Source organism: Ceratotherium simum, chromosome 17 (assembly GCF_057802395.1).
Source record: "Ceratotherium simum simum isolate JZ-2026a chromosome 17, ASM5780239v1, whole genome shotgun sequence".
Classification (NCBI taxonomy): domain Eukaryota; kingdom Metazoa; phylum Chordata; class Mammalia; order Perissodactyla; family Rhinocerotidae; genus Ceratotherium; species Ceratotherium simum.
This window is the reverse complement of record NC_141916.1, coordinates 39,094,657-39,238,835: the sequence shown is the minus strand read 5'-3', so window position 1 is coordinate 39,238,835 and position 144,179 is coordinate 39,094,657. Positions and strand designations below refer to the sequence as shown.

At 36.9% G+C, this 144,179-nt stretch overlaps 1 protein-coding gene and 1 pseudogene across 8 annotated transcripts; both read right to left on the bottom strand.

Moving 5' to 3' along the window:
* Nucleotides 1-32,389: 32,389 nt before the first annotated feature.
* Nucleotides 32,390-124,105, bottom strand: C2CD5 (C2 calcium dependent domain containing 5). Of its 8 annotated transcripts, XM_087442683.1 has the most exons (28): nucleotides 123,912-124,105; nucleotides 123,641-123,759; nucleotides 114,570-114,656; nucleotides 107,987-108,158; nucleotides 105,523-105,618; nucleotides 102,579-102,734; nucleotides 101,271-101,469; nucleotides 95,134-95,285; nucleotides 91,991-92,182; nucleotides 90,276-90,361; nucleotides 83,886-83,994; nucleotides 71,688-71,802; nucleotides 68,730-68,825; nucleotides 65,577-65,768; nucleotides 61,305-61,491; nucleotides 58,036-58,200; nucleotides 54,101-54,241; nucleotides 51,842-51,905; nucleotides 51,393-51,454; nucleotides 51,072-51,170; nucleotides 50,163-50,252; nucleotides 49,579-49,666; nucleotides 48,325-48,411; nucleotides 39,093-39,143; nucleotides 38,119-38,220; nucleotides 36,617-36,807; nucleotides 35,665-35,811; nucleotides 32,390-33,691 (listed from the first exon to the last, which is right to left on the bottom strand). In XM_087442683.1, exons 2-28 carry the CDS (start codon nucleotides 123,728-123,730, stop codon nucleotides 33,560-33,562), a joined length of 3,348 nt encoding a protein of 1,115 aa, XP_087298809.1. In that variant the 5' UTR covers nucleotides 123,731-123,759; nucleotides 123,912-124,105; the 3' UTR covers nucleotides 32,390-33,559. The 8 variants fall into 8 exon arrangements, with proteins under 8 accessions (XP_087298809.1, XP_004435506.1, XP_087298806.1 ...); XM_004435449.3 differs by lacking the exon at nucleotides 91,991-92,182; XM_087442680.1 differs by lacking the exon at nucleotides 91,991-92,182 and having other exon boundaries at nucleotides 38,119-38,217.
* Nucleotides 104,068-105,510, bottom strand: LOC147914779 (leucine-rich repeat-containing protein 34 pseudogene; annotated as a pseudogene).
* Nucleotides 124,106-144,179: the final 20,074 nt, after the last annotated feature.

The following is a 144,179-nucleotide window of genomic DNA, read 5'->3' as shown; positions in this document are numbered from 1 at the left end:
ACTGACAGACGAGTGGTGTGGTTCCACACCCAGGAACTGAACCTGGGCCGCCCAAGCAGAGTGTGCCAAACTTTAACCACTAGGCCATCAGGGCTGTCTCTCAATGTTCTGATGCTTTGTGTTGTACTTTTAAAAATAGAATAAGCTGGGGCCAGCTTGGTGACGTAGTGGTTGAGCTCGCAAGCTCTGCTTCGGTGGCCCAGGGTTTGCAGGTACGGATCCTGGGCGTGGACCTACGCACCACTCATCAAGCCATGCTGTGGCAGCGTCCCATATACAAAATAGAGGAAGATGGGCACAGATGTTAGCTTAGGGCCAATATTCCTCACCAAAAAAAAAAAAAAAAAAAGAATAAGTTGCCTTGTGAGTAGTTTCTTGTCACAGGAAGTATCCAAACAGAGGCTGTTGAGGCTTATTATTGAAATATGAAAATAGATTCCTTGTTAATTTACATTTTACAAGATGTACAGTCCTGTGGAATCTGAATCCAAAAGAGCAAAAAGGCAAAATAAGTCCTTTGGATTTGGGGAAGAAAAATCATGTCATTCAAAAAAAAAGCTTTGCTCTTAAGAATGGAAATCTATTCAATAACTAGGAAGTGCTTTTGTTCATTCACTTATTTTTTTCCACTTCTTTATTTTTATAACCTTAACAACACAAACATCAAAGCACCTCAGCCTCCGCAAGGAGTATCAGCAAGACGTGACTTTCTATGTAGCCAGTAAAAGGCCCTCAGAAGATTTTTTTTTCCACATCTGCTGAGCATTCACAGTAATTTCTATTTTAGCAGCTTCCAATGATCTAACGTGGAATAGAAGCCAATATGCATCTTTCTTTTGAAAGAATTATAAATATCCGAAATGCCACTGACTCAGGAGAAATGCAGATGCCCTCGAAACCCTCCATCCCTCCCCCAGCTCCTAGGCCAGCCCCCTCTCTCCTCCCTCACTTCTTTGATGGTCCTGGAGCAGCACCAGTAATTCCTTGTCCTTGTTGTCTTTGGGGTATATAGTAGATATCCTGGGGGAGAAGCACTTCTTTGTTCTATTGTATCACTTGCCCTTGTGGCAAAAGAAGTAGCAATATAAAAAGATATTAAAATAAAAACAGACGCAGCTGTGGTCACTCATGTTGGGGAAAGAGAGCCATAGAGCTTTGTCCAGTCTTGATTGCAATGATGAACTCAGGGAGTTGAAATTGAAATGATAGTTTTGCCACTACTAGCTGTGTGACTGTGGGAAAAATCAATTCATTTCTTTGTGTTTCATGGAGCACCTGAAATAAAAAAGGAGGAGAGTAAAATTCCTCCCTCGTAGGATTGTTGTGGGGATTAAGAAGTTAATAGATGGAAAGCATTCGGAGTATCTGTATATAATAAGCATGATAGAAATGTCAGCTATTTTTGCTGTGGTTTGTTGGGGTAGAAATGAAGGACAGCAGAGACAGAGCTGGTGTCTTCCCTCCTCTCATTATTTCAGTCTATTTCTTCTTGTTTGGTCTTCAGGAAAACTACTGACTCAGTCTAGTCACCTCAAGGCATTCATGACCCCTTTTTGTTGATTGCACTTTCTTTATAGCTATCCAACAGCCAGTTGAGGCAATTATTACATGGCCCCTTAGCTTTCTCTGCTCTACACTTGATAGTGTGACATCCCTAAAACCCATCTCATATATTTTCATAGCAGACGGTGGGTTATAAAATTTATACCCTAAGGTTACGGCCCACAAATTTAATACTAATAACACTGTATAAGCCAGGAACTGTCCAAATCAGCATCAATAAATAATAATCTAAGCAGTTAATGCTAGTAAAATTAGTTTGATTCCCCCCCAAAATACAAAATAATGTGTTTTATATGTCTAAACTACATGAAGAAGTGACTATATTCCAAGAAATATTTATATTTTCATGTCATTGAAAAGTAATTTCTCTGTGAAATGTGATGATGCTCAGTTAGGCAGGAATTTTTTTTTTTTTTTTTTTTTTTGCTGAGGAAGATTCATCCTGAGCTAACATCTGTTGCCAATCTTCCTCTATTTTGTACATGGGCCACCGCCACAGCATGGCTACTGACGAGTGGTGTAGGTACACGCCTGGGAACCGAACCTGGACTGCCGAAGCGGAATGTGCTAAACTTAACCACTGGCCCACAGGGGCTGACCCCTAGGCAGGATTTTTTAAAACTGGCTGTTTAGAGTTCTTAACTTCTTTTCTTTCTAGGTGAACCCACTCTTTCAACTTGGTCAGCGTTTTCTTTGTTCAAGGCAGAGACTTGAAGGCTCTATGTCTCACAGGTTTTCCACAGTAATGCTGAGTGGCAAAGACAGAAATAATAGCAGCTGAAAAACAAGTCTCCCAGTGGATTGATCAAAGTCTTCAATTCCTTCTTCACCTGGCACTTGGACACAGGACTGGCTCCTTTGGACCAAGCAGTCTTCAGGTTCTTACACATTTGATTGGAGGAGATGAGAGAAATGCATGAAATCCTGCTAATTGGAGCTAATGGGTGACTGAGCAATTACTATAAATATTAAAGGAGATACGTGTTACGAGAAAGCAGCGCTGTGGAAGCCGAGAGAAGAGAGGAGTTTGAGCAGAGCAGAGTAGTAAACATGTCCAGAGCTACTGAGATTTGAACAAGATCAGGAAAGATGCTTTTTAGTCATCTCTTGGATCTATGGTTTAGATCGTCAACATTGTGAGTGCAGCTTCAGTGGAAAGGTTGAGGTGGAAATTAGATTCCAGCAGATGGAAGAGTGAATGGCAAGTGAGATGTAAAGACAGCAAAATATACTACTTTCTCAGGAAGTTTGTTTGACAAAGGAAGGCCCAGTATCTAAAGACTGACATAGAGAAGAGTGGGAACAAGTTTACATGTTGAGATGAAGAACAAGTAGAGAGGAAAGCTTGAAAATAAAACAGATGGACTAGAGTTTGGAGGAGTTTTAGGAGGAAAACTCAGGTACAAGGACTAGTCTGAGAAAAGAGGAAGGATTACCCTTCCTCTGACAGAGGAGAGAGGAATAGATAAGGTTTGAAATAGCTACTAGGAGGAAGGCGAGAGGTAGCAAACCACAGACAGGATGAGGTCTACTATGCATTGCTCACTGTCCAACCAAGATTGTTCCAGCACCAATTTGCAAGAAAAGGGTAGGTGGTTGGAGTGGCCCAGGCTGGGATCGTATCAGCTGGTGTGGCAAGAAAATGGATTTCAGACTTGCCCAGCTAGACCACACAATTTGTAAGTCCTTAACATAAATCTCTTTATATGTGCATGTGTATGTATGTATTTATGTACATGTGGGTGTATATACCTAACATAGATATACCTCCTAGTGGTTCTGTTTCTCTGGTAGGACCCTGACGGATACAGACATTAAGTAGCTTATTCAAGGTCACACTGCTGGTGAATGGTAGAGCCAGTATCCTGGCCTGGATGGTCTGGGCCTTGAACCAATGCTCTTAATCCACCACCTCACACTGCTCCTCCGATAAATTCTAGTCATTAGCAGTCTAATTGAATATTCAGAACTTGGCTCTGTGAGAAAGAGCAAAGAGAAAGAAAAACCAAACATACATGAATGAAAATAAATACAGTATAAAGGAGTTCATTGTGTGTAGGGATCTGCAGAGTAAAGAGAATAGCATTAGTCCCTACAGGAGAGATTTTGAGTTATGTTAGGGAGTTAAAATGAAGAATGTGCATTTGCGTAGAAGAGGAGGAGAAGAGTGTTCCAAGTGGAGTGGACGACATGTGCAGAAGCCCAAGGCAAATCATGCAGAATTAGGCTAGGGCAAGCCTCCCAAATGAAAGGTAATGAGCAAAACTGAGGGCTGCGATCAACTGAAAACTCCCTCTCGCACATGCCTGGCCATGTCAGTTGCGGAAAATACAATCTGCTGCACAGTGACCCAGGGCAGATTAGGCCCAGGGTGAGCTGGGCCGGTGTCTCTTTTAAATGCTCAATGATGAAAACTTGGTGGGGGAGGCACAAGGATGTATCACTCTTCTGCTTGCTTATCCTCCCTCCATTCAACATACTTCAAACAGTGGTCTGGCTTTTAAACCAAACCATTTAATTTCACAGCTCCACCTCAGAGGTGTGTAAAATAGACATAAGTCTTTTCTGTTGATGTTTTGTCATATCAGGGGTGGGGGAGGGGAAAGCTCAGAGTCGGGCAAGTGAGCACAGCCAGTGCGGTCAAGACCCTCACTGGGGTCACACGTAGGCTGGAACTGGAGCTAGGACAAGGCAGGTAAGGTTGTTTTCATTCACCTAGAAAATAACTTCCATTCACGGCAGAAGCATGAACAGAATCTCAGCACATGCGTTAATCACTCTTCCTGTGCAGGGCCCAGGAGCCCGGGTTTTCTACTCTCATTGAGTGGTGCCATGATGGAAAGTGCTGTTGCCACCTTCAGACAAGCAAGCCTGAAAGACATCACGGACTTTCCAAACTAAAGACAGGTGACCTTAGGCTCTGGTTCGAGGCTGTTGTCTACAGTTCACAAGGTTACCCCTAAACACAGCTTCTTTACTTTACACTAGTTGAATCTTGGCTGGCTGAGTCACTCCATTCCGTACCTTATGTTACCTCACTTCCAGGAGGACTGTGCTAAAATTCTCACTTTCAGTCTGACTTCTCTAACCGGAGCCACTGACTTTTTCATGTATTTTCTGACAGCAATAAACACACTTTTCCCATCTATTTTTGTACTCATTTATTTTTTCAATGCCACCAACAAGCCATAACGATTGACTGGTTTATTTTATCAATTACTTCTACCAACTACCAATGTCCACATAACCTGACATCAAGAATATGGGAGTTTTTAGAAAACTGATAGAAGTTTCTGGAAACAAGATAGAAATCAAATGAAAAAAACTAAAGGTACTTTGAAAACTATACAGCACCACTATCTAAATGATTACATACACGTATGTGCATACAAACATATATTTTATATATATGCATATAGATAAAACTTTTTCATTTTTTGCAGCCGTGTGTAAATACTTATCAAACATTTACTATGTGAGGGACACAGCGATGAAGAGACATTGTAGCTACATTCTGGTAGTTGAAGCAGAAGAGGCCGGGAACGCTGGAGAAGAGTGGTAGGAGCTGACGTCAGAGAGGTGGCAGGGGACAATTCACACAGAATCTTGCAGGATTTTAATTGTACTCTAAATGTAGTGAGACATCAATGCAGAATGATGCAGTTAATGCAGACAGCTTGACTGGGGGAGCTCTTTCTTCTAAATATTGCTAATACAATTATATCTCTTTTGCCGTTATTGTTTAACTTTTCTCTATATTTGTTCTGTATATGATAATATTTAAGGACTTCCAAGGGTTTTTGAACGCTTATGTTTCAGACTAGTTTTGAACACCCTTCCCTAAAAACTGTAGCAAAGGATAAACTTAATTGCCAGAAGACAGATCCGGGTGGCCGAAAAGCCCCCCCCAAGCGTATAATTCCATATATTATCCCTGGTAAACTTCCGTGTATGGGGGGCAGAGCACCTAGCAAAAGCATCTCATCTAATCCTCTCAAAGATGTTGCCTGCAACAGATAAGTGGTGTCTTTCACGTCCTCAATCCGGAGGCATACCTCTTATCATCTCCATTTCAGGTCTAGCATCTGTATAGAATCATAAGCAATCAAGGCTTACATTTAACAGTTGATCCAGCACATAAATCTCTTACCCATCTTCCATTTTACTTGTTTATCATGCATCTAATAAGGAATTGTGTCAAATTCTTTGTTAGTCAAATTTCCCTAATTCGTGATTTTTTTTTTAAATTTTTTGAGCTTAACCAAAAAATGTTCAGTGCCTTTATTATTAAAAAAACCGTTGACCAGGAGTGAAAGATTGTTCAAAATGCTCACAATATAAATTAGCATACATGTGGTTTAAAATGTGACAGGTAATTAGTTTTCCATAATGCAGGGTTGTGGAAAGCTATTTTACGATGAATAATGTATTCGGAAGAGCATGGCTATTAGTCTGAACCTCCCGGGCTTTGCAGTTTCAAAGGAGAAAATATATTCTGGGGCTGGCTCCGTGGCTTGGTGGTTAAGTGCACGTGCTCTGATGCTGGTGGCCCGGGTTCGGATCCCGGGTGCGCACCGAGGCACCACTTCTCCGTCCATCCTGAGGCCGAGTCCCACATACAGCAACTAGAAGGATGTGCAGCTATGACATACAATTATCTACTGGGGCTTTGGGGGGGAAAATAAATAAAATAAAATCTTTAAAAAAAAAAAAAGAAAATATATTCTGTACTTAATTGCGTGGCATTTTCAGTGGCTGTAGAAATACCAATAACTGAGTACCTTTGATTATAATATTAACAAAAAATTTGGCAGGGTACTTAGCAATTTTTAGTAAAGGTAATACATTCATAACTGGCAGGATACAATAAGTATTCCTGAAGTGGTCTCTAAATATTGAAATGGACTTCTTCCTAATCCTTCTTTGATTTTGACCTAGAAGTAGAAATTCAAATTATGCTCGGAAGAGAAGATTCCCACACCAGTGTGAAGCGTTAGCATCATGCCAAGTATGTGAAGAAGTCTGTGAGGGAGGTTTAAGACAGCTTCTCTCTGTGTCATGTAACCAAAATGGAATATTTCCTGAGACATCAAACTATGATAAATTATCTGTTCCAGGATGGTTAAAAAAAAAAAGGAATGTGCTGATTTTAGGTAATACTGTACTCCATTGTTCTTCCTCAGTTCTCTGGGGAGGATCTCATAACGTAGGGAAAGAAATAGGCAGGGAGCAGTTAATTACAATAAAGTCAGATACTTTCAGTAACAGAAGAAACAAAGTAGAAACCAATCCAAATTTTCCTTATTCTAGTTTCAGTCCTTTCACTGATGAGCAGGAGGTCACTGGATCCAATTACGGCCTCCAGAAACATAGTGAGATGTATAGCAAGTTGAAGGCCATAGGGATTAATTGGTGTAGGTAGCCATATTGGGCTACACAACATTTGAGCCTAAAGCCATTTGCAGCTGGATGGTGTGCATATACATACAGGACATCTGGTGGATCATGGAGTTGCTCTCCAAATTTGTAGGCATTGACTTTAGGCTTACAAAGGAGCAATTCTGTATTACAAAGTGTCAATTAAGCCACATCTGGAGATGTAGGACCCTGAGGGCTGTGTTCAGACAGATCTTACTTGAAAACCATTGAAAAATCTTGAAAACCAAGATTTTTTAACCTCTGCCCATTGAGTCACTGCAGCCAAGCCAGATATTCCTGTGTTGGCTACAGAGTCCACCATGGCTGCAACCAGAGGCCTGGTCTCTGCTTGATACCTCCAAGTATTTTTTCACCTTGGCAGAGTCCAGAGGTCATCCCTTCCCTACCTCCTGGGAACTGAGCCATAGAAGAGCTAAGCATACATTTCTTCCTGTTTGTAAATCCTCTCATTGATTAGTTTTTCTTTCTCTGAGGGCAGTGCTCTCTGTGCTGTATATTAACCAGCTACAACTAGGGAGAGAGAGAAAGGGACCAGCTAGCTGTGGCAAAAATCCCCACACTTCATGTAACATATCTTCTGAGCTGAGCTCTCGTGCTTCTCATCAATTATATGAAAGACCAGCTGGGTGGGAATCTTATTGTTTCACCTGGAACCTTGAATCCTTGAAGACAAGGTTGGACAGAGTATTTTTTTTTAATACTTCACTAAAATTATATTGTCTTACATTTATACAACTCCAGCCATTTACAAAGCACTTACAATTTCTTTTTAAATTTTCTAAATGAGAAAAATTAGGTTCAAGAAATAAACTGGTTTGCCCAAGGACACAGAGAGTTGACAACAATCATTTATTCAAATATTCAAAAATTATTTATTTACTGAGTACCTACAACTCTATTTTTGCAATTTCAAGATGTATAATTTTTCACATTTTGACATCTCTGAAATCAGGGTGAGTCTTAGAGTTGCTGTCCGCCAGGCATAGACTGCCCTTGAGCATCAAAATTTGCGGATTGAATGTCACCATATGGGAATAAAATCTTAAAAACAATCATGGAGCAATGTTTTAAGAAATACTGCTTCACCAACGCATTGATGGCATGATGATATTGTGTGGAAAATAGTGAGATTGGCAACTTTTCATTGAAAATTGATTCTGAAGAGTTTGACTCTGAGTGAGAAGTTGTTTCAGGAATAGTTTAACCAATTTTATTTTGGTTACATTCTCATTTTAGAGTGTACAGTAAGATATATGATAAATCTATGGTCTTTCTAAATAAATCTAAAAGAGCTCTTAAATACATTGACATAAAAAGTCTAAAGTGACAACAAGACATCGTCCCATAGCGTAAATGGTGGCATTTTTTTTCATACATACATAAAATGATGGTGTATCCTACAACTGATGTCATCTTAGATTCAATGAGATATAGTATATTCCTGGTTCTCTTCTAGATGGTGGATATTCATCAATGGTAAAGACTCTGAAGCTTAAATTCTAGGAGGATAAGCAAAAGAAAAAAACAAGGAAAATAAGCAGTGAGTGATAAGTCCTATGTAGAGAATTAGAATTAGGTGATGTGAAAGAGAGTGACTGGGTGGCTTCTTTAGATTATCAAGTTTCTCACCTCATGGAGGTGACTTTAAGCTGAAGAAGTAATAATACCTGATGAGCAGAAGAGCCGGGACTGGATGAGTCTCCTGAACACCAGCACTCTTGCCAGCAGACCTCGGCAGGCTGATGGTATAATGATTGTGCCAAAGCCTATTTACAGTTTTTTATTTCACTCTGGTGGCATAATTCTTATTTCAAAGTGAATGTGGACTTCCAAGCATACTACTGGGGCTGGCCCCGTGGTGTAGTGGTTAAGTTCCGCACGCTCCGCTTCCGCGGCCTGGGTTCGCATGTTAGGATCCCAGGCGTGGACCTACACTACTTGTCAACCATGTTGTGGCGGTGACCCACATACAAAATAGAGGAAGATTGGCACAGATGTTTGCTTGGAGTGAATTTTCCTCAGCAAAAAGTAAACAAATAAATAAAATTAAAAGATCATTTAAAAAAGAATCTTTCTTAAAAAATAACAAAATATAGCGTACTACTCCGTCATCTGGTCATTTTAAATGGAAATATAACTATCTTAGATGGATGGTATTTTATGCAACAAAACACATCTAACTTTTGATGCAAAAAGTGACATTGGGAGAATAAACCTTGAAAATCTTGATGAAATAGAGAAAATAAAAAGAAGCAAGGAAAGAAAGAAACAAAGAAACAGAAATAACGTCAACTTTCTTACTCATCAAAACTTTTGCCAAAGCTTTAAATAATTAGAGAAAACCAATATCAGACTTGAAGAATATCAATTTGGAGTTTGGGCAAAGAGATAATTGACCTCATCGGCTTTTTATTCTTTTCCTGATTGATTGCTGTTTAGATAGCAGGTATTTTAAACCAGGATGTTTATAAAAGAATCAACTAAAAGGTTCTTGGCCAGTGACCTTAGTTTTAAAATATCAAGTTGAGATTCCTAAAACAAGCCTAGAAAAGAAGTGATAAGATTTTAAAAGATCCTGAAACACTGAGATCAAAGAATAATATAATGTTAATATATAAGACACATAAGGTAATGCTCAGGATAGATTAAAACTCAGATTGGGCCGGCCCGGCCCGGTGGCTTAGTGGTTAAGTGCATGCGCTCTGCTGCTGGCGGCCTGGGTTCGGATCCCAGGCGCGCACTGACGCACCGCTTGTCCGGCCATGCTGAGGCCGCGTCCCACATACAGCAACTAGAAGGATGTGCAACTATGACATACAACTGTCTACTGGGGCTTTGGGGAGAAAAAAAAAAAAGGAGGAGAATTGGCAATAGATGTTAGCTCAGAGCCGGTCTTCCTTAGCAAAGAGAGGAGGATTAGCATGGATGTTATCTCAGGGCTGATCTCCCTCAAAAAAAAAGAAAAAACTCAGCGTGACCCTAAAATGGTAATGCTGTTAGAGACACATAAGCACTAAGAGAATTAACTGTTTTTTAGCTTAAACAGCTTTATGCTTAAAAGTTTATCTTGGATCCTAACCAACAGCAGTTCAGTTTGTTTGTTTGTTTTTTTTAAAAAGGAAGAAATAAGAGCTTTCATTCATTTTACATGTCATAAATATTCACTGTGCCCTAATATACCAATCACTGTGCTGGTGGCGGTAGAACTCTTCTTAACATGCCAAGATCAGCTGAAGAAATATAAAAGCAACTGTAAACAGGTTATTAATAGTTTAAGACCTAAAATCTGAGGGGTAAAGTGGTACCTGTGTCCATCCCATTGAGTATCAAAGAAAATTGGTCTCTGGCTGGGACCATTAAGCGGCCACCTTTAGGCTCATGCCTCCGGAACGTGATAAAAATAAATACGAAAAGCCTTTCCGGAAAATGCCCAAGGGGACAAATAGCAATCAAGCTGCTGGGTCCAGCTGCTCCCACCTCCTCCGCCCATTATGAATTGGTGCTTCAGCTTTTATTTCCACCATTATAAACACTTTGGTAAATGAGGTGTTTGTGGCAACGTGTGGAGGAAAACCTCACGCACCAAGAAGTATTTATAATACCTATACTGAGAACCAATCATTGCTGAGTACTTTATTTCAAAGTGGGGGATTAGGAGATTGATCAATTTAAATTCTGAGGAGGCCCATCAAACATAACTGCGTACGGCCAGGCAAAAATAGAAATAATTTTTCCTCAGTTTCAGAGAGTGGGAAAGAGATAGGAATGACATCTGTAAATAAAGCAGTTTCTCTAAGTAAGCCTAGCAAACACCACCCAAGGCAGCCAAGAAAAATTTAACTGGATTATTCTGCTATTAAAACATATATGTGTGTGTTTGTGTCTCTTAGGGTATGGAATAGTGTCTTTCATCCTTAGCCAAAAGGAATCCATCCTGTTCCTTCAACCTGATCTCTAGCAGTTTCTTTGAAAATCTTATTTGTGAGGATAAAATGCTGTGTGTGACTGTCTGCAATGCAAGAGGAGAAAAACTTTTCTAACCGTTATAGATTCTGGGTCATTATTCATTCCAAGCTTCATCTGTCATCTTCTCTACAGATCTAATCAATTCCCTTAAACAATTTCGAATAAATAATTTCCTGTCAAGAAAACATTACTGCTAGGAATATCGAGTTTTCCAATTAACCATTTATACTGAAAGCCAGCGCTGGTAGCCTAGTGGTTAAGATTCGGCGCTCTCACTGCCACAGCGCAGGCTCGTTTCCCGGTCAGGGACCCGCACCACCCATCTGTTGGTTGTCATACTGTGGCGGCTACGTGTTGCTGTGATGCTGAAAGCTATGCCGCCAATATTTCAAATAAAAGCAGGGTCACCCATTGTGGACAGGTTTCAGCAGAGCTTCCAGACTAAAACAAACTAGGAAGAAGGACCTGGCCACCCACTTCGGAAAAAATTGGCCATGAAAATCCTATGAATAGCAGTGGAGCATTGTCTGCTACAGCACCAGAAGGTGAGAGGATGGCGCAGAAAGACCAGGCAGGGTTCTGCTCTGCTGTACACGGGGTCGCTAGGAGTCAGAATTGACTAGACCACACTACCAGCAACAACTTAAAGTTACTTCAAAAACCAGCACAATGAAAACACTATATTGATACGCTGGAGGAGAGTCTTCAAATATGTAATATCTATTTTTGCTGCGGTAGTATACTCTTTACTAATTGATATAATTAAATTCCGCAGGTAAGAGTTACATCTAGGAAACAAAATAAAATGATTCGATTGTTTAGCAATAAAAAATAAACCAAACTTACCAAAAATTCTGAATCATTTACAAGACACATTACCAACTCAAAAAGTGGATGTAGATTTAATTCAGTATTTTGGAAATGTTTCTCAATTGATATTAATTATTTCACAATAATTAATCATTCGGAAATGGTATGATTCTACAATTAACAAATAATTTTCATATTCATTATTTTCTCCTTCTTTTGAAATTCACAGGATGTTGTGAATTAGGATGCAGATTATTATTCCCACTTTCAGGTAAGATTGTTATGTTAAATGGCTTTGCCAAAGCCAAACTGTAATAAGCAGAAGATCTGGCATTTAAGGCCCATTCTTCTGACTCCTAATCCAGGATTATTTTCACTATTCTGTCCTCCTAACATTTGTAAAGTTCATTCATTCATTCATCTCTGGGTGTCTGGTGCTCTACTAGGAATAGTGGCACAGTTCTGAGGAAAAAAATATTATGAACCTAGAATTATATAATCAACTAAAATACATCATGAGTGAAGGTGGAATAAAAACAATTTTAGATACAAATTTTTAGATGCACACAGAACCTGAGTAAACTAACTTCTAATAAATATGCTTGAGATGCAAGAAGGAAAATGAACCCAGAAGAAAGGAACGGTATACAAAAAGTAATAATAAGTAGACATCAGAAAAGCACATTGGTAATCTAAACAAGAATTTAAAATATAAAAACAACCACAAGATGTACATGTTTAGAAACGTTAGAATTAAAAAATCATAGACAACAACATTAAATCCTTGCTTATTTGGGAGAAGGATAGAGCTACTCTAAGTTCAGACTTCTTAGAGGAATAAAACATTATTCCTTAATAACTCTTAAGTTTATGGCAATTGATTTCCAATAAGGGTGTCAAGACAATTAAAAGTCTTTTCAAGAAATGGTGCTGGGGGCCGGCTCCGTGGCTTGGCGGTTAAGTGCACGCGCTCTGATGCTGGCGGCCCGAGTTCGGATCCCGGGCACGCCCCAAGGCACCGCTTCTCCGTCCAGCGCGAGGCCGAGTCCCACGTACAGCAACTAGAAGGATGTGAACCTATGACATACAACTGTCTACTGGGGCTTTGGGGGGAAAAAAATGAATAAATAAAATCTTTAAAAAAAAAAAAAAAAAAAGAAATGGTGCTGGGACAGCTAGTTGTCTGTGTGCAAATGAATATAGCTAGACTCCTGCCTTATATCACATGTGAAAATAACTCTACATGGTTCATAGACATAAATGTAAGTGCAAAACTAATAAACTTTTAGAAAAAAAACAGAGCTGTGAAATTTTGTGACATTGGATTAGGCAATGAGCTCTTAAGACGACGTCAAAAGCATATTTACCAAAAAAAAAAAAAATAGATAAGTTGGATTTCATTAAAATTAAAAAATTTTGTGCTGTACCATGAAAAAAAAAGTCAATTTACAAAATGGGAGAAAATACTTGTGAATCATACAATTGGTAAGGGATGGTATCCAGAATAAAGAACTTTTGCAAATAATCCAATGTAAAAATAGGCAAGGGACTTTAACACATATTTCTCCAAAGAAGATATACAAATGACCAATAATCACAAGAAATGATACTCAATATCATTAGTCTTTAGGGAAATGCACATCAAAATCACACGATGGAATACTACTCAGCCATAAGAAACTTGATGAAATCCAGTCTTTTGTGACAGCATGGATGGACATTGAGGGTATTATGCAAAGTGAAATAAGTCAGAGGGAGAAGGTCAAATACCCCATGATTTCCTTCATTAAGTAGTAGATAATAACAACAATAAACAAACACATAGAGCCAGAGATTGGATTGGTGGTTACCAGAGGGGAAGGGGGGAGGGAGGAGGGTGAAAGGGATAATTCGGCACATGTGTGTGGTGATGGGTTGTAATTAGCATTTTGGTGGTGAACATGATGTAATCTATGCAGAAATAGAAGTATAATGATAAAAAAAAAAAAAAAAAAAAAAAGAATATATACGACAATAATGGCCCCTGAGACAGCCACGTTGTCCTCATCTCCAGAACCGTGAATATTATTTTATACGGCAAAGGAACTTTGCAGATGTGACTAAGGACCTTGAGATGGGGAGATTATCCTGGATTATCCAGGTGGATCCTGAATGTAATCACAAGGGTCCATATAAGAGATCTGATGACAGCAGAGACAGAAGGCAATGTGACGACTGAAGCAAGATGCTAACCCTCTGACTTTGAAGATGGAGGAAGGGACCACGAGCCAGGGAATGCTAGGAATGCAGCTCCAGAAGCTGGAAAAAAAAAGGAAACAGATTCACACTGCAGAGCACCTGGAAGGATCATAGTGCTGCTGTCACCTTGATTGCAGTCCGGTGATACTGCTGTCAGACTTCTGGCCTCCAGAACTGTAGAAGAATGAATGTGCGTTGTGTTAAACCACCAAATTTCTAGTAATTGTTGCAGCACACATAGGAAACTAATATGTTAAAAATGTGGGGGTAATCACTGAAAAAATAGATGCAGAATATATGACTTATTTTCAAGGAATACTTATGCCTCTACTCCTTATGTTTCTAAGAGTGATTTTTATTAATAATGCTCCTGGACACTCAGGCCACTCCCTCCCACTCTTGTGCAATAGAGACAAAATGACTTCTCTGAATGATGGTTTGAGAGGCAACTTGTTGAGGTTCACAAACTGGCCCCTGTACATGAAGGGCAGGGAGAGACCAAAGAAAGAGGCCGATCACTCCAGATTGGTAGGTGGCAGGTTTTTTTTTTTTTTTTTTTTTTTTTTTTTTTTTTTAAAGATTTTATTTATTTTATTTTTTCCCCCCAAAGCCCCAGCAGATAGTTGCATGTCATAGCTGCACATCCTTCTAGTTGCTGTATGTGGGACTCGGCCTCAGGATGGACAGAGAAGTGGTGCCTCGATGCGCACCCGGGATCCGAACCCGGGCTGCCAGCATTGCAGCGCGCGCACTTAACCACCAAGCCACCGGGCCGGCCCCTGGTGGCAGGTTTAATAAGCAAGAGAACTTACATATGAGGCTTGTCTTGGGCACCACAAGACGAGTAGATCTCCACACTCACCCATCAGAATCTTAACTGGGTTTGGTCAAATGTATCATCCAGATGGTCTCCACAACACCTTACTCTCTCAAGGCTGTATCCTTGGAACAGCTCCCGCTATGGGAACAGTGGGCAGAGCATAACTTCCAAGGACAGGGGAGATGCGAGGAACCTCTGATTGTCCAGGTCCAGCTCATGGGTCAACTGGTGATCACATCGTCTCGATGACCTCCAACTCAACTGAACACTTAGCTCAGCCCCTTCTAATCTTCTTCCCTCTTGGGATCTGCTCATCAGCAAAGAATATGCTTTCTGCTCTGCTCTGCTCCTCGCTGAGGAAGGAGTCCTGTGCTTACTCAACACTGCTAGGGACCAGGTAAGTCTGCCTAATTCAGGGATAATAGGCTTAAAGTCATATTCTCCAAAACCTTTATTAGTAATAAAGGTGGCATTTGTTCTCCATCTGTCTTACTCTCTTGTCTGTCTCTCAACTGCTTCAGAACACACATGGGGAAAAACAAGATATTGCATATAAGTTGTTTGAACTCTCAATTTTCAAACCAGTAAAGGAAAAAAAAAAGGTGGAATGACTTGAGGAATTCAACAGGAAACAGAGAAAGAGAAAACAAAAAGAAGCAAAGGAATGGTGGACCACACATAAGAGACACAATCAGAATCGGAAGAATAAACATAGTTAAAATGTCCATATTATCTAAAGCAATCTACAGATTCAGTACAATCACAATCAGAATCCCAACGACATTCTTCAGGGAAATAGAACAAAGAATCTCAAATTTATATGGAACAACAAAAGACCCCAAATAGCTAAAGCAATCCTGAGAAAAAAGAATAAAGTTGGAGGCATCACAATTCCTGACTTCAAAATATACTACAAAGCTATATAATCCAAACAGCATGGTACTGGCACAAAAACAGACACACAGATCAATGGAACAGAATAGAAAGTCCAAAAATAAAACCACACACTTATGGAGAGCTAATTTTCAACAACAGAGCCAAGAACATACAATGGAGAAAGGAAAGTCTCTTCAATAAATGCTGTTGGGGAAACTGGACAGCCACATGCAAAAGAATAAAAGTAGACCATTACCTTACACCATACACAAAAATTAACTCAAAATGGATTAAAGACTTGAATGTAAGACCTGAAACCATAAAAATCCTAGAGGAAAATATAGGCAGTACACTCTTTGACATCGTTCTTAGCAGCATCTTTTCAAATACCATGTGTACTCAGGCAAGGGAAAGAAAAGAAAAAATAAACAAATGGACTACATCAGACTGAAAAGCTTCTGCAAGGCAAAGGAAACCATCAACAAAACAAAACGACAACCCAACAACTGGGAGAAAATATTTGTAAATCATGTATCTGACAAGCGGTTAATTTCCAAAATATATAAAGAACTCATACAACTTAACACCAAAAATCAAACAACCTGATCAAAAAATGGGCAGAAGATATGAACAGATGTTTTTCCAAAGAAGATATACAGATGGTCAACAGACACATTGAAAAGACATTCAACATCATTAACTATCAGGGAAATGCAAATCAAAACTACAATGAGATACCATCTCACTCCCCTCAGAATGGCTGTAATTAACAAGACAGGAAACAACCAGTGTTGGAGAGGATGTGAAGAGAAGGGAACTCGCACACACTGCTGGTGGGAGCATGAACTGGTGCAGCCACTATGGAAAACAGTATGGAGATTCCTCAAAAAATTAAGGATAGAACTATCATATGATCCAGCTCTTCTACTGCTGGGTATTTAACCAAAGAACATGAAAACACAAATGCATCAATATACATGCACCCCTGTGTTCACTGCAGCATTATTCACAATAGCCAAGACGTGGAAGCAACCCAAGTGCCCATCAACTGATGAATGGATAAAGAAGATGTGGTATACATATACAATGGAATACTACTCAGCCATAAAAAAAGACAAAATCGCCCCATTTGCAACAACATGGATGGACCTTGAAGGTATGATATTAAGGGAAATAAGCCAGACAGAGAAACACTGCATGATTTCACTCACATGTGGAAGATAAACACATGGATAAAGAGAACAGATTAGTGGTTACCAGAGGGGAAGAGGGTTGGGGGGGTGGGCGAAAGGGGTAAAGGGGCACATATGTATGGTGATGGATAAAAACTAGACTATTGGTGGTGAGCATGATGTAGTCTATACAGAAACCGATAAATAATAATGTACTCCTGAAATTACACAATGTTATAAACCATTATGATCTCAACAAGATAATTGGAATAAAAAAAGAGAGAGAGACACAGTCAGAACAAAAATTCACAGAGAATTTAAAAATAATGGGTTGGGAAAAGAGCATACCAGGCAAAAATTAACCCAAAGTAAGTTGGTACATCAATGTTCATATTGCTCAAAATATAAATGTGATTTTTAAAAAATGCATTAGTGGGAATACATTTCACATTAATAAAATACACATTCTCATTGGTAAAAAACATAAGCAACAAAAATGACACAAAAACACAAAATTACATATGCACCTAAAGTCATAGCCTCAAAATATAAAAAGTAAAAATGCCAAAATTATAAAGACAAATTGACAATTGCATAATTACAGTGGAGAATTTTAATATGTATCAGCTAGCTATTGCTCCATAAAAACTACCCCAAACTCTCCGGCTTAAAATAATTAGTTAACTAATTCAAGTGCAGGATGGGCACAGTTAGGATGACTTATCTTTGCTCCACAAAGTTTCTCATCTTCTAGCAGACTAGCCAGGGCTTGTCTGCATGGCATGGTAGAGGTTCTAGAAAGAAGGCAGCAGCACACAATACGTCTGTGATCTAGGCTCAGAGTAGGCACATCATTACTTCTGCTGTATTCTCTTGGCCAGTGCAAGGCAGAAGGCCAGCTCAAACTCAAGACACGGGGAAAGAGATTTCACCCCTTGATGGTGGAGCTGGAAAGTCACAGTGCTAAATGCAATGGTTACATACAGGCCATTATTTAGAGCCATCAATGCATCGATATACCACATTCACCTCTCTCAGAAACTGATAGATCAAGGGGACAAAAATAAAGGTAAGGATATAGAAGATTGAAATAATGTAATTAACAAGCTTGGTTTTATAGATACATGATGAAAGATGATAGATAGATGACATAGAGATAAACAACCTGCATGCAACAAATAAACAACAGATTTTCTTGTCAAGTGCATATGAAACAGTTGCACAAATTGAACAGAAAAGCAACCAGGGAATTTTCAACAATTTCCAAAGAACCTGTCATTTAGATCACAATATTTTATCATAGTGCAACTTAATTAGAAAACCTCAAAGTGAAAAAAACTGATACATTTGGAGACTAGAAATACACTTCTAAATAATTTATAGACCATCGAAGAAATCACAAGGGTAATTATAAATATTCAGATTTAAAAGAAATAAAAACACTGCATAAAACTTGTGGGATGATAAAAGAGCAATTGCAGAGGAATTGTAACTTTAGATACACTTAGAAACTAAGAAGACTGACAATGAGCAAGCTAAGCATTCACCCCAGGAAGGTGATAAAGCCTAAAGTAAGAAAAAACTAAATAAGAAAATTGATTTCAATTATTCAGAGAATATTCTCCGACCACAAAGTAATTATGCTGGTTTATTTGAAGAAATATTATAATATTATTTGAAGGTAGATTGTGATAAATTAAAAGTATATATTGAAAAGTCTAGAGCAACCACTAAAACTTTTTTAAGAAGAGGCATAACTTATATGTCAATAGTGGAGATAGGAAATTGGAAAGACCTTAAGGGCATTATGCTAACTGAGATAAGTCAGACAAAGAAAGACAAATACCGTATGACGTCGCTTACGTGGAATCTAAAAAACTTGAACTTTCACAGTATAGTGATTATAGACAACAATACTGTATTATAAACATCAAACTTAGTAAGAGACTGAATCTTAATTATTCCCACCACAAAAAAGAAATGACAATTACGTGATGTGATAGCTACGTAATAATGCTACAGTGGTAATCATATTGCAATGTATAAGTGTATCAAATCATCATGCTTTACACCTTAAACTTACACAACGTTACATGCCAATTATATCAATAAAATTAATAGATAAATAATAATAATAATAAAATAAAAAACAGAGAGTAGAATGGTGGTTACCAGGTGCTGGGGAGTGGGAGATTTGGGGAGATGTTGTTTAAGGCTAAAAACTTGCAAATAGTAGATAAAAACGTCCTGGAGATCAAACATACAGCATCATGATCATAGCCAACAACACTGTATTATAAACTTCAGGAGGCGGAGTCAAGATGGCGGCGTAGGCAGACTCTGAACTCACCTCCTCCCGTGGACACAGCCAATTTACAACTACTCGTGGAAAAATTACCCCTGAGACAGAACTGAAAACTGGATAAGAGGAACTCCTGCAACAACGGACAATCCTAACTGGGGTAGAAGAGGCAGAGACTCCCTTCTGGAGAGGAAAAACGCCACCTTCACAAGCCGCCAGCTTCACGGCCGCTGGGAGCAGCTCACAGGTACGCAGCCTCCCTGGAGGCGCGGGGCCCTGAGCCGGGGAGCGCCCCCGCTGTGGGCATTTTGTGGACCCAGCACAATCGAGACCAGCGGCATAATATCTGACTGTGCCTGCTACTAAAGCATTGGGTAGCACCCCCAGAAAACCCGGTTCACAAAGAAACTAAAACTGGCTCTTAAAGGGCCCGCGCACAAACTCACCCGTTTCAGAAAGCATCCTAAAATCACCAGAAAGAAAGGTGCACAGTGCTTCGGTGACAAGAGACTCACCTAATAGGCCCTGAGTGCATCTCGGTGAGGGGTGAGACCTCTCCAGGGACTGGGACATTGGCGGCGGCCATTGTTGTGGCCTGGTGTGAGCGTGCTGACACAGACGCCATTGGAGTTCTCCCTGAGACCTGCTAGCCCAGGGTCTGCTCCACCCGCTAGAGCACCGATTTAATCCAGCTCAGCCGGGGCAGGCAGCCCACCCTAGAGACTGGCCCCACCCAACAACAAGCTCTCAGGCAACGTGTGGGCCTGCATAGATTGGTGACTGGATTCTCTGCAGCCTGGCAACTGAGCTGACTTGAGCGGGGCAGGGTGTGCACAAGGAGCGGGTGGAGAGTGTGGGGCGGTGGCAGAGTGTGTGGGGCTCCCGCCGTGGAGAGACTGGGTCCACTTGGGGAGGTCGGGGCGCTCACACGGGGCAGGACTGTGTTGACTGTGTGTGTGGACCTGTGGGCGGCAGGGCTTCTCAGCCACAGAAGACTTGTACTTCTCAAAGACCCACATAGGATGTTTGCTCCACCTTCCAAAACCTGAAACAATTGGGTGCTCCTGTGCCTGAGGCCAGCCCCACCCAGCTGCAATCCTCAGAGAGCTGACAAAAGACCTAATAGGCTAGAGGTTTACAGCAATTCTAAGGCCCTGAGCCTAACAACCTGCCACGCTGGGGGCCTACTCACTTAAAAGAAATACTGCAACACAAATGTGGTATTAGAACTTGCAGCCAACTGTGCTGGGGATCCCCACACCTGATAAAGAAACTGAAGGGCCCACAACAACTACAAGCAGCTGAGCATTACAACAGCTGGCCAGGAGCATAACTCAGCCTCCCTGGGCGCCTACAGGGAGAGCAAACAGGCCACAGCAGAAGGATACACGTAGCCCACATAGGGGTCACCCCTGGAACATTGAGAACTGAGGGAAGCACACTGGAAGCCTCCTAAGCCATCACTTACATAAGGTCACCTATCCAAGAGCAGGAGACGTAGCTGACCTACCTAATACGTAGACACAAGCACAGGGAAAGAGGCAAAATGAAGAGGCAAAAGAATACATTCCAAGTAAGGGAACAGGACAAAACCCCAGAAAAGGAACTTAGTGAAACAGAAATGAGCAACCTACCCGACAGAGAGTTCAAACTAAGAGTGTTAAGGATGCTCACTGATCTGGGGAGAAGAATAGATGGACTCAGTGAGAATGTCAACAAAGAAATGGAAGATATAAAAAGAACCAATCAGAAATGAAGAATACAATACTGGAAATGAAAAACTCATTAGAGGGACTCAAAAGCAGAGTAGAGGATACAGAAGAACGGATGTGTGAGCTGGAAGAAAGACTAGAAGAAATTACCCAAGGTGAACAGGTAAAAGAGAAAAGAATTAAAAGAGTGAGGACAGTCTAAGGGACCTCTGGGACAACATCAAGCGCACTAACATCCGTGTTATAGGTGTCCCGGAAGGAGAAGAGCGAGACAAGGGGGCAGAGAATCTATTTCAAGAAATAATAGATGAAAACTTCCCTAACCTAAGGAAGGAAACAGACATCCAGGTACAGGAGGCACAGAGAGCCCCAAACAAGATAAACCCAAAGAGGCCCACACCAAGACACATCATAATCAAAATGTCCAGAATTAAAGATAAAGAGAGAATCCTAAAAGCCACAAGAGAATGTCAAGTTACATACAAAGGAAACCCCATAAGGCTATCAGCTGACTTCTCAGCAGAAACCTTACAGGCTAGAAGAGAATGGCATGATATATTTAAAGTGCTAAAAGGAAAAACTTACAGCCAAGAATACTCTACCCAGCAAGGTTATCGTTCAAAATGGAAGGAGAGATCAAAATTTTCCCAGATAAGCAAAAATTAAAGGAGTTTGTCACCAAGAAACCAGTGTTACAAGAAATGTTAAAGGGACTGATTTAAGGGGAAAAGAGAAGACCACAAATAGGAAAAATTATCTATTTCCACGATTAGAACGTAATGGATACAAATGCACAAAAAGAGGTTGGATATGATATCAAAAGCATAAAAGGAGGGAGGAGGGTAGTTAAAGAGTACAGCTTTCAGACAGAGGTCAAACTAAAGTGACCATCAATTCTGTATAGAAGAAGTAAGGAACAGAGAAGGACTACTAAAACACTGAGAAAAAAAAAAAAAAGTTAAAAAATGGCAGTAAGTACATACTTACGAATAGCTACGTTAAACGTCAATGAACTAAATGCTCCAATGAAAAGGCGTAGGGTGGCTGACTGGATAAAAACAAGACCCATATATATGCTGCATACAAGAGACACACTTCAGACCTAAAGACACTCACAAACTGAAAGTGAAGGGATGGAAAAAGATACTCCACGCAAATGGCAATGAAAAGAAAGCTGGGGTAGCAGTACTCATATCAGACAAAATAGACTTTAAAACAAAAACTGTAAAACGAGACAAAGAAGGGCATTACATAATGATCAAGGGAACAATCCAACAAGAGGATATAACACTTGTAAATATCTACGCACCCAATGTAGGTGCACCTAAATATATAAAGCAATTATTAACAGACATAAAAACAGAAATAGACAGTAACACAATAATAGTAGGGGACTTTAACACTCCACTTACACCAACGGATAGATCATCCAAACAGAGGATCAATAAGGAAACATTGGCCTTAAACGACACACTAGAACAGATGGACCTAGTAGATATATACAGAGCATTCCATCGAAAAACCGAAGAATACACGTTCTTTTCAAATGCACATGGAACGTTCTCCAGGATTGATCACATATTAGGCCACAAAACAAGTCTCCATAAATTTAAGAAGATTGAAATAATACCAAGCATCTTTTCTGACCACAAAGGTATGAAACTAGAAATCAACTATAGGAAGAAAATCAGAAAAGCCACAAATACGTGGAGATTAAACAAAATGCTACTGAACAACGACTGGGTTAATGAAGAAATCAAAGAAGAAATCAAAAAATACCTGGAGACAAATGAAAATGACAATACGACATGCCAGAATTTATGGGATACAGCAAAAGCGGTTCTAAGAGGGAAGTTTATAGCAATACAGGCCTATCTCAACAAACAAGAAAAAGCTCAAATAAACAATCTAACAATGCACCTAAAGGAACTGGAAAAAGAAGAACAAACAAAGCCCAAAATCAGTAGAAGAAGGGAAATCATAAAAATCAGAGCAGAAATAAATGAAATAGAGACCAAAAAAACAATAGAAAAATTAATAAAACCAAGAGCTGGTTCTTTGAAAAGATCAACAAAATAGACAAACCTTTAGCTAGACTCACCAAGAAAAAGAGAGAAGGCACAAATAAGTAAAATCAGAAATGAAAGAGGAGAGGTTACAACAGACACCTCAGAAATACAAAAGATTATAAGAGAATACTATGAAAAACTATATGCCAACCAATTCGACAATCTGGAAGAAATGGATAAATTCTTAGAATCATACAACCTTCCAAAACTGGATCAAGAAGAAGTAGAGAATTTGAATAGACCAATCACCAGTAAGGAGATCGAAACAGTAATCAAAACCCCCCCCAAAAATAAAAGTCCAGGACCAGACGGCTTCCCTGGTGAATTCTACCAAACATTCAAAGAAGACTTAATACCTATCCTTCTCAAACTCTTCCAAAAAATTGAGGAGGGGGAAGCTCCTAACTCATTCTACGAAGCTGACATTACCCTGATACCAAAGCCAGACAAGGACAACACAAAAAAGAAAATTACAGGCCAATATCACTGATGAACATCGATGCGAAAATCCTCAACAAAATACTAGCAAATCGCATACAACAATACGTTAAAAAGATTATACACCATGATCAAGTGGGATTTATTCCAGGTATGCAGGGATGGTTTAACATTCGCAAATCAATCAACGTAATACACCACATTAATAAAATGAAGAACAAAAATCACATGATCATCTCAATAGATGCAGAGAAAGCATTTGACAAGATCCAGCATCCATTTATGATAAAAACTCTGAATAAAATGGGTATAGAAGGAAAGTACCTCAACATAATAAAGACCATATATGAGAAACCCACAGCTAATATCATCCTCAATGGTGAAAAACTGAAAGCTATCCCTCTAAGAACAGGAACCAGACAAGGATGCCCACTGTCACCACTCCTATTTAACATAGTATTGGAAGTCCTAGCCAGAGCAATCAGGCAAGAGAAAGAAATAAAAGGGATCCAAATTGGAAAGGAAGAAGTGAAACTGTCACTATTTGCAGATGACATGATTTTATATATAGAAAACCCTAAAGAATCCACCAGAAAACTTTTAGAAGTAATAAACGAGTATGGTAAAGTTGCAGGATACAAAATCAACATACAAAAATCAGTTGCATTTCTGTACACTAACAACGAAGTAGCAGAAAGAGAAATTAAGAATACCATCCCATTTACAATTGCAACAAAAAGAATAAAATACCTAGGAATAAACTTAACCAAAGAGGTGAAAGATCTGTACACCGAAAACTATAAAATATTTCTGAAAGAAATTGAAGAAGACACAAAGAAATGGAAAGATATTCCGTGCTCTTGGATTGGAAGAATTAACATAGTTAAGATGTCCATACTTCCTAAAGCCATCTATAGATTCAATGCAATCCCTATCAAAGTTCCAACAACATTTTTCACAGAAATAGAACAAAGAATCCTAAAATTTATATGGAACAACAAAAGACCCTGAATAGCTAAAGGAATCCTGAGAAAAAGAACAAAGCTGGAGGTATCACACTCCTGATTTCAAAATATACTACAAAGCTATAGTAACCAAAACAGCATGGTACTGGCACAAAAACAGACACACAGATCAATGGAATAGAATCCAAAGCCCAGAAATAAACCCACACATCTATGGACAGCTAATCTTTGACAAAGGAGCCAAGAACATACAATGGGGAAAAGAAAGTCTCTTCAACAAATGGTGTTGGGAAAACTGGATAGCCATATGCAAAAATGAAAGTAGACCCTTACCTTACACCATACACAAAAATTAACTCCAAATGGATTAAAGACTTGAATGTAAGACCTGAAACTGTGAAACTTCTAGAAGAAAACATAGGCAGTACGCTCTTCGACATCAGTCTTAGCAACATCTTTTCAAACACCACATCTGACCGGGCAAGAGAAACAATAGAAAAAATAAACAAATGGGACTACATCAAACTAAAAAGCTTCTGCACAGCAAAGGAAACCATCAACAAAACGAAAAGACAACCTAACAATTGGGAGAAGATATTTGCAAAGCATACATCTGATAAGGGCTTAATCTCCAAAATATATAAAGAACTCATGCATCTCAACAACAAAAACTACCAACCCAATTAAAAAATGGGCAAAAGACCTGAACAGACATTTCTCCAAAGAAGATATACAGATGGCCAACAGACACATGAAAAGATGTTCAAAATCACTAACTATCAGGGAAATGCAAATCAAAACTACAATGAGATATCACCTCACGCCCGTCAGAATGGCTATAATTAACAAGACAGGAAACAACATGTGTTGGAGAGGTTGTGGAGAGAAGGGAACTCTCATACACTGCTGGTGGGAGTGCAAACTGGTGCAGCCACTATGGAAAACAGTATGGAGATTCCTCAAAAATCAACGATAGAACTACCATATGATCCAGCTATTCCACTGTTGGGTATTTATCCAAAGAACTTGAAAACACCAATTTGCAAAGGTACATGCACCCCTGTGTTCATTGCAGCCTTATTCACGATAGCCAAGACTTGGAAGCAACCTAAGTGCCCATCTAGGGACGAATGGATAAAAAAGCTGTGGTATATATACACAATGGAATACTACTCAGCCATAAGAAACGATGAAATCCAGCCATTTGTGACAACATGGATGGACATTCAGGGCATGATGCAAAGTGAAATAAGTCAGAGGGAGAAGGTCAAATACCGTATGATTTCCTTCATTAAGTAGTACATAATAACAACAATAAACAAACACATAGGGACAGAGATTGGATTGATGGTTACCAGAGGGGAAGGGGGGAGGGAGGAGGGTGAAAGGGGATAATTGGGTACATGTGTGTGGTGATGGGTTGTAATTAGTATTTTGGTGGTGAACATGATGTAATCTATGCAGAAATAGAAGTACAATGATGTACACCTGAAATTTTTACAATGTTATAAACCAATGTTACTGCAATAAACAAAAAATTTATAAAGTGATAAAGTGAGGATAATAATGAAAAAAATAAATAAATAAAAAAAAATAAAAATAAAATAAACTTCAGAGTTGCTAAGAGACTAGATCTTATTTGTTGTCACCACAAAAAATGTATCTGGAAAATCCCTAAATAGCTGGAAATTAAACAACATTCTTTTAAATAACTCTTAAATAACTCATTAGTCAAGGAGGAAGTTAAAAAGAAAACTATAAAATATTTTGAGTTTAATGAAAATGAAAATAATATATCAAAATTTGGGGACCCTATTGAGGTAGTGTGTAGTAAGTACATAGAGGGAAATGTATCACATTAAATGCTTATATTACAAAAGGAGAAAGGCCTCAAATCAATGATCTAAGTTTCCACCTTAAGAAACCAGAAAAACAAGAGCAAATTAAACCAAAAGCAAGTATAAGGAGGGAAATATAAATATAAGAGCAGAATCAAATAAAATTGAAAACAGAAGGAAAAAACAGTAGAGAAAAATCAATAAAATCAAAAGCTGGATCTTCAAAAAGATCAGTAAATGTGATGCACTTCTAGCCAAACTGATCAAGAAAAAGTGAGAAGCCACAAATTACCAATATCAGGAATGGAAGAGGACACATCACTACAGATCCCACAGATATTACAAAGATAATAAAGAAATAGTATTAATACCTTTATACCAATAAATATGACAATTTAGAAAAAAATGGGCAAATTCCTTAGGCACAAACTACCAAAGTTTACACAAGAAGAAAAAGATAACCTAAATAGCCCCATATCTAGTAATAAAATCAATTTATAGTTAAAGACATTCCAACAAAGAAAACTCAAGACTTAGATGGCTTTACTGGCAAATTCTAGAATAAATTTATGGTATAAATAACATCAGTTATAGACAAACTCTTCTGGAAAATACAAGAGGAGGGAATGTTCGGTTTAACATTTGAAAATCAGTAAGTGTGATTCGCCATATCAACAAACAAACTAAAGGACAAAATTCATATAATTATCTCTAAGAGGCGGAGAATAAGCATGTGACAAAATTCAAAGAGCATCTTGGAAAAACTCACAGAAAACATCATACTTAATAGTGAAAGACTGAATGCCTTCCCTCTGAGGTCTAGAACGGGGCTAAGATGTCCATTCTTACCACTCTACATTGTACTTAATAAGGCAATTATTAATAAGGCCAATTTAGTGAGGAACAAGAAAAATAAAAGTAATTCGGATTGGAAAGGAAGAAATATCACGGCACAATCATGACAATGATTGTCTATAGAAAAACCCCAAATAATCACAAGAAAAGCTACCAGAATCAATAGATGGCTGCAGGATACAATGGCATTATAAAAAATCAATTATATTTGTATACACTAAAAATAACTAATGGAAATTAAAATTAAAACAGTACCATTTATAACAGGACCAAGAAACAAGAAATACTTAGGAATGAAGCTCCTCCCAAAAATGTGCAAGATTTGTGTACTGAAAACTGCGAAGTATTGATGAAAGACATCAAACAAGACCTAAATAAACACAGAGAAATTAGCATGTTCACGGATTGGAAGACTTATTACTAAGCTGTCACTGCTCCCCAAACTGATCTATAGATTCAACACAACCTCAGTAAAAAAATAATAGGAGGTTTTTTTCATATAAAAATTAACAAGCTATTCTAAAATTTATATGGCAAAATCAAAGGAACTAGAATCATCAAAAAAAAATTTTAAGAATGCAAAGTTTTAAGCCTCACATTCCTTGATTTCCAGACTTACTATCAAGTTACAAGAACCAAGACAGTGTGATATTAGAAAAAGGACAGATATGTAAAACACACGACAGAGTCCGGAAATAGACCCATACATATATATATGTGGTTAATCAATTTTCAACAAACATGTCAAGTCAATTCAATGTAGGAAAGTTAGTCTTTTCCGTAAATTGTGCTGGAGCAATTGGACAGCCATATGCAAAAAAAAAAAAAAAAAGAATAAAAAAGCCTTGCCCCATACCTCACACCATATACAAAATGTCGCTTGAAATGGTCATGTACCTAAATGTAAACACAAAACCTGCGAAATTTCTAGAAAATATTTTTGATGTTGGGTTAGGCAAAAATTTCTTAGATAAAACACAAAAGGCACAAACCACAAAAGAAAAAGAAATGAATTAGACTTCATCAAAATTAAAAACTTCTGTTCCCCAAAAGACAGTGTTTAATGAATGAAAAATAAGCCAGACTGAAAGAAAAAAATTTTATCTAGAATTTATAAGAAACTCTCACAACTCAATTGACAGTTTGGTTGAGCACTGGGAACTGAAACTTGGCAGGCTTCCTTGGTCGGCGTGCGCATGGAAGAAATAAGACTACCTGCGGGAAGAATCCTGGAAACCTATGAAGGAGTCTTGGCCAGTTTGGCGTCATCACTGCAGACCAGCATCTTCTTCCACTATGTGGAACCCATTCCAACAGCGACACCATGTGGCAGTGAGAAGCAAATGCAACAGTACCAAATTGGTCCCTGTACTCTCGCAGGTTGGGTGTGAAAGCTGAACCTAAACTTTTGGGGACTGCATTGAGTCTCTAGAGTTCTTGGACAATTCTAGAAGTGGAGACGACCTCAAAGGTGGGAGATTCTGGATTTCTGCTAATTAGTTAGGTGGGTATTCAAAAAATTAATTAGAAAAGTAAAAGAGAAGTAACAGTTCTTGTACCTGAGCTTGTGAAGCATTTCCTATTAGATGTTACCATAAATAGCACAACTATATGGTAACTTTATATATCTCTGTAGTTTAAATTTATAAGAATTTGTATTCATTTTCTATTGCTACCATGACAAATTATCACAAACTTAGTGGCTAAAACAAGTTTATTATCTTACAGTTCCACAGGTCAGAGGTCTGATGGGGGTCTCAATAAAATCCAGGGCTCTGTTCCTTTCTGGAGGGTCTAGGGGAGAATCTATTTCCTTGCTCATTCGAGTTGGTGGCAAAATTTAGTCCCTTGCAGTCGTGGATCTGAGAACCCCGTTTCCTAGCTGGCTGTCAACTGAGGGCCATTCCTGGTGTCTAGAGGCCACCCACATTCCTCAGCTCGCAGCTCTCCTCTTCCTTCTTCAAAGCCAGCAGTGGCAGTTTGAGGCCACCTCTCTGGGAATCTCTCTGACTCGCTCTTCTCCCACCTCCCCCACTTTTAAGGATTCATGTGATTAGATTCTAGGACCCTCAAAGACAACCATGGATAATTTCCCCATCTTAAGGTCTCTAACTTGGATCACATCTGCAAAGTCCCACTTGTCATGTAAGGTTATATATTCACAGGTTCTGGGGATGAGGCTGTGGACATTTTTGGGGGCCATTACTCTGCCTACCTAGATATTTTTTTTTTAATAGTTAAAAATCTCATCTTAAAAATGTCTTGACTTTCCTACGGAGAAAAGCCACACTTTTTAGGATTGCATTTACCCAATCATTCATAACGTTTCCTTCTGCCTGGTTCCTTATTCCCCTCCATTCATCCTATACTAGATTTAACCCGGGGTCAAGGATGGGGTTTCAATAAATGTCCTGAAGCAGTGTGCAAAATTTCACATGTATGCTTATTTTTCTGGGTAAGTTCCAGAGTTTAGATCAGACTCTCACAGTACTCTGTGAAAGACCTTCCTCGGGGGGGGGGGGGGGGACCAACTACAAAAGTGTTTGTAAATAAGTGTGTTGCTTTCACACAACATACATTTTCATTTGCCCACATTTCTATGCATCTTGTTCCATGAGACTGGGTGATGTAGTGGAAAGAGGACAGGCTTTGGATTTCCCTTAGGTATCCGATTCAAGGTACAACTGGCTAAGTGGGGATGGCATTTATCTAATAAGAAATAATGAAGTGTATCAAGCTTGACAGGGAGCCACCAAGATGGGAGCAATTCAGGACATGTTAAGTTTGATGAACCATCAAGACAGCCAAAAAATCAAGGGGAGATCATCTTAGCCAAGGAAATCTAAGAAAGATAGTCATATTGTCCACAATAAAATTAAAAGTTTGGATATGATAAAAGCTACCATAATCTATGTGGATGGACAACAAAATAAGGGGAAATTTTGTCACACACATAGCAGATTATCTATCAACAAGAAAAAGTCAACCCTATAGAACAGAAATTAAATTTTCACAGAAAACTGCAAAATCAAATAAAAAATCACTTTATTCCTTTTAAACTTTTTTTTTATAATTTTTTATTTATTTTTCCCCCAAAGCCCCAGTAGATAGTTGTATGTCATAACTGCACATCCTTCTAGTTGCTGTATGTGGGACGCTGCCTCAGCATGGCCGGACAAGCGGTGCGTCGGTGCGCGCCCAGGATCCGAACCCGGGCTGCCAGTAGCGGAGCGCACGCACTTAACCGCTAAGCCACGGGGCCAGCCCAATCACTTTATTCCTAACAGCCAAAAATGTTGTCCATATGTGGATGCATAAGACCCTATTTACTTGGAAGGGGAAGTGGGCTGACTGCAAAGGGACACAGGGGAACTCTCTTGGGGGGATGGAAATGTTCCTTATCTTGGTTACACAATTGAATCTATTTGTCATAACTCCTTGAACTGTACACTTACAATAGATTAATTTTACTGAATGTAAATTATACCTCATTAGCATATTTTAATATGTAAAGATACATCCTACGTTATTAACATGGATTGGGAGGGATGTGATGGGGAAGAAGAGAAAGCCAGGCAAAAAGGTAAAAAATAAAACTATTCTATTTAAAAATTGTGTATATGATCCCATTTCTGCATTTATGAAAAATCATATCTGTATGCATAAAAGAGCTTGTCAGCAGGGCCGGCCCCGTGGCGTAGCGGTTAAGCACGCACGCTCCACTGCTGGCGGCCCGGGGTTCAGATCCCGGGCGCGCACCAATGCACCGCTTGTCAGGCCATGCTGAGGTGGCATCCCACATAAAGTGGAGGAAGATAGGCATGGATGTTAGCTCAGGGCCAGTCATCCTCAGCAAAAAGAGGAGGATTGGCATGGACGTTAGCTCAGGGCTGATATTCCTCACACACACACAAAAAAAGCTTGTCAACTCTCCAATACTGCAACACTGCAATCCAATATTTGTATCCTTGGCGTCTTCAAACTCGGGCAGAGCAGGCAATGGAAGCCAGATGGTTAACAGATTGTCAAAGAGGAGGAGGGGGAGGAGGAGGGAGACTGTAGCAAATTAACAGTGTTGGTTAAATTGTGTAGTTTACCTTTGGGGCAGCAATGAAGAATGAAAGAGCTATGAGGTATTCTGTAAATATTATAACTGGCCTCAGGATATTTCCAGGACTAAGTCCCAGCCTGTCTGTTTAAAATGATCCTGTTCCTGAGGGAATTCACACATAGGGAACAGCAGCAGCTCTTGGACAAACACAGGGTGACATCCGCTTTTCTGGAAGAAGCCAGTCTTGGCATGGGCTGACTGTGCCTCACAGGTAGCCCACAGGAGCAAACGGCCCGTGTGAGCAGACAGACAGCGAGGCTGAGCGGTGAAGGAAACTCCAGCTTTTCTGGAAATCAGCCTGGGCCTCTGTTGAGTATACAACTGTTCATACCAAAATGAAAATACTGCCACCCCGCTAGTTTTAATAATTAGTAATAATGTATATGCACAGAATACAGCACGAAACATGTACTCAAGGAGTGATAGTTATATTATTATTCCTCTGCCTAGACAGGACTCTGAAACATACCAGGCAATCACAAAACAGCTGTTGGATGGATAAACAGACAGATGAATGGATGGGTGGATGAAAAAACCTATGAACAAATAGTTAATTCCAGTGAACGCCTATTTTTCCCGAACAGAGCTTAAACATCATTTCCTTGGGGAAGCTACCTTCATCCCAAGCTACACTCACTTTCTCACTTCACATTGCAGGTTTCAGAGCCAGACTGCCTGTGCTTGAATCTCAGCTCCACTACCCACTGCACCTTCGGGCAAATCACAAACTCTACTCAGCCTCCTCAACTATAAAACGGGGCTTAACCACAGGATCTACCTCACAGAGTTCCTGTAAAGATTAAAAGGGTTAACACAAAAATATATTTATTAGACTGCCTGGCACACAGTAAGCATTTAATAAACATGAGCAACTGTTATAATACTACATACCACATTTGACAAATTATTTACTTGTGGAGCCACTGAAAATAAGGTCCATGAGAGCAGGAACTTAGGTGTGTCCTGTGACTGTGCCCTGGGATCTAGCAGGCATTCAATAAACGGTTGTTGAATGCATACCTACCTACCAAAGTGCCACAATTACGCATATATTATTTTTTTCCCCCAAATTAAGAAGAGGGCCTTGCAAACAGTACACGCACGAGAGAAGTTTGTTGATGAAGAAATGAATGGAGATGAGCAGATGGAAAGTGATTTCAGACTTCTGGCGGTACTACATCAAGGAGGCAAAAAAGTGATTTACGAATATTTCAGTTCATCTTTATAAACTTTTTATTTGAAAAATAAAATTATAAACAAAATACAGAAAAATATTGACACCTGTGACAACAAGGAAATGACTCCTAATCTTTAGAGCAGTTTGTTATCGTGGAAGAACAAAACCATGAGTTTTATAAAGAAATTTTACTGTGCAAAGGAGGAATGTACTTTTTAAGTTCATTTATAATAGGTATTGGGCATTGACCAAAAAAGTATTTCTATGTATACATTCAACATTTTGTAACATATTTACACTCAAGTTACATTTTCAAATTCTATGCCAAATACAGTCTAATTCACCATCAAAAATCCCTACATTACTAGAATTCTGCTTATTTGATAGTACAGTATGATTTTATTAGAAAATAATTTTATGTTCCTACTAGATCAATGAGATTTCAACAAAATTCACTGACCGTTTCTTCCCAGTTGAAGTCAAGCCTCTTCTAGACAAATTAAACACTAACTGAAATGTGGCCAGTAACAGAGTTATAGTAATTTTTTTCCTCCCTCCTTAGAGACCTTATTAAAACTTTGAATGGAAGGACACTGGCTCTGATAAATTACTTCCCCTTTTATAGTAGTTAGGACATATTATGGATATAAGTTGCAGAATTTTCACTTGTTTTGCTGAAGCACTTTTCCCTTTCAGTTGTTACCAAATTCCTCACCAAAATAAAACACATTAAGAAACCCACAGAGTTTTCTGAAAACTTTTCTTCATTTTCCCCACACATTTCCCAAATCAGATAATTTATTCATTAACAATTTGTGAATTTGTTGCTTAGTTTTTCTAAATTACACTAGGGTAGCTATCCTCATTTCCTGATAATCTTACCATTTCATTTTTTAAATTATGATTTTATTAAAATCAACATAAATTACAAAAAGCTTTCATCTTTGCTATGGTTCTCTGAGAAATTTATCTGAACTTACTGAAGGGTCGAGATTCCACGGGGTCTGTCCATCTAGGCTTGGCAAACAATTGTCCAGATTTGAAAATTCTATGCCTCTAAGAGATTCCAGAAAAATCAAATCTATCCACAATTCTTTCTTAATTATCTCCAATTAAGTTCATTTTTTAAAGTGTAGTAAGATAATTAATGACAAAACAATGGAGACAGATGACTTTCATTTAGTTGAGCTCTTTCCTTCTCACTTTCTTCAGGTTGTAACTTCTCCTCCAGTACAGGATGGCTGGCAGTTGGCAGTGGGCTGCTGAGTTGACACCACTTCCAACTCAGATTCACGAACAAAAACCACTGCATCACCACTTACGTTTATAAGACATTGTGCCTATGAGAACAACAGGACGTGTTCGGTCACAAACTCAACAATATGCTCATATTCTTCTGTTATATCAGGGGCAGTGCTATACAGCTGAAAAAGCACAGGCTTATAAGTCATTAGAGAAAAGACAGACAACCCAATAGAAAAAATGAAGGCAATTCACAGCAAAGAAAACTGAGAAAAACCCATTAATACAGTTATTTAATTTTTTTTTTTTACAGGGAAAGATTCGCCCTTAGCTAACATCTATTGCCAATCTTCCTCTTTTTTTTTCCTCCTCCCCAAAGCCCCAGTGCACGGCTGTATATCCTAGTTGTAAGTCATCTGCGTTTTTCTATGTGAGCCGCCCCCGCAGCATGGCAACTGACAGATGGGTGGTACGGGAGGGAAGTGAACCCGGCCTGCTGAAGCGGTGAGCAACGAACTTGAACCACTAGTTCATCAGGGCTGGCTCACAGTTATTTAATTTTTTAAAGGAATCTTTAACAACTTTTTTTTTTAATAATTTTTTATTTATTTATTTTTTTCCCCCAAAGCCCCAGTAGATAGTTGTATGTCATAGCTGCACATCCCTCTAGTTGCTGTACGTGGGACGCGGCCTCAGCATAGCCGGAGAAGTGGTGCGTCGGTGTGCGCCCGGGATCCGAACCCGGGCCGCCAGCAGTGGAGCACGTGCACCCAACCGCCAAGCCACGGGGCCGGCCCATGGAATCGTTAACAATTTTAAGTGAGTTATTATGTTAACAAAACTGATAAAAGAAATTTACCCTAAAATTTAACCTAAGCAACACTTCTTTGCCCCTATTAACAGAATTATATTAATTAATAGACATAAACAAATAGTGTAGTCCCATCATGGCAGTTAGAACTGGACAGCATCATAGTCCAAACTAGACGGCGTCTAACTCTCCTCAGTTAGCCATCACTGTACAGTCAAGCATTGCCTAATGACAGGGATATGTTGTGAGAAATGTGTCGTTAGGTGATTTCATTGTTGTGTGAACATCACAGAGTGTACTGAAGAGGAACAAAATTTGCCGCCCCAAAGTGTGTCTCTTTAACATGAGGATTATTTTAGGCTAATGATTTTTAAGAAACAAAAGACTCACCAAGTTTTTCTTGTTACCTTCCCCTTAACCACCTAAAAGAATTCAGATTAAAAAACCTGTCTCAGGAAGTGAGCGATCATGTCAGCATAACATGAACTAGGTGGTAGACAGGAAGGAACCTCGAAAAGCCTATTTGTTGGGCTCCCCTATGTGGTCTTCTGTTTCTGTGTGGCCAAACACTTGTTTTCCAAAAGTTTGCTCCTTTTCACCTACCTGTGAATTGCCTTCCTTCCCTTTGAAGTCCCTGACTCTCCCCACCCCAACATCTTTTGTCTTTGGCTGAGGATATTTAAAGTGAGGGCTTCGGCCATTTTTGGCGAGTTACTCAGTTTTCCTGGGTTTCTCCCATGTATACGTGTTATTAAACTTTTGTTTGTTTTTCTCCTGTTAATCTGTCACGTGTCAATTTAATGCTTAGACCGGCCAGAAGAAACTAGAAGGGTAGAGGAAAATTTCTTCCCCTCCCACAGCACTTACACAAACTAGATGGTTTAGCCTACTACTCATGTAGGATATATGGTACTAATCTTATGGGACCCCTGTCGTATATGTGGTCCGTCACTGACCAAAATGTCGTTATGTGGCATATGACTGTATTCCAAAGACTTACCAAGAAGATGGTGGAGACAGTAACTTAGAAGGAAAACTTCCAGGGGTACTTAAGAATAATAACTAGTCACCTGGGATGTAAAAACAGCATCTGACCTATGTATGACCATAGTTAATAATACAGTCATTAAAACATGTTTTAAGAATCTAGAATCAAAGACCTCTGAAGAGCAATTCTCTTTTGGGAGGGAGGGTGGAGGTGGGAAGACCATGGGAGAAATTCAAATGTTCCCCTGTCAGAGATTTTTAACTACATCTCACCTGGTTTTTATTTGGATTCTCCATGAAGACACACTGCTTCATTATGTAGGAGACAACAGCATTCCCTCCTAACGCAGCGACATGGGCTCTCACCATTGCAAACACTTCAGCAATGAAAGCATGGAGAAACCCACTGACCCCTCCTTCCTAAATAACACCACACAAGAAAATCAAACTATACGCATTTGTACATGAATGTATATAACATGTCAAAGAATATGTACTAAACATCTTAAATAATCTTAATATAACGGTTGATAATTTTAATTTCCTTCATAATGGGGATTTGTTGCATAAATGAACAAACCAACCAACCTTTACTGAACACAAGTCTATGACATAGATTACTGTGCCTTACTTTACAGATGATGAAATTGAAGCTCAGAGAACCTGTAACATGCCCATGACTAGCTACAGTCACACAGCTAGTAAATAAATGGCAGGGCAAGGATTCACATTGCTCCTCCACCTTCAACATCTCCCTCTAACAAATCGTTCCCATCATCATTCAAATAAATTAATGGTAAATATAAACAACGAAACTTCCCTGCTATCCACATCTTCCCTTCTGAACCATGTTCCAGTCACACTTGCCTTATTGTTTTTCAGAGGGAGAAAACAATAGAGCTAAATTATATAAACTATCCTCATAGACATCTATCTATAATACAGTCCCCTACTATTTCTAAATGTAAACCTTTAAAAATTGCTGCTTAAATATATCTCAGGCAAATAACTACTGAGAAAACGAAGCTATTTTAAACCTAGTTGCTATATGAAATTTGGTAAGTATAATCTAGAATAAATCCAGACAGGTTAATGAAAAAAATTGTGTGTGTGTGTTACTTCTGGCAAAAAATAACACTTTGAAACTTGTTTGTTTTGTTACTAACATCTTCAATCAGAGAAAATTCACAATGAACAAACAATGAAATAACACGTATACAATTACCTCACGAAGAGAAGTGGTTTCCCGAATAAAAAACATGTTAATTATCCCAAGATATTTAGTTATTTTTGCTCCAGGAATGAAAGAAAGAGGCGTCATCTTAACAACCCCAACTGTAGAATTTGCACAAGGTGGGGCAGAACGATTCCGGAAATTTCCTTCACCCATTGGACTTGCTTTTTCAACTGTCACAGCTAAAATGAGAGGAAGAAGAGAAAGCGTCAAGATCAGATGCTGGTAACCCAATTATTCCCTAAGGTTTCCAAATAAGTGGTGACAACATTCAGCTCTCTGTGAGGCTAAGCCATGTCACGAAAGAAAAGAAATTCTCATGCACTGCATGCAATTAAAAACAGAGAAAGAAAAACATAAGAGGAGATGCTGGAATGGAATTCTTTTGGAAGAAAAATGGCATTCCTGCAAAAGAAAATGTAGATGCAGTGTAGCTACACACACAATGACCGTTATAGAGTGAAGAAAAAGAAAAAGCAGTCGAGCATTACAAATTATCTGCTGTAGGAACAAATTACTACAAAGAGAGTGTGAAAGTTGTTATATGTCCCAGTGCAGTTTTTTCCATCTTTTTCAGACGACTTCATCATTGTCAACTTGTAGATAAACCTTATGTTAACTAGTTGTAATAGATTTCTTTTCTAAACCTTTTTGATCAAATTCATAATTTTAAAAACTTAACAAATGACTCTGGCTGTCTAAAAGTTGTTTATAAAATAACGTAAGTAATAATAGCTACTGCTTATCAAATAACTACTATAAGCCAGACGTATATATATCTAATCCTTACGACAACCCAGCAACATAGGTATTATTATCCCCATTTTACACATGAGGAAACTGAAGCTCAGAGAAGTTAAATAATTTGCCCAAGGTCACACAGCTATTAAAAATGGCACTTCTAGGATTCAGAACCAGATCTGGCCGGTTCCATATCCTATGATCTTTCCTCTAAAACACAGTTCCTTCCCTTTTAATGTACTGTAAACTCTTTCACTCAAACACATTTACCTCCAAGTCTACCAAAACACATGGAGTATAAAAAACACATAAGCAATGATTCTGATTCTAGCCATGAGATAAGGGTTATCTACTTCCTCTCCGGAAATCCCTCATTCTTTTAGCCCTCTGGATATCACCCTCAGTAGACTGACATGCCATATACTGCACAGTACCTTGGGTCCTGGAAGAGTGTCTCTTCAATAAGATGGCTCATAATTTCCTTCCATTAGAAGGACATAATATCTATTTATATACTTTTAAGAATACCTTTGCAAAAAGTAAAATTTTAAAAACACAATTCTACAGTTAAAATTAACAAATCTGAAGGCCCTTCAGTAACTTCTACTAAGTGACCATTAGAGTCTGCAGCTTTCACACTCCAGCACACGACTGATTGGCAATGTTATTGCTGGGAGTGAGTTCTAGCCTTCACCACCGGGCAATCAGGGATGTGCTTCTCAGGTCATAACATGGTAGAAACATCCGCCTACTTGTCTTCATCGAGCCGCGCCTTATGGTCTGAGCTTTCAGTTTAATGAGCTCTATCCAGCCGCTGCATCTGTCTGCAAAGGAACTGTAATCAACTGACGCTGCTGAAAACACAGACAGAACACAAGAGAAAAAACAAAGAATATGGATGGCGTCTCTTACTCGTCATAATACTCCCTCCGATGACGTAATGTAACTGTAACTTAGCAAAAGAACGGTCCTTTTCAAGTCAGATAAGAGAGACGGTAAAGAGTCAAGCTTTAGACACTGATGTGTCCAAAACCAAGTTCTCGGTCAGCTGGCTGAGCGTTTCTGGTGGTGTCACAGTGGTGTTCGCTCTCATGGGGAAGAGAAGCGGGCTCTAACAGAAACGTCAGTGAAAGGACCATACGCTGTGTTTTAACTTTATTTCCCATTCTTTTTACTTCACAACGTTTTAGCTGCTTACAGTTCAGGACTTTAATTTACAATCAAATCTTTGTGAATAATTCCCTTCCCTATTTTTACCCTAAAATCAAAAGTAAAAATAATGAGAATCAAATGTGGAAAAACACATGAAAAAAAAATCACCAGTTGACTTATCTTTTATTAAAATACCTTCTTTCTACCATTAGTATCAAGAAAGCCAAAGGGTCATTTTTTTCAATATTCTGTTTCCACGCCTGATTGGCACCAAAGCTTCTGATAATATGGGGTGGGGGTGGGGAGGTTCACAAGTTCTCTTTTTAAAAAGAATAACTTTTATTGCTATTAAGCTAAAAAAATTAAAGAGCTAAAATTTTATTTTTAGAAACTGGGAAACTATTAAAATGCTAAAAAATTGAAATATTAGTTTAATAAATATTTTTAAGACACATTCTAACTACAATAAAGCCACATTTTGGTGTCTATTCCATTGTCCAGTGCATTTCTCCGATGTCTGTATGTTTAAAATTTCACACCTTTGGTGACTATTTGCTTAATTAGACAAACTCACCTCTCTGTGCAGCTGGTATACCTGAGTTAGAACTTGCACTCTCCAGGTGTTCTAATAAGACAATATGAACAACATTAGCTTGGATGCTAAGTACAAGCCAATATCTCTTCTTTGCTGTTTGTTAATACGCTCTATAAGCCAGATGAACAGAAGGAAATCTTTATGGCTTCATTATAAAAGCAAACCAAACAGAAGTATTTAGGTTTAAAAGGCAGTTTCTATTGAAATATGAAATCTAGCTCAGTTAACGAATACCATGCCAAGGAAGACTACTTGTTACTATAACACAAAAAGAGTTTCAGAAACTTTATAGACATATGAAAATGTAAACACAGTGACAAATGTTAGTAGGATGAAAGCAAGATGTGAGAAAACTGAGCAAAGAAGAGGGTCAATGTATTGGGGAGAAAATCTGAAATGAAACACGGAAGGGAAATACTTGTGGGGGCAAGAGCCAGTAAGATTAAAAATTGCAGACAAGGCAATGACCTATGTCTCACAGATAAACACAAGCTGCTTACTAGCTGTACCCTCCCCTCACCACCAACCCCTTCATTCAAGGACTTAACTAGCAATAGCTCTCTCTGGTGGTATTAAGACTTGGAGGAACTAAAAAGTGACCTCTCCACAGAAATAACCAAGAATCCCAAACTAGAATCACTCCCTTTCCAGTAACCTCATAAAAGTAGCATCCAGAATTTTCCCTGATATTTTATATTTTTATTATATATATTTAAGGTATTCTACAAATTTAAACAGTACCACTATAAAACAACTTCAGAATCTATTTCTAATGTTCAGGCTCCACCCACACTAGCATATTTGAATTTTTGTTTCAAAGAATTTTATAACTGAAAGAACAGGGTTGCCACATTAGAAATAACTCATAAAAAACCTTGAGAATAATCTAGGTCAGCCAGTTTTTAAAACATTTATAAACTAAGTAAATACATATTTTTTTCTCTGCCTAATGTGTTGATCTTCTGGTAATATCCTTAAATTAATAAGTTATACTTGTCAAAAATAAGATTTGTACAGAACGTTTCTGCTAACTGGGTGCAATGGAAGTCTGTCTCACACCCCATCTCCATTTTTATACGGCAAGTGACCACTAAGCTAGTAGTGGAGAGTATACAGTGGTTGATATTCCTCTTACAATATAGAGCTGTTGAATGAAAGGGATCACTAGGCAGGGTCCACACAACGACGGCGAGGGTACCATGCTGTGGACATGCTCTGACCATCATGCCCTCAGACTGCAGATCTACATAGGGAGAGTCCTTCTGATTCAGGATCCTGAGAGGCAAGAGATGGAACCTACAAGACCAGAACAGAACTGACATTCAGAGGTTTATCAGACCTCTAGGGACAGCTCAGCACCAAAACAGACTCAGTGCAGAAGCTGGGAGAGCAAACGGCCTACCCCAGGCTTACACATCCCAGGAGGGTCCCAGGGCTCTCCTGTGCTGTATCAGACTTGGTGGGTATAGACTTACAGAAAATATAGTCAGCATCAGGAATTCTGTGAAAGTTTTAAAAATGCTGGGATGGGGGGAAAAGCTAAAAAAAAAAAAAAAAGTGAAAATTACTAAAAGAAAATTATCTTCTATACCTCAATATTATCTGGGTAATATGGAATTCCCCAGTAGCAACTGTATATAATTTAATGGCAAATGCCCAGAAAAAGAGCTTAAACATGTAGAAAGTATCTGTTCCCATCTCTAAACACATCAAGTGAAGAAAACAAAGGTACACAATGATCTGTAAAATATTTGTTTTTAAAAAAAGGATAGAGTATCTTTGCAAAGACAGACCATAAGCTGTTAAGGGTAGCTGCTTCTTGGGAAGGGAATGAAGAGAGAAGGGAGCTTTACTTTGGACTCGATGATTTTTTTGTAGGATCTGAATTTTTCACCATGTACATTTATCACTTTTCCCCCAAAAATTTACAAAGGGTGGAGAAGAAGAGAAGGAAAAGAGTGAGGGAAAATGTTTATTCCCTGCCCTCAAATATGAATGTATTTGAATTAAAATCTGAAAAAAACAAAGTTTTTAAATTGGAGGCATGTTTAAGGGAAAGTTTGAGGGACAAGATTTTTGATCTCACTTAGGGAGAGCAGGTTCATTTTCTAACATGACTGCTATGATCTAAATTTTTCTCTCAGAGAAAAGGCCCAAGATGAGCTGGTCCTGAAGCAGATGGGCATCGGCACCTCGGACTGGTGTGAATACCTCAACTATCTAATGGTCTCAGACTCTCAGATCTCTGCTCCTTCTGATCACCGTCTGGCTTCCCAGGTAACAGGCTTTTCAAAAGGGGAGGTACTGCAGATATAAGCCACCTGGCTCAGTGACAGATTAGTAATTCTGGTTAAAAAGAAATAAACAAATGCATATGCAATCTCTAAGCCAATACTGAAAAAAGACAACATATTTCATATTCAGGGCAGAAATCTTACTAAAAGTCTTTCGGGCTTTGTTGAGGAGCTAATGCTCAGTGTGGGCCATTTGTATATCTACACGGACGAGTTCGGACAAACACTTCTTATGTTAGGTCCCCATTCTAGCTGCAAAGAGAGTCTCAACCAAGCCACACAGCAGCCCACTTCTCTTACGATTTCCTTTCCCAATGAATACAAGAAAAAGATTACTTTGCTTTTTAAAAAAGTCACCAGTAAGTGATAACCCTGTCATGGACCCCAGAAGGTTAGTGAGGCAAACAGAACATATGGTTTTATTATTCTCTTACTAGACTCTAGCAATATTTAACAATTCTAGCACGTGGGGAAGGGGACTAACTTTAAAAGCAGTTTAGTGGAAATGAGCATATTCATGACAAAAAGAAAAAAAATGTGGCAAGGAATCCCCCTCCCTCCATTATCCATGGTCCAATGCTTCTGAAGTTTGAGACCTCTCCACTCTCCTAAACCATTTGTCATAACCAACAATAAAGGTATCAGCTATGATAAAGTTCTACACTGATCACTAACTCTTCTGACAACTTATTCACTTCGTATCATTAGAATTTACAGATCATCTTTGTTCTGAATACAGTCACGCGACACATAACGACATTTCAGTCAATGACGGATCACATATACAGCAGTGATCCCATAAGATTAGTACCATATAGTCTAGGTGTGTAGTAGGCTATACCACCTAGGTTTGTGTAAGTACACTCTATGATGTTCACACAACGAAATCACCTAATGATGAATTTCTCAGAACATATCCTCATTGTTAAGTGACGGCATGACTGTAATTAAAAAATATTTGAGGGCCAGCCCCAGTGGCCTAGGGGTTAAGCTCCGCACACTCTGCTTCGGCAACCCAGGTTCGGTTCCCGGGCGTGGACATACACCACTCATCTGTCAGGAGCCATGTAGTGGCAGCGGCTCACGTACAAAAAGAGGAAGATGGGCAGTGGATATTAGCTCAGGGAGAATCTTCCTCCACAAAAAAAAAAAAAAAAAATTTTTTTAAAGAACATCTTATCTGGTCATCTTAAGAAAATTACTAAAACTTAAAAAATTCCTGCGAATTCTGAAAAGATTCTCTGGTAGATTAAAATATATACAATCTGGGGGCCAGCCCCGTGGCTTAGCAGTTAAGTGCGTGCGCTCCGCTGCTGGCGGCCTGGGTTCGGATCCCAGGCACGCACCGATGCACTACTTGTCAGGCCACGCTCTGGCAGCATCCCATGTAAAGTGGAGGAAGACAGGCATGAATGTTAGCCTAGGGCCAGTATTCCTCAGCAAAAAAAGAGGAGGATTGGCATGGATGTTAGCTCAGGGCTGATCTTCCTCACCAAAAAAATATATATATATATACAATCTGGCGTCTTTAAAATTTATGCTTTATTTTCCTATTTAAACATTCTCAGTTCTAAGTTATTATGATTAAAATTTGGTTTTATGTCCCTTTAGGCATTTTCATCCATCTATAATGCATTGATTAGCTATGTCCTATAACTATAAAATCTGGCTTAATGACTGAGTTAGACAAATGACGTACATAAACATTCAGAATAAACTTTGTCCATAATGGTATTCAAATATTGGTGGATTGATAATGTATTGCCATATTATAGTTAAAAATTACTAAGGCATAGAGAAAGATATAAATAGCTTCAATTTGGATAGTCTACTAGGGAAAAAAACTTCAACTACAATACACAGGTAATACATACATTAGATGACACAGACAATTAGCCTCTCTGTTTGGGTCATCAAAGCTTCCAACTAAAGGTGTACAACATCCTAAACACTTGTCTGTCTTCTTCAGTCCCCATCAGTTTTCCTGTCTCTGTTTCCAGGCGTCCACTCCTCCTCTCACTCCCATTCTTTATATCTTCTCTTCCAAATAATCCCTGTCTTCTGTCAGTAACCCAATTCAATTTTCTTTGCTTTTTACTCCCTCTTCCTCTGATTCTGGATTTCACTGTCCTCAAGCTGCCTTGAAGAAGCTAAGATTCCTTATCCCTACTTCTCCATCATCCTGCTTCCTTCCTTCCTTCCCATTTCTTGGATAAGTTTTTCATACATTTCCCACTCTTCAGTTTCTATTTTCCTCTCATTCTCCTTCCCCTCAGCATCTCTCTCCTTTCAAGACCTCCCATTGTTTGTGGAGGCCATCATTAACGTGGAGAACTTTAGTGTTTCTTATTGTTGCTACCATTTGGTCATAGGACTAAACACAATAAAACAAGAGAGAGACAGAGAAAACAGACGTGCAATGAATTGTTAATATGTAAAGATATTTTTAGTTAGTATAAAGAATTATATATACTTGTAAGAATTCAGAATCACAAGTTGGCAGGAAAAAATAAAAGCTAACTTGTAGTTTTTATAGATTTATATTCCTAATTGCTAGTTTAAAATAATGTAAGGCAAGTCATTATAATTTAAAAAGTTAAACTATCTTTTAAAATCAAATTTGGTTTAACAAAAAGTAACACTTAGAGCCTACAATAAAAATAAAGATAAAAAACTTCAAATGTGTTAGCTAATTATGGACTACAATATATTGAGGGTATAAGCCAACTTGTTTTCCTTTATACTGAAATCCAGAATTTGACCTACGCTTGTCACATCAGTCAGCAGCTGCTCAACGAAAAGAATACTCCTGCCAGCCTACAGCTTATGCCATTGAGTATGAGGACATCACTCCAGCATAAAGCAAAATGAAAGCAGGAACAAGCTGGGTACAAAAAACTTTTCTTCTATACAGTTTCATTCAACAGTATATAAAAACCAAAATTTCCTTAATGAAGCCTTTTTAAAGCCTTAAACTCTGAGAATTTTAATGAAAACTATTATCTTATTATAGATTAGATTTATAAAGTATTTGAGATATATTTATAGGGGTATATGATTCACACACCTTTGTCTAATATAAATTCTTGAGCCCCACAATATGGTATCTAATATCTTGAGATTTAGGTCTTTAGACATGTATCTAAAGTAATATGCTAACCTTTTATAAAAATTACATGCATAAATTTTTTTTTTTTGAAATTAACTACAGTCTATGAGGAAAAATCATACTGATTCTTTTTTACTTTTCATCCAGATTATATTCACTCAGATTCCCCATTTTTACTATATTTGCTATATCTCTTTTTTCTCTATATATTGTTTTTAATGTCTCCTGAAAACCATTTCAGAGTAAAGTGGTAGATATTCAGAAAACTCAAGTATAGATATTAATGGTGAGGAAAAAACATTATGAAAGGGGTATATAAAATCTACGATAGCCATCTTTTTCTCTCATATGAAAACAATTTATGCTGATGCCACATCATCTATGTTCCTCGTAGTATGTATGCATCAAAGAATTTTGATGACCTTCATATGATACTGTCCTTTAAGAAACCACTCAGGCTCAGCACCTTTTAGTCCTTCAAATCAGAAAAATCAAGATAACTAGCAAGGTAACACCAAACCAACCATAAATTTGAGACAAACATCAAGCTATTTTGTTACTTTGAGAGACAAAACCAAACATAACTAAGGATGGAAGGAAAAAATTGAACACGGATGGACAATTCAGGCCCAGGCTTACTCTACACAGTGAATTAGGATACATGTAATTGAAGCATCTTTTCTTCACATAGTATTCACTCATTCTCAATGACATAAAAAGATAAGGAAAGGTTTATCTACAAGTGAAAAGATGGAAGTATTATTAAACGTACTGTGCATAGCTCTTGAAACTACTCTGTCAACATAAAAGGAAACTAAAAATTTTAATAAATCATCCTATTTGTCATAAGAACATAAAAAATAAATTAGAATTCAAAGTTTTCAGAATTAAAAAAAGAAAAAGCTCTATCAGCTTAGCTAACTGACCTAACAAAACTATAAAAACTATGTATTTATTTACTTAGAATCAGTAGTTGACTTTTAAGCCTCTTGTGGTTGCCTATAAGTAGAGAAGCTCTTTGAGCATTTATTCCTAACACTCTTACCTTTCTCTCTCTTGCCTGTCGCCTCTAAATTGCTAAGCTTAACTTTTTCCAAATATTTCTGTTCTCTATTTAAAGCTTTCATGTTACGATGCTCATTTACACTGATGTTAAAATGTTCTATTACTACGTTCTTCAGACATTTTCAAAACTCATCCTATCCTCAAATCTTCTAAAATACTTTGAGATCACTTTTTCAAATATATTTAGTATAGCCCACGACCTCCTGAAAAGACTTGAGGAAGCAAAGACAATAAATAAGCATGCGACACAAACCACAATTTACAAAACTATTCACGAAAAGGTACAGATAAACTGTGGAGTGTTTACTGATGATTTTAAAATGTAATATTCAAGGAAAAGCACGTAGGTTTTGCAGTTAAACACTTAGTACAAAAAGTTTTATATATATTAGTATTAGATGTGATGATACTGATCATTATGAAGATGATGATGGTGGTGATGATGATGATAAAGGTGGCATGATCTGCTTCAGTGGTTTTCAAACTTTTTGAAATCCTTCCTTCCAACAAAATCACACACTGTATAGAAAACCAATACATAAAAGCACACTGAATTGAAGCTGCTCTAGTTCAGAGGTAGGCGCCCAAAGACCTATCCTCTCACTCCCCCACCCTCCTCAGCTCCCTTCCTACTCTGCCTCCTGGAAGGCCATGAGGCACCTCTGAAGCAACTCTATGGCTTGGAAGAACAGAGTTTAAAAATTATTAGTTTAACTGATTTGAAGCTACTGGGAAATTTTTAATTTAACTTAAATTAACAGAAGCTCAGTATGACTTCAGGCATAATTTAGCTTTTATGTTTTTAAAGAACCATGAACTATAGGAACCCAAGGAATCAGAGAATTTTAAAGACTAGAGAGAATCTTAATCTTTGCGCATTTTACAGATGAGGAACTGAGGCTTAACTGGCTTAATCAGAAGTTAATTGGCCCAAGTTCTCAGACTTTATCAGCAGCAGAACTGAGAGGAGAACCCAGGTCTGTTGCTTTATTACTCCCTTATGGCCCCTCCCCATGCTCCCTCAATGAACTGCAAATATTTTAGGTATTGTTCAGATATGACTTATTCTACTCAAATTCTTCTTTCCTTGTCCCTCAGTTCACAGAGTATCATTTGTATAAAATATACTAATGATCACAATAAGCACTAGTTATAATCACCTTTGAAGACATTTTGAAAGGTACTGCAGAAACTGTAAGTTGTCAATATAGATATGGCCAACTTAGAGTTTAAATCTAATCTTCTGCAGAATTCAGTAGCTATTAACAACATGGTAAAATTGAGCTAATAGGGACTCCAAATCCACAAATATATACCCCTATAGATTAGCAACTCATCAAATATTTTTTGCTGTCAATTGGGTGTTTGGTTTTGGTTTTTTCCCCTCTGCCTCTCCCCTCCCTGCTTGCAGGGTAAGGATACATGAAATGATACCTAAAAGTGGTTTGGAACTAACCCTGTGTTAAATATAAGTTTCTGTATAAAGTAGGTGTTTTTTTTTTTTTTTAATTCTGTCTAGTCAGTTCAAGGAAGATCTTGACAGTTCTGCTTTTTGTTCTGGAAGCTATATTTAATTCATAAATCTGATCTCAGATTATCTTTGGATTTGATTTTTCCTCTCTATTCTTTCAAGGAATTGAGGTATGCTAAAATTCTCTATGGAGTTCTAAATTAGAATTTTAACTTAGACAAAAAGGAAAGGGGACCACAGTTACCAAGTTAGAAAGCTCAAAATCTGAAAGTAGCTTATCTGTTCATCTTGAAAATATGAGACAGGATCTTTATCTACATAGATAAGCCTTGTACTGATTTAGTAAAGACTCTATTGACATATACGCAATGTAAATATAAAACTATTCTGTATTATAACTAATTTGGTTATAAATTATAAAGATAAAAATTGACAAGTTGAAATCATAAAATAATTTCACTTATATTATAAAACATAAAAATTAGAAAAGCTAATTTGATTTTAAATAACAAATGCATCATTTCTCAGAATAAAAAATTTCGGAAAAAATACAAACTACATTTATTATGTATGTAATGCTATGAAATAAGGTACAGCAATTCTGGAGATTTTTATAATAAAAACTGCACTGAAATCAGAAAAGAAATGGAAAAAACTACCTCCCATTTTTCTCCAAAGATTGTACAGATCTAAGCAGATTTACTGCTATTGAGTTAAAGGACAATTATTTTGCATTTGAAAAAAATGGCAGCATCCTGTAAGTACATAACAATGTTCCTCAATTACAAACCAGGCACCCAAAAGACAGAGAGCTCATCCCTTTCTCAGTTGCACTACCCCCACCCAAAACCTCTCCACATATCTTTTGAAGAAAATAAGTATTACATTGTCTAGGAAAATACAAAAATTTTTGTAAAGGTTCGATTGTTGCTGGAAAAAAATTTACCAAATATAATATAAATATCAAATATACCATGTGTGAATAGTTACTTTGGGAAATCCAAACCTCTGAAAATAAAACTTAATACATTTGAGAATGAAGACGGGTATATCATACGAAAAATCACCTTATTAATTTATGATGAGATTACTTCAGAAATTAAAATGAGAGGAACATTACTCTTTCCCCTTCATGAACATGAAGAAAGCTACAATGACGGAAAGAAGAAGAAATCTTCATCTCAAGAGTAAGGAACATTGCCTACAATGAGGAAGCAAGTGAAAGGAACCAGACATTAGGATGTGTGTTTGCATTTCCCTTGCTTAACCAACCTTTAGCAGGTGGAAAAGGATGAGAAGGAAGTGAATCTGAACAGAGTTCCAGTGGAAACTGCAGAAGTTCTTCATTATCTGTAGAGGCTTAAGAGGCAAGAAAAACACTAGTTATTCAGTAATGATCTATTATTAATTTTTTAAAAATTAAGAATCTGGGATAACATACGTTATTTTCCCCAACCCAGTTTATTCTAGTTATTTTCGCCTTGGTTTCTCCCCTGGGAACCCTTCACTTGCATGATGTTTTTAGAGTGGTGCTATCTTCCCTGGTAGGATTGTTGTGAGATTTAGAAAGGATAATGTGTGTCAATCGCTTAGCACAGTGCCTTGCGAATAATAAGCACTCAATAATTATTATTATTATCCTACTCTTTGTACCATACTAGTTTCTACGATACTTAAACCAGTTATTATCTTTTTTGATAAATATCTGAACACGTAATCATTTAATACATCTCTCTATTTCACATAAATTCAATGCTATACATGCGGAATGTAACCAACTTTAAAAAATTTTAGGGCCGGCCCCGTGGCTTAGCGGTTAAGTGCGTGCGCTCCGATGCAGGCTGCCCGGGTTCGGATCCCGGGCGCGCACAGACGCACTGCTTCTCTGGCCATGCTGAGGCCGCGTCCCACATACAGCAACTAGAAGAATGTGCAAAACTATGACTTACAACTATCGCCTGGGGCTTTAGGGGGGAAAAAAAAAAAAAAAAAAAAATTTTAGACCAATGATGAGTATTTTATTTAGCCAAATATACTATTTCCCTCTCCTTTATTTCAGAACACATAAATGGTTTCTAATAATTTGGGTTTCTTTGGAATATATTAAGAATGGCACTTCTTAAATTTTACTGGATAAAGGACAACTCTGAGAATCTGCTGAATATTATGGGAACTTTCCTGAGAAAAATACATGATGCATTAGTAGGTTCTCAAATGCCTTAAGGACCTCCCCAGAGATGTTGGATAGGAAGCTCTAAATTACTGCATAATTAACATGCTATAATCTAAGTCTAAAAAACAGAAGCATTCTCTATGTAAAAACTAGTCAACTACTTATTCATGTGTGAAAAATATCAAGCCAGTCACCTGCTTATCCACACAGCTATCCTGACAAAAATAAACAGAAAAGTAGCAGTATCTCGTCAAGAAACAAGTCGTTTATTTAATCTACCGATCCTCTATATGTTATCGCTGAACTATAACTTAGACAAACATGAACTATGCTCCCACCCACCACAGGTTTACCTCTTTGCAATGACTTCTCGACATGTATTTTTGTGGTCTGTAAAGCCTGATTTTTGTCAAAAGTTATTGCAACTGCTGTGACTGTAACCTAGAATCACAGGAGCAATATGATTAGCAAAATAATCATTTCCAAAATAAGTTTCTTACAAATCTTTTTCAGTACCATAGAACAATTTACACTAAATGGCTAATTTGCCTCTCCTCGTTAAGATTCTCAACCAGAGTAACACATAAACTCAGACATTCAGACTACAGCTAAGTCCAACATGTATACCTAAACCTAGATATTCCAGACAGAGCTCCAGAACTTTCTCTAAAAGATGGGGACTGAAGAAACGCTCTGAGGTACACATCCCACTATGCGTATATATACATATATATGCTGGAGCACACATGTGATTCCACCTTCAGATAACTAGAGTTCAGAAAAATGAAACATACATGGTCTGACTCATACTAATATGTTTAAAAATATTTTGAAGTGAAATAGTTTATACTTATTTAATAATGGCAAATTTATAACATTAAAACAGATCAGATAAAAGCTAAAAATCTTCTTAAATAATAGACTGAATCTTAATTACCTGAATTAATTCATCTTCAGGCAGAGATACTGTAAAATTTACATGGCAAAGGCAGCAGGGGATCATAGACCGTAGTTTAAAATACAGGCTCTACACAATAGAAAATATTAGTAACATCACTTCTTTTAATTTAAAAATTTATAAAAACTAATTTTTAATGCACATTATATTAAAATGGAAAATTTTAATATAAATGGAAAATTTAAGATTAAAACAAAGCTGGTCTACTTCTGCTTTGTCTAATCTTATATTAAGAATACATATTTAACATTTAAGCAGACAATAAGATTTAATCATATTTATCAGTCATAAAAAATAAGAAAAAAGGTTTTTTTTAAATATATACATATACAATAGATTTTTATGAAGTTTAAAGCTATAAAATAACTTAAAATACATTTCTTTTATACTATGGTATATTAAGACGGAGAGGACAACTTTAGCATTTCACCTGATGGCAAAGTTAAGATTGATATGTAAAAAAAAATAATTCAGTCAACTGTGTAAGGAAGTCCAGACAATACATACACTTTTCCTTTTTTAATTTCATGATTCTTAGAAGTTTTAGGGCCGGCCCCGTGGCTTAGCGGTTAAGTGCGTGCGCTCCACTACTGGCAGCCCGGGTTCAGATCCCGGGCGCTCACCAACACACCGCTTCTCCGGCCACGCTGAGGCCGTGTCCCACATACAGCAACTAGAAGGATGTGCAACTATGACATACAACTATCTGCTGGGGCTTTGGAGTAAAAAAGGAGGAGGATTGGCAATAGATGTTAGCTCAGAGCCGGTCTTCCTCAGCAAAAAGAGGAGGATTAGCATGGATGTTAGCTCAGGGCTGATCTTCCTCACAAAAAAAAAAAAAAAAGAAGAAGTTTTAACTAAAATACTGTTATTCAGAAGGTTTCCTACCTTGAGCAAATTTTCACAGAGGTCATTAAAGTTCTTATTGAGAGCTTGATTAGTCAGGTTAAGGCTGCTTAATCGGATTACTCTTACTGATGTGAACATCTAAATATGGGGAGACACAATAGCATGTCATTTTATTATTTTTAACTAAATACTGTAACAGTTGAGAAAACTGCCAAGTAATGAACAATGATAACTAATATGGTATGAAAAAGGACAACATTTTAATTGCAGTAAGGAGGTCAAAAAGAAACATATACTAGGAAGGAACTTGCTAAAATCAAGTATGTTTCATTTGCTTAAAATTAAGAATGACAGGTTTACCTGTATTTCAGATGTCCAATTATTTATACCAGGCATGATTTCTGTATTACAACTATAAAAGCCTGTCAAAATAAATTACAGTTAAAATATACGATAATATTTCATTTATTTTTGTTAAAGAATAACATTTTTCAATTATTACATGAAGTTCTAACTGTAAGATCCATTCATTCTTTTTTTATAAAACTCTATATTTTCAGGAAACTTTAGACTATCTTATTAAATTATCAGGTTTTTTTAAATGTATAAACATAAAAGGATTAAAAATCAGTTCACCTAAGTTCTCACGTAAATAGCTTTAAACTATGTTTTCACTCTTGGAGCAGCAAAGCACATAGGATGTGACACTGATAAAGTCTTTAAAATAAAGTAAGTACTATAATAATGATGAACTAAAATACTGATATGCAAAACTAGTCTCATCTCAAAGGTAATTTTTTTCTGTTCACCTGAAGGAGGAGGAACATCAGTAAGTAGAGAATGTACATCTTCCATAGCATCTGTGTCATCAATCTGAAAATAAAAAGATTAAAACTATTACATAAGTAGTAAATACATAACCATTTCAAATTTTTAAAAATAATTATTATTTACTAAGCAGAATACATATGAGTCAAGGAAAAGCAGAGCCATTTTTTCCCTACGTTAAAATAAAAAACTTGAAAAAAAAATTTTCTAACGTCTGTAAATTTCCCCACAGTAATAATTATAAATACTTCTAAGTGAAATATTTTACATTTTAAACTACATTGAATTTTTTAAAAAATGAGACTTTTCTCAAGCCTCTATGAGGGTATGTTTCAATACTTAACAAAGATGCCATAATCAATCATTATCTCTATTTGTTTATATTAATTAAGTGCAATTGAAAAAAATCTTTTGACTGAATCCAGAACTGCTTTAAAACAGAATTACAGAGGGATAAATTTAAAGGCGCGTCTAAAAAAAATAAGTCCAAATCCTCTTTTTCTTACATTACAATATTCCACTGTGAATAATAAATAGTGAAAATATCCAACTGGACATATACTGACATTCATCTGTACACCAGGGGTCTAAGTCCTCACTCACACACTCTAAGCTTCCCCTCACATCACCGTTGGGTCTTCAAGAACCACCTTCACTTCCACTTTACTTTAGCAACCCACAGTTGTGGCCATACCTCAACCCACTATTCCCCACAACACTCCACACCCAGATCTCAAGCATTCTCAACCACAATCCCCTGTCTCTCTGTCCCTTCTCTTACTGAATCTGCACCTTGCCCTCAGTCCTCCGCCCACGTCTGCAGCACTTCTGTTCTCTACTGAGTCAGGATCCCAGGATCAGAAATATCAATAATGCTCTACATCAAGCTTATGGTAATGCTAAAAATCATCTGGAGAATTTGTTAAACAGATTCCTGGGCCCCACCTTGAAATTTCATTTACTAGGTCTGAAGTAGGGGCTCCAGCATTGGCATCTCTTACAAGCTCCCAGATAGTGCAGATGCTACAGGTAGTCACGGCACACGTGCAGTAGCAAAGTACCCGGGAACTCTTTACCTCCCTAACCTGACATATTCTTTTACCAATCTCCAATTTTTTTCTATTCTCAGACTGTAGAAAACTATGAGAAAAAAGCACAATTTCATATAGTTTGAGTTTTTTACAAATTAACACTCTCACCTCAGTTAAGCCTTGTGTATCCCCCATGGCTGACATCCTGATCGCATTCACGGGCACTGTTCTAGACTCTTCAAACCTCCAATTCCATCCCCATCCAATTCTGCCATCAGCTTCCTGCTTTACTGAGATCAAAGCATCTGATTTCTTCTCTCAACTGGTACCTTATCAGAACATTTCTGAGTATTCTCATTTATCTTCCTTTCTTTCAATATCAAAGGAAGATCACCTATCTCTTTCTTTCTTTCTTTATTTATTTATTTTTGCCCCCAAAGCCCCAGTAGATAGTTGTATGTCATAGCTGCACATCCTTCTAGTTGCTGCATGTGGGACGCGGCCTCAGCATGGCCGGAGAAGCGGTGCGTCGGTGTGCGCCCGGGATCCGAACCCGGGCCGCCAGCAGCGGAGTGCGCGCACCCAACCACTAAGCCACGGGGCCGGCCCAACCTATCTCTTTCAAAGCTAACCATTCTACAGGGGAGGGCAGGGGAGCAGATCTGTGAGGGAGGAGGCTCCATAAACCTTTTGTGCCACATTTATTCTCCAGAAATGTTAGTTCTGAGTGTGTTTTTATAATGAAAGTTCACTTATATCTTCTGAATTCAGTAAGAAAACACTACACCCAGAAGTCACAGTGCTTACATTATTATAATACATGTAAAAATGTTAAAATTATAGTAACATGTTATAACATATAAAGCAGGTAATAATTACAGCAGGTGAAAGAATAGCTTTCTTACTTAAATTCATTCAGGCTTACAAAAATAGCTCCAAGAGTTTAATATTATTTTAATTTTGTTTCAAGCCATACATTAATTTTTCCAGAACCATCTGCATTATTGTATCAGTAATCTGGTTTTGAACAAAAAAATATATTAACAAGTTCTGATATTTTCAAGTTCGTTGTAACTTCTATAAAAATATTTTTTGATATTTATAGCAGTTATAATGCTACAAAAGTATCACATCAATTTAGGATCTGATGGTAAAAATGCACATCTTATCTTCCAAAAACTTTAAGAAATTAGTCCAATGCAATAATACCTCCAAAACAAAAGCATCTTTTTTCCCATGTGAAAGGTCCAATTCTGTAACTTCATCAGAGCTTTCTGATTGAGATCTTAAAAGTCTTGAGCGTTGTCTGGGTTCTGGGATGGGTGATCCTATAATCTCTTCAGATATCTCCTAGAAGAAATATAATTGCTTTGTATCACATGAAACTGTCTTTTTCGCTTTTTGGCTTTTTTCTTCCTTTGGTAAACTGCAGTATTTTCTCTTTTTCCTTTTTTTATTGAGATATAATTGACATATTATATTAGTTTCAGGTGTACAACTTAATGATTTGGTATTTGTATACTTCAGTCTGATTTTAAATTTTTATATTAATAGACAACTACCTGTGGGGGAAGAAGTCTGTAAAATATATTCACAGTCTATATTTAATTACAACTTTTATGACTATAACTAACGCTTTATTGAGTACCTGGATATTTCCTTTGATTGATAATAGCACCCTTGAAACGCTACTCCACAAACTTGATCGCTAACACAGACATAGAAGGCAATACTGACATCTAGTGTACAGAGAAGACACTACAATGAGTAGTCCCAGCTCAGAAGGTATTTTCTACTCAGCATTCAAAAGTCCTAATAGCTCATAAAGAACTAAAGATTTATGTCCCCAAATAGGACTCCACTCTTTCATATCTTTCTTTATCCAGTTGTAAGTTTTCTTTTTTTTTTTTTTTGTGAGGAAGATCAGCCCTGAGCTAACATCTACGCCAATCCTCCTCTTTTTGCTGAGGAAGACCGGCTCTGTGCTAACATCTATTGCCAATCCTCCTCCTTTTTTTACCCCAAAGCCCCAGCAGATAGTTGTATGTCATAGTTGCACATCCTTCTAGTTGCTGTATGTGGGATGCGGACTCAGCATGGCCAGAGAAGTGGTGCATCGGTGAGCGCCGGGATCCGAACCTGGGCCGCCAATAGTGGAGCATGTGCACTTAACCGCTAAGCCAAGGGGCCGGCCCCCTAGTGGTAATTTTTCAAAGCTCCACATAGTAAAATGAAGAATATGATAAACGTATTTCTTTGTACGTATACACAATACACATATTATGCATGTATTTCCTGTGCAACTTACCAAGCTAAATGAACTTTGGTAGTTACAATATGATCTTTTTGAGGCCAGTGTATGATGAAATCCTATATGGGTCTGTAAGCTTTCACCTATTCCCTAGCCAAAGATCGGAGCTAACTAGAGGCCCTAAATACCTGTTGGCCACAAGGAAAATCTGGAGAATATGGACATGTGAGCACAAATGCAAAGGGCATAGCCTATTGTTGGTGTAACAAAGCTGGCTTTTTAAAAAACAAGGAAATTATAAGAAAACGTTTTTCAAAAACATAGTTTTAAATGTTCATTGCTAGTGCCTACGTTACATAAGACTACCACCACATAGTTTCATAACACAGCTATTTATGCATTACTTTCACATCCATTTATCTTACTTACATTCCAAATTAACCTGCCCTATATAAATCTGACAGGGTGCCTATTGTAATGACTATAAAATGAGAAAGAGCTGCAGTTCAGGGGTAAAGTCGTTTGCTGTGTTTGAAAACTAGTAAGTGAGGAACCTGTCTAGATCAGTTCTTTTGACTGAGTGCAATGTTCTTCCCACTAGATTTCGCCCTATTTTTTATAATTCCATAGTAGCTTAAAATTCACTTATGCCTCTGTTCACTGTATTACAGACCTAATAAATGTAACCATCTGGTATTTAATATATCTTAGATTCATATTGAGGTTTCACCACTGATACTGTTATTCTAAAAGCTTTGCACCTCATTTTGATACCTTTGGTTGACTGAATTATCTCCATTTAAGTGGTACTACACTATTGCATTAGAAACATTTGTCAGTGTACTGAGGAAAAAATCAAACGATAGCATTCACTTCAGCTAGGGCTACCTTTCTAAGAGAAGGAATACTCTGATCCACATTTTTAGGTGGGGCATACATTGTTTTAGAAAATTGAAAAGACAGAACTGTAATCTGGGTAGTGGCCTGGTACACTGACTGTGTCAAACAAATTCTGAGATGTTAAGCTAAAAGACTGTAAGAGTCAGTATCTGAAATAAGGAAAGACATATTAGAAGATTCATAAATTGATTAGTCCTTTTGTGGAAACACAGTCATATTCAACACATGAAATCCATATATACTGAAATTTTTTAAATCATAACAGATTTATTCCCTCCTCTAAAATGTACTACTGAAACAGAAGTTCAATAAATATTTATTGAATGGATGAAGTAAAATAATTCACATTCTGATTTAAATATCTCTCTGTCTTCAAGGGGCTCACATGATAGTAAAGGAAGACAGACATGTAAAAACCAAGTGCAATAATCTGTAACAGGCACTATGACAGAAGCACGTACAGGTACAACAGGAACACAATGGAGGAGGGTCAACTGTTCCTGCGGCAGGTCAGGAGGGAAGCACAGAGTTGATAAACACTGTTAAGCAAAAGAGTCCAGCTCATACCATTAGAACTGATAAATGGAGCCCTAACACATAGCTTTACAAATCATTCTCCCCAATGGGCATAAACACTATTAGTAGATGTTCAAATATCAAAATATAATTAAACAAGAAAAACAATGTATTGCAAACAGTCTACTGTGCTGTGTGAAAAGCTTTTACAAAGGCTATTTAAGTATTAATATATTAACACATTAACTTTCTTAGACGTTCTATACCAGCACAATAGAAATACAAAGCAAGCCTCATAAGTAATAAAATAAAAAAGAAACAAATTAAATAAATTTCAATAAAATATTGAAAATATTTTATTTTCAATAAATATTTATTACATTTTCAACATGTACCCATAAAAAATATTCATGAGATATTTTACATTCTTTTTCAATCTAAGCCTTCAAAATCCGGTGTATACAGTATTTTTATGTTTTCAGCACATCTCAGTTCAGACCAGCCACACGTCAAGTGCTCGAGAGCCACATGTGGCCAGTGTCTACCACACTGCACAGTGTAGCTCTAGGTCACATCCTTAAAATTCCCTCCAGCTTAACAACTTTTCTAGAAAGCTGTAAGTCTGAAGCTAGAATTTAGATGCACTGTTCCAAAAGACCAAAATTCAATAGTATGTATAAAATAAAATAATAAAAACAACAATAATAATCTTATCCAAACACTTTGCTTTTACAGAAGTATTTCATTATCAGATAGTCATAAAAACAACTAGTTTCTTTCTAACTCCAACACATTTTTCCTTCAATTCAGACTATGGCTATAAGGCATCCATAGAGGAAGAGGCATTGTGATACCAACTGCAAACTTGGTGAGAAGACTGACCATGGAAATGACCAGTAGGAAAATTCTAAGAAAGAAGCTGAAACCAAAACACTCTGTATTCTATCACATTTTTACCACAGATAAGCAATCTATCTTTTTACTAAAAAAGAACATTTTAAGCCATTTATTTAGTCATTCAACAAGTATTTATCAAGAGGCTACTACTAGGAGGAACTGTTCTAGGCATTAGGAATACAGCTTTGATTGAGCTTCATTCCACTGGGAGTAACAAGCAATAGACAAAAATCAAAAATCTCTCTCTTTGTGTGTACACACACACGCACACACACACACACACACACACACAGATAAGAGAAAGAGAAAATAATAAAACACAGAAGGGGGATAGGAAGTACCAAAAATTGACCGGAGCGTTACAATTTTTAAATAGGATGGTCAGAATCGGCCTCCCTAACAAGGAGACACTTGAGCACGGACATAAACGGATGCAAAGGGAGGTAACAGAATGAGTAATAAGAAGAGCGAATCTAAACAGTGCAAAAAAATCTTTTATGTCCAAAATAAGATAACCTAAAAATACACTAACATCTAAACAATAACTTATGTATTCACAATGTAGATTTATTTTACTTACTGGAGGAGTGATTTCATATAACTCTTTATTCTTAGCAATCGTGTCATTTATCTTCTTTTGCATATGAGATATATGCTGTTCGTAGGAGCCATCATTAGGAGTCTTCCCGGCAATCTGAATACCACCAGGAGTTGGTAAAGCTGCTAAATACACACCTGTGGCCGACTTATAAAAACAATGGGGAGATAATCAGAAGAATATCTAAAGAATAACAGTCTTTAAGTTTTCATATTTATTAATGTGGTCTTTGCCCCATAGGAAAAAGAGAGTTAGCACCAGTGTATGCCTAGGACATATGTGGAAGGGCACAGAAAAACCACCAGTCACAGGGGTTGGGTTGCTTCTGATGAGAACCCTGGGAAGGTAGGAGACAGCAGCGGAAAGGGGATTCACTTTCCACTGCATACCCAACTGTACTTTACAATTTTTACCTTATGATTGTAAAAAATAAATTACACTGAAAAAACAGCTTAGAAAAAAAGATAAAAAGTTGTTAAAAAGTAAATTTTTCATTAATGAGGAGATAATTTATCTTTAAAATGCAAAAGTGAAAGGGAAACTTTTGCAAAGCAAGTGAGGAAACCAAAGTTCAGGTACAATAGGAAACTTACTCAAGATCACACTGTCAATAAATGTAGAGAAGAGATCTGAACCTGCTTCTCACTCCAAAACCCAGGAATTTTTCACTAGACCACCTTACTTCCATAATGACCAAGAAAGAAAACTTTACTCGACACAGTTTATTTTAAATATTTAATTCAATGACTATTAATTTCTGACTCTGTAACAGTACTTTATGCCATTAGTACTGGAAAACTATTAGGGGAAATACAAAAAAAGATAATACACACACACACCTATGATAATTTATGTTTAAATATGATGTACACCTGAAATTTATACAATGTTATACCTGAAATTTATACAATGTTATAAACCAATGTTACTGCAATAAACAAAAAATTAAAAATAATAATAATAATAAAAATAAAAAAATAAAGAGTAAAAAAAATATGCTTATATCAGCAAAGCAAAAAATATATATAGAAATATAAACATCAAATTGTTAACATCAAAGGAGTGGAACAGGGAAAAGAGAAGACAATTCTCTTAACGCTAGATATTTGTGTATTTTGAATTGTTTGAGTTGATATTATTATTTATAAATTAATCAACTGTGAATTTTGTAAAAGTCCATCTTAAAAAGGGTATGATATTCTATAATGAAGTCTGCACAGTAGATGAAACTGATCCTCAGAAGCTCTTTTTCTTTGTTCTTCAGTGTCCCTGACTGTACCAGAGACCCAGTCTCTGATGTTCAACCCCAGAATGCCCTCTGTGCCACATGAAGCCTTAGTGCACCATCTCAAACACTTTCTTCACAGCACTCACTAACAAGGCAACAGTCCAGAATGGTTGAGAACACAGACTCTGGAACTAGATAGGCCTGGATTTGAAATTCAGTTCCAGTACATGTAACCACATCATTTTGGACAAGTCTCAACCTATCACGGCATCCACTTTCTCCTCTCTTTGTAAAGAGAAGACAATATTACATTCCTTCTGGAGTAGCACAGTGCCAGACACCCAGTAGGCACTCATCCAGAGATTAACCATCATGGAAGCTACTCATAGGACTTTGAGATTTAAATACACAAGCTAAAACACAGCACAAAGATCAGAATCTCAAACAGTTGTAATTAGCGTCACTAGTGATCAAGAAGAAGATTAGTAAGGATCAGAAAAGGCAGTATTTGAGACAAGCACTGAAGAATTATTACCAGGGTCACAAACTAGTTTCCTAGGGCTCAACCATCAGAAGTGTCTGATACAGTTGGCACAATGTTTTTTAAACCTTTGAATCTGAATCAAGCTCTTAGTTTCCAGAGACACTTACCAATAACTATAGTTTTGTATTCACTCCAAATTACACATTTATATTATGTCCTCACTAAGCAAGTTTTTAGATGAATGAATTATAACGAACATTTTTTCCCAAGTTAATCTAAATATCAAATATTTTAATATAATCAGATTACTTTCATTAATCATTACAAATTTCTCCTGTTAAAAAATTGTGATTACCTAACTAGTTTATCATCGCCACACAATTATTCCCTATATACAGAAATTTACATATCTGCTCTTATAGAAAGAACAGATGAAGCAGGAAACAATTTAGCATTTTATCTACAAATGCATACTGAGAAAAAGAATCCAAGTTCCATAAATTTCCTAAAATGAAATTTCTATGCATGTCTCAGAAAGATGGCAGAGAATTTCAACTGGAAAAGTGCCAGTGACATAGACAAAAATGCTGGCTAGTAAAGTGTCTAGAATATGAGATGATTTCCACAGATAGAATCTGATCAATATATATTTTGCAGGCATCTAGTTCTCTGGGTCTCAGGCTACTCATAAAGGCAGATCTCACTTTCCCCGCTGACAACTTTCTGAAGTCAGAACTTATTTTCTAACAAGCCAAGGTGAACATGAAGCTGAGATAAAGAGCTTTTCACTGCCTCACAATTGATCAGCACTTAAGAAACACAATATTTTATTGCACATTCTACTACAGACCACATGTGCACATTTATGATGAAACAATTCTCTGTCCAACAGTAGACAGTATCTCACATGTATTGCTTTATGTTCTCCATTGAAACTAAAGATTATTTTAGCACAGTGGTCCACCGCTCAGGAGTGTTTTTACCCCCCAGAGGACATCTGGTAATGTCTGGAGACATTTTTGGTTGTCACACTGGAGAGAAGCTATTAGCATCTAGTGGGCAGAGGCCAGGGATGCTGAGAAACATCCTACAATGAACAAGACAGCCCCCCACAACAAAGAATTATACATCCCCAAATGTCAACAGCGCTGAGAACTCTGTTTTAGCAATGAATAAACCATAATAAAGTCCAGAAAAATGGAGGCCAACTTACTAAACAAGCCATACATGACAACTTTTAGAAATCCGACTAGTGAGGTTATGGTCAGAATATTATAATAATAATGTAAATATAAATAATTTTATATAATAACTTACTAATTTAATTTTAAATAATAATAACTTTATAAACATAAAAATAAAATATCTGAAAGCCTATCACCAGACTTTTTATTTCTTATAATGTCCCCAACTCTTAAAGGTCTTGACGCCAGTTTCTTTAAATAAGTCTTTTTAATAAAAAGACTCTCTGAATCACCTGAAATGGAATCTACTACAACTACAGGAATCACAAAACCAAACCAAAACATCTACACTTACTGCTAAGCCCATCAACATATTTTCACCCACTGTGATCTGAATTCTCAGTCCAAATAAAGCGTTCATTCCTTTCAGTTTCAGTTTATTCATGAGCTGAGTGTGCACTTCATATTCCATAAACGGCAGCAGATTACTGATAGCTGTGGCATTTGCTTCCGCCTGTGCTTTCTTTTTTAAGCGACATAACCTGCGAAGGAAAATAATTCAGTCAGTGGATGGTATTCTTGGTACCATCTTAAGAAACGTCCACTTTTTAAAACTTTCTGAAATTATACTTGATAAAACATTTACTTGTTTCAAATGGGCTTATTAAGTTATATCAATAATCTTTTCTGCCATTTTCCTCACTGTAAACACTTTGGCTAAAAGTCCTATTTCAATAACAAAAAGAAAAATCTCAAAATCTCTAGCAATGAAATAAATACTGATCAAAATCACTAGAGAATATAATTTAAAATCTTAGGTTTCACAACTCCATATGATCATATGACGGATGGATAGCAGAGGAAAAAAGTTAATTTACTCATTAAAAGCATACAAAACTTACTTGAGTATCTCCCACATGCCAGGCACTGTTGTGGATGGTGGGCACTAATCAATGAACAGAACACAAAGTCCCTGTCCTCATGGTTACATTTCAGTGGTGGGGGGGGGGGCGGGGGATGAACAAAGAAACCCGGCAAGCTCAGATTGTGTTTAAGAATCAGGTGTCTGAAGAAAATAAACCAGCTGAAGCGAGGGAATAACTAGAGAGAAGGCCTCACAGGAGAGCTGGGATCTTAAAGACATGATGGGACTGAAGAGTTGGAGAAAGACAACTGCAGAATGGAGTTGGCAGATCAGAAGAACCAAGAGGAGACCACTGTAGCTCAAGTGCAGAGAGCAAGCGTGCGAGTGCAGCTAAGGGGCCTGACCATGTTAGGGTCATACGGGTCACGGTAAGGAGTCTGATTTTATTCTATCAGCAACGGGAAAGCCCAGATGGGTTTTAAGCAATAACATGATCCAATTTATATTTTAGGACATCATTTATATTGCTACACAGAGAATGGAGTAAATATGACACGTGGGGATGGCAGACAAGAGGCTATTTAGGTAAGAGACAATGAGAGCTTGGACTAAAAAGGTAGCAGTGAAGAAGAAGGAAAGATTCCCAAACTGGCAAGCCAGGCTATTTAGGCTAGTAGTCCTCAAACTTTAGCTTCCATCAGAACCACCTGGAGGGCTTGTTATACAACAATTACTGAGCCCCATCCCCAGAGTTTCTGATTCAATAGGTCTGGGGTGGAGCCTGAGAATATGCATTTCTGTAAATTCCCCTGAGGATGGTGATGCTATTGGTCTAGGGACCACACTCTGAGAACTGCTGATAGAGACTAACCTCCTCCTACCTAAAACAAAAAAAATTACATAAATTATATATTTTTAAAAATCTTCTCAGTAGCATCACAGGTCAAGGGCAAGGGATAGGGAAGTATAAACATAAGGAGGTAGTATGAGTTCTTTTTTGATGGTGGAACAACAGTTCTGTGCCTTGACTGTGGTGGTGGTTACACAAATCTACTGGTGGGATAAAATTACATAGAACTATACATATACACACAAATACAGAAATCAATGCAAGTTTAAAAAATTGTAAAAACTGAATGAAGTCTATAGTATAGTTAACAGTATTATACCAATGTCAATTTCCTAGTTGATACTCTACTACAGCTGTATAAGATGTCACCAACAGGGGTAGCTGGGTGAAGGGTACCTGGCACTCTTTGTACCATTTTTGCGACTTCCTGTGAACCTATCACAGTCAAAGGAAACAAAACACGATGAACAATAACCAGCAGGAACAACAGAAAACAAAGAGATTTCAGATATTAAAATTATCAGTTACAGAATCAGTCACGAACTATAATAAGTAATATCAGATTTGAAAAAGAATAAAATAAAAATTCTAGAAACAAAAAACTGATCAACAAAAATTAAAAACCTCAATTATTAAGCTTAATAGCATACTCGAGATAACTGAAGAGAGAATTAGAGAATTGAAAGATAGCTAAGAAAGTATCCAAAATATAGCATAGAGAAACAAAAAGATAGAAAATATAGACAAGAGAGCAACAGACATGGAGAAAACAGTGAGAAAGTCTAACATATTTTAAATTGGATCATCAAGAAGAGAGAAGAGATGAAACACAGGAGAACTAATATCTAAAAATTTTCTAAAACACATAAAAGACACCAATCTACAGATTCCAGAAGCCCAATGTATAAGAATTAGGATAAAGAGAACTCCATACTTAACATGATAAGGAAACTGCAGAAAACCAAAGACAAATAGAATAGCTCACACACAGCCTCAGGAAAAAAATACGCTACCTTCAAAGGAACAACAGTTGGTCTAATAGGTTATTTTTCAACGGTAGCAATGAAACGCAGAAGGCAGTGGAAGGGTATCTTCAACGTGCTGAAAGAAAATAAATGCCAGCCCAAGATAGTTTTTAAAGATAAAATAAACACATTTTAAGACAAGCAAAAAATAGTTCACCACCAGCAGACCCACCAAAAGAAATACTAAATGATATACCTCAGGCAAAAGAAAAACAATCCCAAACAGAAGGTCTAAGATGCAAGAGGAAATGAAAGCATAAGTAAATGGATTAGAAATATATTTTATAAGAAAACTCAACATGACTTTTAATAAATTTCACGTGAGGAGGTTAGGAAAGAGGACAGTGTCAAAGAATACCATATTTGGCATGAAGACCTGGATACAGCAAGGTATTGTTTATTACATAGAGAAGGCTAATAAAAAAAGACAAAATCGGGGCCAGCCCGGTGGCGCAAGTGGTTAAGTGCGTGCACTCTGCTGCGGCGGCCTGGGGTTCGCCGGTTTGGATCCCAGGCGTGCACCGATGCACCACTTGGCAAGCCATGCTGCGGCAGCATCCCACATAAAGTGGAGGAAGATGGGCATGGATGTTAGCCCAGGGCCAGTCTTCCTCAGCAAAAATAGGAGGATTGGCAAATGTTAGCTCAGGGCCTATGTTCCTCAAAAAAAAAAAGACAAAATCATCCCATTTGCAACAACAAGGATAGACCTGGAGGGTATTATGTTAAGTGAAATAAGCCAGACAGAGAAAGACAAACACCACATGATTTCACTCATATGTGGAATATAAACCAACACACAGACAGAGAGAACTATATGGTGGTTACCAAAGGTAAGGGGGTTGGGGGGTGGGCACAACGGGTGAAGGGACGCATTTATATGGTTACTGACGAACAATAATGTACAACCAAAATTTCACAATCTTATACACTATCAAGACATCAATAAGAAAAACAGAGAAGGCTAATACGAAAGAAGTGGAGAAAATCAGCAGTTCAATTTGGAACAAGTATGAGATGCCTATGACACCTCAAAATGGGATGTGAAGTAGACAGGTAAGTATATGAGTCTGAAGCTCAGAAGCGATTCTGGACTAGAGTTATAAATCTGGGAGTCATAGACATATAAAGAGCACATAGACCTATAGGAGTTGATGAGTTCAACTACAGAGAGAGCTTTGAGAAGAGGGTCCAGATCCATGGCTCTCAAGGATCAAGAAATGAAGAGGAATCAACAAGGAGAATGAAGACTATACATGAAGGTAAGAAAAAGCAGAAAGTGTGGCATTGTGAAGTCAAAGGAGTTTCAAGAAGGAGAAAATGATTAACTGTGTGACTACTGCTGAGATGTCAAGCAAGATGAGGACAGAAATGCTCAGTGGTTTTGGTACCTGGCAGTGGTTAGCGACCTAGACAGCCACAGCTGTTTCCTGTATGCCTACCACAATGTAGCACTTCCTACTCCAGTACATTTTAAAAGGAACTCAACAGCTAAGTGAAGCAGTAAAAGAAACACTACACAGCACTGCTCTTTAAAAGAGATAAAAGTCAATTTCCAAAATGTTTTACATGTTTAATGTCATTAAAGCATACTGAGTCACATCCATAGCCTGCAAGGTTAATTAATAATCCTCATAATAATAAACATTTGTACAGAATTTAAATGTTTAAACCTGCCTTTGCATATAAACTTATTTAAGTTTCATAAAGAGGGTATTTTTCCTCCCAATTTTCCATACAATAAAATACAAGGTTCGGCTAGAATTGCTCAGCCTGCCCAGGATCACACAGGTAGGAAACAGTACAGCAGATATTTGAAAATAGGTCTATTTGATTCCAAACCCTATTCTCGTCCAGGGATTCCAAATACTGTTTTCACAAACATACCTTGCTTGAATAAGACAACCTTTTCCAATAACTGTTGCATCTGTTGGGAGGTCTATAGTTGTAAAGAGAACATCAGGAACTTTTTGTTTCCTGCAGTTATAGCAATATGTGAGATGAGCTGGGAATGGCATATTCAGTTCATCATATGGTATATGGCAAAATCCACAGCCCGCAGGCAAATTTTCTTCTAGCCTATGTGATTACATTAAGAAAAAAATAAGGCATTATTGAAAAGTCTATGTATTTCTTAAAAAAATCTATTATATATACAGTACTTGTGTACAAATTACACCACAACTTCTACCACAGCGGGTTGTAAGAGTATCACTATGACTGATAAGAATTACCAATGACCATGAAATCAGAACCATATACTTTCCCATGAGAGAAAGGCTTACACAAGTAGCAAGTCATCTTGCACCAATTCATGTTTGATGACTTAGCACCTGATAAAAACCACTACTATCCCAAAGTTTTTTCTTTGGGGTACAACATAAAAACAAATGGTTAGAGAATAAGGGTGACATTTTCCTACTGTCTGACAAATATAACACAAACATAATCACAAAAAAAATTCCCATAAAAAAAAATTTTTAACCAAACTAACAATTTGAAAAAAATTCATTGTTAAAAACAAATCCTTTAAGAAGAACAAAAAGTAAGTCAAATATAGGCATACTCCAAAGTTTCTAATTTCCAGTGACTGTTTTTTTTTTTTTTTTTAAAAGATTTTATTTATTTATTTTTTTCCCCTTAAAGCCCCAGTAGGTAGTTGTATGTCATAGCTGCACATCCTTCTAGTTGCTGTATGTGGGACGCGGCCCCAGCGTGGCCGGAGAAGCAGTGCGTCGGTGCGCGCCCGGGATACGAACCCGGGCCGCCAGCAGCGGAGCGCGCGCACTTAACCGCCAGGCCACGGGGCCGGCCCTCCAGTGACTGTTTTAATATTTCTTAGAAACCAAAACACCTGTGTTTCATAAACGACATACATATCATAATTAAACCACAAATGAACAACCCACAACCATCCCATTCACTGTAAAATGTTTGTTGCAATATGCTGTTTATGAATTCATTTTAGAATGATTAAGTATTTTTTCACTCATTTAAATCTCAGGAAATTGGGAGAAGAGGAATGGAAACAGAGGGAATTCCAGACTTTCACACAGCCACATCTCCTAGGGCTCTGGAAGATGTGGGTTCTCAGCTCTCTCTAATCTAAAGCAACCCTTTAGAAGTGGAAATGTGGCAAGTAGTCAAATTAAAGAGGAGAAAGGAAACTCATACTATACCTACTAGGAGTCAGGCTTTTTGCAGATTCTTTGTATACATTATTTCACTGAATTTTCACAATAACCCTCTAAGTCAAATTAAATTACTCCCAAATATCATTCTTTTATTATTGAGATGGCATTCTGGTACATTAGAAGAAACAGGGAAATCAGACATCTGAGTAGAGCCGTGTGACCCTGAGCAAGTTATTTAACCTCTCAGAGCTGCCTCTATAAAACCGGAATAACAATTTTATAGGGCTCTTTTTGAAGATTAAGTAAGAAAACTATAGCTTAACACACACACCCCCCAATATAATGCCCAGCAGACAGCAACAAACACTAGTTCCACTTGACCTGAAACCAACATGAGATACTAAATAACTTGCTCAGTCACCCTAAGTACTAAGCAGCAGACCTCAGATTTTAATGCCAGTTTGTATGAATCCACAGCCCATGTGTTACAGGGGAGCACAAAAAAATGAAAACTGGGGCAATTTTTAACTAAACACCTCACACAAATTTGAACATAAGTGGTGCAACATCATAAGGCATAAAATATAAAAGTATTAAAATTTATGAAAGCATTTGAAATATGAAATGTACAAAAGGGGATTGTCTCTGAATAGTGAGATCATAAGGAATTTTTTCTTCCTTTTACTCTCCTGTATTTTTCAAATTTTCTCTAGTAAGCACTAATAATTTTATAGCAGAAAAAAAGACATTTTTCTCTATTACAAATAGGGATGGTACCTGTTGCATCGGACTGCCATATAAGGGAATTCACTGTATCCATCCAACCCACAGTACTGAAATAACCAAGCTGCATGGGAAAAGTCATTTCTATCTACTCAAGAATGAAACCTACTGACATGTGTAAGAACTGTATTACAACACTGGGTCAACACACTGGCAAAGTCAGGTTTCTCAACAGAACACTCCAGTTGTTTAATATACTTGAAAATGTCCTACCTTCACTTTCCTATTTATGATGACTTTTTAATGCTCTGCAATATATTATGGTCAAAATCCATTTTTAATATTGACAAAAGAAGAAACTTACCAAGGTCTTCTGTGTGCCTACCAGAGCTAGAATATCTTTCTTTGTTACATACAGATTTGCAAATTTATACTAAATTTGATCACATACAGAATTTTTTTGCTTTCTTACTTAATATATACTAATATATTAACACTGCAAAAAAAAACAAACATGCATACTGTAGAGTAAGGAGTAATTAAAATTTATACCATCTGGGTAGACTCCAGTACCAAACTAATAGTTTTCTGTGTACATATTTGATAATTTCATCTGTTTATGGAAAGTATTTTTGACGTTTATGGAAGCTAACAGATTAAAGGGACCAATAATCAAGTCAAAAAGTAACCTCATTTTACCTACTGCTTTCACTTTCTCTTTCTCATATATTAAAGTTATACTTCACTTTCATGAAGCTTTTATATATAATTTTGGTACAATATAGTGTTTTGTCTTATAAATTAAGAATTTTCTTTATGAAAACTGTTTCATGAACTTTTTCTGTTTTGGAGGTATGACAAAAGGAAACAAAAGTAAGAGAAAAATCAAATAAATTATTCCTATAGTGTAACAAACAAAAAAATGTATACTTGAAATTCTTCTATTGGTAGTCATACATGTCACTTATCAAGATACTAGAAGTAAAAATGTGTGTCTTACAGTGCAGAACCCAACACTTCTCTGTTGCTATGGGTCAGGTAAAAATCAATAAAGTGCCTAGTCCTGATTTCTACCCTGCCTCTGTAATCCACCCTCATAGAGAACTTCCCCGGCTCTGAGAGAAAAAAAGTCAATCTCTCCCTTCTCTGCTCTTATGGAAAATAAGCCAGCTGCCATGACAACCTCTGTTCCAAACAGCCCTCCACGGTGCCATCTTGCAGAAATCTAGGGTTCAGTACAGCTGCTGTGCCGGATGCAGATAAAATACAGACCTCTTCACTATAAAAGAAAAACACATAAACAAGTAAACAATTTCAGGCAATCTAACTTTGGAAAACGTTAAATATCAAAGTGATTACAAGGGTGACAATTTAAATTCAAGTTGGACTCTATTAAATATTAATAATATCACAGGATTACCTCCTAAACCTAGGATAGAAAATAGAAGTAATATAATGTTATTAAAATAGGGAGGGTAACAATTCTTTATTACTTAAAAATTGTAAAAGATAAAGTATAACATTAATGACAATAGATTCCTCTAAAATATGGTAAAGGTGATAAAGACTGCAATGTTTCAAAATAAAAGTAGGTACAAACTATACTGATAAATCCAGCAATAACCCATTAAACTGTATTAAAATACTCTTTAAATGCATATTAAATTTTATTAAAATTATTCTAAAAGCACAACTATGTAAATATCTATATTGCTATAGCTTAAACAATAATAAAAAGGTATCTGAAACAAATAATATCCAAAATATACTAAATGGAGCTTAAACTACACCATTACATGTATGATAAAAACTGATTTTCAAAAGAATTCTTTGAAACTCTTTATAACATATCACCCAATTTGAAAGCCAAAAAATTAAACAATCAACACAATTATTGAAGGAGATTACCCAAAGCAAATGAGAAAAGTAGCAGCCTGGGGATGAAACACTGGAAACAAAGTGTAAACGGACCAGAAGCCTAAGAGGGCATGAAAGAAATGGTCACTTGACCTGTAATTGAGTCAAGAGAGGCCAGGCTTCAAATGTAAGGTGGGCACTGAGAATGTCAGAAGGAATAACAGGGAGCCACCAAAGCCACGGAATCAAGGGGCTATGAGAGCAGAAGTGCATTTCTAGGAGTTTAATCCCATGACAGTAAGTAGGATGGGTCAGAACAGAAAAAATTAGCAAAGATGGGACTTAAATACAATGATTTTTTGAGGTCTAGAAGAAAAAAAGGAGTTTGTGTCAGATAAACTTCTAAGTAAATTAACTGGATTCATTTCTGCTGACTCCTGCATATGTGATCCATCTCCAGCCACACTGAATCTACATCTCTGGCTTCTCCACATGCTATTCTTTTAGCCTTGAACACTCTCCCTATGCCTCTTCTCTTCATTTATGTAATTCACACTCATCCCCTGAGATTCAGTTCAAGCTTCAGTTATTTCATTAACACTTTATTCCAATCTTACTTCTAACCTCCAACCCTCTGGGATCCCAAAACATCCTGGGATATCTCTATCATAAAATGTATTATACTTGTCATAATTCTCCAGTAGAATGTGAATCTGATGGCCTATATCCCTAGGACCTGAAAGTGTATGACACTAAATCCATGAATGAGGCAAGACTATCCACTGAGGATAAGCACAACAAAGTTAGTAGTTTTAACAAGAGCAGAACAGCTACAATGAGAATAGAACAGTTCAAGAGTATAATACATGGTCTGCAAAGGAAACAAAGGGCCCTCGGAAAATGAAATAGCATGGCTCTGTAATTCCCACATTTACTACAGTCCAATCATTTTTCTCTAACAATAATGATCACCACAAGCACAAGAGAATTATCCATGTAATAGCTGGCAGTAAGAATTATCCAAGAATAGAAGGTGGGAAAAGAAGATAGCAGAAAGTCAAACAATTTCTAGATGATGTCTATTATAAACTTTTGAAGGAGCTGAAAGTAGGGTTCAAGGATGGCAGACAGCAAGTAAAGTCAGAACCCAAGTAAGAAACTAGAAAAACTCTTTGTTAAGATAAGGATCAAAGGGCCTGCCCAGTGGCATAGCAGTTAAGTTTGCATGCTCTGCTTCAGCGGCCCAGGGTTCGCCGGTTTGGATCCTGGGCATGGACCCATGCACCGCTCATCAAGCCATGCTGAGGCAGCGTCCCACATAGAGCAACAAGAAGGATGTACAACTATGACATACAACTATCTACTGGAGCTTTGGGGAGGAAAAAAAGGAAAAAAGGAGGAAGATTAGCAACAGATGTTGGCTCAGGGCCAATCTTCCTCAAAATTAAAAAAAGATAAGGGTCAAAACAAAGTAATTGTAAATAAGCAAATGGGATGGGTAGAAAAATGTCAAGTTGTGCTCCAAGAGTGAAATTTTATAGTTCCAAATTTTTAAAGAGGAACAGTTGCAAGCAATAATGAAGTCCAAAACATGATTAAAAGTCAAGTGAGGATAGAGGACTTGAGAATGAAAGTACAAGGCCAGGCTGTTAGAAGGGAGATGATCATGTTTAACTGGAGGAGATGGCACAGAAGTCATTAAGAAAGGCAGAAGAATGTTTTGGAGGGTGAACTGTGGAATGGCATGGACTTTAAAGGAGGAGAGGTTGTTCAAATGAAAGGCAGGAAAAGAAAGAATTGAGAACTAAGAGTATGAAGTCCCTTCCTAATTTGGCAGTTATGAAGGATGACTTGTTGGCAGGAGAAAGTTAAGTTACAATTAGTAAAGAAAGGCAGAAAGAGTTTACAGACAAACTAAAGACACATGGCAGTTCATTTACAGATCAAGGGTTCCAAAGATCCGAAAGGAAGGAGTCAGCAGAGTCAGTATTATATTCTCACTTAATCCCTCAATAAGCTTAATTGATAGGTGGTTATTATCTCCATTTCAAGGTATAAATGGAGGCTCAGAGAAGTAGACCAGCTTTCCGAAGGTTTCACAGCAATTAAGTGGCAAAAATGGCATATAAATCTCAGTTTGATGTACTCTAAAACCCACGCTCCTGGACCGGTGGTAAAGTGGACCACTTTTTCTTTTCCCTATATTCGCATAAAGCTTTTCCTTTTTCAGTTGACAATCTGTAAATCTGTACAGCATCTAGAAAATCAAGTTGTTATCATTTACCAGATGCTAGTTGATTCACTGTAGCCCACTACAGCATGACAGCCTAAAGCTTTAGCATGCGACTTTATTTCTTGTCTGATTTCTGCCCACCACGCATCTCGAGTTTCTGGTTCATCTGAAAAATAAATTTTAAATCAGTTCACTACTCAATAGCACATTATCTATATGAGCAAGAAATGTTTAAAATAAACATACTCTGGAAGGCAAAGAAGTACTGTTCTACAACAAACTTGAAAACTTCACATCTTTAAAATGCTACTTCTCAAAAAGCTTATTAACATTTTAATTTAATGCTACTTCTCAAAAAGTTTAACATTTTAAACTTGATTGCTAGAAAATAAATTACCTAGTTCTATTTGCTCTATTACTTTAAGGGACATCAATAGGGATGTATTTTATTAGATACAACTTAAAATGTAGACCCCGAGTTTCCAGATTCTATCTTAAACTGAGAGGATATCCTATGTCTCACTTCACTGAGTGAACACTTTATGAGTCATATTCACAAACTTAATTTAAGTTCTGATTTCATTTCCTGCTATCTCTTTTTTATAACCCACTATATTCTGGGTTCTTTCCAAGGCAAAGATTTGTTGATGTTAAAAAAGAGAAAGCCATCTGTAGCCATCCTTCTAAAAAAAATGTGGGTCCTAAAGCAAAATGACAAGAAATAAAGGGACTAACCAATTCAAATAAAGAAAGTAAATACATTTAAAAGATTAATACAAATATTTTGGTTAATATATATAAGGACAAATTTCAGATAGAACACTATAACTCCATGTATGGCTCCGTAATTAAGAAAATGTCTTAGAATCACAGAATTGTATTTTACTACCATAGAGGAGTCCAGTAGTGCTTGTAATGGAGCATTATAAATGGAGCATCTGTCACACATACTTCCTAATCACTTGCATTTAGCTGCAAACTACTGGTGAACAGCAGCTGCAAATTACAGTAACTTTTTATGTGCAAAGATGTTAAAAACAGAAACAGTCTATAATCAGCATATCTTAATTTGTTTCTTTTTGCGGCCAATTCCATTTGGGAACAATTTGAGATAAAAAAACAAAAAACTTAACTCTAAGTAGGGTGCTAAGCTCTTACTGTAAATTTTCCACATAAAAGGCAATATTAAAACTGAAAATCAAACAATCCAAAAACTTCCTTTTTTGAATTTCAGTATATATCCACTTTCAAAATATGTTTTCCAAAATAAGTAGAATAAGTAGAATTATACTCACTAGTAAAATACTGAAGACAGCAAAATAAAGACAAGTTAAAAGGCTTGTTATAGCTCACATTCCTATGATGTAATTTTGTTTCCTCCACAGGGAGGAGATCAGCAAAAGGGAGAAATGAGGAGGAGATAAAAGCCAGAACTACAAATGACGCCAGCCAGTTCTTGAATTAAGTTTTGGATCCAAGACAGAGCTACCCTAAAGCTTTCTTTCAGAAGAAAAGAAAGAAATGCAGACTCCAGGAAACTGAGGAAAAGATCAAAGTACGAGATAAAAAAGAAGAGAAATAGAAAAGACTACAATATGTTGTTAGCAATCAATATTATGAATTAAGAAATGTGTGAGACAATTAAGTGGCCCTATTTTGCACATACTCTTATGTTAAAGAATTTATTCATATTCCTAACTGAAATGTAGACATTAACAGCACAAATACACTTTCAAATCCATTCTCTCTTTTAAGACATACATGTTTCCAGACCAATTTGGATATCTATTTAATATCATCCTTTCCTAACAGGGAATTTTATACCATAAAACAAACTATTATTTAAGTAGATGCTCAATCTATCAAATTATTTATGATTCTTTGAAAAGAGATATCAAAAATAATTAATAGAAATATATATCAGTTTAGAAAATACTTTCCTGAAAAACTGTATAAAATAAAAAGTCTAACTTTTCTTAAATGCACTAGTAAAACCTGCTATTTACTTTTTAAACCATTCTGGAAGTTTAAAATATTATTTGCTAAAGCAAATAATTGTATACTATGTTTTTATAAAAATAGATTTTCTCACATTAGTTTTACCTACATCTGTGCCACAAGTAATACATGGTAGCTTTTCTGTTTTAAAATGAATTTTACAGGAAGTAATCCATAACATTGTTTTTTAAGTTAATAAAAAATGGAGGAAGCTACTTAAGTTCAAGATATATTTATTTAGAAATGGCCAGCATGTCTAAATGGAAAGGTATGTCATAATAATTACTAGGAGATACATGTAACCACATAGAATACAAAGTTTATTTACATCAAACTTACCTTGGTGTAACACATAAAATAATCAGATAATTAAACCAAACACTATGAAAGAATAAGTGGCTGATTTAAAAAAAAACAAAACAAAAAGCTGAATGCAGCGCAAGTGGAGCATTCATATTCTTCTGACAAGTTCACAAGCAGCCTTTATTTTGACACATGAGCCACACAATTGCACATGGGGATGCCATCGTTGTATTTAATAAAGTATTTACAAGTTTAATAAAGCTAAAGAGTTACATAACATGGCAGCTAAGGAAGCAAATGGCATATATCCACACTCTGAAGAATTTCTTAAATTTGGTTTTTGGCTAAAGCAAAAGCTCAAAGAACAAAGGGTTTTGCAAAGCAGATTCAGCAGACAGGAGCCAGAAACAGTGGATATTTTGGCGCATGCTTGGATCAGGTGACAGTACAGACTGAAAACTATGGCAGCTCACTGAAATGGTTACAGAAAGTAATGGCCCTAGATCCAGGTGAAAGCAAGGCAAGCATACAGTAGGGAGCACTTGATCACAAACTAGTCATTGGATTAACAATCATCATCTACAACTGTAAGCACGAAGCCAAAGGATGAATTTTTTGGCTATTAAATTTAGGGGTTGTTTAGTTAAAATTAAGATTAACAATTTATTTAATATTAAAGAAAAATTAAATTTGTCTTCAAAGCCTATATTATACTTATTCCAGAGATGAGCCAGAGAATATTCAAGTAGTAATTATGATTCAGCTTAACTCATTACAACTGAAAATTCAGAAATATCACAGTATTTAATCCCTATAATGGAATTTTTAAAGCTTAAAAACTGCTAACTACATCTTATGGGAAAGACACTAGTGAATTTGAATTATTTTATTCATCCTACAAAAGTCAAAATTGAGGATCTACCACACTTATATAAAAGGCAAAACAAAAAGTCTAGCTTAAAAATTTATGGCAACTATACATGCCATAAATGAAACTGGGTACCATTTAGTCATTTGAAGGCTATACAGCTGAGATGTGAGGGTGGCAATTAATAAACATTTCAGAGACGTCAAAAAAAAAATATCTTCACTTTAAATACCATGCTCCTCCCAATGATCTATAGAATTATTTATAATTATAAAAAGACATCATTTCAGGAGATATTACAATTTATTATACAAATTATATTTCATATATATTACATAAATTATATATATTATACAATCATATTTCAGACTATTTTATGTTTTTCTTCTATGGGTCAAAACTCTTCAGAGATAATATCACAAATCTTTTTTTTTAATTTATTTTTTCCCCCCAAAGCCCCAGTAGATAGTTGTATGTTATAGTTGCACATCCTTCTAGTGGCTGTATGTGGGATGCGGCCTCAGCATGGCCGGAGAAGCGGTGCGTCGGTGCACACCCGGGATCCGAACCCGGGCCGCCAGCAGCGGAGCGCACACACTTAACCGCTAAGCCACGGAGCCGGCCCCTCACAAATCTTTTAATAAATCCTTTTACCTATAGGCATGAACTGAGCTCTGTATCAGTACGCCACTGATGCCTCTTTTAGGGGTAATATCAGCACACTTGGGTTGACATCACAATTAATTCATTTTACTACTGTTACTTTTCTAGAGCATGGCCATAGCTTGATATCTTGCCATCTTTCTAGCATTTTATTTTGTTTCTGAAGTGCATGTGAAACTGGTAAAGGTTCCTAAAACGACAGTAATAGTTTATATCTCGGAAAGTAAAGAAGTGAACAATTCAACATAATACGCTTTTATAAAACTTAATCCCTTTGAGATTTTAGGCAATCACACACTTGTAACTAAGAAACAGTGACTACCTGAAGTGTTAAATTTAGTTCTATTTTTAAATAGCTCTGGGAGAGAATAACTCTGCCCTTGAGAATCTTTAAATCTGTGAAAGAAAAAAAAGAAATGAACAGTTATCCAATCTAATTTTTAAATGAACAAGAGGAGAGAAAGTTTTAAGTAGGATCAAATAAAGGTTTTTAATACAATAACAGTCTATCTTGTTAATGGACAGCATAAAAAGCTACATTCTCAAATACCAACCCCAAACAACCTATTGAAGAAGATAAATTTCCCCAATGAAATAGAAATCAGAGAGTTCAGGTTCAAGGGAGTATACAACCTCAAACTGGGTGGGGATTCAGTACCAGACTAGGAAGAAGAGTTGCACTACAGAGGAAGTGATATGCAAATTCAGAGCAAACATCAAGACATAGTAATTTGGGATGTTAGCATGGTAGCTGGCATATAATCCATGTTGGACCAAACTGGAGTATTCACTATTTGTAAAAAAGAAAAAAAAAAAAAAAAAAAGTGAGACATGCAATCCACTCCTTATTTGTGAAATTTTACTCTTTAAATATATATATAATATAACTGAAGACCAGTCATATTACAGAGAGAAAATTATATACTACACTTACATGTTACATTATAATAATTTAATGAATATCTAGTTACATTTCATATATATATACAAATGTGAAATTTCACAATTAAGGAGATTACATATCTGACTTTTTTTTAAGATAGTAAAGAATAGATAATAATGAATATCCAGTTACACTATACACAGAGAGAAAATTATGTTATATTTACATGTTATATTTTATATAAAGAAAAGCTCACATATCATACGTGCTACATTTACGCCTTCTTGAATTCTATATAACTACTTCCTGAAAACCTTATTAAAATACTGAAAACCAAAAACTGCTTAAGTACTTTAAGCTTAGTTTTGCACATCTCCTCATGAGTATCTCTCAGATGAAGTAAAAAGAAGAACTGCTGAGATCATCAGTAGAATTCAAGTTCCAAGGAAGCCTATCTCCATTTAACTAATACACACACACACACACACACACACACACACACAGCACAATAGTATAAGCTATAGTCTAGACTGGATATGTAAACAGGTGCCTGCCTGGCTGACCAGTGGCGTTCCCGGTCCCCAACAATGTGCTCAGCACAAGGCAGGCACTCCACGAACATCCACCGATAAAAGGTTTTTACTTAAAACTGAAAAAAAAGAAACTTGGATGTTCAGATTGATATGTATATTCTATAAATATTTCTTTACACATCAGCTAACTCACATTTTGTTAAAATTAAATATTTTATAGTAATAATTATACTTATTTTTATAGGTTTTAACTATTAATTTTTGCCCCCCAAATAAGGTGAATTTTCTAAACGACTGTAATTCTGATGACTAACAAAAAAGAATAACATTTTCTAAATTCAGACCACTAATCTAAAGCTTGGTTTATCATTAGCAAAAGTTTATTATAAGATTGAGAAAATCTTAAGTATAAATATGCCCTAAAATCTACAATCTGTCTAAAACACAAAAAAAAACTTTTTAAAATACTCTCGAAATCAAAAGAAAAGGTACCCAGTTTTAAACAACCTGTTTTACTAACTCAGGACTTAAAACATTCACGCCTAAAAATATTGTCTAAGTTTGGAAGCTACTTCAAACTACTACTTTTCAAACCACATTATATAACTACTGTATAGTTCCCCTTGCCACTTCCTGAAAAAAAAATCTAAGCTGACAACCATCCTATACAAAGAAAGAATAACAAATTTTCCTCAACTACACTGAGACTATTACTAATTAAAAAATTATATGTGTGAGCTATTGAGAAATACTTTTAGTGGTAAACTCAGGGGAAAAAAAAGATCATAGCCATTTGAGAAACAACGAGCTAGGATTATTAAAATTTACTCTTAAAATATTTTTTACAATTCAACTTTCAAATAGACTTGAGTTTCCAAAAGACAGGACTCAATTGCTCACTGGGATTTCAGACTTGTAGATATGTGGAATAATCATGATCTTTTTCTCTCTCTAAGCTGAAAGTTGCCAAGAGCCTGTTTCACTCACCACATTCTAGTAATTACCAAGTCCTGCTGATTTTACATTCTAAATATTTTGTAAATTTATGGTTAAGAGTGTAAGCCCTGAAGCCACAGTAGTAAGATTCAAATTTGGCTCAGTCACTTTCTATTCACCTTGAGAAAACTGCTGTTTCATTTTGCTCACCTACAAAATAGGAACAGTGCCTACCTCTGAGTTGTGTTCTGAGGATTAAATGACCTACTACCATACAGCACTTAGAAAAGCGCCTGGCACATAGAGTGCTCTATAAACTTGAGCTCTCCTATCACCACCAAATCCTAGGTCACTTATATGGCCAGGACTACTGCAGTCTCCTAACTAGTCTCCCTGTCTCTAGTCTTACTGCCTTTGAATCCATTCTCCATCCTATAGTCAATGATCTAACGCAAATGTGACAATGGGCTACCTGTCTTATTCCTATGCACCCTCTGTGCCTGCCAAGTCACACACAATATTTGAAACACTGCATCCATCTTCCTAGCAGCAAGATTCATCTTGTCTTTCATAAAGTCTGTTACAAGGCCTGAAACCTAAGAAGATAAGAAAAGGTAATAATTTTTAAATAAATTCTCAGATATTGAGTTCCCTTCTTCCTGCTCTATAAAAATATTCTCTATCACTGTAGTTAACACATACTAAGACAGCAAAACAGGAGAAAAGGGGACAGGAAAAAAAAGCTAAACTAACCAAGACATTTTGTAGTCAAAGGCAAACAACTTAAGTATGAAGTAACTGGCTAGGATATTGTTTTACAAGTGCTAGAAGTTTCAGAACTACATTCAAAGGATGTATTAATATGGCTCCAAATACACAGCCTGAAATATAAATCCTACACATCCTTCAAAACGTAGCTCAAGAATTACCACCTCTATAAGCATCCCTGCCACATAGAGTTAACCAAGCCTTCCTCTTTAACTCTGTGTCTTGTATCACACCATCCCACACAGCAAACCATTTACGTATTTTTCTATCCTCTCAGAATATGAGCTTTGTGAAAACAGAGGGACTGGCATCTTTGCACACTTATTATCCAGCAAACGGCATGGCACAAAATAAATTCTAATAAATGCATGAAATATCGTATTTCATGAAATATTATTGTGATATAAAATGTTTTTCTACCTTTACACACTTAATGTTTCTGAAATAAGAATGTCTAATAATTAATAAGTATATTTAATATGGTAACGTTTCTTGCTCTTTTCTCTTGGAAGGCTACTATTAAATTGATGATACACCATATAATACATAGTGTCAGAGAATCTAGGAAATACAGTATGGATGAATAATGTCTAGCGTTCATAAACACTAATATCAACAATTATTTTTCTTACTGATGTGGTCAATTATTGATTTTTCTATGATAATACAGGACAGCAATGGCTCAATATTCCCTAATTACAGAGAAGATACATAAATGATTTGAATATATTTACCAAATATATCACATTTTTTTCAGAATTATCAGTTATTTTTCCTAAACTAATATCAAAATCAGCCTGATTTCTGAATATGTACCAACTATTACCAGAAAGATTCTAATACCTCAGTGAAAAGCATACAACTATGAGAATATTAAACTGAAAGTGTCATCTGTTATGTTCTTTTAATATTCTGTAACTTACATCCACCTTTTTTTTCATACATTTACTACCTGACTTTATTTTAAATGATGGCAAGATACACTGCTTCCTCAACCATGTTTCTCTTTGCCAAATTCTGTGATTCTGCTTACATGGACAAAGTCTTGACTATGTCTATAAGATTTAATTTTTGCCTTGTCCACTTTCCAAGACTGTTCTATCATCTAACACACATCTCACTCTAAACATCTTCGCCCTCACAAGGTTTCAACTCCTTCAAGTATTAATGATCAATCTGCCCTCAAGGTCCTTTTCTTATATAATTAGACTTTTCTCTTCCCTCTACACTAATCTGCCTATGTTTTAAAAATATATTCTTATGTTCATTAAATGAATCCAGCAGGGTATTTTCAATTTCTCACTAAAAACAAAGTATAAAGCATTACATTAAAAATGATTAATTTTAATACTAATCAATGTGATACATGCTAGCAAAAACTTGGATAGGAAATAGAGGTGGATTTCCTTAAAGATTTGCCAATTGATGTCAGTCTAAATCTGCAAAGGTTGGGCCTGACGAGAGTGTTTACTAGACTGAATTCAGATAAATCTGCATGATGAACATGAGTTACTTCATAGTCAAATGTGCATTAGTTACATCAGAACTTACATCCTAGACTCCTAAGAACAAAAAAAAGTTTATAATATTGAAAAGATTATGAGATATTATCTAAAATGCTGAGCCTCTTGGTGTTTCTGTTTTTGTTTTGTTGTAAACAGATAAACTTTCTGACACAAAGAACTGAAAAAGTTCTTTAGGCAAAATACCAGCTTCTAATACTAAATCAATATGGTTCTATTATTTAATTCAATTCTAAAATATAAATAATGTAAAAATTTAAACATTTATATTATTAAGAGAATACGCTTTTACCAGAAAAGAAAAATTGGCTTAGACTCTAAACCACATCATCAGCTAAAAAGTTATCTTAGTTTCCTTAAAAGCTACAAACTATATCCATATGAAATTACTAAGAAAGAAAAATTATATTCTCACGTGGAAGGGGAAGGAGGAAAGCTTACGAAAGCTGTTAATCTCCCAAAAATCTGCTTTTACTTACCAAATTTTGGAACACTTCTAGAACTGTAAACAAAAATGCTAACAGTTATACTTCTATAGTATTTACAGAACACTAAATATATTATATTCAAATCTAAATTGAAGTTTAAACGTACTTTAAGATTATCAACTAGTCATTTAATACTTATATTTAACAACTAATATTTCCTTAATCGTAAAGCTAATGCCTATGTCATTTACTTGATATAAAAAAACTGTCCAAAACTATTTAAAATTATCGTTCTGAAAGTTAATAACCTAACAAAAGCCATTTGTAATTTATGGTATTTCTGTGGTTTTGATTAATTCAGTTTAGTTAATACATTTTTATATTTGCATTTCCGTGGAAATTACAAGAATTATAAAATATGTATTGCAGAATGTCTCTGTATAGCTGAATTGACATTAAACCTATTTAATCTAGAAAATTTCTAAAAACTTCACTGAGCTGCCATAATTTCTGTCAGCATATGTAGTACTGAATGACCATTAAAATACCTGAATTGAAACTATTCCAGTCTAGCAGTTTGTAAGATCTTGTGTTACCCATAATTCCGACAAAGGCTGAGTTCAAAACAGCAAATTAGTAGATCAGTTTTAGGTGCAGAAGAGTGGGAAAAAAACAAAAAGCACTACAAACAAGAACACAATTGACAACACCACTGGACAGGAACTGGAAAGACACAGACAGCAGAGTTAATAAGAAGTAGAAATAGAAAGGAAAGGAGGAGCATGCTATCATAATCCAACATTAACTAAAGTCTATTATTTAAGATAAATTACCATGATTTTTAAAACCACCCCATTCTTTCCCTTGTTGTATGATCCTGTTAGCTTAATATTTAACAAAAAAGGAAGTTCTAAAACAAATAACTCCAAAATAATAATCCAGAGTTAGCAGGTGGTAGTGGTTTTAAAATTAGATGTTCTTCCTTCTACATTCAGTGTAAAATGAAAATTTCCCATATTCACTAGTCAAAAAATAGCTGCAGGATTCATTGAAAAGTGCAAATACAGCACTTTTAACATCAGCACACACATCTCAATCCATAAGTTTCTCTTAGCAGAGTTAACTCGGTGTCATAAAATCAATACATCATCATTATGGTAGATGCCAATCTAGAGTTTTGTTTTGTTTTAACGTTCAGCTTCTTTCAACAAATTAAAATTTTTTCATAAATAATTTTAAGGGGCTTGGAGATTAATAAAATGTCCTTAAAAGAAAATGTTCCCTTTTAATGCACAATACATACATAAAACAATCGCAAGAATATGATATTTATATCAAAATAATGTAATATTAGAACCTTTGGAATATATAAATTGATTTCTATTTAACTGAAAATAAAACAAAACTAAAATATCACTTATATACCATTACAAGCATTTGTATGTATATGCCCATAAGCTTTTGGCAAATAGTCCATTAGTAACTGAGAATTTCTACATGTGAATTGAAAAAAATTCTGAAAGGGGAGAAAAGCAAGAGAATGGATGAGCTGGTAATTACAATACACAAAACGTATTCTGTAATAAGGATTCCTATTTTCTTCACTGGGCCCGGATTTTTACATTTCTTACACAGCTAGAATAAACTGGCAATATGATAAACCCCAAAAAGCAGTTTTTCTTTAAAAAGTAATGTGACTTTAAATACAGCTCTCTACCTAAACTTATTTAAGTAACCTTCGCTTGTTCTCCCAGACTCTACAGCTTACTCAGAGTACATGGAAGCAACAATAAAATCGAAATGTTTTCAGTAAACAGAAGACGTCATCAACAACTGAATATATTCTTGAAACCATTTCTGGAGCTATTATACCAGTGGGTGCCATCTATCAAAATATTTGAGCTAACGGTCCATAGAAACACAGGTGTCTTGCCTTGGGTCACACAGTTAATGTCCGATATCTTAACACAGTATTTCCTTGCACTTTCCAAATAATTCAAGTTCCTAAACACAAAGACATGGAACTTGGCACAGCCTTCAAGGTCTCAATACATTAAACTGACATCAATCTAAATTTGTCTTTAACTACTGCAGAATATACAAATACTACATGAAGAAAGGATCTTAAATTGACCAGAAAAATGAAGAACAAGGAAAAAAAATAACAAACCAGAGAAGAAAAAGAGAAGACTGATGCATAAAAGATGTATTTGCTCAGCTTTAGTTAAATAATCCTAGCTAGTATTGCTTTTCTGAAATCTCATTCAGGGTCTAAAAAATTCCATTCCATTTTTCTGTAATTATTAACTCAAATGACATCAAACCACAGGGCATAGATTAAATTTAAAAAAAAATTTTTTTAAATGGTAATGTTCTGTATCCTCAAAATCACTATCTGCAATGTTTTGCATACAATAATTTCAAAGCATTTTACTCTTTTTATAGCTGTCAATCCAAGCTTCAGGAAGAGGTTATTGGAAATGACAATTTAAAATTTTCAAAACTACATATGCGTGTGTGTGTATATATATGTATATATGCCAAATAGGAATACTAATATAACTTCAGGTTCAAGGTATGTCATGAACATAATAAGAGACTCAAGCAAGTTACTGGGCATGTAGTCAGTGAGAGATGCAAGAGTACATTCCATACGGAAAGTTCTTACTACACTTAGCACACTATTTTAGATTTAGAAAAGTCACCAAAGCATTTCTAATCCTGAAATTACTAGGACTTTGATGCCTTTCCTGTTTTACAATCATGGCCCCATGCTTTAAAGAAGTAAGCTACTATTCTTACTTGTTCACATATATAGAACACATAGCTACATAAAGGAAACCGAGGAACCAGAGACAGTAGTTACTTTTCTTTTTAAATTCTTTGATATTCTACACAATGTTTACAACTACGTTTTAAAAGAATACTTCTTTTAGGAATAAGGAAATTATGTAAATAATCTATAAACAGTTATTGCTAATGAAACGAATTAACTTATCTTAAATTAATGGCCACAATGGTCAAATTATAAAATTTGTTATCTTCCTGGGTCAAAGACAACAGCCGACATAAAAGTTACTTAAGGATCCCTTCAAGTAATACCTTGGCCAAAAATGAATCAAGATTTGTTTGTTTTATATAAAAAAGTGACTAAAATCTACTTCTACTCAGTTTATTTTTAATTAAGAATACTGCAAATATTTTAAAGCAACATGTGCCAGTTTATACTTTCTTTTTCATTTCCCTTTTCAGACAGATTTGGCTTAAAAAAACATTATGAAAATCAATTTTAATGATCGCAATTCAAGTAAATGAAACATGGAAAACAAACTTTTAAAGAACATACCAGGATTGTGGATACGATCCAAAAGCTTCACAGAGCGCGCACTAACAACACCCCCAACGTGCACAAGAAATCCAGGGGGAAACGCCGTCAAGGTAAAAAATGGAAATTCCTAGTAGAAAAAATGGGGGAAAAATACAACTGACCATGTGTAAAGTACAAAAAATACGGTTATAAAAAAGCTTGTCATAAGGAAATGAATTCTACCCCTTAACAATAGGCTACCAATTATACATTAGACACGCTCTGTAAGCAAAAGTTTCCTTGGGTGTTTAGAATTCTGAATCCATTTTGCCATATATATCATGTTATACAGAATCCAAACGCTCTTTTTATCAATTCTCAATGAGGAAAATGTTCTCCGAGTTCCAATTTGAGATATCTGAACACGCTCCTCTTTCCTCTCTCAAACTCCTACTCTGATGCAACTTCACAATGAGATGAGGGATCCCCCTGCCCCTCTACCCCATATCTACTTCTTAGTGGGGCAGACTCCCCCTCACATACACACGCAATTCCAGGCTACTGGTAAAGAATCTGAAGGCCTGGGGCAAGAGAGCTAAAAGAATGTGGGACTGTGGGGGTGAGGGGAAGAGGATGAGCACTGTGGGCTAAGAGATACATAGAAAGGTAAAGCTAAGGGCAAATACCAAATTGAGGTGGGTCAGAGAATCGCTGTGTGGATTATTTACTCTATCAACACCAGGGCAGCAGGAGAAAATGTAAGTACATAAATGTATATTAAGGAAAGGGGAGAGGTAATACAATTCCACAAGTTCTTCCAAGCTCATTCTCCCTCTCTTTCTCAAGGACATCAATCTCCCCAATTTAAAGATAAAGAGAAGCATGCAAGAGAGAAATGGTAGAAAAAGGAAATTCATTGAAATAGCACTGAGGAAGAAAGGGGAGCTCCTGTGGCTGCCCAAATACAGAGGCCTCTCACATTTTAATTGGATGCGAGTAATGGAAACTTAGTATCTGACTTGTCTGGCTGCAAGATTAATGTAGTCCACTTAACCAGAAGTCACTTACCAGTAGCCTCAGCTATTCAGAACATAACTGAGAACTGGAAAATAAGCAAAACAGGGCTCTCAGCAGTCAAAAGAACTGATACAGTTCCAAGTACTAAAGTTTATGTACTTCATTCATAAAAGATCCCCACAGATCATATTCATACTATTATAACAGTAATTATAAATACATAATTTTAGGATCTTATTCTAAAATCTATCAATAGGTATCTTTTTTTCTGGACCACAGCAGATTAAATGCAGCAAATAAAAGCTGGGAGATAAAGAGATACAGAATAGTACTAGAAGCAGGCACATTAAAAGCAGCAAGATTACTGACTAGCTGCTTAAAGCACGGAGAATACAGACTCACCAAAGCATAATTCACAAAGCATAGCAACTTGGAGTCATTTAGCACAAAGGCAAACAGTTCTGCACACCTCAGTAACCCATGAAGATACACTACAAGATATATATATGTGTGTGTATAAGTATACACACACATATATATATTTAGAAATAAATTCAGGTAGAATTTAAAAGTAATCTTTAAATTAACAAAGGCAAGAAACATCTAGGCTATGTAAAAAAAGAGTAAAAAATCAGTCTATGAAAGTGGATAGACAGAGCCAGCCCTGATGGCCTAGCGGTTCAAGTTCAGCGCTCGCCACTTCAGCGGCCTGGGTTCAGCTCCCGGTGGTGGAACCACACCAGTTGTCTGTCAGTAGCTGTGCTGTGGTGGCAGCCCACAGAGAAGGACTTACAACTAGAATATACAACTATGCACTGGATCTTTGGGGAGGGGAAAAAAATAAAAGGAGGAAGACTGGCAACAGATGTTAGCTCAGGGCGAATCCTCCCCAGCAAAAAAAAAAAGAAATGTGAAGAGGTTTGGCCCAGCTGATAGGCAGAGGGAAAGGAAGAGAAGGGAAAAGTATGGGAGGAGAATTTCACTTAGATGTATTATAAAATGTTTAGTCAAAATGCCTCCTTATTTCCATCTAAACTTTTTATTTTATTTTATTTTTTTATTTTTTTATTTTTTATAATTTTATTTATTTATTTATTTTTCCCCCAAAGCCCCAGTAGATAGCTGTATGTCATAGCTGCACATCCTTCTAGTTGCTGCATGTGGGACGTGGCCTCAGCATGGCTGGACAAGTGGTGTGTCGGTGCGCGCCCGGGATCCGAACCCGGGCCGCCAGCAGCGGAGCGCGCACACTTAACCGCTAAGCCACAGGGCCGGCCCTAAACTTTTTAAATATAAGTTTTAAATGAGAAATGTACAAGTAAGCTTATGTTATTAGAAACTTAAGTATTAATAAAGTTAGATCTTTAAGATTTATTTTCAATTTTAAGAACACTGAAGTTTTTAAATTTCCTCAAAATACTGAAGCATAGTATAAAAAAGCACTTTACATTTAATCTTTATAGTTAAACATTTTAAATATTCTGGACAAAAGACACTGAAAATAAATTTTTTTTTTTTTTTTGGTGAGGAAGATTAGCCCTGTGCTAACATCTGTTGTCAATCCTCCTCTTTTTGCTGAGGAAGACTGGCCCTGGGCTAACATCTGCACCCATCTTCCTCTACTTTATATGTGGGACGCCGCCACAGCACGGCTTGGTAAGCGGTGCATAGGTCCATGCCTGGGATCCGAACCTGTGAACCCCAGGCCGCCTAAGTGGAGGGTGTGAATTTAACCACTGCACCACCAGGCCAGCCCCTGAAAATAAAATTTTTGTAAGCTAAATGGAAGCAGTACTTCCTTCTAAAACTGAAAAATAAACTAGGTAAATTTACATATTGGAAAACATCTGCATAGAAGATTTTAGGTAAGTATGAAAAAAAGAATCTAAATGATTTCTCTACTTTGGGTTCCTTGACGCTTCTCTCCAATTTTCAGAAAATGAGATAAAGGGATGAGAGGGGAAGCATTACAGTAGAGGTGGTCATAGCAGAAAAAGAGGCAGCAGCCCACTCTGCCAACTTCGACAATGTCCTACACGTCCCCAGTTCATCTAACAGCACACCCACGCACTTTAACACACAAAATTTAACCAAGAGAAACAAAAATGGCATTGTTATTTAACCAAAACTACATCTTCAGACAACTCTCTCAGATGAGCTACTGCCAATACCTACAGCCCACTGTTAAACATCTATCATCTCATCGAGACCTGCAACTCTTATGGAGTACTTACAATGTGCCAGGCCCTGTGCAAAGTACCTTAAAACTATCCTTCATAATCTTTCCCATATCCTGAGAGGGAGGCACTATTATCTCCATGTTTTAGGCGAAAAAATGAAGTCAAGAGGGCCTAGACTCTTTCTGAGCAACAAACCTTATTATCTGGTGAAAACACTGAGTTAAGGAGTTGATTTTAATCTCTAGTCTATTATCATCCCTGATGAATTTATAGGTTCTCTTCCATTGAAAAGGACAGCTTCCTTAAGATCAGCCCAAGCACACACTACTTTCAATGACTAAATGGGAATTTCAGGGACTGTAGAAGACATTTTCTCTGGAAAGTCCTTCTATTTAAAGTATCTTGCCCTATGGTACCTAGATAAGACTTCACAAGTTGATGCTTTGACATAAGCCAAGTGCATGCACCATAAATCTATTTAATAGCATGTGCTCAAAGACAGGCTAATTGAAAAATCTGAGAACACAAAAGGAGTTATTTTTTTTTTTAATTAAATAGGATTTTTCTTAAAAGACAGTTAATTTTTTAATCAAATATTCTTTTTATTATCCCAAGAGACCAGAGTAAATTTTCTAGATAAAAAACTCCATGCCAGATTCCTACTAAGATTTATTGCATAATTTTACCCCACTTCTAAAAAAGATAATAATTTATCAAAGAGTTTGCTTTCTATCAATGTTTCCCAAAGTGTGTTCCTTACTAACAGGCATTTTAAATCTAAGATTACATGGTAAAATATATTTGGAAAACACTAGATTAAACTATGTCAATTAGGTTTCTTTATTGAAGAAAAATATACATTCCAGAACGTAAAAAGTAACTTTATTTTTCTTACAGGTCAAAGAGTCATGTTGAAAACTAAATCTATTTGCTTTACATCAAATAGCTCATAGGCAGAACCTAAATCTAAATAAAACTTTTATCTCTATTTCTGATCTCCCAATAATCTGACACCTATTACCAAGATCGTCAATTTATTTTTTAATGCTTTTGTGAAAAGAAAAAAAATAACACTTTTATTTTTGAGAACTGCTACTTGAATAATCCATTTAAATAAAAGATGTTAGACAAGTAAAGTTTCTCTTTTCCTCAAGAAAAAAAAAGCTATACAATTTATTAAGGGTGCCAAGGGGTAGAAATGAATATTTTAAAAATGAATTTAAAAAATGATATAAGTAGATCATGTATTCAACTGGATCTAGTGTTCAATTTGGCAGAGTTAAGGCATATCTGAATATATATGAGGAAAATTGTTCATACTTGTGTACAAAATTTTCCCAAAACAAAGCCATACTAACGGCAGCCATAGGTGAATGGGAAAGCCAAAGATGATAATGCATTTTTGATTTGTTATGTACACAGGGTAGAGAGGTGGTCCCAGAAACTCAAGCAACTGCAGCTGCAACGTTAGGTAACATAAATATATTGCGAACTGAGGTTTCACAAAGTTGTAAATGACAACTAGAGTTTTCCACACCTTTGCTGTCAATTCCATGAAGTTTGTCTAGTAAGGTATGCCCAGTGTGTTAACGTGTCCAAAATTTTAAGAATGTTTAAAAGCATATTTGAAAACGTAAATTTTATCCAAACTAAACCCAAAATAATTTTCACTGATGAGTATTTTTTCCTATTAAAGTTAGATGCTTTTAAAAGTTCTTAGTTTTACTAAGAAGTCATAGGCACAACATACAGGCAAAATCTCATTATACCAAATGTCAAGGCAACCCAAATTTTTCTGTTCATGTGAATTCTAGAATGGTAATTAGATTACAGGAAATATTCCTAGCGAAAGGGACTCTGCAGAAAACGTAAAACTGGGAGTGGGAGGAGATAAGAGCATCCTGGCCTAAAAAATAATAACTGGATAACACACACACTTTCACTCTGACCCTCTTCTCCACGTTTTCAGTCTTTCCCTGTATTCGATTTCAGTGGAGCATTTGAACGTTTAGGTGGGCTTTTTGTTGGCAGTAGTTGGTAGGCCGGCAAATGTGAGAGCAGCTGAAAGGCAATTACTGCTTGATAGGGTATAAAGCAAAGAACTGGGTCCAGCTAAAGTCTCATCACTCTGCTTAGCTCAGCTCTGCTCTCTCCAGCCTTGTCTGGAAGGCAAAGAGTGCATACACAGATACTTTCAGCACAAGGAAAGAAAGTCTAAAAAAAAATTGTATTGTTTGTAAGGATAGGATCTGAAAAACACTATTCTCAAAAGCCAACCTCTATTAAAGAAATGCTTTTGTTTTATAAAACGCATCCTTTTATAGGTATTTGCTATGTTTCATCTTTTTTTCTAAATCCTACTGTAAAACGGAGCACATAAAATAAAATTCTGTAAATGCTTATAACTTCCAAATCAGACATAATGAAAGCTATGGAACTGTGTCTTAAAATAACTGACATGACAAATAAAATCATGCACTGTATTAGGTAAGTAGAAGAAAAAAACATGAGCCTCCTAGGGCTATTAAATTAAAGAAAACTTTGCGTTACGAAAAGAAAAAAAGCTGGCAACATTTGTTAAAAGCTTAAATAAAACTTAAATGATCAAGATTAAAACTAGAAAAGCTACCAATACAAGAATAGGCTCTCACACGTGTTCAGAAACATACCCGCCTTCTACAGAACCTATGAGGTGATCCTCCCTTAGCAATGAAGTTTATACAAAAAAAAAGAGAAAAATCATCCAAAAACTTTAACTATGCATTTCCCATTTAACATAGTTAACTAAACATTAAACTTATAATATTTACAAGAGATGTATTCACATACTGAAAAACTACATTAGTCATGTTAATCTGTAGAAATATGGAATCTGTGAACTTCTTACCCCTAAGAGATTGGCCACTGATAAAAATAATCTCAGCAAATAAATATATTAATATACTAAGGAATTATTTTTAATATATTACAAATAAAATATTTTTTTTCCGGAAAAAGTCTATTTCCTCTTATATAAATTTAATGTAAAATTAGAAATGATTTTATTATTCAATGAATATTTCCAAATAGACTATTTCTAATAAAAGATTGGAGGACAAAACGAAAATAATTATACTTATTCCAAATTAAAGGTAATTATTCATAATAAATTATTCATAAATAAATTACATGGAAGCATGATAATAAAATCATATTAACAGTAGAAGAAAAAAGAACGTTGAGTGACTCTTACCCTCTGTTCCAATGCCGACTGCGTCTGTTGTCTTAAAAGAGCTTTAAACGGCCCCCCTTCTTTTCCAGCACTCCCACTTCCCATTCCTACAGAACATCAGTACATAAATAACAACCAAAACCAACTACAGAAACAGAAAGTTTAATTGCATTCATCGTCATAAATATCATGAGTCAAAATCTGTTAAAATGATGCAAATATTTAAAGTATTTGGGATGGCAGCTAAACACATATTTTACTCTATTTCATTCACAAAGTCTTCTTTAGAAGCAAGATGTCAAAGTCTTATTGATCACAGCTAGTTTTAGACTTAATTTATTCTAAAAATTATTTTAAAAATTAAGGTGATTAATTTTTGTATAATATTTAATTTTTGAAAGTTGAGTCTTCTAGTAAAAAATAATCAAGATAACACCTATTACTTACTACGCTAACAATTTAGGAATAAGAGAAACATTAAATGTTCTTTCAAAAGTAAATATAGAGAGGAAAAGCACTAATTGTGCTTACTTAAAATATTCCAAAATTCTCTAAACAGCACAAACTTTAGGCAATTTTGAAATATAGCCAAAGTTATTTTCTGATAACTTCCCATTCCTAAACACAACATTCATGAAAAACAGTATTAATATTCATAGTTTTCAACACTCATTTGCAAAAATCAACATAAAATTCTTTTAAAAAAGTAAAAATCACAGACATATAATAGACACATCACAAATGTACATAGTTATGGATGAAAGAACATATTTCCCAAGCTCTTAGATGTATTTTTTTAAAGGCTTGATTTTAAATTTCTTTCCCTACCTTATTTTATTCTTTTGATAATACCAACAGACCAACTACGGTCAAAGAATTATAGAAAGCAGGGGACAGGTGAGAAGCCAGTGCTCTACACACTAGAGTTAATAGTTCAATCCCACCCTTTCCAGAAAAACTGAAGATACATACAGTGAGATTTACTACAGTGACATAAAAAAGGAACTAATTTACTTTTACATTTTTAGCTGTTCTTGGATAAGGAAACAAAGGTTAGCATGTGTATAGTCCCATTCTGTTCTTTAAAAATAAAAAAGAAATTTATTTTTCTTGTAGTAACCTAAACACGATTTTTAGAGACTATACAATACTAAACAGAAATGAAACTAAGATCTTCATATGAAGCATACTGAAAGCCATAAAATAAAAATGTAACTTTGTATAGATAAATGAAATATCAGAAAATACAGCAGAATAATTTGTAAATTAATGCAATGGACGAAAAAAATGAATAATGAAAGAATATCACCAAAACGAGACTTAAACTGATTCAAACAGAATAATTTACTAATGTAACCATATGGTTTAGCAACATGATGGTACAGGTCGAACGTGAATGGAGCTGGTGTGAAGGGAGAGACCATAAAGTATCTAAAACAGAAACTCGAGTAACGAGAACCTAATAATTATTGGAAATATGCAGATCTATGTCCTTAGACCCATAATTTTTTTAATATATAAAATAATTTTAGTGGAATATTCATAATTATCCATCAAGTAATCCTCAATCATGTCTTCATGACAATTCTAATTATTTAACTCTGTCTGCCAATAAGAAAAGTAAGAAGTACATCCTGTGTAAAATATCCAATACTTCTTTATGGTATGAAATAATTTATTTCTTTTAAGATGACTTAAAATAAAGGGATTAAAAAGCTGACGTAATGTGATCCTACCAGAAGCAGCCAGGAACAGCTCTTCACTGAAAGAAACACTTTTCCTCAGAACTGGGCTGACAAGGCTAGAATGATGAGGGGGAAGGCTAGATTCCGAGAGGAGGAGACAGGACTTTTTAAGATGAAGGGAACCACAAGAGAGAGAGGGGGAGCTGGGACACAGGTAAGTCCTAGGCCCCTGTGGGTAAGGTGCTGTGGAGGAAAGTAGCAGAGAAAAGATGCAGATTCAGAAGATGACCAGAAAATGCAGGATAAGGAAAGCAATGATGAAGCAAAACATAATAGTAAAAATGAATTTTAAAATGCATACACAAATTACACTAAGCATATGAAGTCATTAGCAAGACCATCTATCCAACATGGTATAAATAAAAGGCATAGTCTAAAACTTAACAAAACCTTTACAAATTTTGCATTCATTAAAATTTTTTAAATCACTAACATAGGATCTTATGCTATTCTAATCATCTTTAGCTGATTTCTTAAAAACACTTAAATTACCTGGCTTTTTTTGCTTAAGAATTTGTAAGGTTAAAACATACCACATGCTACACATTTTTAAGGCCAGAAACTTGTTGCCTCAAATATAAACACTTATTTAAAGTGGTAAAGTACCATTCTTCAAATGCTACTAACTAAAACATATCACTTACGAGTATTTTAATTGAACACTCATTAAAAAAAAAAAGTACCACATTAAGCAGTTGCCATTATTAATTTTAAATAAATAAAATACCAACTTCTTTCTGTCCAGTTTCAAGATGTATGTTAATACTTTTCTCTTGCCTCTAAAATTTTAAATACTCAAATCTGATCATAGTACTGATTGCATTTACAAAGATTTGAGTACCTAAGGGCCAAATACCCTCCGGATCACAAAAACTATACATGGTTAAAAGCCTGACTTTTTTAAAAAAGTAAAAATTAGCTTGAGTCAGGTGTCAAATCAATATCCTAAGACTAGCATTCTAAAATTCTACTAGTTGAGTACTTAGGAAAAAATATGAAAATAAAACCTTATAAAGTGTCAAAAAGTAAAATCTACAGAAATAAACCAATACGAAATATTTAAAAAACAAGACCTAGCTGAAAAACAAGTGATAGCTTTAACTACAAATAGAAAAAACAATTTTCTCAGTCTAAGCTTTATTAACTTTATTCTATTTTTGGTTCCCCAGTTTACATATAATAAATCAATCATAATCAGCTTATCTAGTCTCACTATTTCTCAAGAGACTGATTTTGTATACAGGTAAATTAGAAGGCAGAGAATCACGAAATATATGCTGAATTACAGTTTTAGAAATTTTAGAACAACCATTATTTTGCCATTTTAAATCTCCACGAGAAATAGGAATGCTGCTCAGGAATATTCAAAGATATATAGGGACTCATGATAAGGCCAAAGGACTAAAAACTGCTAATATCCTATAAATATGCTATTGAGATAGTGAATAATTACAGGCAAAACAAAATAATTTATTTAGAGGCAGCTTATAAATACAGAAATACACGAGAATAATGTCTCTATTGTAAATGAATTTTTAAAAACTAAAAATTTGGAGCTACAAAATAAAATGCAAAAAGTTTTCACTGATAATACAATTGACTGCCTACTAGAAAGTTAAGGGAAGAAAAGTCTGGTTCAGTTAATTTATTCTTGACAATCCTCTTTAGGTTTGGTGTTTTTGGTGAATCAAAGAAAAAGAAAGACCAAGGAAATACTTTCAAAACTTTATCTGTGCTATGGCAAAGAAAAATAAAGATAAGAATATTGAAAAGTGCCCTGGAATACAGAAATAAACAGCCAGTGGACAAAGTCTCAAAAATATTTTTAGGAAAACTTACTCTTCAAATACTATCCTAAGTCTTTCATATTTTGATTGTCATGAATTTCAAAGCCAGAATCTCATTCTTTATTTTAAAAAAAACAAAAAACACTTCACTATAATTTCAATGGTTCAGTTTTCACGACATGAATATGGTTAAGATGCCACATTCCAAAGCATCCACTGCTAGCAAATATCACACTATTTTTAAATGCTATTCATAATCATGTATATGTGAAAATAAAGCTTTTCTCTTCAAAGAATTAGGTATTCATAATTATCTTCTTCATGTTTTGTGACATGTATAAAAATATATATTAAATCTACAGGCTTTTTTTAATGTCCTTTCTTTACTTTGGAAGTAGCACTGGTTCTAGAATTAGATTTCTTTTTATTGTTTTCATAAAATCTAGGGTTATTTTATAAATTTCTTGTCTAACACAAAAATAAGGTTATTAAAGATGATAAATTAAAAATAACACAAACAAGAACTATGCAAACTGTTTTCATCAATCTGGTGAGGAAAATGCCAGACAAAATTATTTACAAAAATTGCAAACTATTAACTTTTAAACACTTTATTTATTTTCTCTTAAGAATAAGAATTTAATGATTTAAATAAGTTAATTGTTTTAAGGAGTAACAAACTAATTTGATTTTATCAGTTTTTTAATCATAAAAAACATTCATAAAAACTCAGAGATTATGAAAATACAAATTGGAGAGAGAAAAATTATAAATTTAATACATTGAGAAATATGCAAGAATAAGTAAAAATGCTATTTTCTAACCTAGAGAGTAAGACTAGCAAAACCAAACATTTTAAATAACAAGAAGCTAATAAATAAATACATGTACTTCAATATAACCATTTCAGTAGTTCTTAAGACTTTTTTCATTATAAAATCTTAGAATTAAATTCAGAAATTGACAGAAACAATTCAAAAATGCTTATACTGCATGAGGAATTGGATTGCAAGCTACTAGGGTTACTTTCTATTCAAATGCTTTAAGATATTATTCTTCTTAATTTGAGCATGAAATGAAAAATGTCTACATGCAAAAATAAATCCTTGACTTCACATCTACACTATGATTAAATCAACAAAACGTAGATCTGAGCGAGAAAATTCCTAACCTGTACAAAATTTTCATATTTTAATTGTAGTAACTGAAAATGATCAGTATTTACATTATCTTTTAACTTAAATGCCAAAAACAGGAGGAAAGGCTTGGATGGAAAGCTAATAAGGAATAGAAACAAATTTGAAAAAAAAAAAAAAAGAAAAGAAAAGATGGGTGGAAGCGCCTTACCAGTTTTGGGTGTCAAACTCAAATCTGTGTCAGAAGAGGAGGACTGTCGACTGTAGGACTTGGAAGGTGAAAAGGAATAAGTTTGGTTTTTCAGAGGGGTTGAGGGTCCTGATGAGTGAGTATTGGGATTGGGATCTTCATTGAAGGGAATCCTGCCAGAAGAAGGTGGAGAAATATTAAGTAATCATGTGCCAAAGGACTTGACAGAAGGCAGCATGATCCAAACACCAGGCAAGTACTGGGGCAGGGCCAGCAGTCATTTCTTAAGTGTGGAGCTGGGTATGAGGCCAAAGACAACCAATCGCTGTTTAACCATTCATCATTCTCCAGATAAATAATTATCTGCATTGAAACAGTTAATAAGCCAAGTAAAAAACCAAAAAAGCATGAAATGACAGACCAAGGGGGTAAAAAATATTAAAAGGAGAAAGAAACAAAGAATAAATATGTGACTGAAAATATTTTCAAATAAATAATGCTTTTTTAAGTCATGAAAGAAAAAAATGATGACTGCAAATGGTGTGTGTAAATATTCACAACCGTTTTTATATTTGCACACACAGATATCTTCAAAAGAAAAATATGTTTCCTTATCCTATAGCAACAAGAGTGCCACAGCTAAAAACAGAGCAGAGAGGGAAATGAATACAGCTACACAGAAACAGTGCATTTTACGCAGAATAGTTGCTTACCTGTTTTCCAATAGCTCTCTTCCACAGATGAAACAGACCCTAGCGTTAACAGGTTTTGCATAGAAAGAAAATGAGCAAACCGGAAGCTTTGGCAGCTATTTCATTTAGAATCCAATTATCAATTTTATTTCTAACCAAATGCAGAAATAATGGCAAAAATACATACTGGAGGATTCTCCTAAAAATTCATAGTATTCGTATACCAGATAGGGTTCTTAGAGGATCTATGGAAGAGACCTTGGAAGCTGCAAGAACACTACACTTTCATGTAGTTAGAGCCTCTCGGCACCTAAATACAGGATTTCTTCACTGCAGCTGGACTTCGAGTGAAAAGAGGAGGAAGCAAAGACTTGAGGTACCTGCCTACGCTACCTGCCTGCCTGCCCTCAGCAGCCACTCTGCCCGTGGCCTGCCTTCCCCAGCTCTGGAGTCTGAGCAGTCTCGTACCAGTATAGATGAGAGTGGGAACAGACACAGAGAAGTTCTGAGTAAGTCGTGAGCCAGTAGCAGTGTGAATTGGGCTGTTGTGAGTCGAGCGGCATCCATGGCTTGGAGGATGAACCAGCGAAGACCTGAGGGAATTTGTGGTCAAAGTGGAAGAAAAGAAAACAATACATACAACAGATAGCAAAGTTATGTTAAAATAATTTCAAAGGAGCTTTAGTTAAGGGAGAGGAATATCTTTTAGTCCCTGGCAAGCAAAAAATAAGTTGAAATAAAAAAAGAATAGCTAAATATTAATTTGTTAGGATATAGTTATAGTTTTAAAGGATCAGATTAATAAATTAGGATTGTGAATAAGCAAAATAGCAAGCAGAATAGTCAGTGGGATTAAATAAGAAAAAGACTAAGATTTGGATTTTAAGTTGCTTTAAAATGTCATTATTTTGATCACCAGAGAGCTTGCTATATGGTATTTTAGGGAGAAAACACTCATAAAAGAGAAAAGTCAAATATAAAGTTCTTCTATTACCTTTGAAACTGAGATATGAATAATTGCTGATATAATTAATTATATTTTTCAATAAAAAAAGTTCAACTAACAGAATTGTTTCTGCCTAGAATCTCAAGACAGGGGTACTTAAGAATATGAAAAATGACAGCATAAAGAGAAATGAGTGAATTGAATGGATATAAGCAGATATAAACACTCCAGTATTCCAGCACACCAACTATTTAGCTGAAAACCAGGTTACACTGGGAACAAAACAAAGCAAGGGGACACTGCCTTTAAAAACACATTAATAAAGCTATGTAAATGTTTTTTGTCTAGCTCTCAAACAGAATATATTATTTAAACTTGAACAGAATTTATTCTTTAAACTACATTCTGAATTGAAATTTTGTAAGATACAACTTACATCCTGCTAGGACCTCATCTATGCGCGTCTATAGATATATTTAGATCAGATACACAAATATACTTTTCTTATATAACATTTAAATTTTTTTTTTTTAAGATTTTATTTATTTATTTTCCCCCCAAAGCCCCAGTAGATAGTTGCATGTCATAGCTGCACATCCTTCTAGTTGCTGCACGCAGGACCTGGCCTCAGCATGGCCAGAGAAGCGGTGCGTCGGTGCGCGCCCGGGATCCGAACCCGGGCTAAGCTACGGGGCCGGCCCTAACATTTAAATTTTTCAAGAAGAAATTTGGCTACAAGGGCATAGTTTCATTGGAGGAAGAAAAAAGGTACATTATATAACTAAGAATCCTGGACTTCACATTAACAATTATTTCACTGTGTAATGCCTTCGTTTATGCACAAGGAGGGGAAAAGAATCATATATGAAAACACTTCTGAAAACTATCATATCTCCATTTTTCAGAATTCAAATTAAAAGTAGGCCAAGAGTCCAACTTTTCTTGGCCTTTTCTCTTCTACTGCCTTGTGAGCATTCCCGACAATCACAATTTATCAAGGTTCAAACATAAGCTATCATTAATTGGTCATAATGGTCTTTCATAGGGTCTACTGAGTACTTTCTGAAAATATCACTGATTTTACAATAGGACAAATGTTTCTGCTTTTTTTGCTAGTTTAAATTAAAAATGTGTTTAATAAAACTGATAAAAATCAAATATCTCATTGGCGACCTATTTGTATACAAACAACTGAGTGAGGTTTTATTTTTTCTTTCTCTGTTGAAGTGACTAATGTAGTTAAAAAGTCTAAGAATCAATGTCATACAAAGGAGAAATTGTAACTGAAGTCTCTTAGAAAACACTTTTTTTAAGTAGAGAAGCAATAAATCATATTTAAATGCACTTTCTACCATCAACATACTTCAGCTACGAAACACCAGAGATTTAATTTGTGCATTACACCAAACATCTAAAAGAAAAAAAAAACTGATGGAGTAGAACACACCATTAATAAAGGTAAAATAAAATGAACACTGTAAAATGTTCACATTATGACATCAAATTAAAATCCAAATACACTAGAGCATAAACATAATGAATTCTTGGAGTTCTAATTCTCATCAGTCTCTTTGCCTGAAAGGTTGCCTTACAATAATACCCTAGTGGTATTTCTAATATTAAATTCATTCAGATGGGAACATAATCCAAACTACCTTTTATCAAATCTCTGTGTAGAATCAACAATGTTATAATTAAATACCAGATAATTATAATCAGCTGAATCATAAAACAATTTTAAACTAGCACCCAAATTGATTCATTATCAAAAATACAAAGCTGGTTGCAATAAAGCAGCCTGAGTACTGAGGTTTTTTTTTTTTTAAAATAACATAACTTAGGTAGTAAGATGCCTTTCAGAAAATCTCAATGAAGCAACTTAAATTCTTCATGGTGTAAATCTTTGATGATTTAAGGCAAATGGCTACAACAAAATGAGAAAGGAGAAAACTTACACAATCTCAGAAGATTTACATTAAGAGAACTCTTCCTGAACGCAGGCAAAATGTATTCCCCTACTGTCCATACAGCATTCTAAGACTCAACATGTATTATAGCTTTCTCTTTCCACTAAGTAATTTAATGAGAAGAGGAAAACTTCAGACATCACAGCTGCAAAAGCCAGGCCCCTTCAGGCAATGCAGGTAAAGCTGGAGGGGGGCAGGAGAAGGAGGAACCCAGGTCTTTACTTAAATTTGCTATGGTAAAAGAAAAAAAGTCTGAATCCCTCAAAAAGTTACACCTGCAATCTGACTTTACCTGTAGCAGCAGGCAGGTCACATCTTTTACAGACATATTTTAAATGGAATATAAAGCAAATTCACTCTTCAGTTTATTTAAAACAATTATTTCACTTGTCAATGTATTTCCAAGTAAAATTAGGCAATATATGTAATACTGTGCTCCCTCTTGTGACTAAAATTTAATCCAAATAACTAAAGGACAGCAGAAAGGAAATAATTAAAAAGAATAAGCTTGGGCCAGCCCCGTGGCTTAGCGGTTAAGTGCTCGCGCTCCGCTACTGGCAGCCCAGGTTCGGATCCCGGGCGCGCACGGACATCCCGCTTCTCTGGCCATGCTGAGGCCGTGTCCCACATACAGCAACTAGAAGGATGTGCAACTATGACATACAACTATCTACTGGGGCTTTGGGGGAAAAAAAAAGGAGGAGGATTGGTAATAGATGTTAGCTCAGAGCCGGTCTTCCTCAGAAAAAGAAGAGGATTAGCACAGATGTTAGCTCAGGGCTGATCTTCCTCACAAAAAAGAAAGAAAGAAAGAATAAGCTTAAGATAAACAGGAAAATCTCATTTTAAAAAAGACTGTAATCGGGCCAGCCCGGTGGTGTAGCAGTTAAGTGTGCCCACTCCGCTTCGGCGGCCCAGGGTTCACAAGTTTGGATCTCGGGCATGGACCAACACATGGCTTGTCAGGCCATGCTGTGGCAGGTATCCCATATAAAGTAGAGGAAGATGGGCACAGATGTTAGCCCTGGGCCAATCTTCCTCAGCAAAAAGAGGAGGATTGGCAACGGATGTTAGCTCAGGGCTAATCTTCCTCACACACACATGCACAAAAGAAAAGACTGTGATTGCTTTCTAGTCAAACTCTTTTTTTACTACTGCTGAAGTGGGAAACATTTCAGGTTTTCTGACTGCAGAATTCTGACTCCCTGATGACACAGAATGGGGGTCAGCAAACTCACACTACAGATAGAATCTATCTTGCCATCTGTTTTGTAAATAAGTCTTATTGGAACATAGCCACGCTCATCGATCACTGCTTTCACACAACAGCAGAAGTGAGTAGTTGCTGTTAGCAAAGACTAAACTATTTACCTGTACCTTCTAGTCATTTACAGAATGTTTGTTGACTTTTGATCTAGAAGAATCTCTAGATCAATGGTTCTCAATGAAAGTACTATCAGCACTGAGGATGGAACAAGTCTTTGCTGTACAGTCAAGAGTCGCTTAATGACAGGGATACGTTCTGAGAAATGTATCATTAGGCTATTCTGTCATTGTGTGAACATCATAGAGTGTACTTAACACAAACTTAGATGGTATAGCCAACTACGCACCCAGATTATATGGAACTAATCATATGGGACCACCACCGTATATGTGGTCCGTTGTTGACTAAAATATTGTTATACGGCACATGACGATACAGAGTTGTCCCCTGCCATGTAGGATAGTCAGCATTTCTAGCCCCCAACAGGATTGTCCCTCTCATCTCAATCATTATGACTGAAAATTTTCATTTCAAACGTTCCCTGCTGACAGCACCACCACCACGTTTAGAATCACTGCCTTAGACACAAATGATGACACATAAGCCAAATCCAGTCAACAGAAGTGTTTCTGTTGGATCACACACAGTTTTTAGAAAACGTATGAGTCTAAATTCCTTTAGATCAAGAGAGGTAAACTGCTTTTTTTGGTAAACACAGATAGAGACTATATGGCTAGTACCTGAAATATTTACCATCTGGTCTTTTACAGAAAATGTCTGCCAAAACAGGCTTTACACAGTCTCCAGTATTCCCTACTTAATCATACCCCGCTATGTTATTTATTTAAACTGCTTGGCCTCTGTAGACATCTGAGTTTGAGACCCCTGCACAAGTCAATCTTTCCTGCTTTCTATACTATGTTGCTAATAATAAGCATAATCGGATTATCAGGTATAGAGTTTGTAGCATTATCCAGAGAATAAGTGAAATCTCACACAACACACAAACATTCATTTATGCTTTAGATACACAGTGTCTAAAGATCTGGAATGAGTTTAATTTTACATTACTTAATTTGAATTTCACATTAAGACAGTATAAATAAAATATTAGGAATATCTAAATGGTTTCAAGCTTCCAGTTTTGATAGTCAACTCTGGTAAGAAAAATCACCATAGAAAGAAATGTACGTTGAATAACCCTACTAAAATGTTTCAAATCCAACGAAAATGTATAGGCTAAAGATAAAAAGCTCCATAAGAACAATTCATGGATTCATACTTACTCCTTCATTTCTTTGGATGGGGAATTACATGCAGGAAGAAACGCTGCTGGGCTACTTAATTTATCCAGAGTACACGCTGTTCCTATGGCTCGTACCACTAACCCAGACTCGCCTTCCAGATCAAAACACTGTAAGTACCCAACAACCGCATTTCCTCTCATTTCAAGTACTTTCAAGCCAATCTTCCTCTGCAGTTCACCTATAAAAAAAGGAAGAAAACTCATTCTGCTTCATATCTCCACATAACATAATTTTAAGCTGGATATGGCAGTAACAGAGTCAAACGAGTCAAAAAATCATAGATCTTTAGAACTTGAAAGGAACCTAAAAGATTATCTGGTTCAGCCTCCTACCTTCAGGGAGGTAAGATATTATTAGCTACATTTACAGATGTGGCAAGTGAGGTTCACTCATTTACCAAATAATTTTTGGATGTGTATTATGTGTCTGGCATTCCTCTTTTCTTTTAAGTGCTAGAGATACAGAGGTGAACAAGATAAAGCCCCAAATCTAGTGGAGTTTATATAATGGGGGGAGAAACAGACAAAAAACAAGTAAACAAATATAAACATTACATATAACATATAATATATATAGCATATATTCTAAAATATCATAATTATAATATATAATACAATATATTTACATATATCACATAATACAAATAGTAGAATGAATATAATACAATATTACATATATAAATACATTAACATTTATATTTTTCTATTTAAAATATATAAAATTATATAACATTTATACTTATTTATTGTCTGACACATATATGTGAGTGTGCGTGTGTGTGTGTGTATATATATATATATATATATACAGTCACACATATAAAAATTTTAGATGGTAAATAAGTTATTCAAAGAAAAGCAATGGGGTAAGAGTCGCAGGGAGGGGTAGAAGGAGCTACAAGCTGTCAGAGAAGGACTATAAAAAGACCACATCTGAAAAAAATCCTTAGAGAGACGACCTAAGCTCTGACTGCAAATAAATGCTAGAGAGACGAAAACTAGAACTCCGTGTCCGACTTCCTTGCTCTGGGCACCTTCCACTATACCACTCCATAAGCACAATTTCCCTTTACTACCTAGCTGAGCAGGAACTATAAGCTTCTGATTCAGACTTCTTCTTGTTCTAAGACAGCAAAGCATGTGCGTTCAGGAGGATGGGGCCTGGGGTAGGGAATCAGTCACCTACAACTCTCAGTCTTCATTGTAAAATTTCAGGTGGCATATCAAAAGGAAGTGAAAAATTTGGGAGTATTAAGTCAATCAGTAATGAAGTTATTTTTTTAAATACCTGACATTAAAGAAATGAGTCTCTGTCTGGCCTCATTTGATGCCCTTGGTGTGCGAATTCGATCAATCCATTGATACTCTGGGTCTTCATTGACCACAAGTTCTTCTACAAATCCATGAATTATTACAGCTCTATAGCACTTTGGAATAGATGTTGCTGTTAAAAGAAATTGTCTATTATGTTCATATTTGTCACAAGGTTAAATCCAATTTTTTAAAACTAAGTTCTTATCTTTTGGCTATATAGTACAAGAATATCTTTTACTGTGATAATCTCAGTGTAATTATAATAATACTTTCAATTAAAAAGTCTTCTAAGCTCCATTTTACCCTTAAAAATAATCATTTTCTTTCATGAGGCCTCTCACCTTTCTCATGTAACCATAGTAGATATAAATTGTACTTTTATAATTTAGAAAACATCTACAGACTATCTTAAACAGCACTCAATACAAAGTTTAAAAAACCAAAATCAAAGTCAGCTAACAGATTATTATATAAATAGGTAGAAAGCAAATAATGAATAGAAAAATCTTTAATTATTACAAGTCCTTTGAAAAAGTTCTGTACACCACATACTGCAGTCTCAAAATGAAACCATTACCTTCCTGACATATTATGAAGAGTCACACACCTGCAGTTTCTAATAATTCACGGTATACGGCTAACTGGTTCAGTAGTACTGAACCAGTACTTAACAGACTCATTTAATACATAAAACACCAAACGTCATTGGATTTAAGTAAGATCTGGTCAGATTCAAAAAGAGGAGAACCTGAGAACACCTACACCAAACCAGTTTCTTAAAATAGACATTCATGTCTGGAAGCTAACTCAACTACCTAGGAGTTTTCAACCCTATTAATCCAGGCTGGCTATAAATTGCCCAGATCTGCCCAATTCTGACCCATATTTCATGGCATTCACAGGGCTCCACCTCCAAAATTACCTATGTAATTTTGTTTTTGTTGTTGTTCTTGTTTGTTTATCTGAGCAGCCAGAAGAATGGAATTACTTTTTTTTTTCTTTTTTTGCTGGGAAAGATTCGCCCTGAGCTAATATCTGTTGCCAATCTTTCTCTCTCTTTTTTTTCTTTTCTTCCCAAAGCCCCAGTACATAGTTGTTTATTCTAGTTGTAAGTCCTCCTAGTTCTTCTATGTGAGTCACCGCCACAGCATAGTTATGGACCAACGAGTGGTGTGGTTCCGCACCTGGGAATGGAATCCGGGCCGCCAAAGTGGAGCACGATGAATCTGACCCACTAGGCCTTCAGGGCTGGCTCAGAAGTCTGTGTAATTTGGGAGAGCACCACAGTGCTTGGCTATAGTGCTCTGCTCCTATCTTTGTGTCCTATACTAGTATAGGACTTTTCAGTGTCCTGTACTAGTATAGGACTTTTCAGTGTCCTGTACTAGTATAGGACTTTTCAGTGTCCTGTACTAGAGGATACCACCACTGGATTTTTCTTTTTTTTTTTTTGGACAGTTATACAAAGTTTAATATAGTTATATCTTTTACACATCTGACAAAAGTAACTTGTCTAATTTATGAAAGAAAAGTTTAATAGTAATAAAATATTAATCTCAGTGAAAGTAATAAAACAAATATGTGAAAATTACTTTAGAGCTTGTGTTTCATAGATGTTGACCTACTGGTACAAGAGTTAAACCCACATTAGATGAGTGGCTGCAAGCTTTTCCTACCATAAGTTGGTGCCCAATAATTATGCTTTTTAAGGCCATTGGAGACTTCTGCAAGATACACACGTCCACCCACCACAAATGGCTCCACAACTCCACTGTCTGGTTTTAGACAGCCCATTTAAATTAAGTCTAAATATGATACACACGTAGCCTCATCGAATTTGTTTCCCTAAATGAAGATACGAGAGTGTGGGATTTGTTTTCATTGATTGAGAAAGTGCAACAAGTCCTTCTTCCTCTATGTTGTTGCTGAACACTGACAGCCCGCTGACACCTAGGTAGTGTAGTCTGTTGTTCAGATACAGGGCATCACCTGTTTTATACCACAGTTTTTTATATCATGCTTACACACGTGTCGCTCAACAAGGCAGTGATCTTCTCTCAACATGGGGCCTAGATGAACTCGGGGCTCCTCCTGTTTGCCATACAGTATAGGTCGGTTTAGGCTATCCCCTTAATTGTTTGGTTTTGAGTTAGGACTGTAGCAAATGCTATCACACTTTCCATTCCCAGATCACAGTCACCTCGATGTAATTTCTCTGAGGATAAATGAATTTGTAGCATTGCAGCAAAACATTCCACCTTTATTTTCAATCTTATTTCCAGTCATTCTTAGGTATTTCAGAGTTGTATTCTTATATGGTGCTTTAACAATCAATTCTCCACCTTCAGACCCAATAATATTAAATATAAGGTTTAAGTAAATGAGATTAAGTTGTTTCATTAATATGCAGATTCTTCTATAAAATTCTGGAAAGAATCCCAAACTCTTCACGTATTACTCTTTCTACTGGCATTAACTGACTGTTCCCAGCAATGTTTCATGGAATTCTTTCTAAACACGTTTGTGGGTGGGGTGGATGTTGAAGCAGGGACTGGAGAAGGGGCTGAAGTAGGGGTAGGAGGGAGGGAACAGCCAGCCCGGGCAGCCTCCCCGTGGACACCTCCCTGTGGCCACAGTGACGTTGTCGTGATGACCACATGCACACGCATGCCCCACCAGATTTTTCTAACAAAAACTTCTATAAACTTGTAAAAAATTAGACACCATTTACTTTAAAATCAGATAAATGGTCCCCAGAGCTACAGTAATTGTTTCTGAAAAATTAATAATTTTCTCTTTGGCATTAAAACCAAAGTACAATAGGGTTTCCATTAGCCTTCTGAAATATTAACTTGATTTCCCACATTTAACAGTTATTAAATTTCCTGTTAAATGAGTAATAAAATGTATTTACTTACTGCAAAAGAATTTGACTCCACATGACGATTGCCTAAATCGATTTAAATCATTGAAGAGATCTACTTTGACAACTACATTGATTTCCCCACGGATACCTATAATTTCAAAAGGAAAATCAAGTTTCTACCTTAAGAAATACAATACAATTAAATAACCAAGCAAATAAATGTCAATTAATGATTTTAAAATAATGTATCAATCATAACAGCAATGCTAACTTTGCTTCCTCATTACTTTCATTCTAAGTGGTTTCTTTATTTTCTGAAGAACATGTATGCATTAGAGAATGAATAATTTTCATTTTTACCACAAGTCGCCACTTACTATAACCGAGACTGACTGGAAAGGAGTCCCATTTAAACTGATAATGACGATGATGGTGATGACGATAACATTTGCTGAGCACTTGCTAGAGCATAATGTTCTAAATGCTTTATGTGTAGTATCTCATAGTGCCCACACCAACCCAGTGAGGTAATTTCTGTAGTATTATTACTCCCATTTCACAGAGGAAGAAATTAAAGTTTAATAAAAGAAAAATAATTTGCACAGTATTATTAGCTGGTAAGCGGTGGAACCAGGATTAAGAGTCAGACCTTTATTATCCCAGAGTAAATGCTCTTAACAACTAATGTAAGAATCTGATTTAACACAAAAGAAATTTTATTCTTTTCAATGAATAATAAGTTAAAATAAGCTAAGAAATTCCAAGAGTAAGGGTTTTTCAGAAAATATCTAACAAATAAAAATGACCCAGCCCCTATCTCTAAACATTTACTAAATATTTTTACTTGACCGTCTTGACTTCATGCCAAATTTATACTTATGGAGGAAGACTTTCTAAGAAGAGTGACCTGCTCACGTACCCATTGAAATAATAAGAGATTACATTACTAACAAAGGACCATATATTAAACGAACTATAAACAATATTTAATATAAAATGTTTAGAAAATTCATTCATTCATATAGCTATTGTCTTTAAATAATCCAGCCCAGATTAATTCTCCAGTGGCTTTTTTTACTGGTAATTTAACATTTGACCGGATTTATTTCCTGATTACAAAGATAATACCTATATACTGTAGAAAATACAGAAAAAAGCAAAAGAGGACAAAGGAAAAACAGGATTCTAGTCCAGAAATGAAACTATCCAAGGATAAACATTTTAGCATGTATTCTGCCCACTTATCTAATGACATCATAATATGCAATTCTTTTGTTTCTAAACAATTTGGGATCACCCTATAATGTTTTATAATCTGAATTCTGCAATTCATAATATATCATGCACATTTCCTTATGCCACTGCATTCTGAAAACATGCTTTTTGTTCTGGCTGTATAACTTACGGTCTATATATGCTCTAATTTATTTAAGTAAATCCTGTTTTCCATTTTAGACATTAGTAAGTAATAACAGAATATAAATAGTATCACAATATACTTATACATAAATCTCAGCAAACATCTTATTTTATTATAATAAACTACTATTGCCAGGTCAAAAAATGTAAAATAGGCAGAAAGATGCAAGACTGTAGAGAGAAGCATCTGCCAGTTCCTTATGGGTCCATTTGCCATTCTAAAGAGACAGCATATTTTTAGGCTAGCTGTTCTCAAACTTTTTGATCACAGGACCTCTTCACAAACTTAAAAATTATTGAGGACATCAAAGAGTTTTTGTTTATGTGGATCATATCTATCAATATTTACCATATTATATATTAAAATTGAAACTGAAAACAGTATTTACTACTTAATTTAAATAATAATAAATCCATTTACTACTTAATTTAAATAATAATAAATCCATTTGTGTTATATAAACAACATTTTTTATAAAAATAACTGTATTTTGAAAAAAAAATTTAGTGATAAGAGTGGCATGGTGTTACATTTTTGCAAATCTCTATAACGTCTAGCTTAATGGAATACAGATTCTCATTTCTGTTCTACATTCCATGTGTGGTAACATCATACATCATAAAATCTCTAGAAGACTCCATTGTACACTTGTAAGAAACTGAGAATAAAAATGGCAAATGACATACAAGTATTCTGCTGAAAACAGTTCTCATCTCACTTCATAGAATCTGTGCAAGTATCTATGGACCACACTTCGGAAACCCCGCTTCGACTAACAAAAAGCCTCTGAAGAATTTTTAAGCAGAAAAATGTCAATATTATCTATTTGAAAATATGTTTTACAAACAGAGAGTACCAACATTAGATAATTTTTAAGTAATGCATTCACTTACTATATTGTACAAATTTAGCAGGCATTATTTCAAATTATGTTGAGAAATGTAACAATTCTACCAATGATACTTTACTATTACATGTTGATAAAAAAGAGACACCTTTTAAAGATACATATTTTAAAACCACCAAGTGTAACACCTAAGTCTTTAAGGATAAATTAAAAAGGTGGTGATTTATTTTCTTAAAATATACTCCTTACCATGTATGGTATCATAAATTGGAAACCATCCTGAGATGACTGTTGCAGCTTCACTGTACAGCAGAGGATCAATATCAATGTACACTTTACCAATGGCATCATTGGCACTATAAGTATCATGGTCAAGAACTGTGATCTGTAGAGGTTCATCTTGTAAATCTTCATCATCCACCTAAAAGTATATCTTAAAATTAAATCTTATAATTTAAAAATCTTCATTACCATAAATGTATACATATACCAAATGTAAAAGATTGCTTATGTCTGAAAAATCAAATCTTATAGATTTACCTCTAAGCACAAAGGTAGAGGGATTAATATACATACAAAAAGTTATAACTCCTTTTTCTACACAAGATGCCAAATTTCTGGGAGGGAAAAAAAAGTATAGTTTACCTCCAAGCACAAAGTTAAGATGATTCACACACAAAAAGTGTTAGGTTTTAATTCCTCTTCCTACATATTATTCTGTGTTTTACTACTCTACCTATGGTATCCAGCAAAAATGCTTAAGGAATATCATAACAGAGTCCATATATTACCTACAGAAAGTAAGCATGCTAATGAGCACAATGACACCATAATTTCTACAGACAATTTCAGAGAATAAAACTGCAAGCAAAAGTAACATATTATTTGTAAGTGAAAACAACTTTAAGTTCATGAAATAAATGTCTACCCTCTCTCCTTTTATTTACTCATTACCAAGTACTTATCATGTTCCAAGTACTGTACCAAAGAGAGACTGCAATGGACTGAATGTCTGTGTCCCCTGAAAATTCATATGTCAAAGCCTTAATCCCCAATAGGATGGTATTTGGAGATGCGGCCTTAGGGAGGTAATTAGGTCATGAAGGTGGAGACCTCATGAATGAGATTAGTATCTTTATAAGAAGAGACAGGGAAAGATAATCTTTCTTCCCACCATGTACGGACACAGCCAGAAGATGGCCATCTGCAAACCAGAAAGTGGGTCCTCATCCCAACCAACCATGATGGTACCCTGATCTCAGCATCCAGAACAGTGAAAAATAAAATGCTATTGTTTAAGCCACCAGTCTCTGGTCTTCTGTTATAGCAGCCCAAACTGACTATGACAAAGAACAAGGCAAAAAAAGACTTCTCCCTCATGGAAGACACGTTAACTATTTTGGCTGCCATCCTCTGGATACCATGCCATTCTCTAATTTGCCAGTACCCCTCATCAAATATAGCAGCTAGATGGAAGACAGTATGAGAGATAGTAATGAGACTAGGACAGAATACAAAAGGATTATTTCCTATAACTAAAATATTAAAAAACTTTTTATTTTTTTTTGAATTTTTATTTATTTATTTTTTCCCCCAAAGCCCCAGCAGATAGTTGTAGGTCATAGCTGCACATCCTTCTAGTTGCTGTATGTGGGATGCGGCCTCAGCATGGCCAGAGAAGCGGTGCGTCGGTGAGTGCCCGGGATTGAACCTGGGCCACCAGCAGTGGAGCGCACGCACTTAACCACTAAGCCACGGGTGTGGCCCTTAAAAAACTTTTTAAATGTGCCTATGAATGTTTGTCATTACAGCAGACATACCATACTATTAATTAAGACTGAGTTTGTGGTTAACTAAAATCTCTATATTTTCCTTACATATGCTTTGGTCAAGTGATATCTCTGCAATCCTTATACTTTGGTTAAAGTTTTTAAACTGAATTATGAAACATTATGCCTTTCTCCATTCCTTTTTAATTTCTTGTTGATTTTAGGCTAACAATCCAACCTCTGAAGATTATTTTAAGAATTAAATACATGAAGAATTATTGTTGATATCATTGATATGATAATATAACTGGATGATTTGTTTTAAAAAAGGGGTCTTTCTCTATAAAAGAGACACAATTAAAAATTTAGGGATAAAATCACATAGTATCTTTAATTTGCCTTAAAATATTCCTGCCTCTCCCCCCAAAAATGGGGGGTAGGGTAGCAAATGAAACAAGAACAGCAGAATGTAGACAACTTTGGAAGGTAAAGGTAAAGATAGGTGACAGATAGATGGTTCAACATACTAATCTGTCTAGTTGCTTGCATGTTTGAAAATTTCCATAATGAAATGTCAAAATAAAACAATGCTTTTGAATTCCAATCCATTCTGAATCACTTGTCATCAACGGCATTCTCTCTACCACTACTGCATTACTATACATTTAATAGAAAGGAGTCATAAACTAAGCCATTAACCATTCCTCCAAAGACATCCCCCCAATTTCTAACTCTATTAATAACATTTTTGTGTACATTTATTCAATCACCTACACATCTACCTATGAGTACTATCATCTTATCTCAAGAGACACTAAGGTATCCCTTCCCTGATATTATAGTGCTCCACACCAACTGAGTGACTAGAAACAGTTCATAATACACACAGATAACTAATAATATGAAAAATCTGAATAGAGAAGTTTAGGAATTAACTTTAATTAAGAATATTTAATAGATTAAATGAACCAATTTCAAACCAATTTAAACCAATAAACTGAACCAATTTCAATGATAAAATATTATAAATTAAGACTTTCTCAGAAATGTTTCAAGTGTTTAAAAATTTTAGCTACACAGGAAGACGCCCAGATAAAAGACTACATTTCCTAGCCTCCTTTGCAACTAATGAGATATAAGCATAAGTCATTACTTAGAGCTAGACAGGGTGCGGAAAAACTTAAACAGGGCTTGCTCAGCTGAAAAGTGTAAGTTTAATTCACCACCACTCCTCCTGTACTCCCCTTCATTCAAGCTCCTTCTTCCAGCCTGGAACACTGACCTGAACTAGAACTCCAGCTGCTAACTTGGAGGCTAAAGTGACCTTGAGTATGGAAGCCACAGGCTATGGGTGACAGAAGAGAAAGACAGAAGGATCCTCCATGACTGCGTGGAGCTACCAAAAGACGCTTAGACTGCCTGGCTCAACACATCTTTTACATGAAAGAAAACTAAACATCTATTTTTTTAAGACATTATTTGAGAGTTCATGACATACATAACTGAACACAATTCACAACTGATAAACATGGTAACTCCAAATACAAAGTTTCAGAACATTTTTCACATAATATACACTATTATTAAAAGTACTAGCCAAAATACTAAATTTTAAGGGAGGTGGCTGGTAACTTTAGTTACTAAAGCTCATTAATATCATAAAAATCTCTTACTTCAGAGAAGTACAAATACATTATATTTTTTTCTAGTATTGTGTCATCAATAAAATGAAATATCCATTTTCTTAAATATTAATGTCCTATTATCATGAAAATTACTAGTACATAAAGCCTGCCTCCTTCTACCATTCCAGTAACAATGTAAGTGATCCAGAGCATTTGTTTTTAACCATTTCTAGGTTATGGGAAAAAGAAAAAGCCATGAAAATGAAGCTACATAAGCATTTAAATGTTTTGCTAGGGTAATGAAGATGCACTTTGTAATTCTTATTCCATCTGAAATCATGTAAGCAAGTTACTTTAATTACTTTCAGTGACTCATATATTCCACATTTTTACCTCAATAATATAGTTTAAAATGGCACAACAGACTTAATACATGTACAATATTTTATGGGTCTTTCAAAATACATGTCATTTTGGAAACTAAAAAAAAATTTGTAGATACACAAAAGAAAACAAAAAGGGAATCAAAATGCCCCACAACAAAAAAATCAACACAAACGAAGAACAGAATTGTAGGATTCATACTTCCTGATTTCAAAACTTACTACAAAGTTACAGTAATCAAAAAGTATGGTAATGGCATAAGGATAGACACACAGACCAATGGAATAGAATTGAGAGTCCAGACATTAACCCACACATCTTATGTCCAACTGACTTCTGACAAGGGTGCCAAGACCATTTAATGGGGAAAAAACAGTCTCTTCAACAAATGGTGCTGAAACAACTGGATTTCCATATGCAAAAGAATGAAGTTGGACCCTTACCTCACACCATTACAAAAATTAACTCAAAATGGATCAATGACCTAACTATAAGAGCTAAAACCTTAAAACTCTTAGAAGAAAACATAGGGGTAAATCTTCATGACCTCAGATTTGGCAATGGATTCTCTGCATTGACACCAAAAGCATGAGCAATAAAAAAATTGATAAACTGGATTTCATCAAAATTAAAAACTTTTATGTATCAAAGAAAATTATCAAGAAAGTGAAAAGACAACCTACTGAACTCAAGAAAATAACTGCAAATTATATATCTGATAATGGTTTAATATTCAGAATATAAAAAGAACTTCCACAACTCAACAACAAAAAGATAAACAACCCACAACCCACTAGCTGGGAGAGAATATTTGCAAAACATACATCTGACAAGGGGTTGATCTCCATAATATATAAAGAACTCACACAACTGAACAACAAAAAAACAAACAACCCGATCAAAAAATGGGCAGAGGAAATGAAGAGACACTTCTCCAAAGAAGATATACAGATGGCCAATAGGCACATGAAAAGATGTTCAACATCATTAATCATCGGGGAAATGCAAATCAAAACAACACTAAGATATCACCTCACACCTGTTAGAATGGCTATAATCACCAAGACAAAAAACAACAAATGTTGGAGAGGATGTGGAGAAATGGGAACCCTCATACACAGCTAATGGGAATGCAAACTGGTGCAGCCTCTATGGAAAACGGTATGGAGATTCCTCAAAGAATTAAAAATAGAGATGCCCTATGATCCAGCCATCCCACTACTGGGAATCTATCCAACGAACCTGAAATCAACAATCCAAAGAGGCTTATGCACCCCTATGTTCACTGCAGCATTATTCACTATAGCCAAGAAGTGGAAGCAACCTAAGTGTCCCTCGACTGACTATTGGATGAAGAAGATGTGGTATATATATACAATGGAATACTACTCAGCCATAAAAAAAAGACAAAATCGTCCCATTTGCAACAACATGGATGGGCCTGGAGGGTATTATGTTAAGTGAAATAAGCCAGAAAGAGAAAGACAAACACTGTATGATCTCACTCATATGTGGAATATAAACCAACACATGGACAGAGAAAACTGTATTGTGGTTACCAGGGGCAATGGGGGTAGGGGGTGGGCACAAGGGGTGAAGGGAGACATATATATGGTGATGGACAAACAAAAATGTACAACCCAAAATTTCACAATGTTATAAACTATTAAAACATCAACAAAATAAATAAACAACCCAACTTAAAAGTAGGCAAAGGACTTGAATAGACAGTTTTCCAAAGAAGATCTACAAATGGCCAATAAGCACATAAAAAGATGGTCAACATTATTAGTCACTAGAGAAATGCAAATCAGAACCAATGAGATACCACTTCACGTCTACATTCTTCGTATTAAGCTGGTCACCAAGTCCCGGTAAGTCTACTGCCATAACGTCATCTCCAAATATCTTCTTTGGAAGGTTAAAGTAGGAGATAGTTCAAAGTAAAAGAAACGCAAATGGTCCTTAGCCACAGAAATCATAAGTTGCTTCATTCAAAATAAAAACGCCTCATTCATAATTACAACTATACAGTGACTATCACTTCAGACCTACTAGGATGGCTTACAGTTTTTTAAAAAAACATAAAATAACAAGTGTTGACAAGGATATGGAAAAACTAGAACTCTCATACATGCCAGTGGGAATGTAAAATGGTATAGCCACTTGTGGAAAACAGTTTGGCAGTTCCTCAAAAAGCTAAATAGAATTTGCCATAAGACCCAGCCATTCCACTTCTACCCAAAAGAACTGAAAACAAGGACTCAAACAGATACTTGTACATCAATGTTCATTGCAGCATTATTCACAATAGCCAAATGGCAGAAATAACCCAAGTGTCCATCAGTAGATAAATGGGACAAACTGCGGTATATATATGAACAATGGAATATTATTCAGCCATAAAAAGGAATGAAATTCTGATACATGCTACAACATGGATGAAACTTGAAAACATTATGCTAAATGAAAGAAGCCAAACACAAAAGGACAAATACTTATGATTCCACTTATATGAAATATCTAACATAGGCAAATTCAAAGATACACGAAGTAGATTGGGGGTTACCAGGAGCTGGGGAAAGGAGGGAATGGGGATTTATTGCTGAATGAATACAGTTTCTGTTTGGACTGATAAAAAAGTTTTGGAAATAGTGGTGATGGTTGCACAACACTGTGGATGTAATTAATGCTATTGACTTGTATACTTAAAAATGGTCAAAATGGCAATATTTATGACATATATTTTTTACCACAACTAAAAAAATTCTTTTAATCTGTACATTGTTCTTAAGTGATTTTTGGTATATGCTAAAACCAGAGAAAATTATTTCAATAATAATATAATACCTCTAAGGAATTCTATTTTTTTTAATCTGGGTTCTCATATTCATATACTATATTTTCTTAACTATAACATAATTTTTTAAAAACTCAATATTCCTAGGAAATGTTTTTATGGTGCAGAAAAACTACTATACCTGAAATAAAAGGTACGCTTATCACTCCTGGGGAAAAGGGTCACCGCAAAAATGCTGACATTTAAAAACTTACCTCAAATTTAAACCATTCTGAGTTCCACTGAGGGTTGAGGGACTTGAGATACACATCTGTTTTAAAGGTAGTATTACCAAATTTTACCTAAAAACAAATAAGAAACAATTCAAATATAAATAACAAAAATGTGAATCAAAATAAAATTTAATGTCAGCCACCAAAAGGAGGATTAACCATGGAGGGGATAAAAGACAACTGTTCCCTGAGACAACAAGGAAGAAAGCACAGATGGGTCCAGGTAAGTTTGCAGAATACATCTGGAAAAAGAGATTACCCACTGTTCTGCCTGACTAGCTCTACAGTGAAATTAAAAACATAGACCATTCAGTATGGAGGAAGGAGTCAGTATGGCCTTTACTAAACTCAACCTCAAACAAAAGAGGAAAGTCTTAAGAGCGGAGGGCCAGCAAAAATAAAATGCGAAGGTAAAAAGGCCAGCTGACTCTCAGTCTACTCTCACACTCTCACAGCGCACAGTGATCGGCAATAAACCACGGTCATGAAGGGTTTTATGTTTCTCTCTTCAGGGACAATGAAAGCGATGGATGGAGAGACTATCTTATTTCACAGCCAGTCTTGGCAGCCACTAAATCATGAAGATCCAAAAATAGGTGAAAAAGAAATAAAGAAGGCAGAAAGCAGACTAATCCCTGGGACTTGCTTCCAACAAAGAGGAGATTGTGAAACCTCAGACTGGACTTGAGAAGTGGTCAGGAAGCTTAAGAGCTAATTTCCTCAATTTCTAACAAGTTCCTACAAAGCAATAAGAAAAGATCAACAAAGCAACAGAAAAATGGGCAAAGGACATGAACAGACAATTCAAAGAAATGGAAATAAAGATGTCTTTCAAATATATCAAGAAATGATCAACCTCATTCATACCAAAAGAAATGCAAATTAAGCCAACACTTTTACTTATCAGATTGGCAAAGATCAAAAAGTTTGAAAACAGTGTTAGTGGGGCACTCTCATACTCTGTTGGTAGGAGTGTAAATCAGAACAATTTCTACAGAGTGCAGTTTGACCATGAATATCAAAACTTTAAATGCCTATATCCTCAGAGAGACATGGGCAATGACATATATAAGCAGCATTATAGTAGCAAAAGATTAGAAATAACCTAGATGTCTATCAATTTAGAACTGGTTAAATTAAGTATGATAAAGCCACATAATGCAGTGTGTGCAATGCTAAATAGAAGACTGAAGCAGTTCTCTATGCATGGAACAACACCCAAGATACATCTGTCTACTGCAGAACAGTGTGCAGGGCATTCTTTGTGGAGAAAAAAGTAACAAAATGTTATAAAGCATATAACAAATGCCTATATATGCACAAATTATTTCTAGAAGGATATACAAGAAATGTTAACAGCGGCCACGAGAAAGAATGGAACAGATGGGTTAAAGGAAAGGCCACGAGAGGCTGACTCGTTTTGTACCTTTTGAATTTTGAACCATGCACATATATTACCTTTTTTTTTTTCTCGTGAGGAAGATTAGCCCTGAGCTAACGTCTGTTGCGAATCCTCCTCTTTTTTGCTGAGGAAGATTCGCCCTGGGCTAACATCCATGCCCATCTTCCTCTACTTTATATGGGACGCCACCACAGCATGGCTTGACAAGCGGTGCGTCAGTGCGCGCCCGGGATCTGAACCTGCGAACCCTGGGCCGCCAAAGCAGAGTGAGCGCACTTAACCGCTACATCACCGGGCCGGCCCCATATATTACCTATTTTTTAAATGTATTATTTTAAAATTCAAAAACAACAAAAATTAAAATAAGATTCAAATGTCAAAACTTTATTTTGATTCAAATTATAGCATTCTGGATCTACTTCCAGGAATTTATCCTAAAAAAGCACTTTCACATGAGGCCCCCTCCCAAAAAATATACAAAAACCTAAATAGTCATTCAACAGGAAAGTGAATAAATCACAAGCTCCCTACTAAAGAAGCAAGTCGATTATACGTAGTGTCATGGGAAGATGTCAATGACATAATAACTGAAAAAACCAAGAAACAGAATATATAAAGTATGATTACATTCATTTCTAAAAATATGATATGCAAAAGTTTTTTTTTTTAAAGGAGGGGAGAAAGAGTAGATGAACACATGCTAAAAAATTGACAGCAATTATCTCTGAAGAAGGGACTGAGAGGGTTAAGCAATACAATACAGTGTAGAAAGTAAGAAGTAAGGGGTTTTCAAGTTTTACTTCTGAGTATTGGAACCTTTTGCAATGGGAGCTATTCACGTATTACTTGCATAAGTTTTTTTATTTTAAATCATAAATGTGAAAGAAATGAAACTTGAGGGAAAAGAAATCTGAGAATAGAGGTTACTGCTCATTTACTAATCTAATTTTCATTATATTTCAATATTCAAAATATCAAAGAAATACTTATTGTTTAATTTGCCTAAAAATTGCTTAATTTGAAGCAAAATGTTAGGATTTATAAAACCATTCAAAACCACTCAAAACCCAAATGTACTTCAGGGTTTTGGCTCAATTGCCAAAAACAGCATATCATTTTTTTTTTTTTTTTTTTTAAAGATTTTTTTTTTTTTATTTATTCATTTTTTCCCCCCAAAGCCCCAGTAGATAGTTGTATGTCGTAGGTTCACATCCTTCTAGTTGCTGTACGCGGGACTCGGCCTCGGGTTGGACGGAGATGTGGTGCCTCGGGGCGCGCCCGGGATCCGAACCCGGGCCGCCAGCATCAGAGCGCGCGCACTTAACCGCTAAGCCAGGGAGCCGGCCCCAGCATATCATTTTTTTAAAGATTTTTTTTTATTTATTTTTATTTTTTCCCCCCAAAGCCCCAGTAGATAGTTGTATGTCATAGCTGCACATCCTTCTAGTTGCTGTATGTGGGACTCGGCCTCAGGATGGACGGAGAAGTGGTGCCTCGATGCGCACCCGGGATCCGAACCCGGGCCACCAGCATTGCAGCGCACGCACTTAACCACCAAGCCACAGGGCCGGCCCGAGCATATCATTTTTTAATTTATGATTTCAGAGCCCTCCTCAGTTTTGTCCCACTATACCATAGTGCTATATTGTGCCTTGTTTGTTTTTTTGGTCAACTGTTCATTCTAGATATAGTAAACATCTGATAGTCCCCACACTACGTTAAACAAACAAACAAAAACAAGATTTTGGAAAGAAAAAAAGGCTAGAGTGTGTATTTTGGCAACATTGTGATGATTCCCCTTCTGCTAAAGAAGAATCCCAGTTCATTTAGTCTTACTTAATTCAAAAGAGATTTTATTACTCAGCAATTAAATGAATGCCTTACAACTTTGTTCAACAACATCAGGGATTTTAATGAGATTCCCTAGTAAAGTAAAAGCATTCTCTTTCCCTACTCATTAGCTAAATTACCTTGAGAAAGTTATTTAACCTGTTATTTAAGGCTGCTTTCTCCTCTGAAAAGTGGGGTTGCTGGGAGCATTGCATGGGGTAATGCATGTAGAGACCTAGCAAACTGTCTGGTACACAGAAATATTAATTTATTTTCCTCTCCCTGTTCCTGCAAAGGCCCCTGGGTAAATAAGAAATGATAATGTAGTTTAGTGGGAACGGTTTGCAACATGCACATTAATATTGAGATACACTTCCATTAATAGCTCCCTTGTACAGAATCCCACCCCATTCATCCTGGAGATTCCTGCAAGAATAATCATCTTTAAATATTACTTGGTCTTCAATGGCTTCCTAAACTTCTCACATCATATATCGTAGAAATTCCCTCGACCAATGCAATCAGGACCAGTATTTGCTCAGTTAAACAAATAATTTGGTTAAATCAGAGAATCATTAAAAATGATACAAACAGTAAACATTTTAAGATAAAACATAAATAAATATTCATTCCTCTACCTTTTAATGTAAGACTAAGGCCTCTTCTTTGAGTAAGGGGGCCCTGTTTAGAGTTCTGCATCATCTTTTTTGCATAAACCACACACCCATAATGTATCATCTGTGACTGCCAGTTTGGATTTAAAACGTGGTAGTAGAACTTAAAATCACTCAAAAAACTATGAACATAGAATCCTAGATTTTTTACAATCTTCTTCTAATTGAAGAGTAATTTTTAGCGACTGTATCCATAAGTCTTTACATAGCATTATCGACTTCATTTTCACACTTACTTCACCAATTTATATAAGGTTCAAATAAACTACAATAACAGAGTTGGCATAAACAGGTTTGGGAATAAACTGCCTCTTGGTGAAGTATAACAGCCAACTGATGGGAGAAAAGCACACAGGCACACTGGAGAATAATCTAAAGATATGAGGTATTCAAGAAAGTGCTTATGGAAGGAATGCAGAGCCCTGGGGACTGTAGCCAGTCAGCTAATGGAAGCTGGTTAAGAGCTTCTGCTGTACAGACTTGTCCCCTTGATTTTCAGACCACTTGGTAATCTGTATCCCTCCCATATTTAGCCAAATTTTATTTCCCACTTCTATTCAACAAAAACCCTCCCTTCAATTACATATGCTCTATCCCTCCTTTTGTTTTTACTAAGTTTGTCCTATTCATCTGAAAAATGCCCCTTTTTCCTCTCTGCCTATGGAAATTTTACCATCCTTCAAGCTCAGCACAAAGATTTCTCATGACCAGCCCAGGCTTCATTATGTCCCTCTCCTATGAGCTTGTATAGTACTTACAGTCTACAGCACACAATTTACCCCTTTATTGTATTGTAATCCTTTACTATCCCCTTTTTCCTCCATTAATCTTTCCCTTTCTGCTGGATTATACCTATTAGCACACAAACATGTTCTAACATCTTCTAACTTATTTTTTTAAAAGTACTAAAAGCTACACACTCCCCAAATATCACACTATTTCTCCTCTGCCCTTGACAGCCCTACTTCTTGAAATAGTTACTTATTCACGCCATTCCTACTTCCTCATCTCCCATATACTTTAACCCTCTTTAACTCACTACGCTAAGGGCTTCTGTCCTTATCATTCCTATTGTCAGGATCAGTAACAACTCCCATCTTGCCCAATTCAGTGATTCCTCTGTCCTCTTACTTGACCTTTCGGTATCATTTGACAGTTGAGGGTTTCCTCTTTCTAGAAACTTCCTCTCTTGCCTTCGGGGATATTACTTTCCTCATTTCCTCCCCGCCCCCAATTAGCTGACAATCTCAGTTTCCTTCCCCTAGTCCTCTTCCTCTAAAGACGGCTTAATGTCAAGTTTTTTCAAGGATCCATCCTTCTTCTCTCTCTCCCCCTAAGTCCGAGGTTTGCAAAAAGGAAAGAACCAAGTCCTAAGGGAGCTTTAGAAATTTCTAGGGACATTTCTTGGGGGAATAGTAGTAGTGTTTATCAAGGCAGGTCCAGAGATGCTAGGTGTCCTGCAATGCAAGAGACAGTCCCCAAAAATGAGGAGTTATGTCATGACTTTCAAATGTCCAACCAGAGAGTCACATGGGTAAAAACCTACCTAGAACCTAACTCAGTTTTATGGACAAAAGTGTTGTGATGGGGTTTTAACATACATAATTGTCAAGAAATACAACCATCATGTAAAGTAAGGGACAATTCTGTTTCTTCCCATAAATTGACTATATTGGAAAATCAGATAGCCAATGGCAGTGAAGGCCTATCTAAGATGCCAAAACTACACAACTGTCTCATTCTGGGTGAGGAGCAGTCATATTCATATGATTCATGTGATTCACATAGGTGAGACACTCCCTACCCCGTAGGCCTGCTTTATTTTCTCCACATGGGGCACTTCTCACCATCTAGTATACTTTATCTTTTACTTAATTATCTTCTTTATGAACTCCCTCCTCGCACTAAAATGTAAGTCCCATAACTAAAGAAATTTTTGTTTTATTCATTACTATACCCCCAGCACACTGTACTATATCCAGTACAGTGTCTGATATACACAAAGGCTCAATAAATACTCATGAACTCAATCTGATTTCTTCATGTCTTCCACTGTGGTCACAAACAAGCACTTCCATGTTGAAATACACATTAAAAAATACTTTCATTTCTCTGTCTTTTCACAATTAGAGTATTTGATTTTTTAAGTTGTGAGCATAGATAGGTTATGAATATCATGCCAAGACAGTAGAGGGTGGATTTCAAAATACCTGCTATACAAAGGTGACACTGGGTCTCACAAAGTTGAGACACACTGGCCTGTATGAGCTCATTTTTAACTCACACCTCACAACACCATACTCATAAATCCAACTTTCTCCTTGACAGCTCCAATTAAAGGTCATCAAGATATCTTAAACCTAACATGCCCATACGGAAACTGATTCTCCACCTACTTAATCAATCTCTATCACTCCCATGGAGTCTCAGAAAATTACCCCAATGACTCCAGAAAACTAAGAGTCATCTGTTAGTCTCCCTTTCCCTGGTCCCCTACTCCAATCTACCAATACATCTCCTAGAGCCTATCTGCAAAGTATATCTGGAATCCCCACTTCTCTCCATTACCAAAAGCATTACCTTGGCCCTCACCACCTCTTTTTTGAACTGTTCCCAAATCTCCTAACTAGTTGCCTGCTTCAGCTCTTTCCCCTCTTGAGTCCATTCTCCCAACAGCAACAAAAGTGCTCATCTTAACTGCTTCTCATTGACTTCAGAACAAAATCCAAACTCCTAATCATGGCCTCTAAGGTCCTGTGCGATTGGCTCCTTGACTAACTCTCCAATTTTTATCTTACACCACTCTCCCCTTCACTCAGTACATGCCAGCCACACACATCTTTCTTCTCGTCCTAAAACAAAGCACATCTCCTCAGGACTTTCCCTTTGCTGAGACTCTCCTCCTCCAGCTTCTCGTAGGCCCCATCCCTGCCCTACACACACAAATACACTCCCTGAGCAGCTAGTTTCCTCTTGTCCAACAAGTCTTTCCTTCCTTGACACTTCCTGAGAGGCCTCTCGTGATTACTCAACCTAAAGTAAACATTCCCTATTATTCTCTTTCTATTGTTTCTTTCATGGCACTCATCACAATTTGTAATTACATATTTAATCATTTCTTAACTTTTAATGTCTGTCTCTCCCACCAAAACATAAGCTCCATAAAAGCAGGAACCAAGTCTATTTTGTTCACCATCGCATATGCATGGCTAGACCAATGACTAGCACTGAGTCTGGCAAATAGCGAACACTCAATAACTATTTGTTCAAAGAAGGAATTAATGAGTTACCCTTGAATCCGACCCCTCCTTCACCAGCAAAAACCATCTGATACCAAGGCCTAACAATTTTACCTATGAAATGTCCCTCAAATTTTTCTCCTCTAAACTGTTCCCAATGCCATTGCTCAATGTGCATATATTGTCAGGATAATTTTACCACCTTAACTGATCTCCCTGCCTCAGCTCTCACCTGTCCAGCCCGTCCATAACATCACCGCTCAAGTTATCCTATAAAAAGAAACAACCTAATACAAACGTCATCTTATTTCATTTCTACTTAAAAAGCTCCCCTGTCTTACTCCTGCTTATAGAAGAAAGGAGAAATTCTTTAGTATAGAAATTGAGGTTTGGTTCCAATCTACCTTTCCAGCCTTATCCCTCACAACCTCCACTTCCCACATATCTCCTCTGACTCCAGACACATCCCAAACTAAGACGGTTTCCTAAACATACCATGTATCCCATTCTGTGCCTTTGATGTTTCCTCTGCCTGGTAAAATCCTGGCTGTTCTTCAAGGCCCAGCTCAAATGTCACTTTCTTAGGAAGCCTCCCTAAACCTTCAGAGACAAAATTACGTTTCCATAGTCTACAACAATCCTCATCCTCTTGTCTGGAGAGGCAGTATTAGCACAGTGGTTAACAAAACAGACCACAAGGCTATAGAGATTTACAAGGTTAAGCAATCTTAGGCAAATTATTTACTGTTCCTAGGCCTCAGTTATGTCAACTGTAATATGGGATAATAATACAAAAGCAGGACTGTTGTGAAGACTAAGAATTAAAAAATACTTAGCACATGCCTGGCAATAATGAGACTCAATATAGGTGAGTTATTAGTTATTAACCTAACCTGTGTGATCAGTCTCCGACCTACCTGAAAGCAAAGACAACGCTTTGATAATCTGTGTATCCCCATTACCTAACATCTGGTCCAAGAACATACCCAGTACCTGTTTCTCAACTGAAAATGAAGTTGTGATTAAGAATTACTATGGCACTGTTTGGAGGGAAGACTTCAGTTTTTAGGTTAGAGAACCTTTAGGGAACATAAAGAATATTTCATACTGAGATGAAATCTAGCTATATATTATCATGTATCTATCAACTCTAAGCATTAATAGCCCAAATGATTATTGTTCTAACGCTCTGGCTCATCATGTCAATTTTTATTACAATTTTTACCTGGCTTCTTTCAGGTTATTACTTTCCCGGCCCTAGGCCTGTGCTAATTTGCATGAGTCTTAAACTAATCATTAGATTTAAAAAGCAATTTTGCAATTTAAATCCATGGCACTTAATCGGCTTCCTACCTCAAGGCTCTAAATTACCTTGAAACAGCTCATCAGACTTACCAGTCTATACAAGAGCAGAAAGTGTTAGTCGTTTTAGAACTTGCATCATGATTCAGAAAATATGCTAGAGAGTGGATCTCCTCGCCCTGGAAGTCTCCAAGTGCCCATAACGGGCTGTTTCTACATTCTTAAACATCTTCTCCATCACTCTGGGGTGAAGAGCCACCCCTCCCCAAAAGAAGGGTGTGTGTCTGTGTGTGTGTGTTTCGGTGGCCGCAGGGCCACGCCTTGGGATCTCCGGACTGGCAGGTGGCCTGTTAGGAGTCCTGACATCAGGGTCACCCCAGCACGCAGAGCCTCCCGGCGGGCGAAGTGAGCCGCAGACGCTTGCGAGCAGTGCACCCGTCACATGGGCTGCAGTCTCGACAGTCAGCCCTCGAGGGAGGACTGGACAAGCACCGCGCACGAGACGGCAGTCAAAGGGGAATGGGCTGAGGGGCTGGGGACAGGTGGGTACGATCCTTCACAGAGCTAGGCGCTCCTGTGTTTTGAGGGGCAGGACCTTGCACCAACCTCCACGAAGGCATCAGTCAGGTCACTAGCTCGGTCCATCACTGGCAAATGGCGCCCGGCCACGATTTTCACCTTCAGCTTCCCAGGCATCGTCTCGGCTTCGGCCTCTCCTTGGGCTCCTGCAGAAACAAACAAGCGAGTCCGCGCTGAGCGCCAAGCCGGGCGGGGGAGGGGCGGGAGCGCGCGGGGAGCGGCGCGCGCCGGCGGGAGCGCGCGGGGTAACTGACAGCGGAGGGCGCGGGGGCGCGCGGCGCCGGCGGCCGCCACTCACTCTCGGAGGAGACAGGGGGACGTCCCGCGCGGGAGCCGAGGCCTCATTCCGGAGAGGCAGCCGGAGGAGTGGCCCCGGTGGATTTTTCTCCCCCGGTCCCACAGTGCTGGCAAGAGAAGCAAAAGCCAGTAAACATCCCGTTGAGCCTCTGCCGCCCCAACAAGTGTTTCTCCTCCCCCCAAAATGGCGGCTCTTGGGGCGTGGAGGAAGCATCGATCATTCGGCGCTCGGCCCTCTCCGCGGGCGTGAAATGAAATTCGCGGACAAATGAGGAAGGGGGCGGGGCGGACTTCGAGGAAGCTGCAGGGCAGGGAAGTGAGTGGAGGCCTGCATCATCCACCGAGTGGGGGCTGTAGCTTAGTGCCCCTCTCGCCGCTGCACTGCAGAAAGCCTGCTCCATGCTTCGGGGTCGGGGACGAAGCGCTGGTGCGGCTCAGTGACTTCTCCGCGGGCCGCTGCCTTCCCACCTGCAAGCGGCGCGTTTCCGAAAGGCTGTGACAGAAGGAGCAGCGGCAGACACTGCTAGAGGAGCGATTTCAGTCTGCCTTTAACGACCCGTTAGGGGTTCATAAAATCAAGGTAGCTGGTTTCTACCTGGGAGGGGTGCAGATTTTGTTTTGTACGAAATAAAGGAAGAAATTCCAGGGACATCTCGGATAGTCGAATAAGTTTTCCATAGCAACATTTTGTATTCAGTCATATAAACGTGTGCTGTGTACTGGGTTATAGATGTTACTGTAGGGCTTGGGCAAAACAAAAACTTTGAAATCCAAAGCCACTGCTTGAAGGACTTTGCGCTGCACTCTTAGATGGTCTCAGTGTGTTTATTAAGCGTCTGTTAGCCTACAGATAAAACCAACAGTGCTGCCAGGAATTCAGGATCTCCTACCACAGGAAATTATAGTCAACTACAATAAATGGACCAGATGAGCTTAATGAAACATCTTGAAGAATCAACCCAATTATATATTTACATAAAATGAGGCATAATCTGTAGGCTCAGGCCATGAGAAAAAGATTAGGGAAACTGAGGCGTATACACAGGACATAACACAAATCATTCCATACCAAATATCAAAAACAGCATTAACAATACATGTATATGAAATACCAAAATCAGCATTAAAATTCCAGTGGAAAGATTATCCACTGGATTCATCTGGAATGGAAAATTCCCAAATGAAGATATCAGGATAATCCTTTTAACTCTAAAAATAACTCAGCAGGTTAAGTGCTCGAGGCTTTGGTGACCCAGGATTATCTTTTCAAGGCAAAGATACCTTCTACAGTGGGAACATTGTTCACATAAGTGAGAAGTTGAACTCTTCCAAAAAGAAAAGAAAAAGGCTACCTCAAAATAAAAATTTAAAAGATAAATCGCTGACTTGGACAAGAGAAACCTTTATCCATTCAAACTATGAGGAAAGGATAGAGGCCACAGTTCCCATGCAAATTTCCTTAGATCCACCTGCAGCTTTTTGTGGAGGCTAACTGTACCTTTAACATACCCTTCCCAGGGGCTGGCCCCGTGGCTTAGCGGTTAAGTGAGTGCACTCCTCTACTGGTGGCTGCGGGTTCGGATCCTGGGCGCACACCAATGCACTGCTTGTCTGGCCGTGCTGAGGTGGCATCCCACATACAGCAATTAGAAGGATGTGCACCTATGACATACAACTATCTACTGGGGCTTTGGGGGGAAAAAAAGGAGGAGGATTGGCAATAGATGTTAGCTCAGGGCCGGTCTTCCTCAGCAAAAAGGAGGAGGATTGGCATGGATGTTAGCTCAGGGCTGATCCTCGTCACACACGCACACAAAAAACATGCCTTTCCCAAACTCTCAAGGTCAGCTACACCGTGGTGTTATCTGATAATTCTGGTGGTGTGGTAGAGTTGAAATAGCATTTTTACTAAAATCAAAATATTACCGTACTACTAGTTCATTTTTTTAAATACCGAAACATATAAAGAAAAAATATTAGAAAACTGAAGTTTAGCAACAATCTTAATAGAAAATAATGCATTGTATTACAAGATGTTGTAATGTAAAAAAAATTTGCAAATGCACAGAGGTTAGCAGTTCTGCCTCCTAATTAGTAGCCTGTATAAACTACTTGTACATATCTGTTGCCTTAGGCTTCATCAACAGGAGATTATAATTAAGATGCTTCCTGAAGACTTTTTTTAGTAGAATTAAGCCTGACTTCAGTTTGCTTTCTAATAGTTGTACTAGTTTTTTTAAATTAATGCTGGGAACAATGCTGCCCTTCCTGACAAATCTGTTACTATCTGGTTCTTTTGTATGTGTGTGTGAGGAAGATTAGCCCTGGGCTAACATCCATTGCCAATCCTCCTCTTTTTGCTGAGGACGACTGGCCCAGGGCTAACATGTTTGCCCATCTTCCTCTACTTTATATGGGACTCTGCCACAGGACCCAAACCTGCCACAGGATCTGAACTGTGTGTAGGTCTGTGCCCAGGATCCGAACCTGCGAACCCGCAGAAGTGGAGCGTGTGAACTTAACTGCTGTGCCACCGGGCTGGCCCCTGATATAATCTGGTTCTTGATTATCTTCTTTAGCTTCTGACCTCGCCACTCTTTTTACGTTTTAGAACTCTTGTTTTTACTGTAGGATTGCATATTGTGTATCTGCTGTGTACCAGCTACTGAATTCAGTGCTTCACAACTTTTAAGCCTCCTAAAATCCTGTGAGTTAGGAATTATCAGCCTTCATATTATACATCAGGAAATTGAGGCTTTGCAAAGGTATGGTGATTACCCCAAATCACAGAACTGGTAAGGTTGAAGTCAGGATTTATATCTAGACTATATGATTCCAAGAACCCGTGCTCTTTAAAGGCTACATGTAGTTTTCCAATAAACTATGCTTTTTGCTCTAACTGGAATGGCTTTCTCATAGTCATCTTAGCAAACACTTAAGAATTCATAACTCAGTTTAAATGTCACTTCTAGTGTCTTCCCTGGTCTCATTTCTAATAAACATACTCTCCACTCCCACCTCTATGCCACCATTGAACCTAATAAATGCATATTTTATTGCACTGTCCGTACATAATTATTTCTTTCTCTCTCTCCCCCCTATTAAACCTTGAGCACTTTGAGGGGAGGGACCTTTTCCTACTCATCTCTCAGTTCTTGGTTCCTTGCCCTGTGCCCTTCACGTGATCAACAGATGCTTGTGGAATCAAATTTGAGTAACGTTTAACACATATGCTATTACTTTCCTCTCTTCTTTCTTGGATTCCTAAATGTTCCTTTTAATCTCTCTCCATCCCTTCAGGGTTAAAGTTCTCAAGGGTTGTCTGTATTTGGTGCCCACTCCTCACCTTCCAGGCACTCCTAAAACTATTTCTATCTGGCCTTAGCTACCACCACTCTACCAAAATAGCTTTCTCTGAGGCCAGCAGTAACCTTTGATTGCTACATCCAGTGAACAGTTTTCATTTTACATGACTCTCAGTAGCATTTGACCCTGTTGGTCACACTTTCCTTGAAATACTCTTCCTCTCGGTATTCAGATACCACGCTTCTCCTACCTATTCTGCTATATACATCTGTCTTCTCAGCCTGCTCACCGTCCTTTTTTTTTTTTTTTTGTGAGTAAGATCAGCCCTGAGCTAACATCCATGCCAATCCTTTTTTGCTGAGGAAGACCGGCCCTAAGCTAACATCTATTGCCAAACCTCCTCCTTTTATTTTTTTTTTTTCCTTTTTCTCCCCAAAGCCCAGTAGATAGTTGTATCACCATCCTTATTAAATATGTGTTTTTCTCAGAGTTCAGTTCTTGGCCCTCTTCTCTTCTAACTACATTCTCTCCCTAGGTGAGCTCATTCTTGCCCATAATTTCAATTTCTATCTGTTTAGCTAAGGATTCTCACATTTTTATCTTTAGCCCACAACTTTTTTCTGGAATCTGGACCCATGCATGCAACTGCCTAGCTCCTGTTTCCATTTGTAGTATCAAAGTGACCTTAAGGTCACATATCCAAAACTAAACTTACTTCTTTACCTCTCCCACAATTACAACAGCAATTTCAACAACAAAATGAAAAGCCAGGTCCTCCTCCACTACATTCCCCATCTCCAACAGTAGCAATACCAGCTACCTAGTCAAGTGCTCAAGCCAGAAACTCACTGGTTTGAGTTTGAGAGTGGATACAGATGACAGCTTGGACTCAGTTCAGCTATTTTTGCTTTGATTTACTTCTAAAGCAGCAAGTCAGCTGAGTAAAGGGTAAAAATGAGCCAAATGGGCAGCTAGGTAGGCTCATCTTCCCATTGGTTCCCTTGCCTTTCATAAAGCCATGCTTAATGTACAGTGGTCATAGTGGCCATGTTGAATAAGATGTTCTCCAGATGGGAAGATTCTTGAAGTGGAACACATTGCTTTGTATCAGTACCCTTCAGGGCACTCAGTGAGCCAAGTCACCCCCATGTATTGACCAAGTTTTAGGCCTTGACTTTCTCATTATGCCAGCACCAATTAGTGCCTGAACTGCAAAGCCTACCGATTTTCCATTTATGTCTACTTAAAACCATTGTGGAAAACTAGCCACCATCAACAATTATCTTTGACTCTTCCTTACTCTCCACATCCAATTAATCAAGTCCTGTTGTTTGTAACTCCTAAAGATCTCTCAAATCCATCTCCTTTCTCCATTATTTATCACCTGGAAGACTGGTATCCCCATTTCTACACTTGCTTTCTCCTAGTCCATTCATCATAAAGCAGCCCAAGTGATCTCTTTAAACAGCAAATATGTTTGTATCACTCTGTTTTAGGGGAATTTTTGCCAAAGATCAGGGGACACTCCCATATTCTTGTCAGACTCTTTTCTTCATAAGAAAGTAAAAATGTCCAGAACTTAAAGAGAGGGACATCAGTCAGAAGCGAATTTTAATTTTATTTTATTTTTGCCTTGTTGGGTTTGTTTAAAGTCAAACTATGAAAATACAGGAGACAGAAGAACATTTTAAATAACACCATGGGGATGCAATCAGGAAAATCCAACATAAGGGCAATTCTACAGAACAAATGACCAAATTTCTTCAACAAATATATTGCAAGAAAAAAAGAGATGGCAAAATGTTATGTATTTTAAAGGACTGAAGACACAATTCTACCAAATATAGTGTATGAATCCGGGTTGGATCTTTATGTTACAGATCAACTGTAAGAACATTTCTGAAACAATCACAAAAACTTTAATTTTGACTGGATATTTGATAATATCTATTATCAAGTTTCTTAGGCATAATAACAGTATTATAGATATTTTAAGTCTGTATTTCAAAGTGAAGGGGGCTAGAATATGCCACCCTAAAATGTATCACTCTGGCATGTGGATTATTTTGAACTGAAGGCAATCAAGACCCAGCAGATTCAGGAAAAACTTTTACCTCTCCCTTAACTGCCTAAAACGATGTAGATAGGAGGCCTGGCCCACAAAGAGACCTACTACCGGAAATAACTTTTTTATCTGAAAGACTTAACCTGGGTGGCAGAGCAAATATCTGATTACCAAACATCTGCTCTTCCTATCTTCCTATGAATTGCCCTCCTCCCCTTTGAAGCCCCAGGCCCCTATCCCATTCCTTAGCTCAGGATGGCATGTAAGCCTCAATTGCCTGACTGCCTTTGAATCTCATTGTCTTTGCAGGACTCCCATGCATACATAATTAAATTTGTTTTTCTCCTGTTAATCTGTCTTATGTCAATTTAATTATTAGACCAGCCAAAGAACCTAGAAGTGTAGAAGGGAAAATTTTTCCACCCCTACAAAAGATACATACAATAATAAATGTTTTCTTTCTTTTTTTTTTTTAAAGATTTTATTTATTTATTTATTTTCCCCCAAAGCCCCAGTAGATAGTTGTATGTCATAGCTGCACATCCTTCTAGTTGCTGTATGTGGGACGCAGCCTCAGCATGGCCGGAGAAGCGGTGCCTTGGTGCATGCCCGGGATCCAAACCCAGGCCGCCAGCAGTGGAGCGCGCGCAATTAACCGCTAAGCCACGGAGCCGGCCCTAAATGTTTTCTTTTAAACTTTCTTCTACTATGAAGTGTTTTACTCATCCCGTATCTGGGGTGCTCGTGACATTTAGGATGAAATCTGAAAGATGAGTAGGAGTCAATTTCAATCCAAATGTGACTTCCCGAAAGAAACCTTCCCTACATCCCCCAGACTATGTCAGTTTATCCTGTTATGTAGTTTCATCAAACTTTAAGTTATTCTTGCTGATACTAAATAATTATAACTAAATAATTAATTATGCAAGTAGTTGTTTAATATCTTCTGCCCTAATATTATATAAGCCCCGTGAAATAAGGCACTATCCATGTTTGCCTCACCATTGCATCTCTGGCATATTACACATAGTAAGCATTTTCATACATTTTTATTTAAGGAATAAAATGTCATGTTCCTGTTTAAGAAGAGCCTATGGTGGATTCACATGCAACGGAAAGTCAAGGACTCACAGGGAGACAATATCCCTGGATTCAAATCTTTTTCTTTCTTTTTTTTTTGCTGAGGAAGATTTGCCCTGAGCTAACATCTGTGCCAATCTTCCTCTACTTTACATGTGGGACACTGCCACAGCATGGCTTGTGAGTGGAGTGTGTCCGCACCCGGGATCCGAACCTGTGAACCTGAGATGCAGAAGTGAAGTACACAGAACTTTAACCTGTAGGCCATGGGGCTGGGCCCTGGATTCAAATCTTGACTCTGTCATTTACTAACTGAGATCAGGTTACTTACCCCTTTCTGTAAAATAAAGGAGTGTTGGGAGAATTAGGATAATTCATTTAAAGTTTCTAGTGCACAGAAGTGTCCAACAATTATTAACTATTGTTTAGTTATTCATTCATTCAGCAAACATTTTTATGCAGCAGAATATGTTCTGGGGACCAGAGATTTCATGGTGAATGAGAAAGATGATATCCTTGCCCTCATGGAATACATTTTAGTAGAGGAGAAATTAATAAACAAGTAAATGAATACTATAACTTTGGGCAAATATATATACAATAAACAATGATAGGAAAACACTATTTTAAATAGAATAATTTGAAAATAACTCTCTGAGGAGATAGTAACTGAAAAAATGAAGGGACTATGCAATGCAAAGATGTAGGGAGAAAAAGGATGGTAAAGAAATTAGCTTCTCCATAATAATCTACTATGATTGTGGATTTATTTATTTTTCATGATAGTTCTGTCAATTTTTTTTGCATTGTGTGTATATTGAGGCTGTTATTCAGAGCATACAGAAATAAAATTGTGGTATCTTCCTGATGAAGTGAACATTTCAACATTACAAAGTGACTCGCTAGTAATATTTTTTGCCTTAAAGCATATTTATTTTATATGAATATAGCTAGACCAGCTTTCTTTTGGTCAGTATTCTCATAGTATGTTTTTTCCTACTTTTTTTCAACTTTTACATAAATAATTTTTGTTTCTTGTAAGGTACGTTTCCCCTAGAACAGTGCCTGTCTCATAGTGGGCACTCAGAGAATGTTTGTTGAATAAATGATTTTGTTGTGTGACAGGACTATGCGTCACTTGTTGGAGAAAGTTAAGGTCTCATGTAAATAATAGTCCACAGGGTTTCACTGGACCGACTATGACAGCCTTTCAAATATATGCAAACAGCATCCCTTTTAAAGAGCTCTTAGAAACTTTTGACTACAGTGCTCTCCCTTCCCCCATCCTGCTGGGTGTTACAAGGCATTTCCTCCCTCGCTAACCACAAGGCAACTCTGAGGGGGTGGAGGGGGGGCATAGGTATAAAATAGATCCTGTAATTTCATGTGTTAAGGAACTGGGGTATGGTGGTAATTTGCCTACAGTTAGTGAACACTCCCCCTCTTTCCTTCCTGTTAACACAGTTCTTGCGAACAACAAAGTAATTTTAAAATTCTATTTTGGTGATCATATTTTCCACCACAAGTGTAAAAGTCCTGAGACAAAAATGAGCATCATTGTGCCTTGGAGAAAAGTAAGCAAGGGGACGAACATAGCTGAATGCTGCTGTTGTTGTTGTTGTTATTGTTGTTAGGGAATTAAATTGACCCTTTATTTGATGTTGTCTTCCCCATCTCTGGAACAAATCATGCATTTTCTCACTTGTTGCTCTTCTTCCTCTAGAATGCCCCTTCTCTCCCCACATACCCAAATCTTACTGCCTCCTTCAACATCAATTAATATTTACTGACAACGCTTTATACTTATACAAGGTGCAAGATATGGACCTTGATCTCCAGAAGGTTGCAATTTAGGTGTGTGGATGAAACATTATTATTCATAAAAAATGTAACCATAATAAATGACTATATGGTGGGTGTTAACTGAATGGTTTTGACAATAAAATATTAAAGGAGTTCAAAAAATTATCTGGGGTGCTGGCTTGGTGGCGTAGTGGTTAAGTTTGCACGCTCCACTTCAGCAGCCCAGGGTTCACAGGTTCGGATCTCTGGCACGGACCTATGCAGTGCTTATCAAACCATGCTGTGTCAGGAGTCCCACATATAAAGTAGAGGAAGATGGGAACGGATGTTAGCCCAGGGTCAATCTTCCTCAGCAAAAGGAGGATTAGGAACAGATATTAGCTCAGGGCTAGTCTTTCTCATCAAAAAAAAAAAAAAAAAGAAACCTGGGAATGATCAGGAAAGAAGCCTCACATAGAAGGTAGAATTTGAGTTAGACATTTTTGGATAAGCAAGCTCTAGATAGTGGGATTCATTTGAGGAAAAAAAAGCAAGAGCAAATGTATTTTTTTTTTTAATTTTATTTATTTATTTATTTTTCCCCCAAAGCCCCAGTAGATAGTTGTATGTCATAGTTGCACACCCTTTTAGTTGCTGTATGTGGGACGCGGCCTCAGCATGGCCGGAGAAGCGGTGCGTCGGTGCGCGCCCGGGATCTGAACCCGAGCCGCCAGCAGCGAAGCACATTCACTTAACCGCTAAGCCACGGGGCTGGCCCAACAAGAGCGAATGTATTAAAGAAAGAATGCTTATAATACAGTCTAGAAACAATAACTAGGCTAATTTGGCCGGAATTGGGGGTTTTGGAGAAAAGTGATGTCAACCTACAAAAAAAGAAACCAGTTTAAGAGGCAAAGTGTTTATTTGGGATCAAAGAATTGCAATTTGGAGAGAACAGATTCAAGTAGAAACCCAAATAGTGTCCCGCTGGGAGTAAAATCCAGGGGCTTTTAAAGGCAAAGAAGGGAGGTTGTACTACAAAGACTTTTAATTGGAGTTGGAGGCAGAGAGCTAGTCTTGGCTAAACATTGATAGACTATTGATTCTATCTTCAGAAAGTCCACAGTCCTCAGTTTTTGTGATCAGGATGCCCTTTCTCCTGCTGACTTGTCAAACAATTGCTTGCAAAACAATTGCCATTTTACCCCAGTCCAAGGTTCAAGACAGCAAGACAGTTTCTCTGGAAGGGTAGCTCTGACTCCATTTTAAAATGGCTCCACTAAAGTCAATTTTGACAGTGATAACTTGGAAGAAAGATAGCTTATGCCTGGAAAGATATGTGGCAAGAAGAATTGGAAGGGAGATGATTCAATCAATAAGGCTAAGGAGCAAGAATATTATTCTGTAGGCAGAGGAAGCCATTTAAGGAATTTTTGGTGGAAAGAAGCATAGTTAGAGCCGTATTTTGCTACAAAGACAGTTCCATGAGGATTCAGGATAAATTGAACTGCTGAAGACCAAAAGCACAGAATCATTGCTGTACTTTAGTTATTAAATTAACAGGAACATGGTGACAATGTTAACAGAAGGGAAAGTTGAGTAGGAAATCATTAAGAAAGGATTGATGAGACTTAGATACTGTATATCAGGAAAGGGAATAAAGAAAATGAAGAAAAAAACACGCCTCTTTCAAAACAGAGTAAAAGAGAAATGGTGGCACAATTACCAGAAAAAGTGAAAGCTGCAAGTCAAGAAAAACGAGTCTAGTTTTGTACATGTTGAGTTCCATGAAGTCTTCCTCAACTATTCCAATCTATTTTAACCACCCCAAAACTTGGTGGCTTAACAACAAGAATATATTATGCTCACAGTTCTGTGGGTTGGTTGGATGTTTCCTCTGTTGGTTTTGCTGAGCCCACTCATGCAGCTGCATATAGGTTGGTTAGGCTGGAATGTGGCTTTACAAGGCTGGCAGTTTGGCACTGGCTGTCAGCTACGGGTCTCAGGTCTTCTCGTCATGACCTGCTATCCTATGGTAGCATAGATTGGCTCTAACGTGGTGGTCTCAGGCAGCATTCCAATAAGGCCAAAGCTATCTGTGGTGAAATTTCTTGCCTTAATTGTTTTCAAAGTTTGAAAAGCACATCAATTGTCAGGACCCATTATTATGATCTAGTCACTTCTCTCCTTGCAAAATGACCTTGATATCTAAAATGACATCAAATTAAAACATTTTATTTTTTATATTTAGGGGCTTGAAAGGTGGGCTTCCTTTAATTGAAGTGTTACATGCATACAAAAATTCTCATGACATAGAGTAAGATACAAAGACAAAAACATCCTTCATATTATTTCCCTAGACCTTGTCTTAGTTTTTAAAAGTTATGTATTGAGAATTGAATAATCCTAGCTTTGGGGCACCTTCAACTTCTAATGACAGTGTATCAAATCCATCTCTTTCCAGATAAAAGACAGATTGTCACATGGCCCATGTTGAAGTTTAATGTTCCAAGAGTCCTAGTCATCCACAACTTTCTCCACTTTTTGTTTTTCTGACTCAGAAATAGAAGTGATGGTTTCAGACGTTGCCTGAAGATTAGTAATTTTGTGAAAAATAAGCAGGGATTAGCAGAGTGAGGACACCTTAGTCAATGACCTCAATTATTACAGGCTTAGAGTAAAGATGCATGTGGATTTAATAACTAAGATGCAAGGAAAAAATAGCTAATGGATGGCATCTGGAACTTGCCTGGAAAATTTTTGCTTGGGATCAAATAGAATAAATAAGTTAGCTATTGAAGTCAATCTTAGAATATGGTACTTTTATTTAAATAGTTTCATTATGTAGCATGCTAAAATTTAATAGTTATTTTAAATATTTTTTATAGTAGAAACCATAATTGACTGAATCAAAGGCTCATTTCAGCTCTCTTCTCACCTTGCCCAGGGTGTAGCCTATCCACAGAGAAGAACACATTGATGGGCCTTCCTCCTCACGTGGTAATAGTTACCATTCTATTTCTCTAATAGAATGAGAGAAACAGTGTGTAGGAGAAAATAGGTACCTTGCTCCTCGGGGGCTTAAAACATTTTTTTTTATCTTTTCCTATTAAGTGGTTACAAAAGTCACAATGTTTTTGCTTAAAATATCTGGTTCTTTGCATAATATAATGGAAACTTAGAAAAAGCTTTGGATTTCTAATCTTCTAAACAATGCATAAATTCCAAAACATGAATAGCCAAATTTACCCCTTCTGTAAAATCTGGAAACTGCCAAGTCAACTGAGCAAGAGGCTGTCTAGAACTTTTAGTCATCTTTCATTGAGCTCTTATCAGATTCCTCCCTAGGGTATTACAAACCCTCTTCCCACTCCTCAAGCTTCCAATTCTATCCTGCCTCCACTCATGCTTCTTTTTTTCTGAAAAGAGCAGAACCAATACCTGCATTCCAGATATCTGACATGTGGCACCTGGATCTAATGTGTCACCAAAAAAATGGAAATTTTTTAAATTAAACTTTTAATTTTGAGATGAAATTTGTAGATTCACATGCAGTTGTAAGAAGTAATATACAGAGAAATCCCATGTACCCTTTACCCACTTTCCCCCTGTAGCACCATCTTGCAAAACTCTAGTACAATAAGACAACCATCACCTGATATTGTTAGCTCTCCAGAAAAATGTTTTGTTGTTGTTTTATGGATTAGCTAACTCACGTGAACTCATGGGCCGGCAGGAGTGGCCTGCATAAGCTAATTACCTGCCACCATCATTGTGTAATCAGTTGAAGTTAAGAGTCATGATTGAAGAATTAGACTAGTCACACTGAATGAAACTAATTATATAATTGTAAGTTCAAGTTTAATTCTGTTAAAGGAGTGGTTCTCTATGGGAATGTGGGGAAAAGTATTAAGAAAAACCTTAGGTGTTTTTTGTTTGTTTATTTGTTGGGTTGTTTTCAAAATACACTCCCTTTCCCCATTCTGATAAACTTTCATGGGTAGTGGTATGGTGGGCAGAATTCTAAAATGGCCCCGAAATTTCCCACTTGCATGTTATGCATGCCCTGGTAACCCCTGGGACTATGAATATGATGAATTTTCCTCTTGTGATTATGTTGTTACATGAGAGAGGTGACCTTAAGATAGGAGGATTATCTGGGTTGGGCCTGACCTAAACATATGTGATCTTTAAAAGTAGAGAGTTTTCTCTGGCTAGATGAAGGAGGGGGAAGTTCAAGAACTGTCCACTGACTGGCCTAGAAGAAAGCAAACATTCATGTTGTGAAATGACAATGGTGGCCATGGGAAAGGACCTAAGAGTAGCCTTTATTTGCTGAGAGCAGCTCCCAGCTGACAGCCAGCAAGTAAACAGGACTTCAGTCCTACAACTGCAAGGAACTGAATTCTGCCAGCTACCCAATGAACTTGGAAGTGAATTTTTCCCAAGAGTGTCCAGACAAAAACTCAGTTCAGCTGGCACTTTGATTTCAGCCCTGAACAGAGATCCCAGCCACACCATGCCAGACTTCCGAACAACTTGACAAGAGATTTTCACATATTGAGGTATACGGGGTAGCTATTCTGGTGCAAAACTGATTCAGCTTGAACTGAAGCCTGATTTATGACCTATCAAAATACATTGTACATCTGTTTTAACTGTTAAAGTAAAGAATGCATTAAACATTCTCTCAAAGTAAAAGAATGTACTCTTAAGACAAGAATGCATACTTCCCTTCCTATATCGACACACTCTTATTGGTACTCCTGAAGATAAATTCCCTTTCCTGGAATTCAGGGTCATGTTGACCTGCTAATTTGCAGCCGAGTACCTCTTTGAAACTTTGAGGAATATGTATTATGGGCATTTAATGTATGTTCTTTGTTCTAAAAAAGTATAAAACTGTACTGAAAACCTTGCTTCTCCAGAACACTTTCTTCCTTTGTGGAAACTGCCTTCCCGGGTTATAATCCTCAGCTTGACTCAAGTAAAACTGACTTTATCTCTTTTATCTATAGAATGGTTATTGGTTATTTTACATCAACAAATTGGTGAGGTAGAGGATGGGAGAGAAGCTCAGGTGACTCTGTAATGACCCCTCACAATTCTGAAATGACCTCTCCCTTTGAGAATCAGCATTCTTTTTTCTTTTGTTTTTTTTGCTGAGGAAGATTTGCCTTGAGCTAACATCCACTGCCAATCTTCCTCTTTTTGTATGTGAGCCACTGCCACAGCATGGTCACTGACAGACCAGTGGTGTAGGTCCGTGCCCAGGAACTGAACCTGGGCCACCGAAGTGGAGCACGCCTAACTTAACCACTAGGCCAGCGGGGTTGGCCCAGAGAATCAGCATTCATAAATTACATTATGAAACTAGAGCATAACAAAGATTTGATTTACTATAAAAGGAAAATAGGAATAAATAAAGTGTCCTGTGGCCCTGATTCGTGTTGGTGTCATATTCAGTAGTAGCAAGCCCAACACAGCCATATTTAATTCACTGTTATCCTGAGTAAAATCTTCTGATAGCTGGCACATGTGTCATGTCTAAGTATGTGTCTTATTACGTAAAAAACTTAAAAGCCCCTGTTAAACCTCAAAATTTCTTAATTATTTCACTCCCTCTTGCTTTGTTGCTTCGTTTCTCTGAGGAGAACAGGTTTCTCATCGTTGTCAAGGTAACTACTCCCTCCCTCTGTGTTCATGGGGCATTTAGGAACAGCCCACTCCATGCCTTTTTTATTTTTATTTTTTCTTGTCAGGGAGACAAATTCGGTTACATTTAAACTTAATAGCCACTACACATGATTTTTGGTATAAACACATAATCTCGGCCCTCTTTGATTGAGGAGTTGTAAGTGAACAGAAGTGAGGCCATCTTGTCATGCTAAATGACTCTTTCCTAGTTAAAACCCTTCTAGCATGTAATCATTTTAAATTACTTCACGTTTTCATGATTTTCACACGCCCCTGCTGAGGTACTCTGATAGCTATGTCCTTACAATCTTAACAAATGTTCCCAAGGAACAAGAAGTCCGCCAAGAAGAAGGAACACTTGTAGGATATTCAGCATCACTGACAGAACAATGAGAGACCCTGGAGTCTGTCATGCCTGAAGGCTGACATTTCTAAACCCCCTCCTTATTGCCCATTTTCCCTATATAACCGCCTCAAGATTCTGTAATTCTTTAAGATAGTTTTTTTTTTTTTTTTCTGAGGAAGCTTCACCCTGAGCTAACATCTCTTGCCAATCTTCCTCTTTTTGCTGAGGAATATTCACCCTGAGCTAACATCTGTGCCAGTCTTCCTCTTTTTGTATGTGAGCTGCTGCCACAGCATGGCCACTGACAGACGAGCGGTCTAGGTCTGTGCCCAGGAACCGAACCCGGGCAGCTGAAGCACAGTGCACAGAAATTAACCACTAGGTCACTGGGGCTGGCCTTTAAGATGGTGTTTTGAGACATTAGTCTGCCATCTTCTGCTTATGCTGACTAATCAAATAAAAGCTTCCTTTCTTGATCTCTAACTCATTGTGATTAATTGGCTCAGATTGTGGCAAGCAGAGCAAGCCCATTGCTCGGTAACAAAGTCACATTTATTCATTCACCCAACCGATATCTATTGAGCGCAGCTGTGTATCTTTAAGTTAAACTCTGGGAATACAAAGGACCGACACGATTCCTATCAAAGAAACTTACAGTCTAAAGGTAGAGATGGGCTTCTACCTAGGAAATGCAATGCAGCAAGGCAATTATTATGAGAGAGGCAAGGACAGGGAGTTGGGGGAACATTGACAAGGATCATCTAACCCAGTGTGGGGGAATCAGGAAAGGCTTCCCCAAGAAAGTGTTTCCTATTGCTGCTGTAAGCAATTGCCACAAAATTAGTGGCTTAAATCCTACATTCCTACAGAGTGGTGACTATAGTTTATGATGCTGTACTGTATATTTAATAAGTTGTTGAGAGTAGATCTTAAAAGTTATCATCACAAGAGAAAAAAATTTTAACTGTGTGTGGTGATAGATGTTAACCAGCCTTATTGTGGCAATCATTTTGCAACATATACAAATATTGAGTCATTATGTTGTACCCTTGAAACTAGTATAATGTTATATGTTGAATACACTGCATTTAAAAAAAAAAACAGAACTTTATTATCTTGCAGATCTGGAAATTGGAGGTCCAAAATCAAGGTGTCAGCAGGACTGTATTCCTTCTGGATGCTCCAGGGGAGAATCCATTCCTTGCCCTTTCCTACTTTTGCAATAGCATCACTTTGACCTCTACTTTCCTGTCACATCTCTCTCTGATCCTCCTGCCTCCCTCTTGTAAGGGCCTCTGTGATTATACTGGACCCACACAGATAATGCAGTACAATTTCCTCATCTCAAAATTCTTAACCTAATCACATCTGCCAAGCTTCTTTTACCATGTAAGATAACAGGTTCTGAGGATTAGGATGTGAACCTCTTTGGGGGGGGCCATTATTCAGCCTGCCACAGGAAGTAACCGCAGAAGGAGATTGGAGAATCTTCCAGGCAGTGGAAACATGTGGAAAAGCGTAAGAGAGACCTAGAGGAAGGGAGTTGTGAAACTTGATAGCTCAGTGTCTTGGCTATAAAATAGTATAGAAATAAAATAATATTATTCACCCCACTTAATAACAGTACTTACCCCACCTCATCATATAGGATGAGATAATACATGTAAATCTCTAAGAACAGCGTGTTCATTCTGTGCTCAGACATAACGTTATCCATGGACAATGAGTAAAGGAGGAGGAGGAAATCTAGAAAAGAGGCTAAACTGGTAAGCAGGGACTGGAAAAAGGCTGATCTTTTTGAGGTCTTGTCAAATTAGCCTGAGATGGATCCACTGAAGAATTTTAAACAGAAATGTGGCATGATTACACGCGTATTTTAGTTGACTGCCCTTGCTGAATGGAAAACTGATTACAGGAAACAAGACTAGTGGTAGTAAGTAGGGCTGAAACAAGGGTGAAGTAGAGCTGGGACAAGGGTGAAGTGAGTGAAGCGCTTGCTTTGTATGCACGATTTAAGGAGACACCAAAAGACTCAGTAAACAAGATAAACGATATTTTAATGCAATATTTTATTTATTTTTTATTTTTATTTTATTTTTTGCTGAGGAAAATTTGCCCTGAGCTAACATCTGTTGCCAATCTTTCTCTTTTTGCTTAAGGAAGATTCGCCCTGAGCTAACATCTGTGCCCATCTTCCTCTATTTTGTATGTGGGTTGCCGCCACAGCATGGCTGTGAGTGGTATAGGTCCACATCTGGGCACCAAACCTGGGCCACTGAAGCGGAGAGCATTGAACTTAATCACTAGGCTATGGGGCCAGCCCCAAATGCAACATTTTAGAAAATCAAAATTAATGCAAAAAAAATCCACGATGCACAGCTTATGAAAATTTTAAATACAGGCAGGATTATTAGGGAGATCGTTGAAAGGATATTGTAATAATCCAGGTGAGAGACCATGAGACCCTGAAGCAAAGGAGTAGCACTGGATATACGAAAGTTAGATGGATTAAGGAAAACTGTGAAAGGAGTCACAGTGGGAGAAGGGTTGATGATGTCTTTTACTGAGAGAGTATACTCAAGAAGAGGCAAAAAGATAGGGGGAGATGGTAGAGGGTGTCAAGGAGGAAATTAAGTTCTGGTTTGGACACAGTGAGTTTAAGAAGCCTCTGATACATTCAACTGGAGATTCCAGTAGGCAATTGAAATATGTGAATATAATGAAGTAAAAATTGTTACCCCAGCTTTTCTGCTCCCTCAACTGTGAGCTTTTGAGTTTTTTCACTATTGTTTCCCTGCCAGACCAGTTCTTTGGGAGGAGAGAAAATGACCTTGAAGGACCTAATTCCTTGGGGTATAGGGGCAAAAAGTTGGAAGCTAAGTTTTGGAAGGGAGATGATCAGGGAGTGTCAGGCGTGTGTTAGAGCAACTGATGGATCCTCCCTCTGTCCCTGAACCATTTTCAGGTCATTACACTTTCACCCTCACTGTTCCTTTATGGGTCATGTCATCAGCTGTATCAACCTCTAACCTTTGTTGTTCTGTCACTTATTGACAATTTGGTGCTTCCCTCTTTCTCATCGAAGACTTTGACCCCTAAATGAGCCACACACATCCTGTTATTACCTGGAGCTCTTGCACTCTAAAAACCTTAAATTCAAACATAACACTCTAAGACTTTAATCTTCCTTCCAATTCCTCCTTCAGTCACTCCTATTATGTTAGTTCCTTCACCCCCTCGACTAAGTGTCTATCATCCACTTTCTCTTTTTTTTTTTTAATTAATTTATTTTTTCTCTCAGAGCCCCAGTAGATAGTTGTATGTCATAGTTGCACATCCTTCTAGTTGCTGTATCTGGGACGCGGCCTCAGCATGGCTGGAGAAGCGCTGCATCGGTGCGCGCCCAGGATCCGAACCTGGGCCGCCAGCAGTGGAGCATGTGCACTTAACCGCTAAGCCACGGGGCCGGCCCTGTCATCCACTTTCTATCTTCGCTTCTATTCCTATCCAGCTTACAGTGCAGTGGCACATCACTTTAGCCATTTTTTGTGCCAATATCCTCAATTCCCATGCTTTGTTTCCTGTTGTCATTTCATCTGATAGACTCTAACTCTGTGAGGACCGTCCCATACACAGGTGTATGTTGCACACTGCATAAGAGCACCCTGCAAAGGGAACAAATAGAAACCAATTTTGAAGAACTCTCAGAGTCCTGGGGTAGTTCTTCCTGGAGAGTGCAACTTTTTCTAATCTGCCACATAGTCTAATGCAGTGTTTCACAAACTACGGGTCCTGCAGACCTAATCACCTGATGCTTGTTTTTGTATGGCCCACCAGCTAATAATTATTTTTACATTTTTAAACAGTTAAAAAAATGAAAAGTAGAATTATGTTTTGTGACGCATGAAAATTGTATTCAATTCAAATTTTAGTGTCCTTAAATAAAGTTTTATTGGAAAACAGCCATACTCATTCATTGACATATCATCTATGGCTGATTTCACACTACAGAGGCAGAGTTGAATAGCTGTGATAGAGACTGTATGGCCCACAAATCCTAAAATATGTACTGTGTGGCTCTTTAAGGAAAAAACTTGCCTACCCCGGGTCCAGCAGGTCTGTTGTCTGTCTTCTCTGTACAAACACCTGGGCTGTTAAATATTTGCTAGAGAAAATCCATCACTTATATAGATTACTGCATTGGATGATATATTTATGATTTCTAACCCCACCTAGAAACTCAACATTACTGGAATGCCCTTCTAATTTCCCTAGTCAGCTCTCTCTCCTCTCCTTTCACTTTTTTCACTCTTCTAAACCTCTAAACACTTTACCCCCTTATCTCAAAAGATGCCTCTCCTCCTCAGTGAAAATAGAAGCCGTCAGATTGGCGTGCTCTCAGTTTCCTGCTCCCGCACCTGCAAATTTGCCTGCAGTTGCCTCATCCTTTGTTGACTACCTCTTGTTTCAGTAGAAGTGAGGACTTTTCACTCATTTAAAGCGAATTCTTCAACCAGTGCTCTGGACGCCATCACCTTCCTCTTCTCCAGTGCTCTACTGCAAATGATCAGCCCTCGTCTCCCTTGAAGCTCAACATTTCCCTGTCCATTGGTTCCTTACCGTTAGCATCTTGACAACACTATGGTCAGTTGACACAGTTAACCTCACACCCTCTTCCTTCTTGAAACAATTTCTTCACTTGGCTTCCAGGGCATGACATTTCCGGTTTTCCTCCTTCCTCGTGAACTGGTCCTCCTCTGTCTTATTTGCTGGTTCCTTCTCATGTCCCCAACTTCTTCTTCTTTTTTTTTTTTGTGAGGAAGATTAGCCCTGAGCTAACATCCGTTGCTAATCCTGCTCTTTTTGCTGAGGAAGATAAGCCCTGGGCTAACATCCGTGCCCATCTTCCTCTACTTTATATGGGATGCTGCCACAGCGTGGCTTGACAAGCAGTGCATGAATCCGCACGGGGGGATCCGAACCCATGAACCCCAGGCCACAGGAGTGGAGCGCGCAAACTTAACCACTAAGCCACCAGGCTGGCCCCTCATGTCCCCAACTTCTAAACCAGTAGTTCTCAAATTTTTTGGACTCCCTTTACACTCTTAAAAATTATTGAGAACCTCAAAGAGCTTTTGGTTATGTAGTTTACGTCTATTCATATTTGTGCCACTGGAAATTAAAATTGAGGCTTTTAAAAAATTATCTATTAATTCATTTAAAAATAATAATTATAAACCCATTAGATGTTAACATAAATACTATTTTTGAAATTTAAAAAATGTTTTCTTTTGAAGTATAAATGACATATAACATTATATTAGTTTCAGGTGTACAACATGATTTGATATATACTGCAAAGTGATGACCACAATGAGTCTAGGTAACATTCGTCACTATACATAGTTACAAACATTTATTCTTATGATGAGAACTTTTAAGATTTATTCTCTTAGCAACTTTCAAATATGTAATACAGTATTATTAAGTCACCATGCTGTACATTACATCTCCATTAAGTCACATGTAGATGTATTTTATAACTAGAAGTTTGTACCTTTTGACCCCCTTCACTCATTTTACCTACTCCCCCACCCCTGACTCTGGCAACCACCGATCCCTTCTCTGTATCAATGACCTTGGTTTTTGTTTTTGTTTTAGGTTCCACATATAAGTGAGATCATATGATATTTGTCTTTCTCTGTCTGACTTATTTCACTTAGCACAATGCCCTCCTTAATGTCCATTCGTATGGTCACAAATGGCAAGATTTCTTTCGTTTTTTCGGCTGAATAATATCACATGGTATATGTATAAACCACATTTTCTTTATCCATTCATCCATTGATGAGCACTTAGGTTGTTTCCATATCTTAGCTATTGTAAATAATCCTGTGGTGAACACGAGGGTGCATATATCTTTTTGAGTTAGTGTTTTGGGGTTTTTTTTGGATAAATATCCAGAAGTGGAATTGCTGGATCATATGGTACTT

Coding starts and splice junctions, on each gene's coding strand:
- C2CD5 (XM_087442683.1), bottom strand. CDS start 123,730: ATGCCTGGGAAGCTGAAGGTGAAAATCGTGGCCGGGCGCCATTTGCCA. Junction 65,769..68,729: donor GAGGGCTGTTTGGAACAGAG/GTTGTCATGGCA, acceptor GTAATCACATAG/GCTAGAAGAAAATTTGCCTG. Junction 49,667..50,162: donor CTGAAGATGAATTAATTCAG/GTAATTAAGATT, acceptor CTGTGATTCTAG/GTTACAGTCACAGCAGTTGC.